This window comes from Poromitra crassiceps (assembly GCF_964638095.1).
Source record: "Poromitra crassiceps genome assembly, chromosome: 10".
NCBI classification, from domain to species: Eukaryota; Metazoa; Chordata; class Actinopteri; order Beryciformes; family Melamphaidae; genus Poromitra; species Poromitra crassiceps.
In genome coordinates, this window is record NC_139631.1 from 54,294,952 (window position 1) to 54,422,961 (window position 128,010).

Consider the following 128,010-nt stretch of genomic DNA (forward strand, 5'->3'; position numbering starts at 1 on the left):
AGTGGATTGTTTGAGCTGAACCTAGACCTGATGGGTGCTTTAATAACTGAACAGTTATCCAATGAAATGATCCAACATGATTCAAAGAAGGCACGATTCAAATAAAGAATAGACACATTATGGTACACACACAAAAAGATCGGGGGTGGAGACAGAGGATTTTTTCCCCAGTTTTCACTCCAAACTGAATAGTACTGTCTTCAAATACAGTCCAAAATATCAAACCTTTGACTTTAGCAGTCAATCCAACATCGTGGTAAATAGGTAAATAATAATAATAAATAGGCTATGTTTTATTTATATGGCAATTTTCAAACAACCATTACAAAGTGAATGAACAAATACAATAAAGGAGTATGTATATATATAGTATATAGAGGTATAAAGGAAACACAAACAAACAAAAAAGACGTAAAATTATGACTGGGAAACTGTTAGCCTGGGTGAACCCAGCCTCCACGTGACCTGCTCTCAGAGTTCTCAGTCACTAGCTAGTGACAGAACTCTGAGAGCAGGTCACGTGGAGGCTGGGTTCACCCAGGCTAGGAAACTGTAACAATCAATACGGGAAAAAATCACTGAGGCCCCAAATGCTACAATTTACATCATCCTAATAGATTTAGAACTACATCATCCTAATAGATTTAGAACTCAGATTCCAGGCATTCCATCCCTTCAGCCATTTTGGATATTAGGCTATAGAAAATCCCTAAACCATATCCCATCATAATGTTTCCCAGTCATATTGATCACATTGCTGGGTTGTTTGATGTTTTATTATTAGGCCTATCCTACAGTATATCGGCTATTGTTTGTAACTTGTAGTTATGTGTGACTTTTCAGTTGCTTAATTGTTTGTCACCTCGGCTATATGGCTATATTATGCAGCTGTAGGCATGATAGGCTACAGTAGACTAATTAAAACATCAATTAGCTTCACTCAAATCAAACAAAGATTTGTTTTAACAAAAAAAAATCTAACTTAAGATCCTCACTCCACTGGAACGCCCGTGACGTCCTACTGAGGAGGAGACCGTGAAGGCAGCAGGAGCTGGTAACTGAGGAGGAGACCTTGAAGGCAGCAGGAGCTGGTTAAACTGGCCTGGCCAGAGTTTCAGCGGAGTGTGGATCTGATCTGAGATCAGTCTGTGTAACAGCAATCAGCCAGGAGTCACGTGTTAAACTGACCTGAGACCGAGAGACCAGGCAGAGTTATCCGATTCAGAACACAGGGAGGGGCCACCTGTTTCACTCTGTAAACCAGCCGGAGAATAAACAGCAGGTGAGCGTCCAATTATCTGACATCTACCTCTCATTTGGTCTGATTTGGACAGACATAACCTTATAGATGTTGTTGTCTCGTGCAAAACAACAACTAGTCTCGATTATTGTCTGTCACACATTGTTAGGCTAACGGCAGTAAACAGGTGTAAACGCAGTGCTTTTGTCCCGCCGCTGATCACTCCGGAAGGCATTTGACATCAGTTGGATTGACTGCATGGGGTCATACAAGGTCCTTAAAGTGCTTCAACTTCAAGTCTTTACATTTAACTTTTGACAATTGATAGGCTACTGAAAGACCTGCAAAATGGCTGTTGTGTAATTATTTGCTTCATTGCATTTCACATAGCCTAATCTGTTGCAGGGGGGGGAAACTGGGCGAGATGTTTTCATGTCGAAACAAACCCCATTCAGATTAATAGCGATATGGGGAGATTATTGAACTGCAGAACTGTCTGAATTGTACAAGGAGAGATAGGCCTAGTGTTCAACCTCAGAATAGTCATTCTTATAAATTCTCTAATTGTGATAATTGTTCGAGAATTAATGATGCTATGATGTGATCCACTCTGAACTGACGTCACACAGAGTAGCTAACGGGTTTAGCGTTCAAAACGCTCTCCTACCCGTCTCCACCTTGGGATGCGGGTCAACATCTTTATCCGGGGCGAAAAACCCGAAAATGGACAAAATGTAATAAAAAAATTAATGAAGTAGCCTAAATGGGAATGTTTTTTCCTTGGAAGATATCCTAATGAATTTCTACCAGTTCAATCTTCACATTTTAAGAAATATGTTTTGTATTATTACACTTAAGAAAATAACAATAATATGCAATTTATCAAAAAAAATCCTATTCACCTGTAGTGACAAAAGGGCCAGGAAGCCATTACAGACAGGGTTATTGCTTGCTTACAGTATCACAATATAGCACATTGTAACCCCTGCTGTCAGAGATGGAACTTGGACTTGAGTCGCACTTAAGTTGCACACACAGTTACTTGAGACTTGACTTGAGACTCATCATCAAAAGACTTGAGATTTGACTCAGACTCGAGATTTGGGACTTGTGAACAATCTTTATTTTCTGTGCATTAACATTAAGGACATGTCTAATAATGTAAACTAATAAATAAAATGCTGATACTGTATAAAGGAGTGATAATACTAGGCTATACAAGATAATACAGTTGAATTCCTTAGTTTTCGCTATGCAATGTGCAGTGGATGGCATGCCCCTCAGTGACTTGAGACTTGACTTGGACTTGCAAAAAATTACTTGTGAGGATCTCTGAGGCCAGGAATCGTGATGGGTATAAATCGTGACAGGTATGAATCGTGACAGGTATGAATCGTGACAGGTATGCATCGTGACAGGTATGAATCGTGACAGGTATGAATCGTGACAGGTATGAATCGTGACAGGTATGCATCGTGACAGGTATGAATCGTGACAGGTATGAATCGTGACAGGTATGAATCGTGACAGGTATGAATCGTGAGAGGTATCGTATCTCCAGATTCTTGTAATTGCACCAGTTAATCACAACTATGTTGACTACCAGTTAAAAAAAGTACATATCATCAGTGGACTGTGATTGAAGTCTCTGTCTTTCTCTGTCCAGTGTTGACAGAGATCAGTCCCCATGTCTGCAGGAGGAGGTGGTTCGGTCACCCGCTTTGACCGGGTGCGGGACTTCCCCATCTACGACCAGGTCCCTGTGGGCTCTTTATGGCCGGAGCAGGAGCCCCCTCAGCCCCTGCGGGCCGTCAGCTCTGACCCCCTGCCCCCTCCCCCTCTACCCCAACAGCCCGCCGTGGGACCTGACTTCTACTCGCCCAGCGATGATGGGCAGCTGGACGCCGACCGTGACGCCATGGACATCAAGCCGGTCCACCGGTTCATCCCCAACTCCGTCAAGAACTTCTTCCGTGGCAACAGCGATAACCGTGGCAGCAAGGGCTGGTCCTTCCCTCCTCCCCCTTCTCCCCCCGACTCCCCCGCCCCCTCATCCTGGAAGGATGCCAACAACCGCACCACAGGAGGCGTCCCCTGCTCCCCCCCCCACTCTGCCCCGCCCTCCCCCTCGCTCCCAGGTAGGGATGCACCTTTTAATCTATTTCCTTAATCCAGCCTGAACTCGTACCAGAGCCCTGCTTTGTCACGCGAGAGAGGATCCCGTCTTCACGACTCGTTCTGGAAGACGAGCCCGATGACGTACTTGACCTTTGCCAAGTGACCTTTGACCCACAGGTGCCGAGTGCTTTTTAACGGTCCTCCTGTGGCTGCACGGTACCTCATACTCAACGAGGGGCTCTGGTGCGAGTTTGGAGGGAGAACGGGCTGCTTAATCGATTAATTGGTCATGTTAACGATCAATTAATCATTATCCTTTCCTTCCTTCCTTTGTATCTGTCCTCGCTTCTCAGTCTTAACAATGCAAGTTGTCACACATCAGACTGTTTATTCCACGTGTGACGACTGAACAGGGAAAGACTGCGTTTTCATTTGATGCTCCTGACAAATGGAACAGGCTCCAGGACACTCTCAGGTCTCTCTAGACTCATTTAGACTAAGTGCTCCTAGAGGGTCGCTTGCACAGGGAGTGCTCGTGTTTTATAAATAAATAAACAGCTTTTGACACACAAAATATAAAATACAAAATGTGTGTTTTTACACGTGTCTTTAGGCCTACTCAACAAGTTAACCCATTGATACCTGATGCAGCATTTGCGTGTATATCCCTCATTTGTGTGCGTATCGCTTTAAGACCGCGAACCGCGGGATATATACGGGATTTATACACACAGACACACGCACACACGCACACACACACACACACACACACACACACACTGTAGCCCACGTTGTCGAGCGTTACGTTGTCGAGCGTTAACATAATGTTTGATCGATCACATTTGTAACAGCGATGAATGGATCAGTCGATGACTCTTTCACTCCCCTCCTCCCAGGCTCCTCCTACCTGGACCCGTACGGAGGCTCGGGGGGCAGCTACACCTCCCAGAAGGAGCGTGACGGGCTGCTGCTCGGTGCTGAAGCTCTGGACTCGGCCTCGGCCGTGCCCACCAACCTCTCGTCGGCGCTGACGTACGCCGAGCGCGTGGAGGACTACCACCAACGCTACGCCTACATGAAGAGCTGGGCCGGGCTGCTCCGGATCCTGGGCTGCGTGGAGCTGCTGCTGGGAGCCGCGGTGTTCGCCTGCGTCTGCGCCTACGTGCACAAAGACAACGAGTGGTTCAACATGTTCGGCTACTCCTCGCCGCAGCTTTACGGCGGGTTAGGCGGGGGGGCGGCGGCCTACGGACAAGGCGGGGCTTCCTACACGGGGCCCAAGACTCCTTTTGTCCTGGTGGTGGCCGGTCTGGCGTGGATCGTGACCGTGATTATGTTAATTCTGGGGATGACGATGTACTACCGCGTCATCCTGCTCGACTCGTCCTGGTGGCCGCTGACAGAGTGCGCCATTAACCTGGCGTTGGCGGTGCTGTACATGGCGGCGGGCGTGGTGTACGTGAGAGACACCACGCGCGGGGGGCTGTGCAGCTACCCCGTCTTCAACAACGGCATCAACGGGGCCTTCTGTCGCACGGAGGCGGGCCAGACGGCCGCCATCATCTTCCTGTTCGTCACCATGCTGCTCTACCTGATCGGAGCAGGAGTCTCTCTCAAGCTGTGGAGGCACGAAGTAGCCAGGCTGCGCAAGGAGGGGCTGGCACACGAGGTCTCACACACGCACGCACACGCACACATACACACACACGCATACACACACACACATACACACACACACACACACACACACACACACACACACACACACACACACACACACTTTAACAGCAGCTATCATGTTTGGTTCAGTGGTTCTCGCCATGTTTGATTTAGGGCTGGGCAATATGGACAAAATATACTTGCAAAATGTATTACTGTATCGATATCGATATTGCGATATAGTCTGTAGTCTCAGTCTGTATACTACAGACTGAGACTACAGACTGTCCTGTATACTACAGACTGAGACTACAGACTGTCCTGTAGTCTGTATACTACAGACTGAGACTACAGACTGTCCTGTAGTCTGTATACTACAGACTGAGACTACAGACTGTCCTGTATACTACAGACTGAGACTACAGACTGTCCTGTAGTCTGTATACTACAGACTGAGACTACAGACTGTCCTGTATACTACAGACTGAGACTACAGACTGTCCTGTAGTCTGTATACTACAGACTGAGACTACAGACTGTCTTGTAGTCTGTATACTACAGACTGAGACTACAGACTGTCCTGTAGTCTGTATACTACAGACTGTCCTGTAGTCTGTATACTACAGACTGAGACTACAGACTGTCCTGTAGTCTGTATACTACAGACTGTCCTGTAGTCTGTAGTATACAGACTGTCCTGTAGTCTGTATACTACAGACTGAGACTACAGACTGTCCTGTAGTCTGTATACTACAGACTGTCCTGTAGTCTGTAGTATACAGACTGTCCTGTAGTCTGTATACTACAGACTGTCCTGTAGTCTGTATACTACAGACTGAGACTACAGACTGTCCTGTATACTACAGACTGAGACTACAGACTGTCCTTTAGTGACTGCAGGACAGTCTGTAGTCTCAGTCTGTAGTCTCAGTCAGGATAAGTTTCTTTCGGAGTACTCCAGCTAGCATAACCGGGTTTCTCAAAAGCGGGATAAGGGCTTATCCAGGTTTCTGAAATCGGGTTATGATGTTTACACGCGCAAACACAAAAACGGGATACTCCAAAACCCCGACAATAACCAGGACACTCATGTCCATGTAAACACAGTCAGTATAGTCTCATATCACAATATTGATATCATATTGTTGATATATTACCAGCCCTAGTTTGAATGCTCATTGTTGAGAACCACTGACTTCATGTAGCCAGATCCCCCACACTACCACAGTACCACACAGTACCACAGTACCACACACTATCACAGTACACACAGTACCAGATCCCCCACACTCTTTGATATGATATTTACACATCAGCCAGGCTGTGAGTTCAAACAGGCCAATTCATTGTGACTGGACAACATCATGGTATCATCTAATCATTTCTTTTCTTCTCATCTCAGATGAAAACCATTGGATCATCACTGCATCTATCTGAAGTAAGTATCATGGATTAGATTTTCTAGCGGATACTGAATTGAAAACACCCCTCTGTCATGAATAGAGAGGCAAAGTGACCGCCTACTTCCTGCTTCAGCACTGTACCAGAGATTTTCATCCGCCATTTATTTTCCCATCGACATTTCGTAAAATGCTTATAAAAAGAGTTTTACTCATTCAAACCAAACGTTCAGCTAACGCTATAATCGGGAGAGACCATAGAACATTTCACTCGGACCAAAACTTAAAAAACAACATTGAAAAAATATTTTCTTCAAACCCGCATTTTATTACGTTTTATTATGTTCTATGGTCTCTCCCGATTATAGCGTTAGCTGAACGTTTGGTTTGAACGAGTAAAACTCTTTTTATACGCATTTTACGAAATGTCGAAACATCCCTCTGTCACAAATTGAAAACACCCCTCTGTCCTGAATTGAAAACACCCCTCTGTCCTGAATTGAAAACACCCCTCTGTCATGAATTGAAAACACCCCTCTGTCCTGAATTGAAAACACCCCTCTGTCATGAATTGAAAACACCCCTCTGTCCTGAATTGAAAACACCCCTCTGTCCTGAATTGAAAACACCCCTCTGTCATGAATTGAAAACACCCCTCTGTCATGAATTGAAAACACCCCTCTGTCATGAATTGAAAACACCCCTCTGTCCTGAATTGAAAACACCCCTCTGTCCTGGCAGCTGGGTGCAAGCTCCAGGGCCTCGGAGCAGACGCCTCTGCCGACCATCCAGCCAGACATCATGGACAGCCAGGCCCACCCAGCTGCTCACCTGATGACCATGGAGCCAGAGATCCTCAGGGGTCACATACCAGCTGGGCACATCCCCAAACCTGTCATTATAGCCGACTATGTGGCGTCAGTATTACGTTTTTCATATTTAATTAATATATACATTAATCTCTAATCTGTATGATTTCACGATTTTCAGCATTTTTATTATTAGTGCGTTTAAAGGCCCAATATGTCACTTTTTTCCCACATAACAGCGTAAATCATTTTAATGATACACTGACTTCTAAAGGTGCTCTTATACTCGAGCAAAGCTCCGTGGGGGTGGGGCCCCGCGAGTCTCCGTGAGTCTCCGTGTAGACCTCGCGCTGGGGGTGATGCCATTATACTCAGAAAGTGATCAGCATGTATTGTACAATGGTGAGAACAGCAATGAAACGCTGTGCAGTACTGAGTGCGCTTTCACTCTCAAATGACCGCACATCAGCACATGAAGGACTCACCAAACTTGTTTTTTACTGAAAGCCGTTTTTACTTCTCAGCCCTCATAGCCTACTACTCTGTGCTGCTTTTAATCTCTCTCAATAATGCTCTCAACACAACACATTTACTTGGTGAAATGACTAAAAACGAACAGTTGCAAATCTAAGTTTATAGCCTACCACATGGATCAAAAAATGTGGCGAAAACACAGCTCAGTGTTCAGGGTTCAGTGGCTCGAAAGCGGACGTGTTTGGAGAGAAGCCGTGCGCTGCTCGCGCTGTGAGGAAAAAAATGTTGCACCGCGCGAGTGCCCGACGGAGCTAGCGAATAACCACGCCCAACAAATTTACGTAATTTGACGCGCCCGCCCCTCGCTCCACCCACGCGCCCTTCACGGCAGGGTGAGCATAATTCCCCCTTTATAGGGAGAATGCGTGACAGACGCATGAATTGACCAACCACGGATCTCGTGGGCGGTGCATTCAGAATGTGTGCAACAGCTAAATAGACCCCGGGTGAAAACATCAACTTCACCACGCGACTAAAACTGCAAACTTTGGCTGCCTTCTTTGCTCCAAATCATTCAGTTTGGACAATCATCAGTATATAAGTGGGAGCTGGGGCTCTGTTTGTTTGTTTGTTTCTTTCTTTCTCTGTCCCACTGTGATTGTCCCACTGTGATGTCATATATCCCACTGTGACATCATCAGTGATGTCATAAATCCCAGTGATGTCATAAATCTGACACCATCAGTGATGCTGGTCTCATTGGCCACACAGCGGCCGAGCTGCGAATGCGAGCTGCAGGGCCAGCTTGGCGAGCTGCAGGACGGGCTCGGCCGAGCCGAGGAATCGAGCGCGAGATCCCTAGTAGAGATAAACTACGATCCTGCAAGACAGCCTCTCACTACTCTGCGCTTCTCTCTTCGCGGTGCTTCACGGTGTTCCACTGAACAGACTGTAATATGGGAGGCACGCTGTATGACGCGCTGTATGACGCGCTGTATGACGTAACTTCCATCACAGCCCAGCCAACCAGATTTTGCGTCCAGCATCTGAGCAGAGTGAGACCCATCAGAGACTTGTGATTCAGACGCTCCATCGCTGGAAGCTTGATGACGTCGACGGTGGGTCTGACTACGTGAGACTAGCAAAGTAGAGACTAGCTACAAGCAGAAACAGCCAAATAAGGCTGATATCTGAACATACAAACAAGGAAGTAAGTAGCTGTTAGCATCTTGTATGACCACTTGTGGCAGCAGAGCCCGCTGTTGCTGCTGCTCATCACAAAGTTACACATTGGGGCTTTAAATAGAAACTACTGTTCACTAGGAAATGATTAGAAAACATCAGACCTGTGTGGAGAAACAACAGATTGGGTCACTTGGCTAAAGCAGAGCAACAAAATATTCTGTCTTGCTTCCTGTCACCATAGCAAGTACCCTGCCATCCGCTCGGAGGAGGAGAGGGACCAGTACAAGGCTGTGTTCAACGACCAGTATGCTGAGTATAAGGAGCTGCATGCTGAGGTCCAGATCATGGCCAAGAGGTTTGAGGAGATGGACGAGATGATGCACAATCTGCCCCCCCGCCCCTCCAGCCAAATGGTACAGCCCCTCCTCCACACACACACCCCTTAATACACACACAGACACACATCCCCACACCCCCCTAAACAATCTGCCCCCCCGCCCCTCCAGCCAAATGGTACAGCCCCTCCTCCACACACAACCCTTAATACACACACAGACACACATCCCCACACCCCCCTAAACAATCTGCCCCCCCGCCCCTCCAGCCAAATGGTACAGCCCCTCCTCCACACACAACCCTTAATACACACACAGACACACATCCCCACACCCCCCTAAACAATCTGCCCCCCCCCGCCCCTCAAGCCAAATGGTACAGCCCCTCCTCCACACACAACCCTTAATACACACACAGACACACATCCCCACACCCCCCTAAACAATCTGCCCCCCCCGCCCCTCAAGCCAAATGGTACAGCCCCTCCTCCACACACAACCCTTAATACACACACAGACACAGGCAAATGCCCGCCTCCCAGGAGTGGATCCACCAGGTCCGTCAAAACTCTGTCAGTGATGTCATCCGTTCTGTCGAGTTATGCTGCCTTGTCGAAAAATGCTGCCTTATCTGTAAAGGGAAGACTCGTGGGTACCTTATCTGTAAAGGGAAGACTCGTGGGTACCTTATCTGTAAAGGGAAGACTCGTGGGTACCTTATCTGTAAAGGGAAGACTCGTGGGTGGGTACCTTATCTGTAAAGGGAAGACTCGTGGGTACCTTATCTGTAAAGGGAAGACTCGTGGGTGGGTACCTTGTCTGTAAAGGGAAGACTCGTGAGTACCTTATCTGTAAAGGGAAGACTCGTGGGTGGGTACCTTATCTGTAAAGGGAAGACTCATGAGTACCTTATCTGTAAAGGGAAGACTTGTGATGAGCAGATAAACTCGCTCATGTGTGTATCTGTGTGTGTATCACATGGACACATGGACACACGTGTGTCCATGTGTCCATGTGATACACACACAGATACACACACAGATACACTCGCTCATGTGTGTATCTGTGTGTGTATCTGTGTGTGTATCACATGGACACATGGACACATGGACACACGTGTGTCTAATAACACATGTTTTCTTCCAGGAGAAGGAGCGGATCAGTGGCATTTTGCACGAGTATCAGAAGAAGAAAGCTGTAAGTATCATCATAAAGTCTGCTCTCCATGCCATCATCACCATATTCTCTGCCTTACACTAGTCGGGTTTCCATCCACCTGTTTTGATGCAAAATTTCAATTTGCGCATAAAAAAACTGAGTGGAAACGATATTCCGTTGTCTCTCCATTCAAAAACAACACAGTTTGCCTTGATCACTGCAAAACATGACATGCCGTGTAGCCTCCACACAATAGGGCTACACACGGCTACAATGGTACGCGTAGCACAATACCCGCCGTGGTAAACAGAAGAAGACTGGGATATTAACTTTGAAGTGACTCACTTCTAGACTTGAATGAAATTGTATTCACTTATTATCTGCTCCGTGGGTTACCATTTTACAATTTCGGAGCAGAAATTGTAACATAGCAACGTTGGTCCACAAACGTTGCTATTTTACAATTTCTTTGGAGATCGGGTTGGGATTATAACGTTAGTTTGCCGAGTCGCACCTGGTAATCCAGAAATGGCGTTATGGTACCTTTGTCTACTTGTAGATCATCAAGAAACTTTAAATGAATAACGTTAGATGTGTTTAATAGAGCTGTATATCGGGTCTAGCAGCTGATCAGCAGCTCAGACAGCCTCAAACACGAGGTGATTGACAGCTCTATAATTCGCAAAATAGCAATGGATGGAAACGCGCATTGTTTCCCATTTTATTTTGCCGACTTTCTGAAAAATTGATTAAAAGTTGCGATACATATTTGGATGGAAACCCAGCTACTGTCACTGACTATGTTTACATGGATATTCTCTGCCTTACACTGTCACTGACTATGTTTACATGGACTGCAATATTCCCATATTAATCTGATTGAGACACTGAATAAGACACTGGCATGTAAACAGCATGTTCTGATTATCTTAACCGTAATAAGGTCAAAGCCGGATCAAGTAAGCAGAGTTTTCCGATCTCAGTCGCATTATTGAAGTGCATTGTAGACATGTATACACGTTAATCGCACTGTGACGTCCTATCGGAGTTTTCGCAGTCAAACTGCTTGACGACGCGCTCGAGCTTCCAGCGAGTGTTGCTCATCTTCTGTACAGACGAAAAGATGGCTGCCGCTGGTCAAAAGAAGTCCCAACTGGTTAGTTGACTAATTGGGTTGTGACAGGAATGCTCTGTGTAAACTCAGCAGGTGAGTCACACTGGGAGAATGAACATACATCATCAGCCTGCCGAAACTACGGAAATTACGTTATTTATTTCTCTTGTACGTTCGCCAAGTAGTCGCTCATGTTGCATTACGTTACTCGCTCATGTGTGGGAAGTGTTTCAACTGTTGGGTCTAAAATAAAGAGCCTGGTCTTGATCTTACAGTATATGAAAAGTCTCACAAGATAACGGTGGTTATGATGTGGCTCGATATAATATAATAATAATTTATAAAACGGCTCTCTCAAATCAAGCAATCTGATTGGTTCACAGCCATTGTATAAATCCAGTAACCCACTCCAATAACCCATGGCCATGGGTTATTGAGTTGCCATGGCAACTCTCTTACTAAAAGGCTTTGGTTACCTCAAATGACAATGTAGAAAAAACAAATGGCGGAGACAGCTGTCAGATCCTTGTGAATCGATCTTCGCTTATAACTTTACTAATACTTCGCAGAAAATTATGTTTTGTACAAGAATAGACGCGGGCTAATGTCTTCTTTGCAAAAAAAAGGCTGTTAACCCCGCATTTAACCCCGTAACGTTAGTTGGTGTCGGGCTTTGCAGAAAAGCTCTCAGCTTCTCAGCAAGCGCTGAGAATGCAGCGCTGCGCTCGAGCTGCGTGTCAGGCTTTCCAGAAAGCTCTCAGCTTCTCAGCAAGCGCCAGGATTGGCCAATGTCAACTTCAGTCTCCAGAACGATCCAATCAAATCACCCGCACGTTCTTGCGGTCCCGCCTTACAGTAGTGTTTCAACTGACTCTGCCAGAATGACATGCCAGTTGGACTTATAGTATTATTATTATTATTATATTATCATACTTGGAAACCGTTTTATAAAAGCAATATAGCACTCGAGCAGCGTGTGTTGTGGCATCCCGCTGATCAGCTGTTATCCCACGAGGCCGCAGGCGTCTGGATATATTTTCCACAACACACTGGCTCTCATGCTATATTGCTTAAATATATTATTATTATATTATCTATATAATAACATTGACTTGACTTCTGAAAAGGGGGAAGTAGAAAGTAACATAATATACTCCTGTACTGTATTCAGGTACATTTTCATGTACTTTTGTTTTGATTATTTTCATTTGAGGGGATTTTAAGCTTTGACTAAATGAAATGTAAAAATAAAAGATTGTGCAAAGTGTGAGCTAGCAAACACAGCAGGCATAAAGGGAAGATGATTGAATGCTGCCAAGCACTCAGATGCAAGAACCTTACAAGACTGTTAATCAATAATAAAGTACATTTAAGGGAAGGAAAATACTTTCTTTTTTACTTCAGTAGAATTTTTCAATGTAGCACTTTAACTTTAACCGGAGTAATACTTATTCAGACTTGTTATGGTCTGTGACCTGTATCTTCAGCAATAAACAGGGAACCTACCATGGGTCTGATGCAAAATTCCATGACTTTTCTATGACTTCCCATACATAAATCAAAGTGCTTCCATGGCCTTATTAAAAAGTGCATCCTTCCTGGTGTGTCAGCAGCTCATCATATCATATCATATCAAGCAGCTCATGTGTTATTCCCGTCTTGTCAGGACCCAACGTTCATGGAGAAGAGGGAGAGGTGTGAATACCTGAAGAACAAACTGTCGCACATCAAGCAGAAGATCCAGGAGTACAACAAGGTCCTGGACTGGAACGACGGCAACTGAACTGTGTGTTCTGACCCTATTTACACCTCTGTGCTCTCCATCTAGGTCAGGGAAAACACATGCCAATCTAAGGTTAATACACACACACACACACACACACACACACACACACACACACACACACAGAGTGCAATGAGAATGTTGTGATCTGCCATAGTCAGCCAGGCAGAAATGCGATCTGTATCTGGTTAGGGTATAGTATAGTGTGTAGTATAGTGTGTAGTATAGTGTGTACAGTAGTATAGTGTGTTTGTATGGTTGTCCGCCCACCGCCTGAACACATCTGTGTGGATGGAAACATCATCAGTGCAGATAGAAATGTCATCATCACCATGTGTCAAAACCATGAACTGTATAAAACCATGAACTGTTACAAATATGTCGTCAGCCAGTCTTGTTTGAAGCATCGAGTTGCCATTTTGACTTTCGCCATCTTTTATTTTATGCCAGAGCCGCAGCTATTGGTCTGTGAACGGCGAGCTGTGCGATCACTGGACAGGTGACATGCCAATCATGTCCAAAGCATCGTCTTTCTACTTGAGTCTGTTTGACTCTAAATGAGAACATAATTGACAAAATGAACATCTGCTGTATGTAAGAAGACTTGAAACTAAACATCTGCTGTATGTAAGAAGACTTGAAACTACAGCAACGATTGAGACATAAAGTCATTAGGAAAGTGTTTACTGAGGTTATACATCAAGTGAGAAGTAGGCTCATTTTCCCATTGAATCTGACTTCTCTTTGCAGCCATAGACTATATAAACCGGTGAGTTATATATATATATATATATAGTATATATACAGTATAACTATATATAGTTATATATATATTTATATGTATAAAGTTGTCATGAAAGGTGAACTTAGCTGTAGAGACCAAAACCGTTTTTGTACCAGGCTGTAAACGTATTTATTTTTGCTGTAACATTAGCCATTTGAACGTGGGGGTATATGACTCCCTTTTACCGCCAGCCTCAAGTGGTCATTCGAGGAACTGCCGTTTTTGGCACTTCCCGTGTTTGCTTCATTTTTCAGAACTGGAGGTTGTGGCTTGATAGAAGCATCGTTACCACAGGTGATGATATTTAGAATGTAATGTTTTGTTCAAATTGATCTCTTCTGTCCATTAGTCTCCTTTTAGACTGTGGGTTTGTAATACATGAGTTATTTCTCACTCTGTTATTGAAATCAAAATGTAAATATCACAGATGGGTGTTAATGTTTTTATTATTATTGGTCATTCACTTTTAAGGTCTTATTTGTACATTGTCATGTTAATATTTTTTTAATCATTGTATCATTTAATTGTTTAATTTCCTGCTGCTGTACAATGAAGTGCATTTTTACACCCTTCTGTTTTGTCTTTACTGCTTCTCTCCTGGTTTCTAGGTGTTCAGTATTGATGCTGTCTGATATCAAACAATTTAGAGTTTGCTTGAATAAGATCGAGACAATATCAACTGCATGGTCTTATCTGAACTCTGTATAAATTCACAGTCTTTAGTGCCTGAAATCTCATCAAATGTCTTGTGTGAGTTAGTAGTTCTGGTTTGTTTGCTGAGGTCGTCTGTGGGGTCCATCCCTGCAGAGTGAAGGGTTACAGAGTTATCTGATCTTTTAACAAACAAACCAGTTTCCTGATCCTTATCAAGGAAGAGGCTCAGCAGAATGTAAGGAATGTTTGGCTCGCCAAGCTGGCCCATGCAGCTTGCATACGCATGGCCCTGGCTGCTCCTTGATGGCATACTGCAGAGATGCTGGATCACCTGTCTGTCCTGGAGCTGGCAACATACAGCTGTCCATGGCTGAAGACGGGGTCGGAAGTGTAGTATAAAATAAAATAAAATAAAATGCTTTGTTGATTCATCAATAAAACACTTGCCCGTTATAAGTGAATAAAGGAGGATTTTATTCCAGCAAATGGTTCATCTGTATACAGAGTTTCTCCGACAGTGAAAAAGTCCTGACCAGAAGAGCACCTAACTTAGCGCCTGTTGTCTTGTACCCAGAGATAACCCCCATCCTTGGGACCTGTAGTTTCGATGGTCAGAGGACTTCAGTTCTCTAGGGATTTCAACCTTCGCCCATGTTCACAGATGGCCAGAAGAATACAATCATATCTACTCTTCTTCCACACGAGCACAAGGCTGTGAGAGAGGACAGCAGAAATGAGCTGACTCATCTCAATGATGTTCCTGGAACATTAGCAGGTATCAGAGGGGAAAGGGCCATCACCACTAAACACAGTCAATAATGATCAATAAGCAATCAATCAATGAATTTTCACTCACAGAAGCCAGACTCCCACTTCTTTCAGACTCACTTCTTTCAGTGTCTGCCCCTGGGACTTGATTTTGCTCTTATGACATTACGGATGACATCATCACTGGGACTTTGTGTGTGTGTGAGAGAGAGACACAGTGAATTTATGACATCACTGATGATGTCATCAGTGGGACAGACAGACAAACAGAGCCCTAGCTCCCTTTTATATAGATAGAGATAGATAGATAGATAATAGATATTATTTTTTCACTTCCATTCACTGAGCCTCCCCTGAAACTGCTTGGAGTGTTGAAGTGATTTTAAAGTCCACCGTCACTGTTTCAGTTCATTTGTCAGCCGTAAAATACCAGCAGGTGATAGTTGTAGCCTAAAAAAACAAAATAAATTCTCTTTTCATTATGTGGTTCCATATTGTCAATATTTTACTGCTCACTGAGGAAATGAGGTTTATACCTTTATAGGATTTCTAATATATACATATTCACATAATTTCTGCAGGTTAATAAATAATTTCCTTCAAATAATTCTGAAAGGAATTAGACCTATTAGACCTACTGTAAATGGATGTGGAGATGAGCTCCATTTCAGTGTAAACTACCTGTCACCCTCATAAAATGGCTGCAGTTGTAGTCCTGTAGTCCTGCAGTTGTAGTCCTGGCCATCAGCCTGGAGGACCGGTTTGGTGGAGCTGGGGTGTATTTTTTTTTAAACACATTTCTTTCCCACCCAGTCAGTCGGTGTCAGGTTTTGCAACTGGAGAGGCGTTCTGCTGTACATACCATCACATCACATGAGCTGAAAACAATGCTTAGGGAGATTGGGAGAAGTCAGGGTGAATGGGACATGGAGGGTATATTTTCATGCCTGATGAGTGAAAAGAAAACCTTTTTTTTGCTGAGCGCTAGCTGTGAAACGACACATTCAAAATAGCATGAAATAGCAGAAATTAAAAAAATTAAAAATTAAAACCCTATATCAGCACATTCACCTGTCTATTAGCCTACTGGAGAGGCCCTGATGGCCTTAAATGAACTGGACTGTATTAATGAAGTGCCACTCTACTCAATAAGTTACTTTTACACACTGGTGTGAATTCTAAATGGAGAAAAAAAAAACTTTTGGAATATGCAATCCTAGTGATATTGTAAGACTGGTATGTTTACAGTTTGTCGTGGTAGCCTACAGTGTGAAAGCTTTAGTTGTAGGCTAAGAATAGGAGGGGGAGGGAGGACAGGCTGGTTTATCCTGTAGGACTGGAGGGGGGGGGAGGTACATCAACACACCTGTGCGCGCCTCCGCTCCCTCCGGTGAACACGCCCAGGGGGCGGGAGCGCGCACAGGTGTGTTCATCGCATCAGTAACCTCGCGTCACCAGGCTCTCCTCGGGGAGAAATCGCATCAGTGTCGCTTTGTCTCGTCTTCGTCGGCATCAGACGGAGGATCAAACAGGTGCGTCCATTAAAAACTATTCTCTCAATGTAGACTGAGTTTATCCGCACATCAAATTAACATAGGCTAGCGTTTACTGCTAACGGGGTTTCTCCCCTCCCTCTGCGTGGAAGTATAGTTATCCCTATTTTGTGTTTGTTAACTTATCATTCTTTACGTTGATCATCCTCACAATATGGAGCACAACCAAACTGTATTTCTAACCTTCCCGCAGGACACCAGCTAAACAGACACGTTTAAAGTTAGATGTGGAAAAGACTGTGGAAGGTGTACGCGCCTTGTTGTGTTCGCATCTCAAATGCGTTCTGTAATCTCACATGGTAAAGCATTCTCTCTAGTCTATTTGGTCGTACAGTCACTTGTGCAGTTCATCCTTCATGTAGACATCCTAAAAGTCACATTCATGTCTGAATGATCACTAACTGACATGTTGTTTCCAGTCTCTTTGCTGGGTGACTTTACATTTGATTCGCTAGATAAAAGGTGTAGGCTAGTTTAATAGATAAAAGGTGTAGGCTAGTTTAATAGATAAAAGGTGTAGGCTAGTTTAATAGATAAAAGGTGTAGGCTAGTTTAATAGATAAAAGGTGTAGGCTAGTTTAATAGATAAAAGGTGTAGGCTAGTTTAATAGATAAAAGGTGTAGGCTAGTTTAATAGATAAAAGGTGTAGGCTAGTTTAATAGATAAAAGGTGTAGGCTAGTTTAATAGATAAAAGGTGTAGGCTAGTTTAATAGATAAAAGGTGTAGGCTAGTTTAATAGATAAAAGGTGTAGGCTAGTTTTAGATAAAAGGTGTAGGCTAGTTTAATAGAAAAAAGGTGTAGGCTAGTTTAATAGATAAAAGGTGTAGGCTAGTTTAATAGATAAAAGGTGTAGGCTAGTTTAATAGTTAATTGTCTCTGCTATGGTAGGATGTGTTGGTGTGAGAGGAGCCTGCAGCAGGCATGCTCTGTGAACGTAGCTCAGTAGCTGTTTGTCTTATCAGCTCATTCTTGAACTGGACAGACACACAGCAGCTCCTCTCCTCCACCCACTCCCTGTTGTTTGCCCACAAACACAAGTCTTTTATAGTGCTGCTCCGCCTCCCACAGGGTTTGAGGACGAATCAGCGTGACGTCACTGCCACCCAAAAATGCAAAAGCTGTGCCAAACAAACGTTAACTTACTATCTCAAGAAGTAGACATCACATCGCTTATATTTTGACATTCTGAGCGAGAGCAGAATTAGCTCAAGAGCTCATGTATATTATATCCATCTCATGTTAAAGTTGTGTGAACTGTCGCAGTTTTTAAAATGTAAACATGCGGTCAGCCGGCTAGAGTCAGACGCTCAAACTCAGGCTCCATAGGGTTCCATTGCCGTTGCCACCCAGTGATGCGGTTTGTTATTTGTCTGCTTTTTTTTATGAAATACCAAATGCACATTTTGGGGGTGGGGGGGGGGTGAACACACTGATCTATAACCGTGACTGATTTGAGATCAGGACAACTCTAGTCTCGCTGGCCAGCCTCCTTCAGCAGAGCCTGTATCACCTCTGCCCTAGTCTCTAGTCTCGCTGGCCAGACTCCTCGCCCTTCCGTCCGAGGAGTCTGGCGCCACGGAAACAGGCAACTGGGATAAGCCCTCCCCTGCTCTACAGCTGCTCTCCCATTGGAGCGACTGTTTCGGTGGCAGCCGGATGTCCACTCCCGGCTTATTACAAACTCTATCATTGGCTCCGACCATGTCAATCAGAGCGGCTTCCGCTCCCTCCTCCCTGTGTGTCGCTGTAAATAGTGCCCTGCCGCCTCAGTGAAAACAACAACGCTAACTAGCTAGCAAGCTAACGGCAGAAACCTACACGCTAGCTCGTTGCTGCTACACGCTGAAAACGGCAACTTGGATTGTTGGAAACTATTTCCCAACAAGCACTGCCGCTAAGCACCGCCCATCGCAATCCCACTATGGAGACCTGCGGCGCCAGACTCCTCGGACGGAAGGGAGAGGAGGCTGGCCAGCGAGACTAGGACAACTCTGAATGATGAATTTACAATATGTGATGATTAGACTTGAGCCGGACTACGTGTGTGTTACACGGTTTTGATGCACACCTGTCGCCCAATCAGAAACGAGTATTCACCATGGTATTCACCCACACCATGGTATAATGAGGGTTAAAAATGGTGCACAGAGCAGCTTATTGTCATGCTGTGTGTATTTTGTGGCAGGTGACTTGGATCGTGGTGAACCTCCGGTTGGATCCCAGTATGCCGTCCAACAACAAGCACAGCCCCCCTCCTTACCAGCCAGGCAACCACAGACAGTAAGTTGACCCACTCAACTATCATCCATCACCTAATGTACTACAATGTCATCCTTCAACTAGGGCTCATCTCGTCATGTCATCTCGTTAGGCTGGACTTTTCTGAACTGACCAGACTCTTCTAGCTGTTCCATTATTTGCCTTTACCCACGTAGTCATTAGATCCACATTACTGATGATCATTTATCAAAAATCTCATTTTTGTGAAAGCATCAATAGTCAGAGAAGGAAACCCTGTCTTTGCGGTTTATTTTGATCACAGTCTAGTTTTAATTAAAGTGCTTTTGACATCTCACCAAGCGAATATCGTGTATCGCTGTTCAGCCTCAAAATACAAAGAGGATTTTTGGTCCATATTGCCCAGCCCTAGCTTCAACATTTGGTAGCCACCACACAGGATGTAGTCAGCCCTGCCACAACACACTTCTTACACCTCATCTTCTGCTGTGTGTGTGTTTTTGTATTATTATTATGATTATGATGATGATTATTATCATCATCATCATCTAGCTTTAAATCTAGACTCGACATTGGTAGAATAGTGTCACTTTTCAGTGTTCACAGCAGGATCTGCCCTCGGGATCTCCTGTCATCTCCTGCATTCAGGTTCCTTCAGTAAACAGGCATGTTTTTTCTCCTAAATAATGTTTTTATTTTGACCGGTATTTATACAGGGGGAGTCTCACTGAGAGCAATGCGAGTGCTCTGTTCACATTCACACACACATTTATACCTGGAAGTTGACCAGTACAACCACAGTCTGATCTACTGGCCACTGACCTACTGTCTACTATATCTGTGTCTTGGAAATATGTTTGTGTGTCGAAAAGCAAATGTTCTACTGAGTACAATAGCCTAATGCCTTTTTGGGGGGGGGGGTGCATTCTCACTGATAATGAGGCGTATGTGTGGTTGATAATTAGGGGGTTATTTCCTAAATCATGGAGGTTCAGTCCTATACTGGAATATCACTTCTTTTTTTCTTGAAATTGTTGCTTTTCCTTGTAATTGTTTTAATCCATCTGTTTTATGTAAAGCACTGAGTTGCATTAAGGTATTTTTCAAAACAAATTTTCTGACAGGAAAACAGAAAAAAATATATTCTTCACAGCCCATTTAAAATCACATGGTATCCATATAGGCTATTATACATTAGCGACCAATTAATGTTGTATTAGGAAATTATGTCCCTTTTTGGTGTCTATAATTCCTTGCTGTGAGAGGAGATGGTCAGGATGTTCTGATCGATGGAGATGAGGAAAGGAGGCCAGACTTTCAGACTCAAGCTGGTTTATCTTGTTTGGCTTATCAATGAGTGGCAGCTTTTAAAGAGGGCGCTGGGTCCTAAAGCCCGCTGGGCTGGATCAAGTTGTGTGGGTCATGTGTTCCATTCAATGTTGGAAGTGAGAAATTCCCAGCTGGTAGGTTGTCGAGTCCGGTAAAACTGGCGGCACTCAAAGATAAAGTTTCAAAATTGTAGACCTAGCCCACCTGTAGTTACTAGTTCAACTAGTTCAACATCTTTACATTTGATGTTTAATCATTTACCACACATTAGTTTTGATAGATTTAAGGTCATGTGGTGCTGACAATTAAATTGACCTTTCCTAAGTTCCGCCCCTTTTTGCTCTACTGTATCAGCAGAACCTCGCTCAACTTTCCCCTTTCCTGTTATACGTTACTCACGGGACACATTTTACTAAGTCATATTGTTAGCTAATGTTAGCAAAGCGCTAGCTAACATATAGCTACATCAAGAGGAGTTAGCCTAATGTCAGATGATAGGCTGTTTGCTGACATTTTTAAGATGACATGAATTATCGTTAGTCAGAAATACAGAGGAAGTTGACGATCTGACATTAGCCTAATTTTCTTGATGTAGCTATACGTTAGCTAGCTAGTTAGCTTGCATTTAGCTAACATTAGCTAACTTAACACGTTCACTGCCAAGGACGTGTTAACACGTTTTCAGAATCCAGCTGTTGACTGCCAAGGACGTGTTAACACGTTCTCAGAATCGATTTTTTTTTTTTGACGGTGGGACGTTGATCTAACCCTTTTACGTCTCCTACACCAGAATTGGAGGTATTGAATGTGTATAATCTATTTTACCGACCCACTGAGTGTCGACATGTCTCTCCACAGTAGAAAGAGGCGACCCAAAACTGGAGGGAAAAGCGCGACGAAGCCGTTCTCATACTGTAAAATTGATGGCGAAAACGCTTTTACTTTCGCGCTGATGCACAGCGGTGGCAACGGTGGGGGGTTCCAAGAATAGATTGGATGCACACTTTGAAACACGCAGCATAAATATGACCAGAATCGCATCAAAGCTCTCAACCAAAACTCCACGAAACGAGCGAGTCCACCCAGACTTCCTCAAACAGCGGCCGCTCAAACAGGCAGCAGCCAGGCAGCAGCAACTTCGTTGTGACACGCCCGCTGGAGAGCCAGGGAGGCAGGAGGAGAACACACACGGAGGGAGGAGTTGGAAGCAGAGGGGGGTTTCCTGCTGTTATGGAGGAAATTACTGTTCAAAACTATTGTTTAGATGTCTGACTCTTACTGATGCCAAAAATGAATGGTTAAAGTGACTGTTCTATCGAATTTCACAAAAAGCCGTTTATCTCTGAATAATTTTTCTGACGCTGAAACCATGCTGTATTCAACTGCTAATGCTTACATAACTACTAACTCTACAAACTAACTCTTTTAGACAGAGAAAGCACACATTCTATTAGTTCTTTTGAGATATTGTGTGTTCACAAAATCTTAGCAGAAAAGAATCCTCGGGTCTTGAAAGATGAGCCAGAATCCTCAAAAAAACCCTCTGGCAGAAGCTAACTACAGTAAAAAAAAACGTCTGGCAGTGAATGTGTTAAAGGAGAACTTACCTCCAAAACACTTTTTTTCAGCTTTTAACCAATATGACTTTGGGGGTGATGTGTGAAGAATTCTGGTCAGAATTTCCACATTTGACACCAAACTGTTGCCATTTTACCATTTGTATCATTTTTCAGCAGCATACCTGGCATAAGCGCCCTCTAAGGGTCGAACGCTGCTTTTTTTCTTTTCTCAAATGAATGGGATATTTGGTACAACCTGACGTCAGGTTGTCCCCAAAGACTATGGGATTTCAAGATAGTTACTCCCCTACTCCCCCTGTACCCTTTCGGCTCCTCACAACTCCAATCCTATTCCCATGATGTCACTTGACCTGTTAATTTATTACAATCGCCTGTTATTTTCCTACCAACTCCTATGTAACACAATACTATCAATAAACGCCACTATAATCATAAAAGGAAGGACATAGCAAGTAAATCATTCCCAACCTTTTTCATACTAAGGGGCCCTATGATGAGATTTGGTCCCATGTAAATCTTATTTTTTATTTTTTATAGCCTAGATATGATTTTGTCCAGAATTCCATATAATTAGGTTGAGAGACAACGAATGCTGGAATCCTCTCAAGGACGACTGGTGGTCTTCTGTGCCCCTTTTCGCTGGGGACACAGAGCTGCTGCACTGACTGCCCGGAGGGAGGGAGGGGTTTATTGTGTGTTTGCAGCAATCAGCTCCGAGAGCCCAGCATCAAAGTGAGAGCCTCACTTTCATCCTTCCGCAAACAAATCTTATCGCAGCGCACATGTAAAATATAACGCCATACTACGACGTGACAACGTGACAAAGCTTCTCTAAACACATCGGCTATCATATATTTCCCTGCATCCCTCCTACTGAGATTATATCGGTATTGATTTTGGACAGACTGAATGCGCGGAGGAGGAGGAGAGATCTGCAGCTGTGCCCTGAGTAGCCCTGTGCCCGTCTGTGAAAAGCGTCCTGTCCAGTCGCACCTTCGCAAACAGATGCGGGATTCCCTCAATCCTGTACCCAATCAGACTGTATTGAGCAGAAAAATCGCACACCAGCTATTTCTGTCTGTGTTTGTTTGTTGCTCCGTGAGGTTACAGAACGCCCCATGCAGGAGGCTGTTTCGCCAGCCGGGGTCTGGCAGGAGGGAGGAGGCGCAGCCTGCACTGCGCTGAGAGGAAAACTTTTGCACAACTTTTAACAAGAATCACGAAAAGCCCCCAAACTAAAATGAAAAAGGGACTATATGGCAACTTGGACGAGGGAATGACGTAGAGAAATCTCGCATTGTGTTACCCCAGAACACAATGAACAGTTTGTCGTATTGTGCGGTGTGCTGCTGTAACGAGCCCACGTCACTTTGCTCTCGTAACGTAGTTTGAGTAGTTTCCATAGAGATACATGCAGAAAAATAATTAAATTTCTAGTTCGCCACTGAATTACCAAATTGATATAACTTAAAACCATTTTGAGCAAAGCTGTTTCCAAACAGGCCACCAGCGTTGGCTAGTTGTTGATATTTATAAAGATATTGCCCCTCTCAAATAAATTATTTTTGAGGCAGTAGGCAAACTGTAATGGCGTCGATTTCCGAAAACAAATCTTGACTTGAACACAGCCAAAGAGTCTAGTATAGACAAGAGTATATGTCATTTCTTGGTTTTTTCCATAGGTATTTTCAAATCACTGTTCTGATACATATCTAGGGGGTAAGTCCTCCTTTAAGATGTGACTACAATGTAATGTGTATGTGAAGATTGTGATGTCAATGTAATATGATACATTTAACATACGTGTCCTTGGTGAAATCTAGTGTGACATTAAAGGGGAAAGTTTACTGAGGTTTCTGACCGCCGGGGTTGATGCTAGAATGCATCGGCCGGAGCGACCTAACCCAGCCTCTGAACCTACCCCTAACCAATCATCACTCCCCACGCCTAAACCCAACCCCCCAAACCCAACCAATCATCACTCGTCATGTCACTCCAGCCGATCCATTCTAGCACCGACCTTCTGCCGTGTACCAAGCTTGTTCAACTGTTGGAGCACAGAGTGAAAAGGGGCGGAACTTAGGAAAGTTCAATTGTATTGTCGGTGTTTAATACTGACATATCCTATTCTTTCGCGTGTTCGGGGGTTTGAGAAATCTGAAATGATGACTTGAAGGAGCAACTTCACACATGTCATCTCTGGAACGCAGCATCAGGCACCAGGTCAGAGGTCAGTCCACCTTGTGTGTTATTCACTCCGGCTGTGTCGTCTTCTTCTCTTGCAGCCATGGCGGCAGGCACAAGCACAGTGATCGCTACTCCCACCCGGCCCTGTCCTACTACCCTGAGGAGGAGCTGCTGCACTTCTACAGATGGACCTCCCCCCCGGGCGTGATGAAGATCATGTGCATCATCATCATCATCATGTGCGTGGCGGTGTTTGCCTGCGTTGCCTCCACGCTGGCCTGGGACTACGATATGAGCATGATGGGCATGGGAGGCATGGGGCTACCGGGCGGCTCGTACGGCGGCGGCTCGTACGGTGGAGGCTCATATGGCGGCGGCTCATATGGCGGGGGGGGGGCCTTCGGCGGCTCAGGTGGTATAAGCGGCGGTGGCTCCTACGGAGGTGGCTATGGAAGTCAAAGCCAGATGGATCCCAAAGCTGGCAAAGGCTTCATCATCGCCATCGCAGGCATTACCTTCATCGCCGTGCTGATCATATTTGTTTTGGTGGTGTCCCGGCAAAAAACTGCCCGCTCCCCAAAGTTCTACCTGGCCTCCATCATCATTTGTGCCATCTTGGCGTTTCTGATGATCATTGCGACCATCGTCTACCTGGTGGCGGTGAACCCCACAGCACAGTCCACAGGCTCCGTCTACTACAGCCAGATCCGCCAGCTGTGTGCCCAGTACCAGAACCAGAACCAGGCTCAGGGCATCTTCATCAACCAGTACCTCTACCACTACTGTGTGGTGGAGCCCCAAGAGGTGTGTACTCGCACAAGCTGAGAGAGGATCTACTGTATATCCACTCTGGCCTTTCATACCCACTTCCTCAACAGGAATCCTGTGTACATCTCAAATGTTCTGAAACTGAACAATCATCATCATACTGTGGCTAAAATTATACTATCTCCACGTCTCCATTAGGGATGCACCGATATGAAAATTTTGGCCGATACCGATGACCCATATTAACATTGCTGTTTTGGCCGATAACCGATATTTACTGATGTCGATATGATCTTTATGAAATGTTTCTGTGATAATCAAATTTGGTATACCCTGAGTTTGAAAAATTAAAGTATTTCTTTATTTCCAAAACATTTAGATAAGCCCATAACTATCATATATTTACACACAGTAAATACACAGTTTCCTCTCAATAAGAACATTTTGATAACTGCTATTAACATTAATGTTATTTTAATCATCTGACCGATACCGATATAATTGACAAAAAAATGACTAACATCGGCCGATACCGATATGCTTCCCGATATATTGTGCATCCCTCCACCAATGGCTATGAATGAATATGAAGAATATCACTCAAAATATTTTGGAAAGAGATAGTCCAGTCAATTGATTACTGGTAGCGCAATTATTGACATAACCCAGCAGACATTTGATGGATGACTTGCAGGATGTGGCCAAGTCCAGGGCCTTAGGTTTACATGATGGGCAGGTTAAACCAAACCAGCACAAAATGTTCCCAATATGATGACAGCACTTATGTTTCATATGAAATCATTTTTGCTAACTCATGGTATATGCAGGAATCCTGTAGTTAAATGCAATACCTGTTAAGACATTTTCAATATATTTTTAAGAGCTCAACACCACTTTTGTCACATCAGCGATAGGGGTGTAAATCACAAGTTTAATCACAATACAATATTATATAGATTATTTGGACGATGATATTTGCTGATATCACAAAGTCTGCCACGATATTTTGATTCAATTCAGGGGTCTGCGATCGATATGAGACGATATATGCCCATTTAACACAATCAAGCTACAAAATGTAATACCTCATCAAATGGCGATTAAGACTTTTTAATTGGTTTATCAACTTTTAATACTTTTCACGACCCCACGGTAACTGTATTGAACTGATATCAGAAAGATATTTAGGTTCTGATTTCACAAAACTAGTATGCAGGTAACAGCTGCAACTGTGGACACTTTGGTGTTTTACATGGGATTTCAATGCTGGTGTAGGTCGTCGTATTGAAATCTGTTCAACGACAAAATGCTTCCTGGGTCATCGTCTTGCTTGTTGAATATTTCCCATAAATACCAGAAATTTGCCTTTGGTCTGTTTTGAAGTTGCAGTTGTGGACGGTTTGCTCTGTTGAGTCAAACCTTGTCAAACTTATTCTTGTCAAACTCTGTCTCACTGTCCCTCCTCTCTACATGTTTGGACTCTTCTGCCCCCTGCAGGCCATAGCCATCGTCTTGGGCTTCCTGGTGTTTGTGGGCCTCATCATCCTGCTGGTGTTCGCAGTCAAGACTCGAAACAACATCAGACGCTGGGGCCGAGACCGCATCCTCTGGGAGGAGGTCAAGGTTCTCAACGACGGTTTGCCCAACAGCATCGGGGAATGGGTGAGTGTGTGTGTGTTTATGGTAGCATGCTGTTCAGAAATCATCATCTGTCCATACTGATACTGTTCAGAGACAGATTTAGTGGTGGGGAGAAGTAGTTTTAATGACAGTAGTGATATTACAAGAAACACATCGATATTGAAAATAATATTGCTACATTGGATTAATATGGAAACCTTAAATGAAACTTCCCCCAACAAAGATACTGCAATAGTACCAGGCTGCAACCCAAGTCTGAAGGAGGGCTGGCCTTACCAGTGTTTAGGCACTACTACTGGGCTGCCAATGTTAGAACTCTAATGTTTTGGCGGCAAGGGACCCCTGACAATTTAGCTTTTGGAGGCTAGCTCTATTGCCAACTCTTCTCTGCCAGCCATCTTATTTTCTAAGCTAGAGAGCCAGGGACTCTTAAAGGAACACTCCGCCCATTTTCAACCAGCTTTGTATCATTAGAACATCAGTAGTATATCAGAAAACTGTAAACGGTTTTGAAGTCTGTCATTTAATTTGACAGTTATTGAGTGTTAAAGTGTGGACCAGTGACATCACTGGTCCACACTAATTCAAATTAATAACTCATTAACTCAAATCAACTCTCAATAACTGTCAAACTAGATGAATGATGAATAGTTTGACAGTTATTGAGAGTTGATTTGAGTTAATGAGTTATTAATTTGAGTTAGTGTGGACCAGTGATGTCACTGGTCCACACTTTAACACTCAATAACTGTCAAATTAAATGACAGACTTCAAAACCGTTTACAGTTTTCTGATATACTACTGATGTTCTAATGATACAAAGCTGGTAGAAAATGGGCGGAGTGTTCCTTTAAGGATTTGGGTTTTGTTGTGAGAAACTCCCTCAGAATTCTAAACCAAGTTAGGAAGGTTTTGAGTCTAGCAGATGTTTCCATCCACACTCCAATTTGTTTGAATCACTCTTTTTTGCCTCCTTGGTCAGATAGAAACTACCATGCCTGGAGTGAGAGGGGTCTGGCTTCCATCAAAAACCTATATATAGATGGTCATTTTGCATCCTTTGATTTACTGAAAGGGAAGTTTGGGTTGCCCGGCATGGACTGGCTCAGATTCCTACAAATCAGAAACTATGTTCGATCCAAGATTCAGGCCTTTGAAGCGCTCCCAAATGAACATGCTCTTTTTGATGTTTTGCTGAGCCCTCCTCACTCCAGGCACCTCATCTCTAGATTTGTGTGTCTGTTTGATGACTGTACCATGGCCTCTACTGAGAGGATTAGAGAAGCATGGCAGGAAGAACTAGGTACTGAATTATCTGACATTATCTGGGAAAAGAGCCTGTCTGTTGTACAACTCTGCTCAGTTAATAGCAGACATCAGCTGATTCAATTTAAAGTCGCTCACCGTCTCCACTACTCCAAGCATAAATTACACAAGATCTATCCTACTATCTCACCACTGTGTGAAAGATGTCAAGTGTCGGAGGGGGCGGAGACACGTGAATGAACATGATGTAGTGTTATTTTAAGGGGACAGTTCATGAATGCACACATTAGGGAAAGTATTAACGCAATTAACATTAATTAGTTGAATGAATGAATGAATTGACATGAGCAGCCTGTTAGACATTCTAAAAATGTCTGTTTCGATACACGTTTGGTTAATTGCCCAGCTCGAGACTGCTGTGTGTGTGTGGGTTCTAACCTCTCCACCTCGGTTAGGAACCTTGGGGTTATATTTGATAGCGCTTTTAAATTCGACAAGCAGATCAACTCAGTAGTTAAAAACAGCTTTTACCACCTTCGGCTGCTGGCCAAGACGAAGGCCTACCTCTCCCAGGCAAACCTGGAGAGGGTTATTCACGCCTTCGTCACCACACGTATTGACTACTGCAACGCACTTTATGTGGGGATTGATCAGTCCTTGCTCCGCCGCCTACAGCTCGTTCAGAACGCGGCTGCACGCCTCCTTACGAGGACAAAAAAGCGCGAGCACATCACCCCAGTCCTGTCCTCGCTCCATTGGCTGCCTGTGTGCTTTCGCATTGATTTTAAATTATCCCTGACCGTCTTTAAAGCCCTCAATGGCCTGGCCCCTCCCTACATTTCCGAGCTGCTGCACCGCCACACCCCCTCCAGAGCTCTTAGATCGGCCGACCTATCGCTGCTGGTGGTGCCCAGAACCAAACTAAAAACTAGGGGGGACAGAGCCTTTGCGGCAGCTGCCCCAAAACTCTGGAACAGTCTCCCCCTACACGTTCGTGCTGCCCAGACCCTGGAGGTTTTTAAATCGCTCTTAAAAACCCACCTGTTCTCCCTGGCTTTCCCCCCTACTTAGCCATCGTTAGGTCCCTGGCATTTATCGTTTTATTGCTTTTATTGTCTTATTGTTTTATCTTTTTGATTTTAATTGTCATCATATATGCACTTTGTATTATGTTGCTCTCAATTAGTATCTTTGCACTTTACTTATTTACATCTGTGCACTTTACTCCCCGCCTGTGAAGCACTTTAGTTCGGCTGCCGCTGTATGTAAATGTGCTATATAAATAAAGTTGACTTGACTTGACTTGACTTGTGTGTGTGACTGTGCTGTCTGTCCGGTGAGACGAGGGGCAGGATGGTTTCAATTCCAGTTTCTGGGTGTGGCCTTTTGAGCCATTCTCATGTAGCACGATGTCCTAGCGGCCTAGCCTGTCACAATGAATTCTATAAGAGTGAGAGACAGAGAGAGATACTGTAGATATCCAACAACTAGAGTGTGCATTCAACCTGAAACAACTGCATTGACTTGTCTAACATGGTGTATATATGGCATATTGAAGTATATGTATATATATATATGTTAAAATAAATGTATGTATTATGAGCACGATCACTTGTAAATTTCTTTCTAAAAATTCTTTCAGCAGTTTAGTTAAATACCATGATTGAAACTGCATTGACATGTTTTGTTTTTGTAATTTTCTTTTATTTAGGGTAGGCAAAATAAGCTGCGGCTTCAGCCTACACCTTTTCGGCCCTTCTTGCCACAACTCATTGTATGTGTGTATTGTCATGTTTTGTTGAATGGACCGAAATAAACTAACTAACTAACTAACTAGAGAGAGATACTGTAGATATCCAACAACTTGGAAACTAAAAAACCTCTGATTTCCTCTAGTATGAGAGTGTCGTGCTCTAAAAACATCTAGGCTTTTGTGCATTTACACTAATGGAATCACCCTGGTTTTGTCTAGCCAAACAAAAGCTCCATTTTTGTTTTAACATTGTTTTCTTTCAAATGGAGTGAGCTCTCCCAGCTCTGACTGGCTAAGAGAATGTGTCCCAGACTTCCTGTTAGTGGCAGAGATGGTATCGATGGTATGGAGGAACCGGTCCGTCCGGTCATCACACTGTTTACCATACAGAGAGAAGCTGTTATCACAGGAGAAACTAGGCCAAGTATGACAGGAACAGTACCTTAGGGTCATCACACTGTTTACTACTGTTGGAGTACTCGAGACCGGTCTCAAGACCATATTTTGATGGTCTCGGACTCGTCTCGGACTCGCCCTCCATCGCTCTCGGTCTCGTCTCGGGCGAGCCGGAATCTGGATTTTATTTCAAGACCAGCTGAGACCACAACTGCAGTGACATCATTACTTGCCTGGGTATTTTTTTTTTTTTACTGTGATTGGGTGTAAAATTCCCAACTTCAATCGCAACCAATAACCTTGCGGGTTGAAAGCTTCCAACGCTGTAGCCACTCCCCTCCACCGTTCAGCAGGCCAAAAGGATCTTGTCTGACCCCTCCCATGTGTTGAACTCTGAGTATGTGCTGATGAACTCTGGTAGGAGATACAGGGTCCCACAACACATACAAGCACTCAATGTGTTCCTCTGTGTAAGCACAACAGATACAAGCACTCAATGTGTTCCTCTATCAGTTAAACTGACTCTGGTAGGAGATACAGGGTCCCTCTGTGTAAGATACAGGGTCCCTCTGTGTAAGCACAACACATACAAGCACACACAGGGTCCCTCTGTGTAAGATACAGGGTCCCTCTGTGTAAGCACAACACATACAAGCACACACAGGGTCCCTCTGTGTAAGCACAACACATACAAGCACACACAGGGTCACTCTGTGTAAGCACAACACATACAAGCACACACAGGGTCCCTCTGTGTAAGCACAACAGATACAAGGAGATACAGGGTCCCTCTGTGTAAACACAACACATACAAGCACACACAGGGTCCCTCTGTGTAAGCACAACACATACAAGCACTCAATGTGTTCCTCTATCAGTTAAACTGATCAATGGGCTCCCCCTTGAGGTCAGACAGAGGGCTCTGAGATCATTTCACATGCTCTAATATCTGCCTGCAGTGCTTGCCTATGTATAGTTTTAACAATAGCTTGTTTGCTAACATGTACAGTAAGTCTAACAATCGCTTGTTTGCTTGCCTGTAATATATCTGATTTATTTGTATTTAGTAGTATCGTAACTGACTGCACTAGATTTGTTTTAGTTTTTTTTGTACTTTGCAGAATTTGCACTGCGTTATTGCATGGTGCTTATGGCCTAAGAGATATGCCTGAAAGGCGATGAGTATAAATGACTGTGATGAATGACCGTGACTAAACTTGTGTTTGCAAATGTTTCACCGTTCACAGTGTTTTTAATGTACTGTCTATGTCTGTATGTACTGCAGCATTTTTAGTCTTCTACTCCAAGACACATTTCTCCCATAGAGACAAATAAAGTGAACCTTGAACCTTGATGCACAAAGGAAGACAACACATAGAGACAAATAAAGTGAACCTTGAACCTTGATGCACAAAGGAAGACAACACAGGTCAACAAGTTGGCTCGACAGATGTGGTCCATCATAATTTAGCAACAGGAAGGTGTTTTTATGCTTCATTGTGTTCACTGTGTTGAGCCTTTCAGAAGGTCAGTGATACGGAATTAAAGTGCTTCAGATCAAAGGATTGCATTCTGTCATGGAGTATATACTGTACAGCCATTTATATTTGACTATCATTCCTATTTTGTTCTTAGCAGAGCAATGGTGTAAAGGTTAAAGGTTAAATGGTCACGTCGCGTGTAAATGGTCTCGCAATTGTCTGGTCTCGGTCTTGCCTCGGTCTCACCTCCCCTCGGTCTTGGTCTTGTCTCGGTCTCGGGTTAGGTGGTCTCGACTCCAACACTACTGTTTACCATACAGAGAGAAGCTGTTATTGCAGTAGAAACTAGGCCAAGTATGAGAGGAACAGTACCTTAGGCCACTGGTTCCAACCTTTTCCCATAAGGGACCCCATTACAGTATATTAAGTTGACTTGAAAAGATCAAGTGTATCTCTGTCTCTTTCAGGTGAAGAATGTGTCTGGTGAGCCTGAAGCCCTGGTGCACGCCGGCAACGAGCGAGTGGGGGGGTCCAGGGACTACCTAGACCGGCTGGACTACAGCAAGCCCCTCTACCTGCCTGGGTAAGAATACTCATAATCATTCATTTAGTTTATAATGACCCAAAGACACTTACAGTAAGAGTCGACGGAAAACAAGAAAAATAGAAATGAGCAACAGGCAACAGATACAAGTAACAATTAAGAGGACTAGTCAGGGATATATGGAAAACAGAGGGGAAGGAGGGAGCCCTGACTCTTTCCTATCAAGGGCCAAAAATTAATCTGCATGGAGGGCGTGGGGCAAAAACTATATCTTGAGGTGAAAGGTCAAGGGACCCCTTTGAAAATGGCCATGCCATTTTCTCCCTACACCAAAATATAGCTTAACTTTGGGGCGTTATTTAGCTCGCTTCCCGACAAGCTAGCATGACAAGGTTAGCATGACAAGGTTAGCATGACAAGGTTAGCATGTGGCATATCATCATGACGGCATATCAATGGATTCCTGCCACAGCCTTTGAAAGGCAGTAATATCAGCCCCCTTCCCCCTCCTCCCCGTCAAATCCATGGCGGGCCAAAACAAACGGCCCGCGGGCCCTAAATTGGTCAGCCATGCATAAGAGAGTACAGTGCGCCCTTACCCGGGCCTGCTGTGAATCTGAACCTGGTCCAAAACCATCTGAAATGAGCCCAACCTGTTGAGTGATCCAAACCTGCGCTAGACAGGTTTAACTTTAGCAGCTGTGAATAAAGCAGCTCAATAGAGGATAATTTGTGTGAGGACAGAATAGACAACTTTGGGCTGTTGAAAAAAAGAGCAGGAAACTTGTGTTTCCTATCAGATCAGATTTTCTGGGGACCGACTTTAAAAAAAATTCACAATAGGCCATATCTATAAATTCCCAACATGCAAATGTTTTTAAATGACCTGGCTTGTTCTTTTTGCTGTCATTTAGTATTCTGTGCTTCTGTGTGTGTGTTTTTGATGCTGCTGCCCGTCTTGGCCAGGACTCCCTTGAAAAAGAGATTCTTCATCTCAATGGAACTTTCCTGCTTAAATAAAGGTCAAATAAACAAAAAGACATGAATAGAAGAGATCAAAAAACAACGGGTCAACCTCAAAACCAAATCCATTAGTGTTTCATTCTCCAAATAGTTTTGTGATTAAATTTTCTATCACTGATAAGCGTTTGGCCAATTTGTAGATTTAGTGTGATTTGTACTTTTGAATGTGAGCTACTTTGTATCATTGTATTAGTGGGGGTTGCTTTACATATTTGACTGAATTTCCTGTAAGAGCATTGGCCAATGGCCAACTCTATATTATACAACTTTATATGGAGAAATAAAACACTATATTAAAACAAATCACAACTGGTCAAATAATATAATAAGGGAGGTTTAAAAACACTTGACTTTGAATCAATGGTAGGAGTATTTAAAATAAATTGGATAAAAGCCTTTGTCACAGAAGGAGTCAATATGGTTCTATATCGAGCACTCCGTGATGAGTGATGGTCACTTGAGCAATTGTGATGTCATCAGTGAGTGATGTCATCAGTGATGTGTTTGTGCGCTGCGCATTCCAATAGAGTAGGCGAGGCCTGCGTATGTGAGCTGCAGGGCGGGCGAGGCTACGGATCAATCTAGTTTGATAAAACTCCAGTAGTTGGACAAGCAAAATACTGAATCACAGAACTGCTAAAAATCCCTGTGTGTGTGTGTGTGTGTGCGCGCGCGTGTGTGTGTGCGCGCGTGTGTGTGCGTGTGTGTGTGTGTGTGTGTGTGTGTGTGTGTGGTATCTGCAGAGATTCAGAAATGAGCAGCTCTCTGGGAGGCCTGAAGAGCAAGCTGAAGGATTACGACACCGGGATCGAGTCTGGAGACGAGCTGGAGGAGACAGACTTCAACACGTGAGTCCATGTGTGATGGAGTCTGATTGGAGAGAGCGTGAGTCCATGTGTGATGGAGTCTGATTGGAGAGATACCAAGCTGCTCTATTGGTTCAGATGAATGATCAAAGACGATGGCTCTTCTCTGTTCCACCACCCACCCCAATCTCATTTCAACTTGTTAGCTAGCAAAACGTTGTATCTGGATTAGCTAAAGTTAACACATCTGATTAGTTAATATAATGGCTGCTATCCTTAGCATCAATCAATTTTATATTTATATAGCGCCAAATCATAACAAGAGTTAGAAATAGAGCAGGTAGAAGACCAGGCTCTTTATTTTAGACCCAGAAATTGAAACAGTTCTCACATGCACTGGCCATTTTACTGCGAGGTCATGTGGCAATTGAAACAATTTCTCTAGCATGGTCACATTAACATCAGTGTGTTTTCTGGCTAGTTAGCTAGCATGGTCACATTAACATCAGTGTGTTTTCTGGCTAGTTAGCTAGCATGGTCACATTAACATCAGTGTGTTTTCTGGCTAGTTAGCTAGCATGGTCACATTAACATCAGTGTGTTTTCTGGCTAGTTAGCTAGCATGGTCACATTAACATCAGTGTGTTTTCTGGCTAGTTAGCTAGCATGGTCACATTAACATCAGTGTGTTTTCTGGCTAGTTAGCTAGCATGGTCACATTAACATCAGTGTGTTTTCTGGCTAGTTAGCCAGCATGGTCACATTAACATCAGTGTGTTTTCTGGCTAGTTAGCTAGCTAACTATTTGTTCAGGTTAACTGAGCTGACTCTTCTCAATCTACAACTCAGGGTGGAGTAGAGACTAGGGCTGAAGACAAGACAGACGGACAGTTTACTGTGTCACACTAACCTACATTTGGAAACAAATTTATCAGACTATTCACTTTGGAACCTTACTCAACGGACCTACACCCAGGTGTTTCTCTTTTTCTAGCCTGGTTGTTATAGTAATAGATGTATTCTATTGATCTATTTTCTCACAGCCAATTCTCCACTAGAGTCTAGATATATACAGTATATATAGATATATATATCTATATCTAAATCTACTGTATATATATATATATATATAGACCTCCATGATGGAATTGATAGACTGGTGACAAAACTGTGAAGCCTCTGTTGTAGTCCATCAAATGTTTCTGGTTTGTTATAGAGAGCCTACGAACAAAGGGAATTCATCCATTATTCATTCTCTTTTCCATTTTGTAAAATGCTTATAAAAAGTTGTATTTGGTCAAACCACACGATAAGTTAGGTTTTGGTCCCAGTGAAATGCTCTATGGTCTCTCCTGATACAGCTGAATCGCTTGGTTTGAGAAGCATTTTACAAAACGTCTATGGAAGAAAGAATCGCAGATGAAGTCCCTTGCTTGGTTCGTACGGCTAAACGAGACTTTGGCTCTCCATTCTAAGGCGGTACGCTGAATGTAAAGCTGTGACATCACTTCCTGTTGTCCCTGGCAGAGAGTTCCCCTCCATCGTGGATGAGCAGGAGCGTCTGAGCTACAAGAGGGAGTTTGACAGAGATCACCAGGAGTACAAGACCCTGCAGGCCGAGCTGGACCACCTCAATCACAGCCTGGCCAACCTGGACCGAGAACTGGACCGACACCCAGAGGGCAGCCCGCAATTCCTGGTGTGTGTGTGTGTGTGTGTGTCGTCTTGTAGAAGCAGTTTGAGTTTAACCCATTGATACCTGATGCAGCATTTGCGTGTATATCCCTCATTTGTGTGTGTATCCCTTTAAGGTCTTAAAGGGATACACACACAAATGCTGCATCAGGTATCAATGGGTTAAAGAGGACATGAAACATTTGATCATTATGACTCTCTAGTCTAGTTCATTTGCATTTCAGGACACTGCTTTCAACTCTGAAATGTACCTCGATTTGCTAGAAAGATGAACAACATTTCACCTGTTCGCCAACTAGAGCGCTGCTTGATGATGTCACTAGATTGACTGTAACAGTACAGTAAAGATTTTAAATGTTTTGATGAATCAAAACGACCACAATCCAAGTTAGAAACACAACAGCATAATGCTACTTGTGTCGTGTCGCTCTAAATTTTATCACTTTGATCCTCTTATTTATTCTCTCTTGGTGTTACAATAAGCTGAATTAAAGTGAACTGTAAATGTGTATTGACCCTACGTTTTTTGATCACCCTTAAAAACATATAAACACAGTGGCATCTTTCATGCACGCTAACAAGCAAAACTGCTGCCTGTCTCTCTGACCACTAGAGCCTGGTGACGCGAGGTTACTGACCACAGCCTGTAGAAAGAGATGCAGGATAGCCAAGTGAATGTGATTGGATGAACAACGTTTGACGCTAGGCCAATCAGAGGCATAGAAGTGCGGGTCATGCCTTCGCCATCGTGGGAAAAAAATATTGCCTACTGTAATGTACTGTACTATACAGTCAACCTAGTGATGTCATCAAGCAGCGCCCTAGTTGGCGAAAAGGTGAAATGATGTTCATCTTTCTAGAAAATCTAGGTCAATTTCAGATTGAAAGCAGTGTCCTGTCTTGTCTGAGGTGAAATGCAAATGAACAAGTCATCTTTAGTTAAAACTAAATGGTTGTTTCATATGACTGAGAAAATAAATAAAACCGCTCGCACACTGCAAGGGCTCCAGTTAATTATTTTATTGCATCGTTGGAAACGTTTCCAACGATGCAATACAATGATTCACTGGAGCCCTTGCAGTGTGCAAGCTGTTTGATTTATTTTCTCACTGTTCCAGCCTCGCTCCAGCTCTGCACCGGCCGGATTCGACCTGGATGTGTGTGTTTTTAACTTTTCTCATGTTTCACATCACTGACCGTATTGTTTGTTGTTGTTTAGGATGCCATGGATGAATACACCAGACTGAAGAATGTCAAAAAGGTAAAGAGGCCAACAAGTCGGTCATTGACAGTGAAAATGCTCAGAGTACTGGTCCTTTTGTCAATGAATGCTTGAAATGGTTTTGTCTCCTCTCTCTAGTCCTCAGACTACCAGATGAAGAAGAAGCAATGCAAACATCTCCGATCCAAACTGTCCCACCTCAAGAGGAAAGTGAGCGAATACGACCGCCGGCCATGAAGGGCTTATTAATAGGGTACTCGATACTCGATCGCTACTCAATACTTTCAAGGTATCGACGGAAATAACCCAAGTAGTATGGAAACGTCTCCATTCAAACAATACTCGCATTCAATCCTTTTTCTACACAGGGCTAGAAAAAATGACTATTTGTATGATTTTACTCGCAGCGAATCACTGCAAGCGTTCTTCAATTTAATGCAATGTATGATTGGCTCACTACCGCTGCAGCAGCTAGCTCCACCCATCATACATCATCATACAACATCGTCATCAAACAACTCATCCAGTCTGTGCTGGTGAAGTGGAGCACAGTGTATGTGACGGAGTTGGCAGTTCAGCAAGTAGGGGTCAAATGAAGTACTATTAGTATCCGTATCACTTTAAGGGTACTGATATTGGTACTGGTATCACTTTAAGGGGACTGATTGTGGTACTGGTATTGTGATTCTTTTAAACTTAGCCAGCCCTAGTTATTACAGTAAAACCCTGGCGTCTTCATCTTCATGTAGGATCAGTCCGATCTCGCCCATTCTGAGGTTTCCTCCACAAATGAAGGGATGTGTGAAATGTGGATGTATTTTTTATTTGTTATTTTTACTCTCTGGCTCTCTTTGATCACTTCTTCATCCACTGTCAGACTCAGGGACAACTGTTTTGAAGATCAAGTGAAGTGTCTGTGTTATATTTTCTATCTCTCCTGAAGTGACGACGATGTGAATTTCACTGTTTTTGTTTTTATTTCAGTAATGGTGACTTTTCTGAAGCAGTTATTTTACTTATTTTAGACCTTTTTAAACATGTTTGTATATAGATTCTGGTCAAGTGAGAGAGCAGTCATGACTTGCATGTGTATCACAGCACCACCCCTTCTAAATTGCCTTCTTTTAGCAGATAAAATGTCATCCTTCTTCTGTAGGCAGTTTTGTGTGTTGTAGAATTGCACTCTTCAGTTTTATTCTGTAGTAACTTCACTGTGTCCTGTCGCCATTGTGACTTTATTTTTAATACAAATGCAAAGACGACAGGCTTTAATTGCAACCATTTTGGAATGTTTCTTTTAATGAATTTCATTCTAAAGCAGATGAACAATTCCCATTTTGCAGATTTTCCATTTATTATGAATGTTGTGCAAATCATGCCTCTGACAATATTTTTTATAAGATGTACAGTAGCCTCACATGGTTACAACCACTTGTATATGATTAACTTTACAGAAAGCAGGCACGTAAGCTTATACAATAAAATACAATTTCAAACAATTGTGTCAAATTGTTAATATCTTTGTTATTATTACCGTATTATTGTGTTATCGTTATTATCTCACTACTATAGGCAGAGAGGTGCGATTCCACAATAGACCCTTCTCACGGGGGCCATTTTGTGTCGAGAAGCCAGGGTAAACACAGGTGCAAGCAAAACACTAATGAGGGTTTCCAAATTCCAATCATGGAAGTTGGAAACCCTCATTAGTGTTTTGCTTGCACCTGTGTTTACCCTGGCTTCTCGACACAAAATGGCCCCCGTGAGAAGGGTCTATTGCCCAACTGGGCATGTTCAGAATGGCTTGCTCGAGTGACAGCACTGATGACATCAGAATTGCTTGAGTGACATCACTGATGACATTTAGGATTTCATATTGAATGGGGGGCAATGTTGATAAAGCAACTAAAACCAGGGACAGGAGGGATCAAGCAATACTTTCTAGGTGAAAAGACAATCTAAATAGTAGGCTTACAAAAGGCACATGCCAAACATTCTGTAGAGCGAAGATGCTTTCAAAGATAATGAAATGAAAGCTTTCTAATATACTGAACAAAAATATAAACGCAACACTTGTTTTTGCTCCCATTCTTCACAAGTTGAAATAAACGGTAATACTTTCTCACACAAAAGGCAAATTTCTCTCAAATTTTGTTCAGAAATGTGTTAAAATCGGTGTTAGTGAGCAGTGCATTTATCTTAAAGGAGAAAGTTCAAGAGGTAGGAAGAGAGTGGGATCTGATGGGGATATTGGGAACAGAGGGAAAGGGGGTCGGAATCACCAGGAGGCTATTTATTTTCTAAGGGATACAAAATTGGTAGGCAGGATTTAAAACATTTAGACAATAGTTAAATGACATGATGTTGCACACTCTTGTATGTAGTAGTTGTAGTAGTTGTTGTTGATAGTTGCCATAACAACCACCCCTGTCGGAAAGACGTGCACACGCTGGGTAGGAAGCGTTGTCCCGGAGGCGATATTTTTTTTCGGATGATGGCGAAGGCTAGGGTTAGGGTTAACCCGCCCCTCTCTGCCTCTGATTGGTCTAGCGTCAAACTTCCATGTAAACACATTCGCTTGGCTATCCTGCATTACATCTCTTTCTACAGTCTGTGGTCAGACCGTCAGACTCAGTGGGTCAGACAGACATACAGCAGTTACGCTTGCTAGCCTGCATGAAAGAGGCCAGTGTGTTTATGTTTTTAATATAGTCATATCTATGGTTTATAACGCTGCCACTAATCAGAGGCAGAGAGGGCCAGGGGCGGGTTATGCCTTCGCCATCATCCGAAAAAAATATCGCTTCCGGTAAGCTAGCTAGCTAGCTAATGTTAGCTGCTGGTTGGTTGGCTAACTAGCGAATGTTAGCCGTTAGCTAACGTTAACGCGTTAACTAGACAAACACAGACATGCAGAGCTCCAAAAACAGAGCAATTCGTGATTTTGTTACTGTAGTTTCTGCAGAGTAACAGTCGGGGGGAGGAAGTCCATATATGGTCCATCCGTCATGGGGCACACGACATTACGTCATCACAGGATAACGCGATTGGCTGGCTCAGATCTGTTCAAATCTGAGCCAGCCAATCACGTTGTCCTGCGCTGTTTGGGGCGTGTATAAAAGGCGACCGCGACCACCAGAGAAGAGGAGAAGAGGGGAGAGGGAGAGGGAGAGAGGAGGGGGAGAGGGGAGAGGGGAGAGAGGGGCAGGGGAGAAGAGGAGAGGAGGGGAGAGGAGAGGGGAGGAGAGGGGGGGAGAAGAGGAGAGGAGGGGAGAGGGGCAGGGGAGGGGAGGGGAGAGGAGAGGGGGAGAGTGGGGGAACCAGAGAAGAGGGGAGAGGGGGAGAGGAGGGGGAGAGAGGGGCAGGGGGGAGGAGGGGAGAGGAGAGGGGGAGAGTGGGGGGAACCAGAGAAGAGGAGAAGAGGGGAGAGGAGAGGAGGGGAGAGGGGGAGGAGGGGAGAGGCGGGGAGGAGAGAGGGGCAGGGCAGGGGAGAGGAGAGGAGAGGAGAGGAGAGGAGAGGAGAGGAGAGGAGAGGAGAGGAGAGGAGAGGAGAGGAGAAGAGAGGAGAGGAGGAGAGAGCCGCCAGCGGCACCACCCCGCTGGGCACAGACACCCAGGCCACCCACCCCAACCTCCAGACTGCCACCACCCAGGCTAAGTGCTCCTCTGCTGGGCAGACACCCAGGCCAGCCACTCCCACCACCAGGCTGCCACCACCCGCCCTGCCCCTCACCCTGCCCGGGTCCCACACCCCCGGCCGAGACCCCCTCCAGAACCCCGAGCACCAGGCGGACCCGGTGCATGGCGCGACGCAGTAAACAAACTCATGATTATTACAGATAGATTTTAGTCCACACTCCAGATCAGTGGGTGGCGGTAATGCACCCGAAAGTTCTTTGCCAACCAACGCAAAAGAAGAAGAAGAAGAAGATGTTTCCTTCCGGAAAAAAACAATGTTGCATAGCTTCCCGGCGGCCCCGTGTTCCGTTGGTATGTTGTGGAGCTTTCCCTGTTAAATTATAAACATACGTTACTAGATGACATGTTAGTGACGTTATCTAATGTCAAAGTAACGGGCACGTCACGTTACTGTCAGAGGAATTGTATTTCCGCAAGTTAAATGGTGTTCTGAATGATTTAACTGTAACGTTAGTTAGGTTTACAGCTAAGCTTCGCTTCGTGCTGTGTTGATACTAGTGGCACTTTATTGAATGATACATTCTGCTCTATATGGCGACAGCCGCACGCCAAACTCCATTCAGTATAACGTTAGTCTGGGAATTAAATTTTGACTTGCTTATTAGCAAATGTACAAACTCCTGAACATAACAGGCTTGAATGAATCGTATGCTGGATTGACGAGTGGCTAATAACGCTTCGTAATGGACTAAACTCATGATCTATTAGCACGAGTACTGACATCCGTGCCCTTTGTTACAGTGAAACTGACAGATGTTTGAAAGGAGTCTGGCGCGACACTCAAATGGGGCAAACAAGAAGGTTAAAAGTGAAAGCATTAACCAGCAGCACCAAACTCTGTCCAATATTCAGAAGTGTGATGTGTGAACTTGAAGCCTCCAGTGCACATACACCCTGAGAATGGATACAGTGTAGTAGGAGACATCTAGCCCCATATGTTCTCCGTTCCTCTGTGATCCACTCTGAATCAGGGTCACACAGTGTTCCATAAGGAAATTGGGGGGTGGGGGTTTAAAATGCTCTCCGACCCGTCTCGGACATCCAATCGCAGATGCAAAGATATAATAATCTCCCTACGGAAGCCAGTAATTTAGGCGGCCGTTAAAATGATACAACCGTTTAAAAGCAGTCTTTCCGCAGCCTGTGCTGCATTTACAGCAGGGTGTGTTTGATCTAACATGGTGCACCGCTTGCACGCAGCGAGCAAACAACATTGCAGACATGGATACGCCCACCTGGGATGTCATGAAATACTCAAACTCCCAAGGTTCCTGTCGGCACTGTGACGCTTCTCCTCTCCTAAATTTGGCACAGGTTAAACGGTTGTTTCACGCAGGAATATCATTTTAACGGCCCACCTATATTACTGGCTTCTGTAGGGAGATTATTATATCTTTGAATCTGCGATCAAGACGTGTAGGAGAGCGTTTTAAACGCTCGACCCCCCCAATTTCCTTATGGAACACTGTGACCCTGATTCAGAGTGGATCACAGAGGAATGGAGAACAGGGGAACATATGGGGCTAGGAGACATCCTGTGTTCAGCAGAACACCTTTTTCCCCTCTGGAATTTTTAATGAGAGAGAAGGAGTAGATGCCACTTTTTATCAAGATAATTACACTTTTTTGTGGGGGGGAGAAACCCATATCAGACACAAATTAATATTCAAACAAAAACAACCCCCTAAACATGACTTTAGGGTTAGTATGTTGGTCGTACATTGGGAGCCTGGATCAAATGGTGTAAATGCGATAACTAACCGCTTTTGTGATTATGTTCATCTGCAGCTCTTGTATGCTTGTTACTCAGCTGAATTTCATAATGGATGAAGAACCAGAGAGAGCCAAGCGGTGGGAAGGAGGCTATGAAAGGACATGGTGAGAGCCGTGAAACGTGGAGAAACCCACAGTGAATGTGCTGCAGTGTGTTGTGGTACAGTATGTCATGTTCTCACATAGGGAAGTGATGAGTGTTGTGGTACAGTATGTCATGTTCTCACATAGGGAAGTGATGAGTGTTGTGGTACAGTCAGTATGTCATGTTCTCACATAGGGAAGTGATGAGTGTTGTGCTACAGTATGTCATGTTCTCACATAGGGAAGTGATGAGTGTTGTGCTACAGTATGTCATGTTCTCACATAGGGAAGTGATGAGTGTTGTGCTACAGTATGTCATGTTCTCACATAGGGAAGTGATGAGTGTTGTGCTACAGTATGTCATGTTCTCACATAGGGAAGTGATGAGTGTTGTGCTACAGTATGTCATGTTCTCACATAGGGAAGTGATGAGTGTTGTGGTACAGTATGTCATGTCTTCTCACACAGGGAAGTGATGAGTGTTGTGGTGCAGTATGTCATGTTCTCACACAGGGAAGTGATGAGTGTTGTGGTACAGTATGTCATGTATTCTCACATAGGGAAGTGATGAGTGTTGTGCTACAGTATGTCATGTTCTCACATAGGGAAGTGATGAGTGTTGTGGTACAGTATGTCATGTTCTCACACAGGGAAGTGATGAGTGTTGTGGTACAGTATGTCATGTTCTCACATAGGGAAGTGATGAGTGTTGTGCTACAGTATGTCATGTTCTCACACAGGGAAGTGATGAGTGTTGTGGTACAGTATGTCATGTTCTCACATAGGGAAGTGATGAGTGTTGTGGTACAGTATGTCATGTTCTCACATAGGGAAGTGATGAGTGTTGTGCTACAGTATGTCATGTTCTCACATAGGGAAGTGATGAGTGTTGTGGTACAGTATGTCATGTTCTCACATAGGGAAGTGATGAGTGTTGTGCTACAGTATGTCATGTTCTCACACAGGGAAGTGATGAGTGTTGTGGTACAGTATGTCATGTTCTCACATAGGGAAGTGATGAGTGTTGTGGTACAGTATGTCATGTTCTCACATAGGGAAGTGATGAGTGTTGTGCTACAGTATGTCATGTTCTCACATAGGGAAGTGATGAGTGTTGTGCTACAGTATGTCATGTTCTCACACAGGGAAGTGATGAGTGTTGTGGTACAGTATGTCATGTTCTCACATAGGGAAGTGATGAGTGTTGTGCTACAGTATGTCATGTTCTCACACAGGGAAGTGATGAGTGTTGTGGTACAGTATGTCATGTTCTCACATAGGGAAGTGATGAGTGTTGTGGTACAGTATGTCATGTTCTCACATAGGGAAGTGATGAGTGTTGTGCTACAGTATGTCATGTTCTCACATAGGGAAGTGATGAGTGTTGTGGTACAGTATGTCATGTTCTCACATAGGGAAGTGATGAGTGTTGTGGTACAGTATGTCATGTTCTCACATAGGGAAGTGATGAGTGTTGTGGTACAGTATGTCATGTTCTCACACAGGGAAGTGATGAGTGTTGTGCTACAGTATGTCATGTTCTCACATAGGGAAGTGATGAGTGTTGTGCTACAGTATGTCATGTTCTCACATAGGGAAGTGATGAGTGTTGTGGTACAGTATGTCATGTTCTCACACAGGGAAGTGATGAGTGTTGTGCTACAGTATGTCATGTTCTCACATAGGGAAGTGATGAGTGTTGTGCTACAGTATGTCATGTTCTCACACAGGGAAGTGATGAGTGTTGTGGTACAGTATGTCATGTTCTCACACAGGGAAGTGATGAGTGTTGTGCTACAGTATGTCATGTTCTCACACAGGGAAGTGATGAGTGTTGTGGTACAGTATGTCATGTTCTCACATAGGGAAGTGATGAGTGTTGTGGTACAGTATGTCATGTTCTCACATAGGGAAGTGATGAGTGTTGTGCTACAGTATGTCATGTTCTCACACAGGGAAGTGATGAGTGTTGTGGTACAGTATGTCATGTTCTCACATAGGGAAGTGATGAGTGTTGTGGTACAGTATGTCATGTTCTCACATAGGGAAGTGATGAGTGTTGTGCTACAGTATGTCATGTTCTCACACAGGGAAGTGATGAGTGTTGTGCTACAGTATGTCATGTTCTCACACAGGGAAGTGATGAGTGTTGTGCTACAGTATGTCATGTATTCTCACATAGGGAAGTGATGAGTGTTGTGGTACAGTATGTCATGTATTCTCACATAGGGAAGTGATGAGTGTTGTGGTACAGTATGTTGTGTTCTCACATAGGGAAGTGATGAGTGTTGTGGTACAGTATGTCATGTTCTCACATAGGGAAGTGGTGAGTGTTGTGCTACAGTATGTCATGTTCTCACACAGGGAAGTGATGAGTGTTGTGCTACAGTATGTCATGTTCTCACATAGGGAAGTGATGAGTGTTGTGGTACAGTATGTCATGTTCTCACATAGGGAAGTGATGAGTGTTGTGGTACAGTATGTCATGTATTCTCACATAGGGAAGTGATGAGTGTTGTGGTACAGTATGTCATGTTCTCACACAGGGAAGTGATGAGTGTTGTGGTACAGTATGTCATGTTCTCACACAGGGAAGTGATGAGTGTTGTGGTACAGTATGTCATGTTCTCACATAGGGAAGTGATGAGTGTTGTGGTACAGTATGTCATGTTCTCACATAGGGAAGTGATGAGTGTTGTGCTACAGTATGTCATGTTCTCACACAGGGAAGTGATGAGTGTTGTGCTACAGTATGTCATGTTCTCACATAGGGAAGTGATGAGTGTTGTGGTACAGTATGTCATGTTCTCACATAGGGAAGTGATGAGTGTTGTGGTACAGTATGTCATGTTCTCACACAGGGAAGTGATGAGTGTTGTGGTACAGTATGTCATGTTCTCACACAGGGAAGTGATGAGTGTTGTGCTACAGTATGTCATGTTCTCACATAGGGAAGTGATGAGTGTTGTGGTACAGTATGTCATGTTCTCACATAGGGAAGTGATGAGTGTTGTGCTACAGTATGTCATGTTCTCACACAGGGAAGTGATGAGTGTTGTGCTACAGTATGTCATGTTCTCACACAGGGAAGTGATGAGTGTTGTGGTACAGTATGTCATGTTCTCACACAGGGAAGTGATGAGTGTTGTGGTACAGTATGTCATGTTCTCACACAGGGAAGTGATGAGTGTTGTGGTACAGTATGTCATGTTCTCACACAGGGAAGTGATGAGTGTTGTGCTACAGTATGTCATGTTCTCACATAGGGAAGTGATGAGTGTTGTGCTACAGTATGTCATGTTCTCACATAGGGAAGTGATGAGTGTTGTGGTACAGTATGTCATGTATTCTCACATAGGGAAGTGATGAGTGTTGTGGTACAGTATGTCATGTTCTCACACAGGGAAGTGATGAGTGTTGTGCTACAGTATGTCATGTTCTCACATAGGGAAGTGATGAGTGTTGTGGTACAGTATGTCATGTTCTCACACAGGGAAGTGATGAGTGTTGTGGTACAGTATGTCATGTTCTCACACAGGGAAGTGATGAGTGTTGTGGTACAGTATGTCATGTTCTCACATAGGGAAGTGGTGAGTGTTGTGCTACAGTATGTCATGTTCTCACACAGGGAAGTGATGAGTGTTGTGGTACAGTATGTCATGTATATGTTCTCACATAGGGAAGTGATGAGTGTTGTGCTACAGTATGTCATGAATATGTTCTCACATAGGGAAGTGATGAGTGTTGTGGTACAGTATGTCATGTATTCTCACATAGGGAAGTGATGAGTGTTGTGGTACAGTATGTCATGTCTTCTCACACAGGGAAGTGATGAGTGTTGTGGTGCAGTATGTCATGTTCTCACACAGGGAAGTGATGAGTGTTGTGGTACAGTATGTCATGTTCTCACATAGGGAAGTGATGAGTGTTGTGGTACAGTATGTCATGTTCTCACATAGGGAAGTGATGAGTGTTGTGCTACAGTATGTCATGTTCTCACATAGGGAAGTGATGAGTGTTGTGCTACAGTATGTCATGTTCTCACACAGGGAAGTGATGAGTGTTGTGGTACAGTATGTCATGTTCTCACATAGGGAAGTGATGAGTGTTGTGCTACAGTATGTCATGTTCTCACACAGGGAAGTGATGAGTGTTGTGGTACAGTATGTCATGTTCTCACATAGGGAAGTGATGAGTGTTGTGGTACAGTATGTCATGTTCTCACATAGGGAAGTGATGAGTGTTGTGCTACAGTATGTCATGTTCTCACATAGGGAAGTGATGAGTGTTGTGCTACAGTATGTCATGTTCTCACACAGGGAAGTGATGAGTGTTGTGCTACAGTATGTCATGTTCTCACATAGGGAAGTGATGAGTGTTGTGGTACAGTATGTCATGTTCTCACACAGGGAAGTGATGAGTGTTGTGGTACAGTATGTCATGTTCTCACATAGGGAAGTGATGAGTGTTGTGGTACAGTATGTCATGTTCTCACACAGGGAAGTGATGAGTGTTGTGGTACAGTATGTCATGTTCTCACATAGGGAAGTGATGAGTGTTGTGGTGCAGTATGTCATGTTCTCACACAGGGAAGTGATGAGTGTTGTGGTACAGTATGTCATGTTCTCACATAGGGAAGTGATGAGTGTTGTGGTACAGTATGTCATGTTCTCACATAGGGAAGTGATGAGTGTTGTGGTACAGTATGTCATGTTCTCACACAGGGAAGTGATGAGTGTTGTGGTACAGTATGTCATGTTCTCACACAGGGAAGTGATGAGTGTTGTGGTACAGTATGTCATGTTCTCACATAGGGAAGTGATGAGTGTTGTGCTACAGTATGTCATGTTCTCACACAGGGAAGTGATGAGTGTTGTGGTACAGTATGTTGTGTTCTCACATAGGGAAGTGATGAGTGTTGTGGTACAGTATGTCATGTATTCTCACATAGGGAAGTGATGAGTGTTGTGGTACAGTATGTCATGTATTCTCACACAGGGAAGTGATGAGTGTTGTGGTGCAGTATGTCATGTTCTCACACAGGGAAGTGATGAGTGTTGTGGTACAGTATGTCATGTTCTCACATAGGGAAGTGATGAGTGTTGTGGTACAGTATGTCATGTTCTCACATAGGGAAGTGATGAGTGTTGTGGTACAGTATGTCATGTTCTCACATAGGGAAGTGATGAGTGTTGTGGTACAGTATGTCATGTTCTCACATAGGGAAGTGATGAGTGTTGTGGTACAGTATGTCATGTTCTCACACAGGGAAGTGATGAGTGTTGTGGTACAGTATGTCATGTTCTCACATAGGGAAGTGATGAGTGTTGTGGTACAGTATGTCATGTTCTCACATAGGGAAGTGATGAGTGTTGTGGTACAGTATGTCATGTATTCTCACACAGGGAAGTGATGAGTGTTGTGGTGCAGTATGTCATGTTCTCACACAGGGAAGTGATGAGTGTTGTGGTACAGTATGTCATGTTCTCACATAGGGAAGTGATGAGTGTTGTGGTACAGTATGTCATGTTCTCACATAGGGAAGTGATGAGTGTTGTGGTACAGTATGTCATGTTCTCACATAGGGAAGTGATGAGTGTTGTGGTACAGTATGTCATGTTCTCACATAGGGAAGTGATGAGTGTTGTGGTACAGTATGTCATGTTCTCACACAGGGAAGTGATGAGTGTTGTGGTACAGTATGTCATGTTCTCACACAGGGAAGTGATGAGTGTTGTGGTACAGTATGTCATGTTCTCACATAGGGAAGTGATGAGTGTTGTGGTACAGTATGTCATGAATATGTTCTCACATAGGGAAGTGATGAGTGTTGTGGTACAGTATGTCATGTTCTCACATAGGGAAGTGATGAGTGTTGTGGTACAGTATGTCATGAATATGTTCTCACATAGGGAAGTGCTGAAGGAGGATGAATCTGGCTCACTTAAAGCCACAGTGGAGGAAATCCTCTTCCAGTCCAAAAGGAAAAGGTGTGTGACTTGTGAAATAATAATAGTTATTATCTGTCTCTCCATGTCAAAACCTAGAAGATAATGATGATTTCAAAATGTTCTTGTTCAACTTATTCCATTTAGAGTCACAGAGAGCCATGGACAAGTGAGGCTTGGAATGGTGAGTGGGCTCAACCTGCCTCTTAAAAGACCCTTGTTCCATGTATCAGTTTGCTGTCCATAAGTGTCTTTGAAAAGTCACCTGCATGAGATGTTCCTCAAATACATTGTTGTCAAATAAGTTATGATAATGGTGGGCTGCTTCATAGACGTTTTATTTTTATTTTTCTCTTCTTTCTGGCTTGGCGGTGGCGTCGTTGTAGAATGGTAGGGGAAACACTGCTGATTCTGATTGAAACAAAGTCCACATACTAAATTTTATATATACATTACATTACGTCATTTGGCAGACGCTTTTATCCAAAGCGACTTACAATAACACATTTTTGTCAGCAATAGAGAAATTAACTATGCAACACAGTCTATGACAGCTACAACTTCTGAAGGAATAGTGGTAAAGTTTTTGTTTTTTGAGAGAGAGAGAGAAAGATGTTTGTTCAAGAAGGCTCCAGATGGAGCCTGAAAAGATGTGTTTTTAGTTTTTAGGATCAGTAATAGATAGTAGATAGATAACCTGCTATCAATTGTTTTTTTTAAGCTCAATAAACACAGATCTAATATGTGTCCGGTATTTATTCCAATTGTCCGGGAAACTGAAATCATGCCAGACACGTTGTCCGGCACCGTTCTTGTCTAACGGAAACACTGCTAAACATATAGATTTGAAACAAATTAAAAAGTTGCATATACAGTTGCTAATGCTCTGTGCTGCTAACTAGTTAGCTAATATTGTGAAATATCATTGGCATAATGTTAGCTATTACATGATTTTTTTATTTTATTTTTATGTTGGGCAAATTCCATCTCGCGGGTGTTTGTTTTTCTCAAGCTGGACCACTAGAACACACCGAGGATGGAATTACAACCTACCAAGCTTCTGGCTTTGAGTGGAGCACAGCATTACTCTATGTGGTAGGCAGCATTACCGCGCCAACACACTGGAAACAGAAGCTATACGCAGAAGCCAGGCAAAGCGTCTGGAAGCGTCAGGCAGTTACATTTCTTATCTTAACCCATTGATACCTGATGCAGCATTTGTGTGTGTATCCCTTTAAGATGGTTCGCGGTCTTAAAGGGATACACACACAAATGAGGGATATACACGCAAATGCTGCATCAGGTATCAATGGGTTAACAGATTTGAGCGGGCGCTGTGGCATAGGCGGCTCGCAGCCTGCTGTGACAGTTGAGCGAGCTGTGTGCAGCCAGGCAGGAAGTCAGTACAAGTTGTGAGCTGCACGGAGTAAAACAGGCTGCTTCTGCTGTGAATGACCAGGCTCCTGCTCAAACTGAATTGACGTGCGCCATCACTTCCGTTTCCAGTGTGTTTGCGCCATTAATGTATCAATAAGCACCACTTTCAGACCATTAAGGATGTCCTCTGCTTTAGATGCGTCACCTCTATGTGGTCATCGACTGTTCAAGAAGTATGGAGGACCAGGACCTGAAGCCAAACCGTCTCACCTCCACGCTGAAGGTAGCAGAGCCAGCCAGGACCTTCAGCCATTATGACTGCTAGTCCCTGTAGCATGTTAGCTTTGAAGCATCATCAAATACACTGCTCTCTTCTCCTCCTCAGCTGATGGAAGCTTTTGTGGAGGAGTATTTTGACCAAAATCCCATCAGTCAGGTATGATTCTGGTAACATTTTATAATAACTGCACGCTATGAAGCATTAGTTAGTTTTTATAAGACATCTATAACACAATCACTAACCATTAGTGCATGTCTAAATCATTATATGGATAAATGCATGCAAAAAATTTACATCGAAGATTGCATTAACTTACACTTTCTAAATTATCTTATGAACAATTAACAACTCCTACATAACTGGTTTTTAATTGATAAAATACTTAATTTAGAGATGGTGTATCCATCATTTATTACTTATGAAAATCTAATCAATGAACACTTTATAGATTCACTTATTAATCAAGAATATAAGAATAATGTAACTAGTTTGAGGAGTATGAGGTGATGAGATCAGCACTCAGCAGAAATGAAGACACTGACAGAAAAGCTGAGTTTCGAGTTAAAAGACGACGTGGGCGGAAGGATGGGGGATTCAACCCCTGCAGTAAACGCACATCTGAACAGACGTCTAATGTACCTGCTTTTGAATCCCCAATCCTCTAGTGTAGAGCCGCAGCACTGTCTTTTGGTGTCTTTCGTATTTTCTACCATAGGCATTTTGTAAAAAATAAATAAATAAATATATATATATATATATATAATTATTATTATTGATAATCGTTAATTTCCCCAAATTTCGATTATGAAAATTTATTCAAAATGCCCATCTCTATTAAGTATTTTGTGTGCACCATGCAGGGGTGCATTACATCACCTAAGGTTGAAATAATATACGATGTTACGATGTTTCTGTCCTAACAGCCTGTCTTGTGTTTCTGTGTGTTTAGGTGTGTTTCTGTCCTAACAGCCTGTCTTGTGTTTCTGTGTGTTTAGGTGTGTTTCTGTCCTAACAGCCTGTCTTGTGTTTCTGTGTGTTTAGGTGTGTTTCTGTCCTAACAGCCTGTCTTGTGTTTCTGTGTGTTTAGGTGTGTTTCTGTCCTAACAGCCTGTCTTGTGTTTCTGTGTGTTTAGGTGTGTTTCTGTCCTAACAGCCTGTCTTGTGTTTCTGTGTGTTTAGGTGTGTTTCTGTCCTAACAGCCTGTCTTGTGTTTCTGTGTGTTTAGGTGTGTTTCTGTCCTAACAGCCTGTCTTGTGTTTCTGTGTGTTCAGGTGTGTTTCTGTCCTAACAGCCTGTCTTGTGTTTCTGTGTGTTTAGGTGTGTTTCTGTCCTAACAGCCTGTCTTGTGTTTCTGTGTGTTTAGGTGTGTTTCTGTCCTAACAGCCTGTCTTGTGTTTCTGTGTGTTCAGGTGTGTTTCTGTCCTAACAGCCTGTCTTGTGTTTCTGTGTGTTCAGGTGTGTTTCTGTCCTAACAGCCTGTCTTGTGTTTCTGTGTGTTTAGGTGTGTTTCTGTCCTAACAGCCTGTCTTGTGTTTCTGTGTGTTCAGGTGTGTTTCTGTCCTAACAGCCTGTCTTGTGTTTCTGTGTGTTTAGGTGTGTTTCTGTCCTAACAGCCTGTCTTGTGTTTCTGTGTGTTTAGGTGTGTTTCTGTCCTAACAGCCTGTCTTGTGTTTCTGTGTGTTTAGGTGTGTTTCTGTCCTAACAGCCTGTCTTGTGTTTCTGTGTGTTCAGGTGTGTTTCTGTCCTAACAGCCTGTCTTGTGTTTCTGTGTGTTTAGGTGTGTTTCTGTCCTAACAGCCTGTCTTGTGTTTCTGTGTGTTTAGGTGTGTTTCTGTCCTAACAGCCTGTCTTGTGTTTCTGTGTGTTTAGGTGTGTTTCTGTCCTAACAGCCTGTCTTGTGTTTCTGTGTGTTCAGGTGTGTTTCTGTCCTAACAGCCTGTCTTGTGTTTCTGTGTGTTTAGGTGTGTTTCTGTCCTAACAGCCTGTCTTGTGTTTCTGTGTGTTTAGGTGTGTTTCTGTCCTAACAGCCTGTCTTGTGTTTCTGTGTGTTTAGGTGTGTTTCTGTCCTAACAGCCTGTCTTGTGTTTCTGTGTGTTCAGGTGTGTTTCTGTCCTAACAGCCTGTCTTGTGTTTCTGTGTGTTTAGGTGTGTTTCTGTCCTAACAGCCTGTCTTGTGTTTCTGTGTGTTCAGGTGTGTTTCTGTCCTAACAGCCTGTCTTGTGCTTCTGTGTGTTTAGGTGTGTTTCTGTCCTAACAGCCTGTCTTGTGTTTCTGTGTGTTCAGGTGTGTTTCTGTCCTAACAGCCTGTCTTGTGTTTCTGTGTGTTCAGGTGTGTTTCTGTCCTAACAGCCTGTCTTGTGTTTCTGTGTGTTTAGGTGTGTTTCTGTCCTAACAGCCTGTCTTGTGTTTCTGTGTGTTTAGGTGTGTTTCTGTCCTAACAGCCTGTCTTGTGTTTCTGTGTGTTCAGGTGTGTTTCTGTCCTAACAGCCTGTCTTGTGTTTCTGTGTGTTCAGGTGTGTTTCTGTCCTAACAGCCTGTCTTGTGTTTCTGTGTGTTTAGGTGTGTTTCTGTCCTAACAGCCTGTCTTGTGTTTCTGTGTGTTTAGGTGTGTTTCTGTCCTAACAGCCTGTCTTGTGTTTCTGTGTGTTCAGGTGTGTTTCTGTCCTAACAGCCTGTCTTGTGTTTCTGTGTGTTCAGGTGTGTTTCTGTCCTAACAGCCTGTCTTGTGTTTCTGTGTGTTCAGGTGTGTTTCTGTCCTAACAGCCTGTCTTGTGTTTCTGTGTGTTTAGGTGTGTTTCTGTCCTAACAGCCTGTCTTGTGTTTCTGTGTGTTTAGGTGTGTTTCTGTCCTAACAGCCTGTCTTGTGTTTCTGTGTGTTTAGGTGTGTTTCTGTCCTAACAGCCTGTCTTGTGTTTCTGTGTGTTTAGGTGTGTTTCTGTCCTAACAGCCTGTCTTGTGTTTCTGTGTGTTTAGGTGGGTCTTATTATCACAAAGAACAAAAGGGCTGAGAAGCTGAGTGACCTGGCAGGTGAGCTTCATCATTTCATACTAAACCAAACGTCCTCCTGCTTGATAAAAACAAAAGCAGCAGAGTCCAGCTGCTAGTTTGTTCCAATGCAACACAATATGACTGCAGGCGCTGTTGTCAAAGAAGCAGAAGAGCATCTCCTCTTGTCTTCACTATACTCTTTGTCTCCGCTCAGATAGCGGAAACAGTTACGCCGCCATGACAGTCTCCCCGCATCGATAACAACGTTATTTTAGAGCCACAATATTGTTAGAAATATCAACAACTAGCCAACAGATATCAAAGCTGGTGGGCTTTATGGAAAGAGCGTGACTCAAACTGGTTGACAGTTATATCAAACTGGGCATTCAGTAGCGTTTTACTGCCATGTAACTAACGTGAGCTAACTAAGGTTAGCTAACAGCTAAAGGGGAGGGGGGTGGTGTTGTGACGTAGTCTCAAGGCCAGACCCATGAGAGTTCGTACGCTGATACACTACATTACTGCATGCTGCAGATCTCTCTCTGGGTCTGATACACTATGTTACTGCATGCTGCAGAGCTCTCTCTGGGTCTGATACACTATGTTACTGCATGCTGCAGAGCTCTCTCTGGGTCTGATACACTACGTTACTGCATGCTGCAGAGCTCTCTCTGGGTCTGATACACTACGTTACTGCATGCTGCAGAGCTCTCTCTGGGTCTGATACACTACGTTACTGCATGCTGCAGAGCTCTCTCTGGGTCTGATACACTACGTTACTGCATGCTGCAGAGCTCTCTGGGTCTGACACACTACGTTACTGCATGCTGCAGAGCTCTCTCTGGGTCTGATACACTACGTTACTGCATGCTCCAGATCTCTCTCTGGGTCTGGACACTTTCCCTCAGCCGGCTGGTTATGGGAGGGAACCGTTCACTTGGCCAGTGATTGGCCAGTGATGGCTTCAGTCCTCCCCAATCAGTAACGACTTTGCGATCAAACGACACAGGAGGCGCAGCCCATTTTTCGAACCGCTCCCATTGGTGCTACGACCTGTCACTCATTCAATTTCAACCTGCCTTCAAAAACCAGCAGTGGCTGTGAAGTGGCACAGACTTACCTACAGTATGTAGTATGCGGAGCGCAGCGATTGAACGTAATATTTGAGTCTGGGGAGAGGCTAATTGGGGCGGCTGTGGCTCAGGAGGTAGAGCGGGTCGTCCACGAATCAGAAACTTGGTGGTTCGATCCCCGGCTCCTCCAGTCCGCATGTCGAAGTGTCCTTGGGCAAGACACTGAACCCCGAATTGCTCCCGATGTCTATGCCAGCACCCTGCGTGGCAGCTGGCTGGCCGCCTTCGGAAAAGGATACAAGCGCTATATAAATGCAGTCCATTTACCATTTACTAATTGTGACGTAACAGTAGACGAAATCAGCCACTTTGGAGTGGCTTGGCAGGCCAAAGTGTGAAAGCGGGTTTGAACCCCTAGAGGACACTCTCGCTGCCTGCAAATTATAGTGTGTAGAATTCTAAAAGTTTCTAACAGTCTCTCAAATGTGGATATTTTGCCCAGAATAATTCAGCAACACACCTCAAAAGCCCCAGAATCCTTCAGCAACACACCTACCGGTATTATGTTTCTATGTAAAAATGAGTACTACGTACCTCTTGATGTAAAGATGAGTACTACATACCTCTTGATGTAAAAATGAGTACTACATACCTCTTGATGTAAAGATGAGTACTACATACCTCTTGATGTAAAGATGAGTACTACATACCTCTTAATGTAAAGATGAGTACTACATACCTCTTGATGTAAAGATGAGTACTACATACCTCTTTACTACATACCTCTTGATGCCTATTTGACACACTGACGTGAACTTGCGTAGGCCAGCTTTGATGCATTGTTAGTTGCTGTTGTGCTTTACTCCTAGGGAACCCGAGGAAGCACGTTACTGCCTTGAAGAAAGCGCTGGACTCTGCCTGCGTTGGAGAGCCGTCTCTATACAACTCTCTCAGCCTGGCCATGCAGACTCTCAAGTACGTCCTTTCTGCAGCCAAACACACACTGAGGCACAGACACTGAGGCACAGACACTGAGGCACAGACACTGAGTCACAGACACTGACGCACAGACACTGTCACATTTGAGTTGTTGTTACTATGATGCCAGTGTCATGTCACGTCTGTCCTCCTCGTATGAAGACACATGCCTGGACACACCAGCCGGGAGATCCTGATCATCTTCAGCAGCCTCACCACGTGTGACCCAGCCAACATCTACGAGTTGATCAAGGTACGCTCACTTCTTCAACCATCCAGATTACAACATCGCTCAGTGGAATAGACCCCCCAAAAAACCTGATCAATGCACAAAGAACTGCTGTCTCTCCCCCCCCAACTCAACTATGACACAGTTTAAAAAAATGTATTTAATAAAAAAAATTCCGGCCACAGTTCTCGTCACTCTGTTGATCTTCTCTCAGACCTTGAAAACTCTGAAGATCCGGGTGTCGGTGATTGGGCTGTCAGCGGAGGTTCGGGTGTGCACGGTGTTGACCAGGGAGACTGGAGGCTCGTACCACGTCATCCTGGACGAGAGCCACTTCAAAGAGCTACTGATGTTCCATGTCAAGCCCCCTCCGGCCAGCTCCTCCTCAGAATGCTCCTTAATACGCATGGGTCAGTATGCACACATGGTCAGTATGCACACATGGTCAGTATGCACTAGGGATGTTCATTTTGAAAAATTTCCAAAATCGATAATCGGTGAAAATTAACGATCAATTATCGATTATCGATCATATTAATACTTAGAAAATTTTCAATTTTCAATTTTCAATTTTTTTTTTTTTACAAAATGAATGCCTATGGCAGAAAATACGAAAGACAACGTGTTCTCCTCAATGAACTCTTTATTTCAATGTGTCTCCTCTCCAACACTGCTGTCCCCGGCGCATGCCGGTGTGAATTTCCCATGTTTAAAACAGTTTTGTTGGCACAAAGGCCCGTGCCCAGCCAGAAAACTAGAGACTATATGAAGCTCCACCTCACGTTAGTCGGCTGTGCAATGGAGTGGGGCGAGGAGGAACGAATTCCACCCAAACCTAGTCCAATTTTTTTTTTTTTTCACATGGTCAGTATGCACACACATGGTCAGTATGCACACATGGTCAGTATGCACACATGGTCACTATGCACAGAGGGCTCTGAAATATATATACTACCGGTATATATATTTTACGCACCATAGTCCATTTCAATTTCGGCTGCCATTTGTTGCCTTTTTCAATCATTGTTGCCTTCTGTATTTCACTCTAACATCCAAAGATGACTTTAGTGGTATGGCTGCAACTATTGAATAGATCATTTATAATCAAGAACAGCTTTTCAACATTTCAGATTCAAATTTGTGATCAAAATAAAATCCAAATGTATCTTTTTTCATACAGTGAACAAAAGTTGCGTACAATGTATCTAGCAACTAAAAATGATCGCCCAATAAACCAAACATACCAATCCGGCCTCCCTACCAGACACCAATTTCTGTCTTTTTAAAGACCTTTAGGCTGATGCCATAGAGAAGTGGTACACCTCTTCTGAAAGCTGGGAACCTGAAGTATGTAGTTCATACTACAGTTCACCTGTATGAAATGTGCTATATAAATAAACTTGACTTGACTTGACTTGACTTGAAGATTAATTTGAGATGCAGTTTAGCACTGTGTCAGGTTGTCTAGTCATAAATCTGTGAGAAACTGTAATAAATGTTAGGCGTCTATTTAAATATTGAAATGTATTTATTAGGGGTGGGAATCACCAGATGCCCACGATACGATACTGAAACGATACTTGAGTCACGATACGATAGTATTGCGATACTGCGATATTTTCGATATTGCGATATATCGATATTGCGATATATTGAATATTGCGATATTTCGATATATTGCGATTTCTTACTTTTTCAACTGCAAATGATGTCCCCAAAGGAAAACTTTGTCAACATCTGGTTTATATAAGAACAATTTTTCAGTCTGTACATCTGACTTCAACCATTTTATTGCAGCAACATTGTCAAGTAGACAGACCAACAACTTTCATAAAGTCATGTCATAGTTGCATGCACCTGACAAACTGAACTGTTTGTTACAGTCTACTTACAGTCCACCTTAACTGGATGTGTGTGTGGACTACTGTACTTATGTAGTTTTTGCAACTTCACTTCACTTACACAAAACATTTTGTGCAGCCCATTCAGTAACTGGGGAATTTGTAAATGACTGTTATGACAAAACTGTTACTGTTAAAACAAAATGAAAATATGCTACCGTTTGTTTACTGCTGGCCTTGGAACTAAAGTTTATAGTAGCCCGGTGGCCTGGCATGGCCTGCAATTTTTTTTTTTTTTTTTTTTTTTTTTTTTTTTGCAATATCGATACTTGGCGTCCAAATATCGATACAATATCGTCAGGCAAAATATCGCGATACTGTGGTGTATCGATTTTTTCCCCCACCCCTAGTATTTATGTATAAGGGCTTAGACCATTATGATTGAAGCATATGAAGGCCATCCCCCATGTTCACTTATGTCTCATAAGTTGTAGCCATTTTTGGGTTGCTACCATTTGTTAGACAGATTTGGTGCGGGATTTAACCATTTTTGACCACTCGAGAATTGATAAAAATGGTGAAAAATCCTTCTAAAATACCACATTAAGACACCATGACAAGGAGGAACACATTAGAAACATTCATGCTGCGATTTGGTATCAAAAACTTTTGGCATTTGGAGATTTCAGTGAGAATTGCATTCCCCCCCCCCCCCGGTGATTTGGTGGCAATCTAAAGCCCTACATCCACTGAACGCCGTAGCTCTCTAGTTTGTGTTTGTAAAGTTTCATGAGGCTGTGATGATCCTACAGCAGGGCTGTCAAACATACGGCCTGGGGGCCAGAACTGCCCTGCCAAAGGGTCCAATCGGGCCCACAGGATGACTTTGCAGAGTGTGAAAATATAGTTACAGTTACAGACAGTACATTTGATATGATAGGCCTATGGTAGCTGCCTGAGATGGGGCAGCTATAGCTCAGGAGGTAGAGCGGGTCGTCCACTAATCGCTTTGGATAAAAGATGTCGGTGGTTCGATTCCCGCCTCCTCCACTCTGCATGTCGAAGGCTCCTTGGGAAAGATACCGAACCCCAAATTGCTCCTGATGGTGTGCCAGCACCCTGCGTGGCAGCCTGCCAGTGTATGAATGAGTGAATGTACCTACTGATTGTAAAGCGCTTTGGATAAAAGCGCTATATAAATGCAGGCCATTGGAACGTCACTTCCTGCTTCAGCACTGTACCAGAGATTTTCATCCGCCATCTATTTTCCCATACACATTTCGTAAAATGCTTATAAAATAGTTTTACTTCGACGAACCAAACGGTTCAGCTAACGCTATAATCGGGAGAGACCATAGAACATTTCACTCGGACCAAAACTTTAAACCTGCATTTTTTTTTTTACATTTTGGTCACAGTGAAATGTTATGCGATCTCTCCTCTTTCCTGTAAAACTATTTTTATACGCATTTTATGAAATATCTATGGGAAAATAAATGGCGGATGAAAATCTCTGGTACAGCGCTGAAGCAGGAAGTAGGCGGTCACTTCCCTCTCTTTGATTTTCTTTGTCTGGCCCACTTGAGACCAAATAGGGTCCCATGTGGCCCGTGAACTACATGAGGCACGCCTGTCCTACAGGTCACAATAGAGCTCAACAGGCACGTGACTTTTGCCCCAGAAGTAAGTTACCCGTTCATTTTCTCCACACATTTCACAAATCCGGGGGGCGGAATCGAATTTTCCATTGTTTTCCCTTAACCAAACCGAATGTTTTATGGTCACTCACTCACTCAGTCACTCACTCACTCACTCAGTCAGTAGGTCACGGGTTGGCTTGGTTCCAGCCTTAAAACTCGTTATATAAGGATTTTTTAAATGTCTATGGAGAAAATGAATGGGGAACTCACTTCTGGGGCAGTGATGTAATGAAAAAGTCACGTGACTCATTTGATACAGTGAAGGTTGAGTTTTGAAAAATGGGATCACTACAAAGAAATGGCTACTATGATGACTAGCATCATCACACAGGAATAGAGTCGGCTCATTGAATCCACAAGAGTCTCAGCTTGCCTCTCCCTCATTCCCACCACTGAGGTGCCCTTGAGCAAGGCCCTTAACCCCAACCGCTCCAGTGGCCAGCAGATCAGACTGTGGTGGTACTGGTCAGCTTCCATGTGTGAATGTGTGTGTGAATGTGAACAGGGCACTCCTGAAAAAGACAGCATTGCTCTCAGTGAGACTCCTCTGAATAAATAAAGGTTGAAAAAAAGAAGAAGCAATTTATGCAATTCCAGGACTTTAGGTACCCCAGTATGTAGAAATATTCAAATCGAAAAGGCGAAAATAACACATTTTACTGCATGCAAAACACTGCATGGGACTAGCGTAAAGTGGGCATGTCTGGTGAAGGGGAGACTCTTATAGATATCTTGAGGTGAGAGGTCAAGGGACCCCTTTGAAAGTGGTCACGCATTTTTTCCTTTGCCAAAATGTAGCCTAACTTCAGAACGTTATTTATTGAACCCCCTTTCCCACAAGCTAGCTTCAGAACGTTATTGAACCCCCTCTCCCACAAGCTAGCTTCAGAACGTTATTTAACCCCCTTTCCCACAAGCTAGCTTCAGAACATTATTTAACCCCCTTTCCCACAAGCTAGCTTCAGAACGTTATTTAACCCCCTCCCACAAGCTAGCTTCAGAACATTATTTAACCCCCTCTCCCACAAGCTAGCTTCAGAACGTTATTTAACCCCCTTTCCCAGAAGCTAGCTTCAGAACATTATTTAACCCCCTTTCCCACAAGCTAGCTTCAGAACATTATTTAACCCCCTTTCCCACAAGCTAGCTTCAGAACGTTATTTAACCCCCTTTCCCACAAGCTAGCTTCAGAACATTATTTAACCCCCTCTCCCACAAGCTAGCTTCAGAACATTATTTAACCCCCTTTCCCACAAGCTAGCTTCAGAACATTATTTAACCCCCTTTCCCACAAGCTAGCTTCAGAACATTATTTAACCCCCTTTCCCACAAGCTAGCTTCAGAACGTTATTTAACCCCCTCTCCCACAAGCTAGCTTCAGAACATTATTTAACCCCCTTTCCCACAAGCTAGCTTCAGAACGTTATTTAACCCCCTTTCCCACAAGCTAGCTTCAGAACATTATTTAACCCCCTTTCCCACAAGCTAGCTTCAGAACGTTATTTAACCCCCTTTCCCACAAGCTAGCTTCAGAACATTATTTAACCCCCTTTCCCACAAGCTAGCTTCAGAACGTTATTTAACCCCCTTTCCCACAAGCTAGCTTCAGAACGTTATTTAACCCCCTTTCCCACAAGCTAGCTTCAGAACATTATTTAACCCCCTTTCCCACAAGCTAGCTTCAGAACGTTATTTAACCCCCTTTCCCACAAGCTAGCTTCAGAACATTATTTAACCCCCTTTCCCACAAGCTAGCTTCAGAACGTTATTTAACCCCCTTTCCCACAAGCTAGCTTCAGAACGCTATTTAACCCCCTCTCCCACAAGCTAGCTTCAGAACGTTATTTAACCCCCTTTCCCACAAGCTAGCTTCAGAACGTTATTTAACCCCCTCTCCCACAAGCTAGCTTCAGAACATTATTTAACCCCCTTTCCCACAAGCTAGCTTCAGAACATTATTTAACCCCCTTTCCCACAAGCTAGCTTCAGAACATTATTTAACCCCCTTTTCCACAAGCTAGCTTCAGAATGTTATTTAACCCCCTTTCCCACAAGCTAGCTTCAGAACATTATTTAACCCCCTTTCCCACAAGCTAGTTTCAGAACGTTATTTAACCCCCTCTCCCACAAGCTAGCTTCAGAACGTTATTTAACCCCCTTTCCCACAAGCTAGCTTCAGAACGTTATTTAACCCCCTCTCCCACAAGCTAGCTTCAGAACATTATTTAACCCCCTTTCCCACAAGCTAGCTTCAGAACATTATTTAACCCCCTTTCCCACAAGCTAGCTTCAGAACATTATTTAACCCCCTTTCCCACAAGCTAGCTTCAGAATGTTATTTAACCCTCTTTCCCACAAGCTAGCTTCAGAACATTATTTAACCCCCTTTCCCACAAGCTAGTTTCAGAACGTTATTTAACCCCCTTTCCCACAAGCTAGCTTCAGAACGCTATTTAACCCCCTCTCCCACAAGCTAGCTTCAGAACGTTATTTAACCCCCTTTCCCACAAGCTAGCGCCACCCGGTGGCAAATCACAATGTGCAGTATTTTCAAAAACATACAAAAGGGTCTCTGAATGTTTTGATTTGAACAAATATTTGTACTTAGTTGATCCTTGTGTCTCCACAGGTTTCCCCCAGCACACCATCGCATCTCTGGCTGACCAGGACGCCAAGCCTTCATTCAGCATGTCGTAAGTGTTATTAAACTAACTGTCTGGGCTGTGAGCAGCCTGTGTTCTGATGTTATCTGCTGTGTTTTGCAGGCAGTCTGTGTTCTGATGTTATCTGCTGTGTTTTGCAGGCAGTCTGTGTTCTGATGTTATCTGCTGTGTTTTGCAGGCACTTGGACAGCAGCAGTGAGCCAGCTCTGTCTCTCGGAGGCTACTTCTGTCCTCAGTGTCACGCCAAGTACACTGAGCTTCCTGTGGAGTGTAAGATCTGCGGTACGTCTGAGAGGACCTGTCACTTCTCTGAATGCTTGTGGGACATATTATGCTAATTCATAATAATAATAATAATTTAGTATTTCATCCTGGGACTCCACTAGAGTAGCTTAGCATGATTCACAGCTCAAAAAACTCCTACCACTCATCCATAAATGGCAATTTGCAAAAAACGCTTGTGCATCATTGTCTGTTCAATTGCTGTACTTACTACTTACTGAAGTGTGTGCGTGTGTGTGTGTGTGTGTGTGTGTGTGTGTGTGTGTGTGTGTGTGTGTGTGTGTGTGTCTGTGTCTCCACTGTCCAGGTTTGACTCTGGTGTCGGCCCCCCACCTGGCCAGATCCTTCCACCACCTTTTCCCCCTCCAAGCCTTTACAGAGAGTCCAGTGGAGCAGCACCAAGGAGACAGGTGGCTCCAACACACACACACACACACACACACACACACACACAGTCACATTAGTCCTGTTTCCATTCACCGTCTATGTTAAAGTAGTTGCAAAATACCCAACCAAAACTTACAAAAATATGTGAATAGCTTCCTTTAATGTCGATACAAAGGATCACTGGGTCGAAATGTTGAAACACGCATTTCAAAACTCGATATTTGCAAAGATCGCTGTGTTTCTCCTCTTCCAGGACCAGGTGTGTTTCTCCTGTTCCAGGACCAGGGCACACACACAGGCTGCCCCCCGCTGCACTGCACAAACCCCCGCTACCTATTACAGTGATCATTTGTGTTCAGCAGGATAATCTTCACAAACGAGGACCACTGTTATGACTTGTTTTGACGTGTAAATTATTTGTTTTTTAATGTGATTTTCATAAAAGTGTTCCTCGTTTGTGATGATCCTGCTGAGCACAAATTCCACTCCCATAAGTGTGCGCTAACCACAGACCTCATAACCACAGACCTCATAACCACAGACCTCATAACCACAGACCTCATAACCACAGACCTCATTTCATGCATTTAACCCAAATACCCATTCTAAAATCCCATAGCCTTTTCCCCTTATGAACCAGCATGGCGGCTCTTTTCCCCTTATGAACCAGCATGGCGGCTCTTTTCCCCTTATGAACCAGCATGGCGGCTCTTTTCCCCTTATGAACCAGCATGGCGGCTCTTTTCCCCTTATGAACCAGCATGGCGGCTCTTTTCCCCTTATGAACCAGCATGGCGGCAATTTCTGGGTAAGCCTAGAAAAAGACGTCATCCTGCTGTTCTCTATTGACTCAAACATCCCTTTGTGTTCTTTTGTTTCAGGTTCTGTCAAGCTTGTCAAGGAGAGCTCAAGGAGAAAAGTGTGAGTCAAGCTCTTGGCAACAGCACCTAAGAAGAGCTGTTTTAAGTTTTCAAATGTATGACTGTCTCAACAGATTTGAACAGACGGTTAATTTCTATGTTGTTTTTGACTGGCGACTGATCATTTCATCACTGATATATATCTGATGGATTTTCTGTTTAGATGATGTCAGTTTGTTAGCTAGCTAACCTCAGTATCTGAGGTACCTTCCTCGTCACTGTCTTGTTCATCTGATTGTACACTAGCTACAGTAGCTCGCTTATTGTAAGTCGCTTTGGACAAAAGTATCTGCTAATTGAATTGCAGTGGTTCCCAAACTTGGACACACGTAGCCCTAGGGGTATGTGGATGAATGTATGACTATTTTGGTCATGGGTTTGTTTCATACACTTTCTGTACTAAAACATCTCAAAGCACAAATCTTATCAGATGCGAGTCCGAGGTCTAATTTGTGTCAGTTTATGGGTCCTTGACATAAAAATGTGTGACAGCCACTGGCTTAGAGACCTAATTAATACTTGATGTAGTTGGAAGCTGCTTTTTCCAAACCTCTATTCATCAGTCTTTTCCTGTTCCCTCTCTGTTTGTCTGTCTGTCCAGGTGTTCACCTGTCCGTCATGCACGAGTGTCTTCTGTGTAGAATGTGATGTCTTCATCCATGACTCGCTGCACTGCTGCCCCACATGTATTCACGCTCAACGCACCTCCTAAGGCCGGGAGGACTAACTGCAGGACAGAGACTGACATGCTCAGAGGCCACAGGGGAAGCTTGGGACTGCAGTTAGGCCTATATATTGGTTTGCTGATTTTTCTCCATCTCCATTAAAAATCAGATGTGGTCCATCATACCACTTATGTAGTTTGATGACATATTTATTGCTACTACACTGATTGTATGAGAAGCTTTAACATGACCTGAACCATTTTGACAAGTTTCCACATGACCAAATATATGACAATTATTAGACTTAATATTATTATACTTGCATTTTCTGCTAAATTTTGGGCATGAAAATGGTCACATCTAAAGAAACTGAATATTGGCACAAAATGCTAGTGGCAACTTCCAAAATGATTAGAATCACTGTTTACCAGATACAGTATATATTGTTCAAACCTGAAAATGACCATATTATTTCTAAAGACTGGTGAGCTAGGCTGAAGATCTTGTCTGGTCAGAGAACTGCATCTGAGCTGACATTGTTTGTATTGTTTTTTATACGATTTGTCTTTGTACAAGAGTTCTGGATTGTGACATGGCAGTTACAATAAAACTCAAATGCATTTACGTGTGTGTTTATTTATACATGCTATGATTAAAAAGTAAAAGCAATGTATTCCTCATTCTCAAAACACCTTTACACACATATCTAAATCATTAATAACTAGAAAAGTGCACTCGGTGGAGTGCAGATCTCCGCCAGGACCGCGTTTTCCCCCAAGCTGACCCATAGACCATGTGTGTGACGAGACATCGCCTGAATGCAATGTGTTAGAGAGTGTTGTCATGCTGAGATGCCATTGTAAATCATATATTGTGATTGCTTTTATTTGAGTGTTTTCTTTATGTATTCATAATGTGTTTATTGTATGTGTTCGTGTTGTAACCCACGTATTTATGTGTTAAGTTTTTTATTGTGCGTTTGTGTTAGAATAATTGTTTAGTTTTTTTGATTAGGGGATGCGATTACGCATAGAAGGGTAGGATTGGGGTTTGTCAAGGGCAGTCTGACTGAGTGTATGCCTGTGTATATGTTTAAACCAGTCTGTACATCTTCAAGATGCTGGAGTGTGTCGGAGGACTCAGGGAGGGTCATGGGATCTTCGGTGGCTACCTTGCGTCACCTCTGGCTGCAGCTCACCAGCCTGTGTGGTCACGAGAGGACCGACCTCCTCAACGCACCCGTTTGCCCTACCGGCCTCTTCGGTTCAATGGCGGACCTTGCCAGCAGGGCTCAGAGACGGCGTGAGGACACCGAGGCGGTTGGCAGAGTCCTGCCGCGCAAGACCGGGGCGGCCCAGCGCACGGCGAGGTCACCTCCTGCCCGAGGTCGTCAGACGACGACCCGCAGTCCTGCACGCCGTCCACGGGATAGGCCCCCCAGGGGTGGTCCGGTCTGCTGCCCAACGCAGACGGGAGCGGCTCGTATACCCTGAGAAACGCGTGGTCGGCGCCTCCCCTGCCAGCCTGGACTGGCGAGAGTCGAGGCCCGCGACTGGGCCCCGAGGCCCGGTGCGTATCTAGTGGTCCCCTGGGAGGGAGGGGGGGGAGAGGCGGACTCCACGCTGCCGGGACCCGGCGTCCCGCAGACTTCCTGTTCCTATGTTACGGGAGCCACTGGTTCCGGCGCCCCGCAAGCTTCCTGTTCCTGTGGTGCGGGAACTTCCTGTTCCTGTGCTGTGTGAGCCACTGGTCCCGGCGCCCCGCAGGTACTCCAGTCCTGGTCTTCCACCTCCTGGCTCCGGCCCTCCGGGTATACTTTACCGTATTAGTGGGAATATACTTTACTGTATTAGTGGGAATATACTTTACTGTATTAGTGGGAATATACTTTACTGTATTAGTGGGAATATAATTTACTGTATTAGTGGGAATATAATTTACTGTATTAGTGGGAATATACTTTACTGTATTAGTGGGAATATAATTTACTGTATTAGTGGGAATATACTTTACTGTATTAGTGGGAATATAATTTACTGTATTAGTGGGAATATACTTTACTGTATTAGTGGGAATATAATTTACTGTATTAGTGGGAATATACTTTACTGTATTAGTGGGAATATAATTTACTGTATTAGTGGGAATATAATTTACTGTATTAGTGGGAATATACTTTACTGTATTAGTGGGAATATAATTTACTGTATTAGTGGGAATATACTTTACTGGGAATATACTTTACTGTATTAGTGGGAATATAATTTACTGTATTAGTGGGAATATAACTGATCATTTAGAATGGTATTATTCTGAATGTTGACATCGGTGGATTCACTGCCATTGCTGCTTGTTTTCATATCCTATTTGTACCAGTAGGCTGACATGATATGAATGCAGATGAGCTGTTTCCGAAAGAAAACTGCTGGTACTGAATTGTTAAACTCTGATTGTAGAACGGGGTCAAAGGTTATCATACATGTATGGTCAAATATGTTAAACATGCAGAAGGACAGAGGCTTTATTAGATAATATTGGCTATTTTAAGTAACATGATGCTTTAAGGCGAGTTCACATGTAAGTAACCTCTCAATCCATTTCCATATTTTAAAGTTCTAAGAACCATTCCTGATGACCCAGAAGAGGGCACTCTACTACAGAACTACTAGCTACAAACAAGCTTTTGGATGATTTGACATGATCATGTGTCAGAGACTTGGTGGTGTAATGCTATTGAAACAAAGCATCAGCTCATTTAGTTTTTCTCTGTATTCACTTCCTTATTTATTTGTGATAAGACATGTCTGATTGGGTGGAGACAGAGAAATGGGGTGCACACATCTTGTCTCTTGTTAGAGAGAGACTGCTAGATTTCAAGAAGACATGCAGGCTTTGTTATTACTCACTGAAGTCTGAAGAGGACATGCAAAGGTTTTAGTGACGGAGGAGTTTGATGTGGAAAATAAATCCCTGGACTGCTAATTTTATATACTAGTCTTTAATCTATTAATATTTTAAGTCTGAGATATATCCATTTTATGCTGCCCGTGTTCTAAGTTGACCTTGACTTTATTAATCTACAAAGTTATAACAATAATATACAAATAAAATTAAAACGGAAGAAGACCAAGGCGATCACATGTGGTAAGTGTCTGAGGAGTAGGGAAGAATGTGAGAGAGATCCAGTGTCTTCATTGCAAAGAGATTCATGCAGCATGGGAGGAACCAGGAGGAACCAGGAGGCAGCTAATCAGGGTGAGACCTAAGAAGAGAACTAAACATGAGGAAGTGAGACGAGAATCTAAAGAGGACAAATGAGTCAGGAAGAATGACATGTTTTGTTTTTGTAAGGATCAGGTCAGGTGACCTCACCGTGAGGTTCTGGGCCTTTTTGGCTGCTGGAGTGGAAAAGAAGTTGACAAAATGGGCAGAGCCTAATTGTGGATGCAGCAAGGAGACTTGTGGGGGTTTCTGGAGAATCTGTGCAGTCTAGGTGAGAGAACCTTTTTGGCTCTCAAACATCTGACAAATAGAGAATTTAACAGTAGAATGGGAAATGGGTAACCTGACGCTGCCAGATGGACGGTATAGCTCCGGTGGGTGGGAAAGTATTTTATTTGGTTAAAGTGGAGAATGCGACAATTCAGTTTGAATCCAGTAGTTGGCGGTAATGCAACGTTTTGGATGCCAACCGTCTTTAAAAACAAAGGAAGAAGACTACCAGGGCAATGTCGTCATTTCCGGTCCGTCAGGTAAACATCTAGCTACTGGCGGGAACTTGCGGACACACATCACAACTCTTGATCTGTAATATGACTGAGCATATTCCAGCTGCTATTTGAACACTTCCGTTGACAACAGAAGAAGAAGAACAACACGCTGTGACATGTCCCGCGTGTTGAACTGCATCGTCGCCGTGTGTCCGGACCTGGGCATCGGCAAGAGCGGAGAGCTGCCATGGCACCCCGTCAGACTGCAGTAAGCTGTGGATAGACTTTATAACATGGCACACCGTCAGACTGCAGTAAGCTGTGGATAGACTTTATAACATGGCACTGAAAAACCATCATGGATCGGTTAGCCTCAACGCGAGACTCAGCCGTCATTCTTCTGACTGATGCTTGCATTGAGGCTAATGATCTGTAATTAACAGGCTTTCACTTTTCAAGAAAGCTACAATATTTGACTTCTACCTCCACCATCCTTTTTCATTTTGCAACCCCCATATTTGTTTTTGTTCTGTATCTGTGTATGTTGTTTTGTTATACTGTATGTAAAGCGTCTTTGAGTGATTAGAAAAGCGCTATATAAGTCATATGTCTTATTATTATTATTATTAACAGTGTTGGACAAGTTACTTTCAAAATGTAATATTACATACTACTATGTACTACTACATACTACTACATACCGTAGTTACTTTCATTTGAAAGTAAGTTACTTTACAACAGGGGTGTCCTAACTTTTTTGAATGGGGGCCAGATTAGATACCGGCTACTTCTTGCATCATATGGGTTATTCAAAGTCACATACAATACAATTGTACTCTAAGGATTTTGTTTACCATCTGAAAACATGACCCGACTAGTATAACATGTCTAAAGTCATGTTATATAGCCTACTATAACATGTCGAAAGTCATGTTGGGCGCACTTAAGAAACTCCATACTACATGAATGGTAAAAGTGATGTAATTTGTCCTGAGAAGATTGAATTATGCAATACATATGTACAAATTGATTCTCATTGTCACATCTAGTCCAGCTTCTAACTGTTATAATGGTGCCAATGGGGCCGGTTTGGCTAAACATTAGCCAAACTAGCCAGCAATAACAAAACTATAAAAATGTGTAGAGAAAAGCAGTACTGTTTTAAACGAGAACGAAGAGAAAAGAAAGAAGCATAGAAAGGAAGGAACAGCCAAGCTAGCAGCACGACAGGCTGGTATTTAAATGCATCAACCTTGTCTTAATTCAAATCTTGAATTGTGTCTTCTCCTTTTATAGTAACGAGTTCAAACATTTCCGGAAAATGACGAGCGCTCTGTTTGTGGAAGGTGAGCTGGTGACATCATCATGGGTTTGATCAAAGTCCATCTCTTCCTCTGGTGCTGAACAAATACACACAAGTCTCCTTAAAGTCTGAAGAGCTCTTAAATGAGCTAAATACACAGGTCCTTCAAGTCTGAAGAGATCTTAAATGAGCTAAATACACAGGTCCTTCAAGTCTGAAGAGATCTTAAATGAGCTAAATACACAGGTCCTTCAAGTCTGAAGAGATCTTAAATGAGCTAAATACACAGGTCCTTCAAGTCTGAAGAGATCTTAAATTAGCTAAATACACAGGTCCTTCAAGTCTGAAGAGATCTTAAATGAGCTAAATTTAAGATCTTAACAAGTATTACAAAGTCAGGGAAACAGGCAACTGGGATAAACCCTCCCCTGCTCTACAGCTGCTCCCCATTGGAGCGACTGTTTCAGTCGCTGCCGGATGTCCGCTCCCGGCTTATTACAAACTCTGTCATTGGCTCCGACCATGTTAATCAGAGCGGCTTCCGCTCCCTCCTCCCTGTGTGTCGCTGTAAATAGTGCTCTGCCGCCTCAGTGAAAACAACAACGCTAACTAGCTAGCAAGCTAACGGCAGAAACCTACACGCTAGCTCGTTGCTACACACTGAAAATGGCAACTTGGATTGTTGGAAACTATTTTCCAAGGGCACTGCCGCCAAGCGCCGCCCATCGTAATCCCACAATGGAGACCTGCGCCGCCAGACGCATCTCACGCACGGTAGGGAGGGGAGGCTGGCCAGCGAGACTAGGACAACCTTGACTACACTAACCCAAAAGTCACATGTACACATGAATGACAGTAAAGCTGCCTTCAGATGAGAAGCCATCTTCTCTTCTCTTCTCTTATCTCTTCTCTTAAGGTAGAGCGAGAAAGGTCAGCAGTCAAAGTTTAAACAATTTGAACTTTGACCTCAGTGCACGGTGGCACATTTGTGCGGTGCGCTTATCTAATCACTTTTATGCCTTTTGAAGCGTTTTCTAAAAATCGCGTAAGAAAATATGCATTTACGTTTCAAAAGTCATAAAAGTGATTCATGTTTGTGAAGATTATCCTGCTGAACCAAAATTACCGCTCCCATAAACTTTTGTTAACCACAGACCTTATTTTATGCATTTAAAAAAATGAAAACCCCATTGACTTTTCCCCGTAAGATCCAGGAAGTCCGGGACTTCCGCCTTCCGACTACAGAAAGACGTCATCCCTGCGGTGCTCTATTACGTTTCTGCTCATGAAAAAGACTTCCATGGTCAGTCACCATCTGTGGCTCAGAGGGAAACATGCTTCCATGGTCAGTGAGATGTTGCTCCTCCTCCTCAGGGAAGCAGAACGTGGTGATCATGGGCAGGAGGACCTGGTTCTCCATCCCAGAGAAGAACAGACCTCTGAACAACAGGATCAACATCGTCCTCAGCAGGCAGCTCAAGTAGGAAACATCCAGTGACACACTAACATGCACACTAACACACTAACATGCTAACACACTAACATGCACACTAACACACTAACATGCTAACACACTAACATGCACACTAACACACTAACATGCACAATTTAGAGGCTTTTTACTGCACTCCTACATTTTGAACCTCCACCTGAATCTTTGTACTGCACTGTTTTACATCCCTGTTCACTCGCATAGTGTTGACCTAAAATAGACCAAGATTCTGTGTATATATCATTCATTGATTTATCAATCTCTTACAAGGCTTAATGCTTAATGCTTAAGGCTTAAAAAGGAAAATGTAGTAAGACAGAGGAGAATAAGAACGGAGAATACCCTTGAAGTATTGAGATCTGAACTGCTGAGACAGGACTGGAGAAAAGTATATGAAGCAGTGGATGTTGATCCTGCTTATGACTCTTTCTTGGAAACGTTCTTGACCATATATGAAAGAAGCTGTCCAATGCAACAAAGCAACCATACATTTAAAAGCTCTGAAAAACCATGGATCACAAAGGGACTACTAAATGCCTGTAAAAAAAAGAACACCTTGTACAAGGAATTTATAAAACACAGAACTAGAGAAAAAGAAACTAAATATAAATTATATAAAAACAAATTAACTGATATCCTTAGAAAATGTAAGAAGGATTATTATAATAGAGTGTTAGAAAATAACAAAGATAATATTAGGGGTACATGGAATATATTAAATTCAATTATTAGAAATAAAAAAACAAGCTCCTACTTCCCAGACTATTTTATAGAAAATGGTAAAACAATCACTAATAAAAAGGATTTGGTGGACGGCTTCAATAACTTCTTTGTTAATGTGGGGCCCCGACTGGCGATGGAAATAAACCCTCCACAAGGGGGAGGTGTTGAAAAGTTCCATGGAGAGAGGAATCCAGCCACCATCTTTTTGAGAGAGACAAATAGAAATGAAATTATTGATGTGGTCAATAAATTTAAGAATAAAACATCTACGGACTGGAATGGTCTCGACATGACCTTAATAAAGCAAGTAATTGATACTATCGTAGACCCCTTAACATACATCAGTAATCTATCATTCAACTTGGGCTGCTTTCCTAGCAAAATGAAAACTGCCAAAGTGACACCAGTATATAAAGCAGGAGAAAAAAACATTTTTACTAACTATAGGCCAATCTCATTACTCTCCCAGTTTTCTAAAATTCTGGAGAAACTCTTTGTTGCACGGTTGGACAGCTTCATTGAAAAATATGAACTGCTTACAGACAGTCAGTATGGCTTTAGAACAAACAGGTCAACTGCCATGGCTCTAACGGATTTAGTGGAAGAGTTAACAAGTACAATTGACAATAAGAAATATGCAGTGGGTGTTTTCATTGATCTGAAGAAAGCGTTTGACACAATAAATCATGATATACTAATACAAAAACTAGAGAGGTATGGGATCAGAGGGGTGGGGCTAAATTGGCTAAAAAGCTACATTGAAAACAGAAAACAGTTTGTGCAGGTGGGCATTACAACATCTTCTCCCTTAGAAATTACTTGCGGTGTACCACAAGGGTCGATTTTAGGACCAAAACTGTTTATACTGTACATTAATGACATATGCAATGTTTCAAAAATATTGAAATATGTAATTTTTGCTGATGACACAAATATATTCTGTGTAGGTGAAAATCTTCAGCAGCTGTTAGTGGCTGTCACAGAAGAATTGGGGAAGCTAAAGTTGTGGTTTGATGCAAATAAACTATCATTAAACACAAAAAAAACAAAATTTATGATCTTTGGCAAAACTAATAAACATCTGAATACTCCCGTAGAATTAATGATTGACAGTGTTAAACTAGAAAGAGTACATGAGAACACATTTTTAGGAGTAATAATCGACCACAACTTTAGCTGGAAACCACATGTCAGATATATCAGGTCCAAGTTAGCAAGCACTGTGGGGATTCTATGCAAAACAAGGCACTTTTTGAACATCAAATCATTGCAAACACTGTACTGTACACTCTTCTTACCATACCTGACTTATTGTGTTGAAGTATGGGGAAACACCTATAGAAGCAACTTACAGACAATATGCAACATGCAAAAGAGAGCAATAAGGATAGTGAATAAGGTAGGTTATCATGAACACACAAATGTACTGTTTCATAAATCAAAGACGCTGAAGTTTTGGGATCTGGTGGAGTTCAAAACCGCCCAAACTCTGTATAAAGCGCGACATAACTTACTTCCTGGTAATATACAAAAACAGTTCAGTGATAGAGAAGGTGGTTATGAGCTGAGAGGGAGATTGAATTTCAAACAACCAATTGTTCATAGCACTCTGAAAAGCATGTGCGTATCTGTCTGTGGTGTGAAACTGTGGAATAAATTACCTGACGAGATCAAAGAAAGTAAAAATCTTGTGCAATTCAAAAAAAAGTATAGAAACATTATTCTGGAGAAGTATAGACGTGATGGTACATAATCAGGACTTATGGGTCACTTGTATTTCCTGTAGTATGTTTGGTATTAGCTATGTATGTGTAATTATATGTAGTAGGTAGCCTATGTGTGTATAGGCATGTATGAATAACTAGGAGCATGTGCTATTTGTGTGTGTAAATCAATGCATGTATGTATCCATGTGTATGCATATGTACTGCATATGTTTACATATAACGTAAAGGAATAAGGGTAAGGGCATTTAATAAGCTAGCTAGCTTCAGCCCTAAAACCCTTTCGGTCAGCCTTATGTATCTTTTGTTTTCTTCTGTTTTTTTTCCTATTCTGTGAATATTCTTTGCTTTCTGATCGAAATAAACTAACTAACTAACTAACTAACTAACTAACTACAGTAAATATATTTCTTTTCAGCTTGCCTTTCAGTATTGAGTTGACATGTTGCTCTGCTGCTCTTAGTTAACCATTAATGCAATACTTCACTTGGCAAGCTGTTAACAAGCTATTAACAAGCTATTAACAAGCGGTTAACCCCACATAGAGGTAGCAAAAAGAGCAGTAGCCGTCTACTCTAAAATGTGACATCCCCCCGCCCCCCAGAGTTGGCTGCTCTCTGGCCCCTGGTTGTTGTTTTACGTTTTTGCTCGTGTTAACGGGGGTAGGCTAGCCAGTACCATTAACTGCCATTCATTGTGCTAAGCTAACTAGCGGAAGCTATTTTTCTACTACATGCACAGAGAAGAGAAGGGCGTCTATCTTCTCGTCTTACTATCGGGAAGAAGGCAAATAGGCAAATCTTCCAAAATGTTGGCGTGTTCCTTTAACAGTTGTGACAGTGACTTGAATGAAAGCCTGGTTCTCCTCCAGAGCGCCCCCTGCAGGAGCCCACCACTTGGCTCCGGATTTCAGCTCCGCCCTCCGGTTGCTGGACACCCAGCTGGCTGACCAGGCTGACCAGGTGTGGGTGATAGGAGGCAGCTCTGTCTACAAGGTACAGCCTACAATACCCAGAGTCACAGACGTAGAGCCTACAACACCCAGAGTCACAAGGCTCATTTGAGATGAGCAAGTTCTGCGCAGATTCGACCAGCGGCTTGCTTGGCCCGTTGCATGATGGTTAGAAAAGTTGTCCGACTTGCTCCGCCTGCCCGACTGCGTGAGGCTGAGCCACGGGACTCTCGTGAGAGCGAGGCGGGCGCAGATTTGGAGCGAGGTGCCGCAGTTGCTCCCCACCAACTGCGCCCGACTGCGGATGACAGAGGATGACGAGAAACGCATCAAGCTGAGCGCCCATTGGTTCAACACAGGTGCATCACAAACCCACAGTGAAGTGTAGAAACTTCAATTGTATATCTATCCCAAGCTGTCACTCCATATTTTACATAAAATAAAAATTTATAATTTATAAGAATTAATATATTTTTTTAAATATTTTATAAAAATTAAATAAAAATAATTAATGTGAAGGTCTGCGTCGTTTGAGTAGTGAGTGTGGGTGGCGCTAATTCACATTTTAATTTGTTTACAACCCACACAAAACTGTAGAAGAAGAAAAGCAGCAGTGAGTGTGCAGTCGGGGGTGTTCGGCTTGTTGATGCCTCGCCTGACTGCGCTCGGCTGCTCTCGTCTGCTTTCCAGGCGAGGCAGCAGTCAACTCCATGAGCTCAGAGTCACAGAGGGTTCAGCCTACAATACCCAGAGTCACAGAGGGTTCAGCCTACAATACCCAGAGTCACAGAGGGTTCAGCCTACAATACCCAAAGTCACAGAGGGTTGGAATAGGCTCATTTGAGTCACTGACCTAAAACATATGGACAAAGCTATCCCATTCATTTTGGTCTGCCGTTTGGCGTTGAAATGTTGGTCGTCACCATCTTGATTTTTCGTCAGCAAAGTGGGAGGGAATGGGTTGAGTCTTTGCACAGCTCATGTGAGATGGGGGTTTCCCAGAGCCGCAACTGCAGCTGCAACGTGCATGCCAGGCCGCTAGGTGGCGGTATAACGCTGCCACGCAACACCACAGATAGACCATAGATAGATCCTTTCAAAGACACTTCCTTCTTCACAGGGCTGTGTGAACAAGCAACAAGTAGCTATGGCGAAAGCATAGATTTCTAGCAAATCTAAGTCAATTTTAGACTTGAAAGCAGTGTCCTGTCTTGTTTGAGGTGAAATGAAAATTAAAAAGGAACTAGGCATATGATCAAATGTTTCAATGTTAGCCTACCACTGGTGAGCTGAAAACACTGTGTTTAGTCTGGACATGCTTTTGCTGTGTGTACACAGCATGTACACAGCATGTACACAGCCTGTATGCAGCATGTACGCAGCATGTACACAGCATGTACGCAGCATGTACACCGCATGTACACAGCATGTACACAGCAGCATGTACACAGCATGTACGCAGCATGTACGCAGCATGTACACAGCATGTACGCAGCATGTACACAGCATGTACGCAGCATGTACACAGCAGCATGTACACAGCATGTATGCAGCATGTACACAGCATGTACGCAGCATGTGCACCGCATGTACACAGCATGTACACAGCATGTACACAGCATGTACGCAGCATGTGCACAGCATGTACACAGCATGTACGCAGCATGTACACAGCATGTACACAGCATGTATGCAGCATGTACACAGCATGTACACAGCAGCATGTACGCAGCATGTACACAGCATGTACGCAGCATGTACACCGCATGTACACAGCATGTACACAGCAGCATGTACACAGCATGTATGCAGCATGTACGCAGCATGTACACAGTATGTACACAGCATGTACACAGCATGTACACAGCATGTACGCAGCATGTACGCAGCATGTACGCAGCATGTACACAGCATGTACACAGTATGTACACAGCGTGTACGCAGCATGTACACAGCATGTACACAGCATGTACGCAGCATGTACGCTCACTACAGCTTCTGTTTGTATTTCTGGCTGGCTGCTGTGGGTTCCCAGGAGATGATGGAGAGCCCGGGGACCAGAAGACTGTTCATCACCCGCATCTTGAAGCAGTTTGAGAGCGACACCTTCCTCCCTGAAATCAGCACTGACAAATACTGCCTCCTGCCAGAGTGAGTCCTGAAGCCTGTACTATGTAGCTAGATTAATGCCTTATCCAAGTAAGTTTGAGTTTGAACCTGGTTTAGCCGTACTACAAAGCAAGTTAACGTCTAATCACCATGGCAACTCATGCTGCAAAGCTAACCTGGTCCCGACCAGGTTAGCTTCAGAGGATAAGATCAAAATCCATGACAGCCCCATATAATCGGCTCTCTGGAGTCACTCACCGTTCATAAAATCGCCATATGAAAAATAGATTGCAGTCAACTGAGAATAGAACAAGAAAAACATTCGTGGCTCTGTAGGCTACATAATTAAATTAAGCCTACTTACCACTTTATGTCTTAACAGCTGAACGATGCGTGGAGAAATATGATCATTAATCACGCAGCGCATATCATGAACGGACCCTCAAATGGAGTGAGGGTGATATTCTCCTACATGCCAGAAAAGCCTATACATATAATATAGATATGGGATAAATATGGGATAGCCTCAATACTAAATATGCAGGCTACTCTTGCATGTTTCAGCTGGAACTGTGTCCTGTAGGCTGTATGCCAATAGGCTATATGAGCAAAAATAGGCTAGTTTTTATCAATGAAAACTATGCCCGCATCATCTCAATTCAGTTCAGCAGTTTTCTCTTTTATAGCCTAGGCATCAGCATTATCATTATTTTATATATGAATTATTCGATCAGTGCAACCACACACATGAGTGATAGAGATCATTATTCATTGAGCATGCGTTTCTAAATCTATGGTCTAAATAGGCTTACAGATTGTGGAAATTTATAGACTGAGATTACACATTTACATTAAACTCGCACAAAGCTGCTGTAGGAGACAGAAATCGCTGATCAAAGTAAATCAAATGACTGATGTGAATACAAGCGGCAGCTTTAGCAGTCCTTCAGCAGACTATATCCAACGCGGATTTTCATTCTGACATAGGTTACATTAAATATCCGCTAAAACTCTGATCACACTGGCTTTCATTGAACGAGGAAATGGGTGTGGAAATGGGTGTGGGCGTGGATCAACTCAGCTGTTCATAATGTGATTGGCTAGCGCACCTCTTTCGCGTGGACGCGCGCCTGTGCATGAGCGAAAAACGTGCGCGTGCACAGGCAGATCCCAGATAAAGCCAGCTTCAGTTATCGAGTAGAAAACCAGCGTCGTAGTATCGTTAAACTAGATAGCTTTGATCCTGTTCAGTCAAACCAGATCAAAGTGACAGATCGCGGGTCTGTTAACACATTAAGTGCCAGAGACGACCTAACTCGTCTTACATAATCCAGCGCTTAAGTGCCAAGGACGAGCTAACTCGTCTTACATAAACATTTTTTTTTTTTGACGGTGGGACATCAATCAACCCCTTTTACATCTTCGAGATAACTATTTGGAGCAAGAGCATGTGTGTAATCTATTTTACCGACCACTAAGTGGCGACAGAGACCGAGAGAAGTCACAGCCACGGGACCCAAAAGCAGCCGCCTCCCGCGGAAATGGCTTGGCGATTTTACAGTCAGAAGCCCGGACACACACACAGAACGGACAGAGATCTCTTCCCCCCAGAGCCGCGGGGGCAACGCGCGAACACACACACACACACACACACACACACACACACACACACACACACACACACACACACACACCGCGGGAGCAAGCCATTCAAGGAAATGGCTTGGCGATTTTACAGTAATCCATTTCAGACTCGTCCCCGCACGCAGGCAAGCAGGCAGGCAGGCACGCAGACAGGCAGGCAGCACAACGCGCTTCTGACACGCCCGCTGTTAGGAGGAAGGAGGAGAAGACACACGGAGGGAGGAGTTTGAATGAGAGGGGTGTTTCCTGTTGTTATGGAGGAAATTACTGTTCAAAACTATTGTTTAGAATGTCTGACGGTCTTACTGATGCCAAAAATGAATGGTTAAAGTGACTGTTTCACAAAAAGCCATTTATCTCTGAATAAATTTCCAGACGCTGAAACCATGCTGTACTCAACGGCTAATATCTACATAACTACTAACTCTGCAAACTAACTCTTTTAGACAGAGAAAGCACACATTCTATTAGTTATTTTTAGATGATTGGTGTTCATGAATTCTTAACAGAAAAGAATCCTGGGCTGTTCTAAAATGAGCCAGAATCGTCAAAAACACCCCTGGCACAACTTACCTACAGGAATGAAAACATGGCTGGCATTCAATGTGTTAAGATAGCTTCGTAGTATAGGGTACAGCTCAATATCACTTTACTGCCTTTAAAGTCAAGCTCTTTTTAGAAGCATTTGACCAAATGTCTATGGGAAAATACATGGCGGATGAAATGTGTTGGTGCGCATGCTGAAGCAGGAAGTGACACATTGCACGTGTTTTGAAAGTGGAAACCTGCCTTATTTGTACGCCATGGGGTGGAGAGCCATGGGGTGGAGAGCCATGGGGTGGAGAGCGGGTTGGTATGAAATATATGGCTTATGTCTCCATACAGGTTCCCAGGCGTGCCACAAGGCATCCAGGAGGAGAACGGCATCCAGTACAGATTTGAAGTCTATGAGAGCGTCGACCCATGAACTGAGATCATGAACTGAGATCAGGACCGGCCAGCTGTCTGATTTGGCATCATTATGTAAATGGCAGTACACTACAATGTCAATAGCTTTGAGTGTGTCTGGAGTGATGTGTACAGTATGAGGATGTTGTAGTTTTTTCCTCAGTTGCAATAAACATTGATTTTCAGATATCTTTTCGAACCACTAATCCCTTAAAACAGCCATAGATTTACATTAATTCACCCCTTAATTCATGCAACATCTTCTTAAAATGAGTAAAGGTAGTTAGGGACTGTCCCATATTTAGGTGGGGTGGAGTCAAATATAAATATACTGTATATACTGGCCTCCCTGACATTTTTTCTCTCTCTCTGCCCTCCCCACGCATCTGTAAAAAACGATCTGCCCTATATATATATATATATAGTATATATATTATATTATATATATATTATATTATATATACGGTATATATATATATACAGTATATAGATTCAAGATTTTTTATTGTCACTCCGTAGTACAAGTATCACGTGTGAAATTCTTGTGCTGTAGACTCCGTTACATACCGTTATATATATATATATTATATATGTATATATGTGTGTGTATGTGTATAAAAAACGGACATTTTTAATAATTTAATAATTTTAGTCTTGTGTGTTGATCAGAGTTGTGATGAAAGGATTTGGTGGGCCGCAGCATTCTTAAGTTTGGGAAACCGTGCACTAGAGAGAAAATATCTAACAAATAACAAATCTAATACCACAATATACTCAAATTTCACAGGCAGCTCTCATTGTAGTATAACTTGGACATCTTTTTGATTGCTTTGTGGATTGTACTGTTGAAGATTGTGTATTTGCTGTGTGCATGTTGGACCCACTCACCCTCACGCTCTGAAGTGACCTGAAGATGAGCCTCAAAGCTGTACCTGAGTGATGGTGAAGATGATGACTCATTCACACCATCACAGAGACCAGAGACATCAGCCATCACCCTACATCAGCACCTGTTGCTGTGGACAGTTGAGAGCTTCAAACGGAACAGAATACAATAGATGTATTATTAGGGAAAGGAAAAACCCACCCTGAAACACTTCACGGTGTTCTTGAGATAAACTGCTTTTTGTGTTTGCCAAAAGGTAGTCTCGACGCCAGACCCATGAGAGTTCTTACGCTGATACACTACGTTACTGCATTCTGCAGATCTCTCTCTGGGTCTGGGACACTTTCCCTCAGAGGGCTGGTTATGGGAGGGAACCGTTCACTTGGCCAGTCATATGCCAGTGATGGCTACAGTCCTCTCCAATCAGTAACCACTTTGCGATCAGACAACATGATAGGTGCAGCCCATTTTTTGAACCGCTCATCGGTGCTACGACCTGTCACTCATTCAATTTCAACCCGCCTTCAAAAACCAGCAGTGGCTGTGAAGTGGCACAGACTCACTTATGTTGTATGCGGAGCGCAGCGATTCAACGTCATATTTGAGTCTGGGGAGAGACTAGTCTTCAGCAGACTCAATGTGTCTGTAGTGAATATGGTCCTGCATGTTTAAAGTGAGTAAAGCTCTCTCTTGTCCAGTCTTCAGCAGACTCAATGTGTCTGTAGTGAATATGGTCCTGCATGTTTAAAGCTCTCTCTTGTCCAGTCTTCAGCAGACTCAATGTGTCTGTAGTGAATATGGTCCTGCATGTTTAAAGTGAGTAAAGCTCTCTCTTGTCCAGTCTTCAGCAGACTCAATGTGTCTGTAGTGAATATGGTCCTGCATGTTTAAAGTGAGTAAAGCTCTCTCTTGTCCAGTCTTCAGCAGACTCAATGTGTCTGTAGTGAATATGGTCCTGCATGTTTAAAGTGAGTAAAGCTCTCTCTTGTCCAGTCTTCAGCAGACTCAATGTGTCTGTAGTGAATATGGTCCTGCATGTTTAAAGTGAGTAAAGCTCTCTCTTGTCCAGTCTTCAGCAGACTCAATGTGTCTGTAGTGAATATGGTCCTGCATGTTTAAAGTGAGTAAAGCTCTCTCTTGTCCAGTCTTCAGCAGACTCAATGTGTCTGTAGTGAATATGGTCCTGCATGTTTAAAGTGAGTAAAGCTCTCTCTTGTCCAGTCTTCAGCAGACTCAATGTGTCTGTAGTGAATATGGTCCTGCATGTTTAAAGTGAGTAAAGCTCTCTCTTGTCCAGTCTTCAGCAGACTCAATGTGTCTGTAGTGAATATGGTCCTGCATGTTTAAAGTGAGTAAAGCTCTCTCTTGTCCAGTCTTCAGCAGACTCAATGTGTCTGTAGTGAATATGGTCCTGCATGTTTAAAGTGAGTAAAGCTCTCTCTTGTCCAGTCTTCAGCAGACTCAATGTGTCTGTAGTGAATATGGTCCTGCATGTTTAAAGTGAGTAAAACTCTCTCTTGTCTAGTCTTCAGCAGACTCAATGTGTCTGTAGTGAATATGGTCCTGCATGTTTAAAGTGAGTAAAGCTCTTCAGCAGACTCAATGTGTCTGTAGTGAATATGGTCCTGCATGTTTAAAGTGAGTAAAGCTCTCTCTTGTCCAGTCTTCAGCAGACTCAATGTGTCTGTAGTGAATATGGTCCTGCATGTTTAAAGTGAGTAAAGCTCTCTCTTGTCCAGTCTTCAGCAGACTCAATGTGTCTGTAGTGAATATGGTCCTGCATGTTTAAAGTGAGTAAAGCTCTCTCTTGTCCAGTCTTCAGCAGACTCAATGTGTCTGTAGTGAATATGGTCCTGCATGTTTAAAGTGAGTAAAGCTCTCTCCTGTCCAGTCTTCAGCAGACTCAATGTGTCTGTAGTGAATATGGTCCTGCATGTTTAAAGTGAGTAAAGCTCTCTCTTGTCCAGTCTTCAGCAGACTCAATGTGTCTGTAGTGAATATGGTCCTGCATGTTTAAAGTGAGTAAAGCTCTCTCTTGTCCAGTCTTCAGCAGACTCAATGTGTCTGTAGTGAATATGGTCCTGCATGTTTAAAGTGAGTAAAGCTCTCTCTTGTCCAGTCTTCAGCAGACTCAATGTGTCTGTAGTGAATATGGTCCTGCATGTTTAAAGTGAGTAAAGCTCTCTCTTGTCCAGTCTTCAGCAGACTCAATGTGTCTGTAGTGAATATGGTCCTGCATGTTTAAAGTGAGTAAAGCTCTCTCTTGTCCAGTCTTCAGCAGACTCAATGTGTCTGTAGTGAATATGGTCCTGCATGTTTAAAGTGAGTAAAGCTCTCTCTTGTCCAGTCTTCAGCAGACTCAATGTGTCTGTAGTGAATATGGTCCTGCATGTTTAAAGTGAGTAAAGCTCTCTCTTGTCCAGTCTTCAGCAGACTCAATGTGTCTGTAGTGAATATGGTCCTGCATGTTTAAAGTGAGTAAAGCTCTCTCTTGTCCAGTCTTCAGCAGACTCAATGTGTCTGTAGTGAATATGGTCCTGCATGTTTAAAGTGAGTAAAGCTCTCTCTTGTCCAGTCTTCAGCAGACTCAATGTGTCTGTAGTGAATATGGTCCTGCATGTTTAAAGTGAGTAAAGCTCTCTTGTCCAGTCTTCAGCAGACTCAATGTGTCTGTAGTGAATATGGTCCTGCATGTTTAAAGTGAGTAAAGCTCTCTCTTGTCCAGTCTTCAACAGACTCAATGTGTCTGTAGTGAATATGGTCCTGCATGTTTAAAGTGAGTAAAGCTCTCTCTTGTCCAGTCTTCAGCAGACTCAATGTGTCTGTAGTGAATATGGTCCTGCATGTTTAAAGTAGTGAATATGGTCCTGCATGTTTAAAGTGAGTAAAGCTCTCTCTTGTCCAGTCTTCAGCAGACTCAATGTGTCTGTAGTGAATATGGTCCTGCATGTTTAAAGTGAGTAAAGCTCTCTCTTGTCCAGTCTTCAGCAGACTCAATGTGTCTGTAGTGAATATGGTCCTGCATGTTTAAAGTGAGTAAAGCTCTCTCTTGTCCAGTCTTCAGCAGACTCAATGTGTCTGTAGTGAATATGGTCCTGCATGTTTAAAGTGAGTAAAGCTCTCTTGTCCAGTCTTCAGCAGACTCAATGTGTCTGTAGTGAATATGGTCCTGCATGTTTAAAGTGAGTAAAGCTCTCTCTTGTCCAGTCTTCAACAGACTCAATGTGTCTGTAGTGAATATGGTCCTGCATGTTTAAAGTGAGTAAAGCTCTCTCTTGTCCAGTCTTCAGCAGACTCAATGTGTCTGTAGTGAATATGGTCCTGCATGTTTAAAGTAGTGAATATGGTCCTGCATGTTTAAAGTGAGTAAAGCTCTCTCTTGTCCAGTCTTCAGCAGACTCAATGTGTCTGTAGTGAATATGGTCCTGCATGTTTAAAGTGAGTAAAGCTCTCTCTTGTCCAGTCTTCAGCAGACTCAATGTGTCTGTAGTGAATATGGTCCTGCATGTTTAAAGTGAGTAAAGCTCTCTCTTGTCCAGTCTTCAGCAGACTCGATGCGACCTTGAGCAGAGCGCTGGCAGCAGTGTCGTCATCACAGATGAACAGAAAAGAGTCTACCTGCACATCCTTCACCAACACCACTGTCTGGGGCTGTGGACAATAGCATGAGCTGTGATTGGCTGCCTGCTTCCTGCTCCTCAGTCTCCTATAGGCCAGCCTTTCACTTTCATCTGTTGTGTCCTATAAACACCTCCGTCTCTGCACTGATCTTTCCTTACCGGCTCCTGCATGAAAGTGATGATCAGCTGTGGGATTACAAGAGGGAACGTGCAAGTTGAAGATTTTTCACCATTTAGAATGACAGCTACAAGTTCAGGTAAGTTTGCTCATACACACACACACACACACAAAGTGGTGTCGTGAAACATAGATGAGTGTTACTACAATGTATGTGTGTTGTTACTGAAAATGTGTATAAAAACAAATCTCACTGTATGGGAGTGTAGGTAAAATAATGTTACTGAACACTTAAAAAACATACACAGGGTTCCCACAGGAAAGTTTGAATTTGAGAGAGAAAACAATCAAGGCATTGAAATTTTTTGAAAATAGACATGGGTCACTTATTAGTTATATATATACACTGTATATGTATGTATGTATGTATGTGTGTATATATATATATATATGTATATATATATGTATATATATATATATATATATATATATATATATATATATATATATATATATATATATATATAGCCTTTTCATCATCTCATAATCTCTTAAGTGGGCATCATTATTTGGAAGACATGCTATTCACAATGACTGTCTCATCTAAATGTTAATTTTTGCCAGGAAAACTCATTTGAACACAGCATGTATGTTCAATGGGTTATTGGAAAATGTGGTGTCTTCTGTAGACAGGGTATTGTGCATCTGAATATGAAATGTGCTGCTTTGATTAAGTGGGAAGAGAGCATAGTCCAATACTGCCTCTGAGTAAGATGGACGCAGCTTTCTTGTGCTTGGCTTTGTATAGCCTTCACATCCATGTCCAGCTCTCAACACCAGCAAATGTGACAGGGACTGGCTGTGACAGGGACTGGTGTTTAATGGGACAGGGACTGGTGTTTTAATATGTGGCAGGGACCACTTTGAAAACCCCTGACAACAACACAGAGCATAAAGAGTGAAGTAGGTTGGAATTGAATGAGTGAGAAGCTGTTTATCTGACTGAGCTAGAGTCAGAGACTGACTAGACTCCTACATCAGCTAGCAGTTTGTTTGAGGATTTGTTTACTGATTGGCTGTTGAATTAAGTAATACATTTAAAATGACACCTAGCAGGGGTTCCTCGGTGGCTCAGTGAGTTGAGTGTTCTGTAAATTAAAGAAAAATTGCATGTCATGAAACCACCTGACCTTAGTATGATTTTAACTTAGTTAATTTATGTTATTTATTATACATAAAAGATTATCTGCATGTTAATTTCTTTTTTCTACCATTACAAGTTTTCAGGGACTTTCTGAGCTGGTTCTGAAATTGCTTATTTAAACCAGTGCTTAGTACACACAAGAAGGTAGTCTGGCCTTTCGATGCAGAGTGATCAAATGTTATGGCATGACATTTCCTCTCCTGCCACTCAGGCCTATCATTAGCTATTCTCTCTGTTACTGCCACAGGTTGAAGGCCAGGCCCGACCCCTCAAAGCCTCTCTGAGGGGGTTTGAATGTCACCCTGCAGAACTAACCTCCTACTCTCAGCACACATAACTGTCCTTCAAGTTAACTATCATTGCATTATACAGAGACATAAATGGATGTCATATCACCATGTACACCTCTGACTGTGGCAGTGGAAGAGGCAGGTTGAGGAAAAGTTGTTACTTCAAAAAAGTAAAAAACAAAAAACACGACACAATATAACTCCTGGAATGCACTGAACATCACAGATTCATATCCAACAGTGTAAGAGGATCCAGAAAAAAAAAAAAAAAAAAGAAATATATATATATGATTAAAATGTGCTTTATATGTTTTATACTGCGATATTTATATTTATGGTTTAGTTGAAGACTATGAGCAAAGCAAAAAGGGTGGAGATGTTATTTTTGATTTTTGGTTTATAATAATAAGATAATAAAATATAATAATAAGTTCAGTGTTTCTGCCTGTGTTGCTGTCTGTTGTAGTGTAAAATGACCTAAAGGGAGAGAAGGTGGTGGTGACATGGAAGTGAGTGAGAAAATACTGAATAATGACATCACAACAGATGCAATTGTTTCACATCCCTTAACTGCTGTGCACCTGAAGGAGCACATCTGAGAACGTACTGTATTTACTTCTTCTTACTGAAGGAGCACATCTGAGAACGTACTGTATTTACTTCTTCTTACTGTCTTGCAGGTGTTGACAACAGTGCAGCTTTGGACAAATGACCATATTTAAAGACCCTAGAAACAGCCAAGATCCTGTCTTTAAAGACCCTAGAAACAGCCAAGATCCTGTCTTTAAAGATCCTAGAAACAGCCAAGATCCTGACTATGGAGGAGTCAACCGAGGTGCGAACAGATGGAAATTCTCTCCTGAAAGCCGTCTATCTGAGTCGTCTGCGTCTGACTCGGCTGCTCCTGGAGGGAGGGGCCTATATTAATGAGAGTAATGAACATGGCGAGACGCCCCTGATGGTGGCCTGCAAGACACACCATGCAGACACACAGAGTGTGCCCAAATACAAGATGGTTCGGTAAATCCTATCAAAATGTATTAAGACTATTGATAATTAAAAGCATGCATTTTTGTTGATTATGAGCTTCCGTTTCAAGAGTTTGCTGGTCTGATAAATGTGATCTCTACCTCCAAAAGGTATCTTCTGGAAAGCGGTGCCGACCCAAACATCCAAGACAAGATGGGGAAGACAGCTTTGATGCACGCATGCCTCGAACAGGCTGGAGCTGAAATTCTGTCGCTCCTGCTGAGCAGTGGTGCTGATCCAACTTTGGAGGATCACGCAGGCTTGTCGGCGCTGGTTTATGCAGTCAACTTGGGCAACAAGGATGTCCTCAGGATTCTGCTGGATGCTTGTAAGGCAAAGGGCAAGGAGGTTATCATCATCACCACCAACAAACTGCCATCTGGCCATCAGATGACCAAGCAGTACCTCAATGTCCCCCCGCCTCCTGATCTGGAGGAGCGTCTGCATTACACCCCAAAATCTTGTTGCATGTCTCCATATGAGAGCCAGTTACGCACTCCCCCACAAGGGTCTTCGGCAAGTGCTTCTCCCCTACCTGGTAGTCCTCTTCTTGGCCTGAAGGATCCCCAGTGTTTAGGCTCGGGGCCTGTTCTAGTACCATCTCGACCAGGTTCTCCACCTCAACATCTTATTCCATTACGAGTTCCTGGTGTGGATAAGCGACTTAATCTCCAGAGGCTACACTCAGAGCCATGGCCAAAGAGTCCTTGTTCCCTGCTGCTGCAGCAGAGTAAGGCCTCCTCACTTACAGAGGAGCTGGTGGACTTCACCCCTGAGGAGGAGCTGTCCTTCAGGGTCAGTGGCCTTGCCTTCCATGGAAGACCGCCAGCTGTTTCTCACCACCACAGCATCGATGTCAAAGATGCAACTGGGCTTCTGAAAGCCCTCGAGCACATGTCTGGCAGTGAGAGGAGGGGGGGAAGTGGAAGGAGAGGCCTTGGTCGAAAGATGTCGTATGACAGTGCTGCAAGTTCACAACATTCTGTGTCACACCCAAACCTGCATCAAGATGGAATATTACCCTTCCCCCAAGAGGAAAATCCCTCCGATTGTCTGTCACAAATGAACGTCTCTAGTCTGCAAAATGTGGTCCACCGTCGGAACATTGGCATTGAGCACTACAGTTCTGACTCCCAGCTGCCACAGTTTGCCAGCTGCCATGCAGATGATAGCTCCAAGCATGGTGTTGGAACTGGAGGGGGAGCAGAAAAGCGCAAGCTAGTCAACAGCAAGTCTTACACCCTGTCTGGCTCCAGGGAGTCTCTGGAGAGCGTTGTCCAGAGACAAGGTGCTGCTGGGCAGGAGCGGAGAGGCTCAGGGGCCCTTCTTCTGGATCACATCTCCCACACTCGACCTGGATACCTGCCCCCTCTGAACCCTCACGCTCCTATACCACATATTGGGCTCAGCCCCGCATCTTCCTGCCCCTTGAGTGGAAGCAGCAAGACACTGAATGGAGTTCTCCCAGGCTCAAAGCCTATTGTACCCTGTGCCCCTCCTTTTCCAAGAGATCTGAAAGGCAAGAAAACATTATTGAGACGCCACTCAATGCAAAGTGAACAGATCAAACAGCTGGTTCACTTTGAGGAATCTGTTGGTCATTAGAGGAGAATATTGCATGTAACAGGAGGAAATGCCAAACACCAGTGTCAAAGGTTGCTGTTCTATACCTATGGTACCATTGCTGATGTCAGTCAGAAGGAGAATTTTGGTATTTTTCAACCTGGGCCCTATTTATTTATTTTTTATCTTTTTTTGTGTAACTAATCTGAGCAATATTTTTTGAAATTGGTGCTGTATTGACCAAAATCACTTAAGTTGGCATTGGCACATGCTTTGCATGATGCCCCTCCTGCCTCAGCAGCCCGTGCACTACATCTGCTAAACGAGCTTGTTTTTGCCACTGATAGGCTCAGATTATTCCATGACATTGTTCCTTCTGCTTGATCCAGATCTCACGTGAGTTTCGCTCAAGTCTCGCAGGAGTTGCATTGTTGCAGGAAGTCAGCTGTGGTGGCAAGCCAGGTGGAGCCGCGTGATTTCTATTCGCACATAGGTTACGCAATAACCACGCCCTGTGCCCGCCTACGCAGCGGTCAAGCACCGGGATTGGCCAGGAGCAAGTCTTTTGTCCCACACCACAAACACTGGAGGGCACGCAGCCCAGCGATTTCATGAACCAACTGAATAGCTCTTGAGAACGGACAGCGATTTCGAGAGCGGACATTGAAATGAATTATGGTCACCTACCTTCCTTAGCATAGTAATAATAATAAGCATAATAATTGTAATCTACACAATGTACACAATCTACAAAAACATGCAATAATATTTTGTGTTCACGTTCATAGCTCATATCATAATATAATGTATCATATCGTTAATTTCAAGCTCAATTCTACCCAGAGAAAAGGTACAGCACTGAAAATGTAACAAGCAACCCAGAGATATTACTCTTGGGGTTGATGCAGATTGATGGGATTTTATCATAGGGCTTTCTGAGGATAAAGATAATTATTGCCTCAAATATCAGATTAAGACGAGATGAAAAAAGTTGTGCTATAAGAACAATCTAACTTAGTTTTGCTAAGAAGTTTTGATGGAGAAAAATTAGTTAAAACATTGTTAATTTACCCTTTTACCGAAATCATGTTGGCAGCTCACGCCGAGCTGCATGGAGGACAAGGCAGGAGAGAGAGAGGACAAGCAGGAGAGAGGACTTCAAGGCAGAGAGAAGACAAGGCAGGAGAGAGAGGACAAGGCAGGAGAGAGAGAGGACAGGGAGAGAGGCAGGAGAGAGAGGACAAGGCAAGGCAGGAGAGAGAGGACAAGGCAAGGCAGGAGAGAGGACTTCAAGGCAGGAGAGAGTTCAAGAGAGAGGACAAGGCAGGAGAGAGTTCAAGAGAGAGGACAAGGCAGGAGAGAGGACTTCAAGGCAGGAGAGAGTTCAAGAGAGAGGACAAGGCAGGAGAGAGGACTTCAAGGCAGGAGAGAGAGGACAACCAGCCGCCACCACCATCCCCCCCCCCTCACTGTCTGACCTCCCCTCCAACCTGTCCACCCCCCACTGTCTGACCAGGACCCCACTGTGACCAGGAGAGAGGACTTCAAGGCAGGAGAGAGTTCAAGAGAGAGGACTTCAAGGTAGGAGAGAGAGGACAACCAGCCACCACCACCATCCCCCCCAACTGTCTGACCTCCCCTCCAACCTGTCCACCCCCCACTGTCTGACCTCCTCCCTCTAGCCCCCTGTCCTAACTCCTGTCTCCTGTCCTCCCTCCAACAAAATTCCCTCCTCTGCCATCTATCTATGTATCTCCCGGCTTCCTTCCTCTCACCCTGTTTGCACTCAACCACTCTACCATCTCTGCAGGGACTGACCCGCAGAGGAGAGAGGGGAGCAGGCACAGTCCCTGCAGAGATGGTGAGAGTGGTTGAGTGAGAACACGGTGAAGGAAGGAGACCGGGAGATGGCAGAGGAGGGGGGGGGGGGAGAGGGAGGGGTGGATGGGGGAGGGGAGAGGAGAGGAGGAGGGAGTGGGATGGGGGAGAGGAGGAGGGAGGGGGGATGGGGAGGGAGGAGTGGGGGGGATGGGGGGAGACGACTTCAAATCCCCTGCAGGAATCGAACCTGCACTTCTCCGCATACAATGCGGTTGTTAGGTTGTTAAGGTGATCGCCTTAACCCCTAGACCATCAGCTAGGTAACTTACAATGGATCTCTAGGCAGTTTTGTTATGGCTTTCCCAATGAAAGACTTGAAAAGGTTTTAGTGTCCGTACCGGGATTCAAACCACAAACCTTTGGGTTGGAAGGCATGGTCTTTCACCACTGGACTACAGCCCAGCTCAAAAACACAGAACATGCAGCAAGTAAAATAGATGTGGTTAAGATTAGGGTTTTCTTAACCACGACCATACCCTAACCCAATTGATATGGGGGGGGGGGGTATATATTTATTTTTTTATATTTTGTTTTCAATTATTAATATTAATATTTTTACATTTACTAATCATTAACCACTCTATTCAGGAATTGACCGACTAATCAGCAACTATCTAATGATTAACTAATATATTCACGAACTGACATGTATTAATCATTAAAGAAACAGTTAACTACTCTGAGTCTGCACTGAGTGCTCATAAGTGTCAAAATAAAAACCAGATCCAAACATTGAAAAGCAGGAGTCTTGTGAGATGAGTTGGTCATAAAATACTGTTCATCGGGAATGTGCATAGATACATGATCAATGATGATAATGATCAATAGGCTACAAGTTGCACACAGATAATTGTATCTGCCTAGCAACAGCAACATTAGCTCTTTTAGAAAAAGCGTCTATTAAAATCACCAAACAGTGAGTCTGCTTCCTGCTTCCTCTAAAACCTCGGCTTTTCCAGATGCTCTCACACAGAGGGAACATTTCAGCGCTGCATTAGTCTTTGTTCCTTCATTAACCCATTGATACCTGATGCAGCATTTGTGTGCGTATCCCTTTAAGACCGCGAACCGGTTCGCGGTCTTAAAGGGATACGCACACAAATGAGGGATATACACGCAAATGCTGCATCAGGTATCAATGGGTTAAAATGTATTACCCTGCATTGCCTGATGACACGTTCAATAAACTTTGTAGCAAATGCTCATGTCCTTTCCTCTTTGGACCGCATGCTAAAGCTGAGAGATGCTTTGTTGCCTCAGTGGATATGATGATTTATGAGCCGTAATACTGAAATAGTTGCTAATACTACAATAAACGACATAACATTTAGAGTAGTTAAAGGCTACTAGGGAACGAATGAGGAACCAACAATAGTTAATGGTCGGTTCTTGAGTGACTCATCAAATTTCATAGAGTAGCTAATCAGTAAAGTGCTGGAATGGTAACTGCACATATGATTGATTGATTTGTTTTTATTCATTGTGTTATGCACTTAACAGTGGGCTTACAAGACACACAATATATACAGTAGATGAGTAGAACATACCGGTAAGCTAGCAGCACTATAACAATACAACTAAATCACAGTACAATATACTCCTTATACAACAAAACAGATCATTACTTTCTGAACAGAACATTCTGCCTTTGCTCCCAGGCCGGGGAAATAACATTTCCTACAAAGAAGGTCCCTTTCTTGAAACACAACCTAAGTTTTTCATAATCATCTATCTTAAAAGAAATCAACATGAATGAAAAAATGAATGAATGAAAAAAATGTATTGGTCACCACCACCACCAAGCATACACTTAGGTCGTAACCAAAGGTTAGGGGCAGAAGCAAACGCTTGTGTAAAGCCCCCCCTTTTCTTACAATTAAAATAAGAAAATCATCATGATCAGACATTTTGGACATTGTCCTTACTTGCCATCAAACCAACAACAAAGGATTTCAAGGAAAAATATTCTAATACAAGAAACAAAAAAAAGTAAATAAGCAATACAACAGTCAAAAACCAGTGAGTAGCAAATAACAAAACAAACACAATCCATACATGCATATTCATACATTTTATAATCATCGTTTTATTATTATATTATATATATTATTATTATATATATAATATATATATATATATATACTCATACATACACACTTTTTCATTATTTTTTCTTTCTTTTTGTCCCCTACATCATTCAGTTACCAAGGAACTAGACTGTAATTTTCCATCATCATGTCTTTATACCTTTTTTTAAAGACCAACACATTCTTACTGGATTTTAATTCTTCCGGCAAAGCGTTCCACAACTTCACACCACAGACAGATATGCACCTGCTTTTCATAGCTGTGTTACAGAAGGGTATTTTCCAATTTTGTTCGCCTCTGAGGGCATAACCCCCCTCTCTTTCTTTGAACATTATTTGTATGTTGGACGGGAGCACTCCCTTTCTGGCTTTATACACAATCAAAGCTGTTTTTTGATCCACCAAGTCCATGAATTTTAATGTTTTTGACTTTATAAATAATAAGTTAGTGTGATCATAGAATCCAACATTATTCACTATTCGTATTGCTCTTTTCTGTACTGTACAAACTGACTTGGTGGTTTTGCAAGCATTACCCCAGATCTCAACACAGTAAGTTAAATAAGGTAAAATCAACGTGGAATAAAGAGTGTTCATGGATCTGTAGTTAAGGAAGTGTCTGACTTTGTTCAAAACCCCGATGTTTCTGGAGATTTTAGATCTTACTTTGTTCGCTTGGGATTTCCAACTGAATTTATGGTCTATTACTACCCCCAGAAAAGTGTTTTCGTATACTCTTTCTAAATCAACCCCTCCTATCCTTAAACCTACCTGAGTTATTAAATGTGTTTTGCGATTTCCAAAAATCATAAACTTAGTTTTATTTAAATTCAAAGATAACTTATTAACATCGAACCACATTTTTAGTTTTTCTAGTTCTACTGTCACCTTCTCCATTAACCTCTGTAAACAGACATCTGAGTAGAAAATATTGGTGTCATCAGCAAAACTGAAAAGCCCAACTGAAAAGATAAATTACAAATATGGGTTAGAGGCACTACAATGGCCGCTATTACTTCCTTAACTAGAGACATGTCTATCCCATTCCAATCTGTGGATTTTTTGTTTTTAAATTTATTAACAAGTTCAATAATCTCTTTTTCATCAACTTTTTTCAGGAATATTGTTGCAGAATTTCTGTTACTATAGAATTGCGCTGCACTGCCCTCTACTGGCGGTGTTATCAACTCCGCCAGTTTTGGGCCCACTGAAACAAAGAATTCATTAAAACCTTCAGCTACTTCATTCATATCATTGACAACTTTTCCATTGTCAATAAAATGACTGGGGTAGCTAGTGCTGGTGGTTTTGTTTGTGATAATTTTATTTAGTATATCCCATGTTCCCTTGATGTTATTTTTATTAATTTCTAATTTATTATCATAAAACTCCTTTTTACTTTTTCTAATGATATCTACTAATTTGTTTTTGTATCTTTTATATTTGGTTTCTTTGTCTTTACATCTATATTTAATAAATTCTCTGTACATACTGTTCTTTTTCTTGCAAGCGTTCAGTATACCCCTGGTAAGCCAAGGCTTATCACTATTCTTAACATAAATGGAGGACATTTGACTGAAAAGTATCTCTCTTGTTTTATCATAAGTTGTACAATAGAATAGAAAATGAATCTCGTTCTCAATTTCACACAAGTCACAAAGCAAACAGAGTCTGTCTTCTTCAGGGGTAGCATTAAACCTTCCAGTCTCCAGTGCCAAGGGCAGAGTTCCAGATCGTAACTGTGCACACAGGGACCTTTTTCGTCTGTCCAAATCAAACTTTATGTAAGGCTCTACACCAGTGATCCTCACTATTTCTTTGATGAGAGCCGCACTGGCAGGACAAAGTCAATAGGAGAGCCACTTTTACCGCAAAACACCAAAAGCCACCCCAACCAAGCACATCTGCCTACCATTTTTTTGTGTTTTATTGTCTTCCACACACACACACCCACACCCACCCACCCACACCCACACGTTTCCCCTAGAAAATCTTTCAGGCCTGGAGTACCCCCATAGTGGAGGGATTTCGAAATGTACCCCGACCGCAAGGGTGGGGGCCGTCGCTGGCGACGCTAAAGTTTTAGCTAACCTGTTCACATCCCAAGTATCATCATACTATTATGGGATGCAATGCGAACAGTTGTGTTATGGGATGTGCGTTTCCCAGGCAACAACACACGTTGACACGTTTTGGAACAGCGCTGCACGCTGGCACAATACTCCTAAAAGCAAAATGCTTATTGTTTTGAATGATTTGGCACCTTCTATTACTGTCAACACCAGTATTGTTGTATTGTAATAATATGCCATAAAGGTTACTATGGGGATTTTTTTTTTTTTTTTCAAGCCGCGCAATGAGGAACTAGGCTCTACACAGTAACTGATGAGGCGGTAGGTTCTTAGCTTTGATTTATACCATAAATAAACAGACCATTTATCTTTATACAAAAGGAACATATTACTCATAGTCTCCCGGATATCACACACCAACCTGTTCAACTGCTCAGGGATGTCTATGGGCAATGTCCCAGTCAAATATATTTTTTGTGAGTCTCTGATCAGACATCCTCACGAGTCGAAGCATTTGACCTTTGTGCCTGATGTTTGGGGATTCCCAACCCATATCACCACTGATAGCCAGAACTGATGTGCATCTGTGGACTCCTGGCCATGACAGCCATGACTGCTGACCATAGGTAGCTGTTGTTTGCAAGTAAAGGGGACTGAGCTAAGATGGTGGACGATTATAAGGTAATGTCTCCTGTAGCGTTTCACCTCTATGTGGTGAGCTTTGTCCACTGAGAGTCTGGAAGGTCATAGTAAATCCTGCTCTTGTCAAACTCTTCTCTGTAGGCCAGTAAGTCCTGCACTGGAAACGTGTCATTCTGGCTGGTCCACACTGTCAGACTGTACCTGTAACCATCAGGGAAAACTGTCAGACTGTACCTGTAACCATCAGGGAAAACTGTCAGACTGTACCTGTAACCATCAGGGAAAACTGTCAGACTGTACCTGTAACCATCAGGGAAAACTGTCAGACTGTTAGGCAAGCCCAAAAGCTTCCCAACAAATTGGCACCCCAATCAAACATTCTACAACACACACAGACAAACACAGAGGTTTGTTTGGTGTGCCATGGCTGGCTGGCCTTGTTTGGAGATGTTTGGTCCGATTCCACATGTTCTATCCTTGTTTGTCTGTGTTTAGCCCATGGCACTCCAAACACGGTAGTTGTTGGATGATGTTTGATTGGTGTGCCATGGGCTTAAAGGGAAACAACAACATTTTGAGAGATTCGCCTATTTGCCATATTCCCATAGCAAGACGAGAAGATGGATTTCTGTGCACGCAGTAGAAAGTAGCGACATGCCCCTCCTGCTAGTTAGCTTAGACCAGAGGTTCTCAAATGTTTTTCAGCCAAGGACCCCTTACAAGATAGAAAATATACCAGGGACCCCCTCATTCTGATTTGTGATTTTGGGCTAAGCTTAATTGTTTCCACGGTAATGTGCTTGACTTTTAATTTGATAGGTTTGTTATTAGAATGTAATCCATGAACCATTTTAGATTTAAAGCATAAACTATTTTCGTTGAACTATGAAGATTTTGCACAAAAAAATAAATATATATATTTTTTTATTACATTACATTTACATTTACATTACGTCATTTAGCAGACGCTTTTGTTTTGTCCAAAGCGACTTACAATATCACAATTTGTCAACAGTACAGAAAACCATGCAAAACAATCAATGACAGCCAAGATATTTTGATAGACTAGCACCATGTAGGAAGTAGTTTGAGAAGGAATAAGTAACATGTAGCATTTTTTTTTTTTTTACCTGAAAACTTTTCGCGGACCCCCTGGCAAAGTGCCACGGACCCCTGGGGGTCCGGACCCCCATTTGAGAACCACTGGCTTAGACCATGGGCCTCTCCCAGACAAAGCTTGGACAAAGGCGCCCTGCTCGCTCAGTTTCTGGATGCCTATGGGTTCATGATGATGTATTTTATTTGTTTGACATACAGTACTTCAGACTAGACCAAATACATAAAAGGTCTGTCTGAAGGCATGTAATGGTTTCTGACTGTGGGAAAGTGGGAACTACTGTATCTCTGAAGTATCTCTTTAACCAAATCACACACATTTAAGCTATTCTATGTGATTGCCTAACTAATGTCATATTTTTTCACTTCCATTCACTGAGCCTCCTCTGAAACTTCTTGGAGCCCAACTCCCACTTTGAAAACCTCTGGCTTAGCACAATGACTGGTAGTCTGTGGAACGGGTTAGTCTAAAACCTCTGGCTTAGCACAATGACTGGTAGTCTGTGGAACGGGTTAGTCTAAAACCTCTGGCTTAGCACAATGACTGGTAGTCTGTCGAACGGGTTAGTCTAAAACCTCTGGCTTAGCACAATGACTGGTAGTCTGTGGAACGGGTTAGTCTAAAACCTCTGGCTTAGCACAATGACTGGTAGTCTGTGGAACGGGTTAGTCTAAAACCTCTGGCTTAGCACAATGACTGGTAGTCTGTGGAACGGGTTAGTCTAAAACCTCTGGCTTAGCACAATGACTGGTAGTCTGTGGAACGGGTTAGTCTAAAACCTCTGGCTTAGCACAATGACTGGTAGTCTGTGGAACGGGTTAGTCTAAAACCTCTGGCTTAGCACAATGACTGGTAGTCTGTGGAACGGGTTAGTCTAAAACCTCTGGCTTAGCACAATGACTGGTAGTCTGTGGAACGGGTTAGTCTAAAACCTCTGGCTTAGCACAATGACTGGTAGTCTGTGGAACGGGTTAGTCTAAAACCTCTGGCTTAGCACAATGACTGGTAGTCTGTGGAACGAGTTAGTCTAAAACCTCTGGCTTAGCACAATGACTGGTAGTCTGTGGAACGGGTTAGTCTAAAACCTCTGGCTTAGCACAATGACTGGTAGTCTGTGGAACGGGTTAGTCTAAAACCTCTGGCTTAGCACAATGACTGGTAGTCTGTGGAACGGGTTAGTCTAAAACCTCTGGCTTAGCACAATGACTGGTAGTCTGTGGAACGGGTTAGTCTAAAACCTCTGGCTTAGCACAATGACTGGTAGTCTGTGGAACGGGTTAGTCTAAAACCTCTGGCTTAGCACAATGACTGGTAGTCTGTGGAACGGGTTAGTCTAAAACCTCTGGCTTAGCACAATGACTGGTAGTCTGTCGAACGGGTTAGTCTACGCCCGTTAAGTCACAAAATACACATTCCAACAGCGCCAAAACACTCTTATGTACATATTGTGACTTTTACGTTTGAGCAAAATGTGAAGAAATTCCATCAAGGCGTTCCTGAGATAATGCGAACCAGCTAGAAAATGGTGTTGGTGAGGTCACAGTGACCTTGAACTTTGACCACCAAAATGTAATCAGTTCATCCTGGGGTCCGACTGGACATTTGACGCAAATTTGAAGAAATTCCGTCAATGTGTTCCAGAGATATCACGTTAACGAGCATGAAATGAGCGGCCGTGAGGTCACAGTGACCTTGAAGTTTGACGTTTGACCACCAAAATCTAATCAGTTCATCCTTGAGCCCAAGTGGATGTTTGAGGCAAATTCGAAGAAATTCCGTCAAGGCGTTCCTGAGATATCGCGTTAACGAGATTGAAAATGGCGTTCGAGGTCACAGTGACCTTGAACTTTGACCACCAAAATCTAATCAGTTCATCCTTGAGTCCAAGTCTACGTTTGAGGCAAATTTGATGAAATTCCGTCAAAGCGTTCCTCAGATATTGCGTTAACGAACATTGGATGGACGGACGGACAACCCGAAACCATAATGCCAATGCCTCCGGCCTGGCTATCGCCAGCAGAGGCATAATTATGAGACATTGTAAATTTTAAAGTATTTTACAGTTTAAAATACATAGCTGGAACCTTCAGTTTTGTCAGGAAAGTAGTTCCGGCTCTGTATTTGCTTAAAAAATTACAATGCAACCACTAGGTCATCATGACAAAGGAAAAATACACTTTTAGAGGTTTTTGCAAATGTATTGACAATGAATGAAACAATCTCAAGTGTAGTAATCATACCTATCTGACTGCTGCAGCAGCCATTTGAGCTGGGAGAAGGACCTGGCCAGGAGGGCAGCTCGAACTGGGAAAGTCACCACATGCTTCAGGGACCTGCACACCTCCTCCATCTCACGCACCATCTCCCAGCTGTAGCCTGAGAAGAAGAGACCTCACCATGAAACAGACAGAGACACATCATCACACCATCTGTGTGCTTCCTCGCAGGGTATCTGCACGTTTCAGAAAGACAAATTTAACTTTGACTTTTTTTAAACCTTTTTTCAAAAACCTACCAGCAGACATAAGAACAGTTTCTTCCCACAGGCCATCACTCTGATGAATACTTAAGCCAGTTACTTAACTTGAACACTTCAGTTGAACACTTGAATCACTTTAAACGGTTTGATCAAAACCAGTGAGACAGAAATATTCCTGGGCAAAAACCTGTAGCTGCCTCATGCATGCATGCACACACACACGCACGCACAGTCGCACACGCACGCACACACACACACACACACACACACACACACACACACACACACACACACACACACACACACTCTAATGTGTAATGTGTTAACTGCAATAACTGTCTCAAAGTTGAGCTTATATAGATTGGTAAAAAACTGCAATATCTGACTTATAGTCTTGTTTACAATCTAGTGTGGTTTACATACTGTACATAGATACTCCCCGCCCCTATACACATATTTATATAGACACTTTACATCACACTTATTATTGTAAATATCAGTTTAATCATAAAGGGAGCAAGTGGGGTTTGTCTGTTTGTTTGTTAAAATGTTTGTCTCACTGACACAAACATCATCAGTGACATCATTATTGACCAAAATCATCTTATGACATCACTGATGATGTTATAGGCAGTGATGATGTCATAGGCATTGTGACATCAGTGAGACAAAAATTGAAACAGACAGCAGACAGAGCCCGCGCAGCATAGTGCACGAGATGCCTAGTTGTTTAAAGGCATCTGTCAACTCGCTGTCCTTGTTTGTTTGAGCTTATATGCACACCTTTTTAAGTGTGAGTACATTGAGAGCGACGTAAACCAGAGTCAAATTCATTATATTCATTGTCAGCTAATTCTTATTCTTTTTGCTGCCTGGAATAGAACTTAAGAGCAATTTAAAAAACCAACACATAAAACTGGTAAAACCAATGTCATTGCACGTTGACCTAAGACCTCTATAATAACTTGTTTTGAAGACATTTTAATACTTTCTAAGGCCTTAAATGACCATATCTTCAGGATTCTTTTTTTTTAAATTACCCTGACTCTGTCTTCACCTGGGTTATCTGTGTCAGCAGTCCACCCTGTGGTCCAGCCAAGGGAGAGCACAGCATCACTGGAGAGGGTCCCGACGGCAGCCAGGAAAGGTGCGGGGTCCAGGGGCACGGCCTGTCCCCCAGGCCCTGGGAGGATGTCTGCATTGATCCATACAGGACAGGTGAGCTCAGCCCACATCTCCTGCAGCACAGCCAGGGACGGAGCCACTACTTCAAGGCTGCGTGAAGTCAATCACAGCATCAGCACCAGACACAACTACACAGCATTAGTAGGAATGGGATAGATGCAGGGTTCCCACACATATTTATGGATACCATTTCAAAACTTTTCCATGACTTTTCAAGGATTCTTCATAGAATTTCCATGTAATGTGAGGCGGTGACTCGGAATAAATACTAGAAATTATGATGACACTGGACAAATAGGACACACCCCTTTATATTGTACTTTAGCACTTTAGAGTCACTGCATCACATCACATGGAAGCTACTGAAATAAACATGAATCATCCATAAAGATTGTAATATAAAATACAAGAAGCGCTAAAATCCACGTTACAGCTATGTTACGTAAACAGCTACAGAAGATACATTTGCCATAATGTTACATTACGTGGAAGGTTATCCACAGAAGATTACTGTGACAATTAATTTCATTACACACAACCAAATTCCATGATTTTTCCAAAGCGTTCAATGATTTGACTAAACTCCATGACCTTTCCAGGTTTTCCATGACCGTGGGAACCCTGCAGATGTCTCATACCTCTTGAAGTCTAGTTTGATCCCCTTGCCCTGCGCTCGAACTCCTTCCAGCCATTCCTGCAGTGTGATGTCGCTGTCCGTCTCGGGCGGATGGCCCATGACTGGCTCTTTGGGGTCGCGACCTCTCATGATTATGTCGGCCTCAATCATGTGAGTAGGACCTAAGGGTTTGGGTGAATGTTCAAATGTGCAATGAACAAGACGTCTGCATACACTCAGCAAATTTCACCAAACTCAGACCACATCCTGGTGCTCTGAGTTTTAAACAGTATTCGATGAGTTGTCAAGAAGCACTTTTATGAAAACAAGAATTTGACAAAATAAAATGCAAAGAAAGGGTTTCCTTCCCTGACTATTGATGCGTTCACAAAAATAAACACATTTATAATAAATCAACATATAATGACCAAGTTAAGGGGTAAAGGCAAATCACGTAAGTACAGAAATGTGTGATGTGTTTTTCGCTTGATATGAGAGATTGTGCGCACCTGTCACAGCCGCGGTCAGGCTGCTCCTGCTGTTGGTGGCGTGGGACCACCTGAGCGCAGCAGCGTCCCCCCTCCCCCTCACCTCCCCCCGCCTGGAGAAATAATCCAGCGTCTGGTCCTGCATCCTCTCTGTGGACAAACCAACCGCGCTGTACTTTAGTTCGCTATAGCTTTAACGTTACAGACTAGCAGAAATGCTCACAAATCATTTTCGCAAGTTCAAGTCAAGTCTCAAGTCTTTGAGCTAACCTGTATTTTCGTATTGTGTAAATAAATTTGTAAAAAACAAACAAAAAAATGAGCTAACGCTAGTCTTTAGCGTTTATCACCTGCTGTATGTCTGTTTAGAACACTGCATAGCTGTAACTGATGAATTTAACGCATGTACTGTATTATATTGATTAGTTGCCAAAAACAAACGACTCCTACTCATCGTTCATCATGTCTCAAACTAACGTTAGCCAGCAACAGCAGCCAGCAGGAACACAAAAACACTAGTCTACTTCTTCGCCTTTTGATTTGATTGGCGGTTGGCAACCAGGTGCATTACCGCCACCTACCGGACGGGAGTGGAAGATTAGATTAACAGGGAAATGCAGGAAAATAAATATCCTACAAAAAGAAAATTAGAGACAAAACTAAATTCGCTTAACCCAGTTCCTTTCAAATACTCAATTAAATGACTGTATACTCCCCATGCTGCATTTCTAACTAGGCCCCTACTGTACAGTACTGTGGCTCAGCTTCTTTTCCTCAAATCCGTTCCTCCAGCACCACCTGCTGGACAGATTCCAGATGCCAGTTGGGTGTTTTCAAGATTCAAGATTTTTATTGTCACTCCGTTGTATATTTAACTGTCAATGGTTGTAACCATGTGGTTGTACCATAGACTGTATAATAAATAGGGTTGTACCCACCACTCTCCAATCTCCGCAGCGCCGCCTAGCGGCCGACTCCAGAACATTGCCCAAACATTATGAACAGATGACAGTATTCGACAATACCAATAAGCGACGTGTGTGTGTCAGTGAATGAAACAGTCCAAGACATTCTGGGTTTTACTCATAACGTTTAGTGAGGTAAAAGTAAGTGAGGTATAGGGTTACCGGTTACCTAATGTCTCTTCTTTCCGGTTCCTGCCCACCCTTCCTCCTAACCTAGGGGTGGGCAATTATTTTTCCTGGACATTAACCCAGATTGTTGCAGAGGGCAAAAAAAATAAAAAATAAAAATAAAAATCCTCTCATAGCCTCTAATTGGACCACTAGATTAAATTATAGAGAACATACGGTGCACGTATTCTTCAGCATTTATTATATTGAAAATCACTCCAACCAGCCAATTGAGGTAATCTCCTCATCTCATTTGATTTTGTGTGCGTTTTGTTTGCTTCATAAGTTAAATGATGTTGTTCGTCTTAGACCTCTCAGGCCAGGCAGAACCATCATGAGGGCCAGTTATAATGTCCAGGTCTGTCCTAACCAACTCGACCTTCTTCCCCCATATTCTGAATATTATAAAGATGTCTTCCTCTGGGTGTCGTTTCTACTCTACTGAATGGCAGCAATGGCTTCTTCTGAACCCTGGCTGTGTGCAGACATAGGCCTAATAGAAAGGACATTGGCACACACTGAAAAAAATGAAAACATCAAGTGAAATGTGAGTGAGATGAGACAAGATAGATAAGAGCTGTGTTTGCCTCATATTGCTTCATGAAAAAACCCCATAATAGTCTGCTATTAACTTCAATGACAGTGGGGTTTGTTTAAAGGTGACAGGTAGAAAAAAGCAATACATGGTCATTTACAGTGATGTAGTGGTAGCCTACTGTAAATAAGAAAGGTGGGGTAAACTACGGCCTCCAGTGGGTGATCATTATAATCCCTCACAAGCACCAGTACAAACATAAACCAATTACATTATCAGGAAAGCATTAATTTAGTCCTCATATAGCTTTCATCGGTTTGAAGGTACTCACAGTGACATTTGATCTTTATTTTGAACATGTAAAAGAAGTTCAAAGCAAAAACAAAACGAAAGCAACGTGAAACTTTGAATTGATATAATAATAATAAATGCTAAAAAGGTGGCAAACTCTCTACTGCAGGTGGCAGGGGGAGTAAACTGAGTGTACCTTCCACTACTTGTCAGTTCATAAAGTGATATGAAGACAGATAGACTTTGATTGTTATAGCAAGTTTTATTTTTTCGTTGACAGCCAGCATGACGGGGAGATAGTTACTGAAAAACTGGATTCTTTAGATTCATTGAATAAACAGTTTTGAGCTCAGAAGGTGAATGACCATCTCTCTAGTCAAAACCCTACATGACGCTAGTCTCCTAGAAACCATACCAGCTAGTCTCTTAGAAACCATACCACTACCAATTAGGATGTAAACATCCTTTATGGTATGAGTCACATCATTGCAAAGGTCAAAGGTTATCAGACTGCCTAGTTTTGAGTGTTTTGGCTGAGGGTGTAGGAGTATTGGAGGGTGCCGCCTTTCTTCAGGAAGCAGTCGTGCTCGTGGGTCCCCATCTTGATCTGTCTCTGGCAGGTTCCCAGCAGGTCGTCGAGGAGGAAGTCGCTGTCGTAAACCTCCAGGCGCAGCACGTCGTTCTGCTGCGCGACAAAGTGGGTGAACTCCTCCTCCCACCAGGGGTTGGCATTGTTGTTGCGGACGGATGTCTTGCCGAGGTTAGCTGACCCACTGAACACCTTGACGTAGCCGTCAGTGGTTCCCAGCAGGCCGGAGGGCAGGCCGCTCGCCCGCAGGTTGAACACCTTCAGCTGGGCTTCGACCGCCACAGTGCCACACAGGAGCAGCAGGAAGAAGGAAAGACTGGAGGCCATGGCTTCAGAGGTCAGTGAGTCTGTAGAGGGGAAACAACATCACACAGCTTCCTGATTTCGACCACAGATTAATTACCTCCACTCTTTAATGAATGAATTAATTACCTCCACTCTTTACAACTACAAAGGATAGGGGGCCATATCTTCCGCCCAGGGCAAGGGCAAGTGTTATCTTTGCTAGTTTCTAGCACTAAAAAAAAACATTTGAATTACCATTGGGTCGCTGAAATACCTCCTTTGATGTAGCTACTGACCCAGTGCTGAAATACCTCCTTTGCTGTAGCTACTGATCCAGTGGTAATAAATACCTCCTTTGATGTAGCTACTGACCCAGTGGTAATAAAAAAAAAGAGTGCTAGAAACTAGCAAAGCTAACGTTTGCTCTTGCACTTTTGTACTGGGCATAAGATATGGCCCATGGTGTCATGTGCCATGTGATATGGTGGGGATTTCAAAATTTCAGGAGCTACGTGCCACTAGTGGAACTTCCATCAAGCCAATTTATGTGAACATTGTTTCAACTGGGAATGAGCTGGCATCTGCCAGAGCAAAGAAAACATCAGCTTGCAGATCCATCCGTTCCCAGGCTAGCCCCTCCCCTTATAGATTTCCAGGCTAACCCCTCCCCTTATAGATTCCGAGGCTAGCCCCTCCCCTTATAGATTCCGAGGCTAGCCCCTCCCCTTATATATACTCTATACAACATGTGGAGAAGTTGCATCATCTTTTATGGAGGCGAGTGTGAAAATTCAGTTTGCCAACATCTGGACTTGTTTGCCTGGACTATTATTAACCCTAGTACTTCTCTGCCATAGATAATCATTCTAGAGACATAGGAATATTTGTCACACTATATATATATATATATATATACAGTATATATATATTATATATATATATATATATACAGTATATATATATATATATATATATATATATATATATATATATATATATATATATATATATATATATAATGATCTGGATCCTGTGACTTTGACTTCTATACTATTGGTTTGTTGTATAGGGATTGAAGCTTCATCTGCATTAAGTCACTCTGGACAATAGTGCAGCTAAATACAGTAAATGTTAATGTAGTGATGCAGTGTTAACATAGTATTTGTTTTAAATATTCTAATATAATTATATTATAATTATAATTAGTATTTTTCGGTTTTCAGATTGCCCACAAAGAACAACTTTTTACTTTGATTTGTAGATTCCACATCAGATGTCACAACGTCAAATATTTTAACTACCTGAAATTGAATCTACTCCAATTTATTAACCAAAGTAAAGAAGCAAATCTGGCAAAACCAAAACTGAACAAGGTGTGAAACTATAAAGGGGCAGTATAAGAACAGTGACACCAGGAGATTACTTGTAACGTTTAGGTGTGTTCAATAAAATCAGATAGGAACCCTGTTCTAGATTAAATAGTGAATGACGACAATATACACAATACCTCCAATAACTGGATTTGAGACATTCTTATAGGCTATTTTTAACCTCTGCCAATGGGATGTTTATGTGCCATTTGTTTGCCTGCCAGCAGAATCATGGAAAAACTACTGGCCTGCAGTTTTCATGAAACTTCATGGAAGAACCTGATCCAGATCCAATTCACAAACAAGCCTCATGAACAAGCAGCTAGCTTTGGCGGGGGCTGCTATTTTAGTTTCGGCCTAATACTTCGCCGGCACGGTGGCGCAGTGGTAGCGCTATTGCTGCACTGTAAGAAGGTCCTGGGTTGAATTAAAAATGAAATAGAGACACCCACTGCATATGGTCATGTCCTAAGATAGAACGATACTGGTCAGACATAGTGCAGCAGTTGAGTGTCATCTTTGGTGTGGAGTTGGACCCAGACCCTGTCAGCCTTATTCTTGGTCTTCCCCATAAGAAACTCGTTTATAAACATCACAAACGGCTATTTAATTTATTAACTTTTGCTGCTAGAAAAAATATTCTTTTATTTTGGATTAAAGACAAACCTCCAACAAAGAGGAACTGGCATCAGATAATTATGCAGCTTATGCCTCTGGAGTTCATGACATGTATGCTGCACTCGACAACCGATATCTTTTATAAAGTGTGGGAGCCCTACCTGAAATATATCGACCCTAACCTAGCAGAGACACTGACTATTGGATATCTCAACCGAAGTGATACTGCCACCTGATTACTGCCTTTTGCCTTGTACATCTAATTTAATTTAATTTATTTTATCGTATTCTCATTCATCTGTCCATCCTTTTCTTCATTGTTGTCCACATATGTGTCTTTGTGAAGTGTTTAAGCTGCCCTGTCTTTTTGTTTTTGTTTTTTGTCTTTGTCTGTTTTGTCTTGAAAAATTGAAAATTTAATAAAAATATTATTGAAAAAAAAAAAAAATGAAATAGAGATCATGTAAGACTTTTGAAGGATCTGTGGATGCCCTGTTCTCACTATCCACAATTTGGCAGGGAAAGGAGAGAAGCAAGAAATAGATTGAGAAGGTGTTAGTTGGAAGATGAATGTGAAAAGCTTACCTGTACTCCTGATGTCTCGTCTCTCACCACTCTGTAGCTGCTGTCTCACCCTTTTAAAGGCCAAGAGAGCCATGTCAGCATGACCAAACCTCCATGACACACCTCCTGACCCCAACCTGCACCACTGCAGCCTTATATAATGTCCATAAGGAATAGGCCTACATCCTCTTTTTTCTCTCTCTGTTTGGGCCATTGGTCACCTCACCAAAATGATCTCTGTGTCTCCCAATAGCTGTCTGGTGTGCATGTTATGACCAGAGATATACCCTTTTAACTATACATGTTCACATATGGCTGCCTCGCGTATCCCTGGGTCCGTTTGGACTGTACGCGTAGCGTTACTTTGGAGAGGACACGCACAACCGACGCTCCAAACGGACACAGGATACGCACGTGAATGCATAGCCAAAAGCAATGATATCTCTGTCCTAACACGTTAGCACTGTGTAGTTGACGTAAAAATTAAGGTCGGGTTCGAAAATGGGTGTGATCCCATCACAAGATATAGGTAGTCTCTAGTTTCCCTAGATCCATGTCAGTTTGTACTGATATGATTTATTGTGGTAAAAATGGATTTAGGCAGACTTTATAAGAACCCACAAACCAGAAACCAACTTCAGCCTTTGGATTTTTTCTCTTTTCATAATAATGACAAAACTTGGCAGTAGGCTACGATTCTCAGCTACAGTATGACACCATGTGTATAGGCAGTTTGCATGTGTCAAATAGGCTACAATTGTTAGATGGTAACGTTTTTTGGAATGGTAGTTTTTTTCCCCTAACCCTAGACCCCCGTAGGGTCCCCACCTGCCTTATAACCTAATTATTTAATTTCAAAACCCATAAAGACGGTACCATCTAACAATTTTAGAGCCGTTATTGTTAAACTGTATTTTTGTTTGCTGTGGACAAACATTACTATTTCACAATTCTGTGAGACTGTTTTAGCTCTAGGTGGGATAGGGTGCAGACTAAAAATGGGAGATTATTAAAGTTAATCTGCCCATATGATTTACCAAAACCAAAAGTGTCAGTTATGAAAGTGTAGTCCAAATAGGTAAATGAAAATGCAATAGCATTTCATTTTTCCACATCTATGCACAATTTGGCCCATTATTATATTATAAATGCAGTCTTGTGCATTTAAAAAATACAATTTAATTTTGTGTTGCTTCATGAAGAAAATTCGTCAATGTGCTTAGTTACATTTCAGCCTTGAAATCCAATGGCATATTATATAATATATATATATATATATATACAGTATATATATATATATATATATATATTCCACTCTGAGAACAGAAAAACATAGTAGATTAGCATTTGTAATCTTTATTTGTCACAAAAGATAATTAACAATCACAGTTCATCATGGGGGAATTAACTATTCATAGAAAGCAATGAGAGGTTTGTAAACTTGAAACTATCAACAGAAAAGTAAAATGTGAGGAAATTACATGATTGCTGACAACTTCTATGAAGCGTTGAAACATGATAGATGTACACACACGAGAGAAAACTATACTGTCTTGTGAAAGCCATCACAGTCAAGTTCACATATTAAAAGTCCCAATTTTATACAAAGAACAAAAGTGATTTTTTAACTGACACTGGAGACACAATGTAAAATGTTGAGTAAATATCACAGTATGTTAAAAGATAATACAAACAAGGTGAGGAGGTACATAATGGTCTGAAAAAACAACACAACCTCCTCTCAAAAATAGGCTACAAGTGCTAAAAGGTAGCTAAATGTGTACTGTGTCTGAATACACGTTTTGTTTATTACTACACATGGCATGTATGTAAAATACATGCCAACAAAGGAAATCTGAATTTTAAGTCCTGAGTTCTGCTGATATTTTAAAAACAAAAACATGTTTTCATTCATTTTTATCTAAAATAATACCAACACTATTGTTTCCCTTTGAGGAATAAAAATTGGTATAATTCTGTATTTTACATTTTTAAGAAAGACATACAGAACCATATGTTTTATTCTTTAAGCATATTTTTAAAGGTCTCTTGTTTGGCATTCTGCTATAAGTAAACAAATTACAAAAATAAGGAAAGGGTGACATTGTGAGGAATAATTGTGAGCGCCAAAAGCGACTGAAAACATATTCACCCGCTACATTTCAAATGCAATCTAGAATGCAAATAATACACATTCACATAGAGAGCCGCAGGAATGAGTCCGGAAGTAAGTCTATGGGGATGTAACATGGGGGTTTCGCTTAAATGCATAAAATAAGGTCTGTGGTTAACAAAAGTTCATGGGAACACGAATTTGGGTTCAGCATGATACTCTTCACAAACGTGAATAACCTTTATGACTTTTGAGATGTAAATGCGTTAAAAAAAACGTGATTTTTATAAAACGCTTCAAAAGTCATAAAAGTTATTGTCTGTGAAGATTATGCTGCTGAACCCAAATTTGCATTCCCCCAAACCTTTGTTGACCACATACCCTATTTCATGCATTTAAGTGAAATCCCCATTCTAAAACCCTATTCACTTTCCCCCCAATGGACCAAAATGGCGGCGATTTCTGGTTAAGCCTAAAAAAATTCGTCATCCCTGCGGTACTCTATTTCTCTTTGAAATGAAATATAAGAAAATATGTACAATATAAAAACACCAATTAACCACTAGCAAAAATTCCACACATAAAATGGGAACTATGGCTTTTCAAGAAATGGTCAATAGGAATATTTGCTCTGGTCCCACTCAAATTTGTTGATTAACCCATTGATACCTGATGCAGCATTTGTGTGTATCCCTTTAAGACCTTCTTAAAGGGATACACACACAAATGAGGGATATACACGCAAATGCAGCATCAGGTATCAATGGGTTAATGTGTGTATGTATGTGTGAACTTCATTGTTACTGTTGAAAATCAAACTTAAGCTTGATGTGTAAAGCCAGAAGTTTATGATATCAAAATACAAAAATGGTCTGCACTCAAACAGTGAAAAGAAAACAAAAAAGATTGACTTCATTTTTCAATGTGCATTAAAAAGAATGCACTTGCACAGACAGCAGAACTTCTTCAGTGGTAGCCTCAAGCGTTCTTATTTTTCAGCAGACTGCAGCAATGGCGCATTGCTGCCCCCAACAGTTTGAAAATGTAATTGGCATCTTTGTTGTAGCCATATAACCTCAGGTAAATGCCAGTTTTGAGGTCTTTCATAGTATGTGTGTGTTCTTGTGTCCTCCATGATGTGTTTAACAGCTGAAGTTTAATTCCAAAAGAAGGTGAGGGCAGAGGATGAATAAAGATACCATAAGATTACTTGCCAATTGAGAATGCATCTGACTAATGGGAACGAATTGGGAAGCCCCAAGATTCATTGCAACAACAATGCAAGTCCAAACAGTGCTATAGCCAATATAATTCTACAAAGCCAGTTGAATCAGCTGTGGAAATAAATGGCTGTTTGATTAATTGAGCAGTTCTCAACAGAACTTTTCAATTTGCATGTAAATCTGTCAACTACCTGCCTACTACCAGTTGAATGTAGTTTATCACAGTATGACTATGCTGTGAGCCTGCACATTGAAGGTCTGCCGGGGGGTGGGGGTGGCATAACTTATGCACAAGTAACATAATGCATAGTTTTGACTTAAGCGCAGACTAGTTTCTGTATTTTGGCTTCAATGTTATTCCAACTATTCGCAACATCCTAAATCCTGCTGTGACGTTTGGATCTGCGAATTGGAGATAGCTCGGTGCTTTTTCTCTTTCGCACCTCAGGTTCCTCTGCTTCTTCTTTTCCTTTAGCACTACGTCTTGTAGACCTGGGTGTGACTGTTATGGAGGGAACTGACCTTCCTCTTAGAACTCTCTTTCCAATCACTAGAGGTTCCTCATGTTCTTCTGAAATGCTTTGCTCATCTTCCTTGTCCCCTGGAGTTGTACTTGTTTCCTCTTCCTCCTCATCTTCCTCCAATGCTAAATTCAGGACTTCCTCCTGTTCACCATTGGGCTTAGTGGCGTCCATGCCATTCTCTGTATTTTCTTCTGTCTCGTCTCGGCTCTCCAGCTTCTCTGTCTCAGCACTTGCAGAACATTCAGCCGCCTTGTCTTCACTCTCATCTTTGCCCTCATCTGAATCCACTTGATTCTCTTTTTCTTTGTCCTCTACTAGCTCCACCTCTGGTGATTCTGTCACTTTTTCTTTTGTTGCTGAATCTTTCTCAGCCGGTTCTATGTCATCCTGCAGCTCAGCTGTTTCCTCAGAACTCTCCTCCACAGCACTTTCAGCTGGAGTTTCTGCCTCCTTTTCACTAGGTGTCATTTCCTCAGTTTCTGCCTGTGAAGGCGTCATGACTGCTTCTTTCCTGTCTTCAGGTGAATCACCAATTACAATTTCAATGTCAGATTTTTCAGGTTCATCTTCCCCACTGCTATTCTCAACCCTCTCTAGTTGTGTTTTCTCATCCTCAGCTGTTTTCCCTTCTCGTTGCATTTTTGTCACAACTTGGTTCCTCTGTTCTTCCTTGGATCCTTGTCTTTTGGATCTCCGTGATGGTGTGCCCTGCACAGTTTTTGTTCTGCTCCTAAGAGCTCTTGTTATTACAGGTGTAACTTCTTCCTCTGCCACCACAGAAGTATCTTCAACTACTGCCTCTTCAATATTGGTTGTATCAGGTCCTCCCACAGTAGTTTCCTCTGGTTGCTCCTTTTGCTCTTGCTCTGCTGTTTCTTTTTCATCCCCTTCCCCCGTCTTTTCCTGCTCCTCCTCTGGCTTTTCAGTCACCACTTCATCTTGTGCCACCCATGTGCCATCATCAGCTTGGTCTGAAAATCTTTCCTCTTCTGTCACTTCAGTATCTAGGGTCGCCTTGTCTTGCTCCTCACCTGTTTCGTTCCCCATAGCTTTGTCCTCATCCATTATTTCATCAACTGCTATAGGTGTGGCTACTTCGTCTGCTTCGTCCTTCGTCTTTTCTCCCTCGTCATCCTCTTCTTGAGATTGTTTGCGTCTTCTCTTTGATTTGCATTCTGTTGACTTCATTGTAGCTTTAATGGTTCTTTTTCCGCTTCTGGTAGATCTTTCTATGACTGGAGTTTCCTCATCTGAAATATTTGTCTCTTCTATGTCAGCTGATGAGATTTTCTCCACAACTAGCTCCCCAACCTTGCAAGCACCACTCGCCATCAAACCTGCCATGCTGTCTTCCTCCTTTTCGAACACTGCTACTTCCCCTGTCACTGCTTCTTCCATCTCTTCTTCTTCTACAATGACAAGTGGAGATGATTCTTCTTCAGGTTTTTCCTCCTCGATCTCTTTCACAACTGTTTCCTCCTCTGCCACAGCTTCCTCTCCTTTCACCACCATTTCTGGCTCTATATTTTCTACATTTTGAGTAGCAGCTTCCTCCTCAACCTTATCTTCAGTCTCCTCTTTCTTCTCCTCCTTTTCCTCAGCTTCTTCTTGTTCTGCTTCTTCTTTCTCTACTGCCATTTCTGTCGCTGGCATAGGTTCCTCTTCTGCTTCCTGCTCTTTCTGGAGTTGTTTGCGGGCTCTGCTGGATTTACGTCTTGGTGCAGGAGCAGACTTCCTTCCCCCTCTCAGAACTCTTGTTTCTACTGCTGGTTCCTCTTCGACACTATTTTCAACAGATGCTTCCTCCTCTTGTTCCTCCTCTGGCTGTCTGCCTCTTCTGGATTTGCATCTTGGTGTAGGTTTAACAGTCTTTCCTCCACTTCTGGTTTCAGCAACTGGTGCTTCTCCCTCATCTGAGCTCATTGCCTCATCTGCCTTGGCTGGCAGGAGTGTCTCTTCAGCGCCTTCTGTAACTGGCATCTCTACCTCCCTATCTGCAAATGTATCTGAAACACAAGACTCTTTGTCTTCTATTGTGACTGCTTCTTCTGTTGCAGCTTTCCTTTTCTCCACCTCCATCTCTGGCTCTGTATGTTCTTCTTTTTCAGTGGCAGTCTCCTCCTCAACCTCCTTTTCTGGCTTGGTATGTTCCTCTTTTTCAGTTGTGGTGTCCTTCTCCACCTCCATCCCTGGCTCTATATGTTCCTCTTTTTGAGTTGCGGCCTCATCCTCAACCTCCTTTTCTGACTCTGTATGTTCTTTTTCAGTTACAGCCTCCTCTTCAACACCTAAGATAAGACTGGGAACTTCCTTCTCAGCATTTTCTCCTCCTGTCTGCTCCTTCTGTTCCTCTTCACTTGGAGTCTTTTCTTGAGAAAAGCATTCTGGGACAGGTGTTGTTTCTTCCATCTCCTTAGTCTCAAGATGTGTGTAGACTTTATTCAAGTCTACTAAGACCACAGTTGCTTTTTGGAGCTTGGGAATCTGAGAAGCACTGCCATTTTGCTGAAGCTCTTCAGATGAAGGTGTAAACCCAGGTTTGGTGTCCTCTTGGCCTTCATTGGGCTTAAGCATAGCTGAGTCAGCGGTGTCTTTGGCTGGGAGTGTGTCAGTTTCTTCCTGTTGTGCCATTTCATCTGCAGCAGTCACAGCTGTCTCTGAGTTTTCATTGTTTTCAGTTACTTCCTCCGTCACTCGTTCCATTACCTCTTCTTCTACAGTTACAGGTGCAGGTTCTTCTCCAACCTTTTCCGCTGTAGCTTTTCCTTCCCCCTCTTCCATTTCTGGATCTTCACTTTCTTCTTTTTGAGTTGCAGATTCCTCTTCAACCTTTTCTTCTACCATCTCCTTATCTTTATTTTCCTCTTTTTCCTCATCTAGTTCCAGCCCTGCCTCCTCTTGCTCTACTTCTATCTCCTCAGCTATCTCCTCTGTAGAAGATTCCTCTTCTGCCGCTTCCTCATATTTCTGGAGTTGTTTGTGGGCTCTTTTGGATTTACGACTTGGTGTCACAGAGGCAGACTTCCTTCCCCCTCTCAGATCTCTTACTGGTGGTTCCTCTTGATCACTATTTTCAACAGCTTCGTCCTCCTCTTGTTCATTGTCTAGCGGTTTGATTCTCCTGGATTTGCGCCTTGGTGTAGTTTTTACTGTCTTTCCTCTACTCCTCAGAGCTCTGGTTTCAGTAACTGGTGCTCCTTCTCCCTCGTCGATGCTTTTTGCCTCATCTACCTTGGCTGGCACGAGATGTTCTTCAGCATGTTCTTCAACTGGAGTTTCTACCCCTGCATCTGCAGAGGTTTCAGCAGACTGTCTCTCCTCCATTGCATCTTGTATTGTGACTGCTTCCTCTGCCACAGCCTTCCCTTTCTCCACCTCTATTTCTGGCTCTATGCCTCCCATGTTTTGTGCAGCAGCTTCCTCCTCAACAATTTCTTCTATATTATCATCTCCCCCTCCCTCTTTGTCTTCAGCTGCTTCCTGCTCTGCCTCTTGTTCCTCTAGTTTTGTCTCCTCAGCTGTTGGAGATGTATCTTCCTGCTCTTCCTGGAGTTTTTTGTGGACTCGGTTGGATTTACGTCTAGGTACGACAGGTGCTGACTTTCTCCTTCTCAGAACTCTTGTTTGTACTGCCATTTCCTCTTGATCACTGTATTCTGCTGTTGTTTCAGCAACTGGTGCTGCTTCCTCATCAGCGCTCTTTATTGCATCTACCTTCTCTTCAGCACTTTCTCCAACTGGGGTCTCAACCTCCCCATCTGCAGGTCTCTCTGAGTGATTTTCCTCCATTGCTTCTTGTATTGTTACTGCATCTTCTGCCACAGCTTTTATCACTCCACCCAGTTTTTCCACCTCAACCAATACCCCTTCAACAGTCTCTGGTTCTGCCTCATCCACCTTCTCTTCGGTAATATGCTCTCCTGCTTTGTCTTCCTCCTGTTGAGCATTTGTTTCTGTAACTGGTGCTTTATTTGCATCACTTGAACTTGCCTCATCTACGTTGATCATTTCGACCATCCCCTTTTCAAGCTCTTCCTCCTCAACAATCTCTGCTTTTGCAGTTAGAGCTTTTTCCTTCATATTTTCCCCTTCCACTCCCTGTTCCTCCTCCACAACAGAACTAGGAACTTCCTTCTCAGCATTTTCTCCTCCTGTCTGCTCCTTCTGTTCCTCTTCACTTGCAGTGTTTTCTTGAGAAAAGCATTCTGGGACAGCTGTTGTTTCTTCCATCTCCTTAGTCTCAAGATGAGTGTTGGCTTTATTCAAGTCTACTAAGACCACAGTGGCTCTTTGGAGCTTAGGAATCTGAGAAGCACTGTCATTTTGCTGAAGCTCTTCAGATGAAGGTGTAACCCCAGGTTTGGTGTCCTCTTGGCCTTCACTGGGCTTAAGCATAGCTGAGTCAGCGGTGTCTTTGGCTGGGAGTGTGTCAGTTTCTTCCTGTTGTGCCATTTCAGCTGCAGCAGTCACAGCTGTCTCTGAGTTTTCATTGTTGTCAGTTACTTCCTCCGTCACTCGTTCCATTACCTCTTCCTCTTCTACAGTTACAGGTGCAGGTTCTTCTCCAACCTTTTCCACTGTAGCTTTTCCTTCCCCCTCTTCCATTTCTGGATCTTCACTTTCTTCTTTTTGAGTTGCAGATTCCTCTTCAACCTTTTCTTCTACCATCTCCTTATCTTTATTTTCCTCTTTTTCCTCATCTAGTTCCAGCCCTGCCTCCTCTTGCTCTACTTCTATCTCCTCAGCTATCTCCTCTGTAGAAGATTCCTCTTCTGCCGCTTCCTTGTATTTCTGGAGTTGTTTGTGGCCTCTTTTGGATTTACGTCTTGGTGTCACAGGGGCAGACTTCCTTCCCCCTCTCAGAACTCTTACTGGTGGTTCCTCTTGATCACTATTTTCAACAGCTTCGTCCTCCTCTTGTTCATTGTCTAGCGGTTTGATTCTCCTGGATTTGCGCCTTGGTGTAGTTTTTACTGTCTTTCCTCTACTCCTCAGAGCTCTGGTTTCAGTAACTGGTGCTCCTTCTCCCTCGTCGATGCTTTTTGCCTCATCTACCTTGGCTGGCACGAGATGTTCTTCAGCATGTTCTTCAACTGGAGTTTCTACCCCTGCATCTGCAGAGGTTTCAGCAGACTGTCTCTCCTCCATTGCATCTTGTATTGTGACTGCTTCCTCTGCCACAGCCTTCCCTTTCTCCACCTCTATTTCTGGCTCTATGCCTCCCATGTTTTGTGCAGCAGCTTCCTCCTCAACAATTTCTTCTATATTATCATCTCCCCCTCCCTCTTTGTCTTCAGCTGCTTCCTGCTCTGCCTCTTGTTCCTCTAGTTTTGTCTCCTCAGCTGTTGGAGATGTATCTTCCTGCTCTTCCTGGAGTTTTTTGTGGACTCGGTTGGATTTACGTCTAGGTACGACAGGTGCTGACTTTCTCCTTCTCAGAACTCTTGTTTGTACTGCCATTTCCTCTTGATCACTGTATTCTGCTGTTGTTTCAGCAACTGGTGCTGCTTCCTCATCAGCGCTCTTTATTGCATCTACCTTCTCTTCAGCACTTTCTCCAACTGGGGTCTCAACCTCCCCATCTGCAGGTCTCTCTGAGTGATTTTCCTCCATTGCTTCTTGTATTGTTACTGCATCTTCTGCCACAGCTTTTATCACTCCACCCAGTTTTTCCACCTCAACCAATACCCCTTCAACAGTCTCTGGTTCTGCCTCATCCACCTTCTCTTCGGTAATATGCTCTCCTGCTTTGTCTTCCTCCTGTTGAGCATTTGTTTCTGTAACTGGTGCTTTATTTGCATCACTTGAACTTGCCTCATCTACGTTGATCATTTCCACCATCCCCTTTTCAAGCTCTTCCTCCTCAACAATCTCTGCTTCTGCAGTTAGAGCTTTTTCCTTCATATTTTCCTCTTCCACTCCCTGTTCCTCCTCCACAACAGAACTAGGAACTTCCTTCTCAGCATTTTCTCCTCCTGTCTGCTCCTTCTGTTCCTCTTCACTTGCAGTGTTTTCTTGAGAAAAGCATTCAGGGACAGCTGCTGTTTCTTCAATCTCCCTAGTCTCAAGATGAGTGTTGGCTTTATTCAAGTCTACTAAGACCACAGTGGCTCTTTGGAGCTTAGGAATCTGAGAAGCACTGTCATTTTGCTGAAGCTCTTCAGATGAAGGTGTAAACCCAGGTTTGGTGTCCTCTTGGCCTTCACTGGGCTTAAGCATAGCTGAGTCAGCGGTGTCTTTGGCTGGGAGTGTGTCAGTTTCTTCCCCTTGTGCCATTTCATCTGCAGCAGTCACAGCTGTCTCTGAGTTTTCATTGTTTTCAGTTACTTCCTCCGTCACTCGTTCCATTACCTCTTCTTCTACAGTTACAGGTGCAGGTTCTTCTCCAACCTTTTCCGCTGTAGCTTTTCCTTCCCCCTCTTCCATTTCTGGATCTTCACTTTCTTCTTTTTGAGTTGCAGATTCCTCTTCAACCTTTTCTTCTACCATCTCCTTATCTTTATTTTCCTCTTTTTCCTCATCTAGTTCCAGCCCTGCCTCCTCTTGCTCTACTTCTATCTCCTCAGCTATCTCCTCTGTAGAAGATTCCTCTTCTGCCGCTTCCTCATATTTCTGGAGTTGTTTGTGGGCTCTTTTGGATTTACGACTTGGTGTCACAGAGGCAGACTTCCTTCCCCCTCTCAGATCTCTTACTGGTGGTTCCTCTTGATCACTATTTTCAACAGCTTCGTCCTCCTCCTCTTCATTGTCTAGCGGTTTGATTCTCCTGGATTTGCGCCTTGGTGTAGATTTTACTGTCTTTACTCTACTTCTCAGAGCTCTCATTTCTACTGCTGGTTCCTCTTCATCAGCACTCTTTTCTACTGCTGCCTCCAGCCCTGCCTCTACTAAGACCACAGTGGCTCTCTGGAGCATAGGAATCTGAGAAGCAGTGTCATTTTCCTGAAGCTCTTCAGCTGGAGCTGTTAGTGTAATCATGCATTTGGTGTCCTCCTGACTTTCATCAGGTGTAACTGACGCAGCAGTGGGTCTGGCTATCACTGTGCCAGTTTCTTCCACTTCTACCGCGTCATCTGCAACAGTTGTCACACTGGCAGCCTCTTCCTCCTTATCTGCTTTTAACCCAGCTAAATTCTCTGCCACTCCTTCTGTATTTTCCCCATCATCAACCTTTGTCTCCTGCACAGTCATCTCTTCTTCAGTTAAAGGTGTAACTTCCTCTACTGATTCCACACCCTCTGGGGCTGCAACGGCTTCATCAGCAACAGTCAGTTTCTCCATCACCTTCTCCTCTTCCACTATTCTTTCTTTTGATGCAGTCTCCTCTTGTTCCACCTCACCACCTTCCTCCATCTGTTTGCCTGTAGCTTGTTCATCTCCTTTCTGTACACTGGCAGAATCTCCTGCTTCCTGTGTGTGTTGTTCCTCTTGAGGCTGATGTCTGTTGCTTTTTCTCGTGGGCTTGGGCTTAGGAATGTCTTCAGCAACTTTTACTTTGTGCCTGAAAGATCTCCTTTGGGAGACAACAGGGGGCTTCTCTACCTCATCATCCACTTCAGAGAGACCTGTCTCTTCCACTGTTACGACCTCATCTGGCTTACTGTGGCGCTGAGATCTCCGTTTGGGCATGTCGCTTTGTACTGATTTTACAGCCTTTACAACAGATTTCCCTGATTTTCTAGTTTTACTGACTTCTGCCTTTTCCTGAGGTTGTACAGGTTGTTTTGAGAAATATGTTGTCTCGACTCCTTCTTCCGCCTTCTCATCAGGGACATCAAATTTAGTTCCCTCTTCCACTTTATCTAGAGCTTCTGCTCCCTTGTACACCTCTACAATTTCTTCAGGGACTACCAGCTCCAGAGTGTCCTCCTTTTGAGACTCTTCCAGTGCTTCCTCAATTTCTGATGCCACGTTCTCAACTGTTATCTGTGAGTCATGGGATGTTTTGTTCAGGTCCTGTGTGCCAACATCCTCTACTGCAGGCTCCTCACCAGCAGATGCTGTTGTAGCTGCTTTTGCTTCTTCTAGGTCTTGTTGCGATGAAATTGTGGCTAGGACAGTGGCATATTCATCTGTTTGATTCTCTGCTTTTTCTTCAATGCTCACACCAACCTTACCCTACAAATATAAAAAGAAACCCAAATCATAAAAGATGCATTGAAGTGGTCAATGATACAAATAGTGCAAATCGTCGCTGTCCGATGAAAACCACTTAAGCAAATATTTATGATTTCGACTTTTTACTATAGATGGAACATATCCATTCTCCTCTATCTACTTTCAATGTCTAAATGACCAATGAAAACATGTTTTATTGGGCAATCTATTTAACACATATCACACTACCTATGTGACAGCAGAACCTCCATGCTCCTCCCCTACCTCCATCTGAACCCCTACAGGCATAAGGAAATTACCCGGAAGGCGGGGACTGTAGAGCCGAACCAAACGCCGCTGTGTAAACTGTCTTTGTTTTGTATATTTCTGACATTGTCTGATGTAAATAGATCAATGAAATGTTTTAGAAATATCCCTAGGCTGCAAACTCATTTAAAGCATGCAGATCAAAGTGGTCTCTGCCGAGAGTAATGTCAGCGTTACTAAGAGGCTCTGTTCCCCAGAGAGTTTCTAACTCGGCGTGAGAGCGCGCTTGAGGTTGCTGCTGGAGGTATGTGCGTGCTGCCGTGTGCTCCAGATGGCAGGAGGCTTTGGGACAAAGTGCCTCAAAATCAGACCTGTAACACCATTTGAGCTTATTCAGGTAAGATGTTAATAATGTAATGACACATCCTTTGAGAAACTGACTATAATGAAGACGTGCCAACTTTGATGACCTGGTGTTCAGTATTTTAAGTTCCTGAAAACATGCCGTTTTGGAGATAAGTGTTTTTTATCGGACAACAACGAAATGCTAGTTTGAGTATGCACACCTCAGCCTGCAGCTCCTTCTTCTGCTGCTCCGCAACTCGCTCCTCTTTGGGACTTTCTGCTTCAATATCCTCGATTCTAAAAAGAGAATGGAATGACGCTTGTTAATTGAAATCATTATACAGTATACATACAGTACATGTTGATGTAACAACACACAGCAGCTTGTTACACACAGTACATGTTGATGTAACAACACACAGCAGCTTGTTACACACAGTACATGTTGATGTAACAACACACAGCAGCTTGTTACACACAGTACATGTTGATGTAACAACACACAGCAGCTTGAGAACGGTCAAGTCCTTCAATGTGTGCAAAAGGCCACTCCATTCTACCAGGTCATAGCACATTGTTCTTTAATATAGTGTGCTGAGGAAGCTAAGCCTGGACACCCTAGCGGTGGAGTTGAAGGGGAGGAGCCTGGACACCCTAGAGCAATGTTTCTCAAACGTTTTGAGACCAAGGACCACTTAACCAATAAAAAAAAACTCAGGGACCACCTAACTCCCAAAACATCCCCAAAAACAATAGGCCTACTACTTGTAAATTAAAAATGACAGGCTAAAAAAATATATATACGATTTATTTTAGTCCATTTACCTATTTTTTTTACATTTATTTCTCCTTTTCAGTTCAAATATATTCAAAGTTCAAAGAAAGTTTTTTCAACTTCAATAAATGCACAATGTTGCCAAAGTCAAATAGGCTATATTTTAAAGTTGCATTCAGTGATGTTTTTGTGTTAAAATAAGTGTTAAATGGCTCTATATTCTGACAGCAATCACTGAAATAGAGTGTTTGGTAACCTGGAACTCCCAACCCCCCGCTGTACTCTGTCTCTCTCCTGTAGCCCTGCATGCAGAGTGGACATATCTCCGTAACCGTAAGTCGTAGAGACTCAAGGGTGGCGGCATTAGATTCGGGATGAAAAAATACATATAAATCTGACCTCCCGTTTCCCAGAAAACGTAACATTTCTCTGATTGGATAGTGGGAGTTTAAATAAAAGGGAAAAAAGATCAATCTACTCGCGGACCACTAGGGGGCGCCCGCGGACCACTGACTGTTTGAGAAACACTGCCCTAGAGGTGGAGTTGAAGGGGAGGATCCATCTACACAGCACCTTTAACCAAAGAGGGTTTCAAGCATTCCTTCATGCTGGCTGCCATCCAAATACATAATGCATCGTGCATTGAGCCACAATGGCCCAGCTTCAGCCAATAAGAAACACACTGAGACCTGCTTATACAGTGCTATCTCTATGCTAGTCTACTACCTACTGCTGAGACCTGCTTATACAGTGCTATCTCTATGCTCTAACACTGAGACCTGCTTATACAGCGCTATCTCTATGCTCTAACACTGAGACCTGCTTATACAGTGCTATCTCTATGCTCTACTACCTACTGCTGAGACCTGCTTATACAGTGCTATCTCTATGCTCTACTACCTACTGCTGAGACCTGCTTATACAGTGCTATCTCTATGCTCTACTACCTACTGCTGAGACCTGCTTATACAGTGCTATCTCTATGCTCTACTACCTACTGCTGAGACCTGCCTTTACAGTGCTATCTCTATGCTCTAACACTGAGACCTGCTTATACAGTGCTATCTCTATGCTCTAACACTGAGACCTGCTTATACAGTGCTATCTCTATGCTCTACTACCTACTGCTGAGACCTGCTTATACAGTGCTATCTCTATGCTCTACTATCTACTGCTGAGACCTGCTTATACAGTGCTATCTCTATGCTCTACTACCTACTGCTGAGACCTGCTTATACAGCGCTATCTCTATGCTCTACTACCTACTGCTGAGACCTGCTTATACAGTGCTATCTCTATGCTCTAACACTGAGACCTGCTTATACAGTGCTATCTCTATGCTCTACTACCTACTGCTGAGACCTGCTTATACAGTGCTATCTCTATGCTCTACTACCTACTGCTGAGACCTGCCTTTACAGTGCTATCTCTATGCTCTAACACTGAGACCTGCTTATACAGTGCTATCTCTATGCTCTACTACCTACTGCTGAGACCTGCTTATACAGTGCTATCTCTATGCTCTACTACCTACTGCTGAGACCTGCTTATACAGTGCTATCTCTATGCTCTACTACCTACTGCTGAGACCTGCTTATACAGTGCTATCTCTATGCTCTACTACCTACTGCTGAGACCTGCTTATACAGTGCTATCTCTATGCTCTAACACTGAGACCTGCTTATACAGTGCTATCTCTATGCTCTACTACCTACTGCTGAGACCTGCTTATACAGTGCTATCTCTATGCTCTACTACCTACTGCTGAGACCTGCTTATACAGTGCTATCTCTATGCTCTACTACCTACTGCTGAGACCTGCTTTTACAGTGCTATCTCTATGCTCTACTACCTACTGCTGAGACCTGCTTATACAGTGCTATCTCTATGCTCTACTACCTACTGCTGAGACCTGCTTATACAGTGCTATCTCTATGCTCTACTACCTACTGCTGAGACCTGCTTATACAGTGCTATCTCTATGCTCTACTACCTACTGCTGAGACCTGCTTTTACAGTGCTATCTCTATGCTCTACTACCTACTGCTGAGACCTGCTTATACAGCGCTATCTCTATGCTCTACTACCTACTGCTGAGACCTGCTTATACAGTGCTATCTCTATGCTCTAACACTGAGACCTGCTTATACAGCGCTATCTCTATGCTCTACTACCTACTGCTGAGACCTGCTTATACAGTGCTATCTCTATGCTCTAACACTGAGACCTGCTTATACAGTGCTATCTCTATGCTCTACTATCTACTGCTGAGACCTGCTTATACAGTGCTATCTCTATGCTCTACTATCTACTGCTGAGACCTGCTTATACAGTGCTATCTCTATGCTCTAACACTGAGACCTGCTTATACAGTGCTATCTCTATGCTCTACTACCTACTGCTGAGACCTGCTTATACAGTGCTATCTCTATGCTCTACTACCTACTGCTGAGACCTGCTTATACAGTGCTATCTCTATGCTCTACTACCTACTGCTGAGACCTGCCTTTACAGTGCTATCTCTATGCTCTACTACCTACTGCTGAGACCTGCTTATACAGTGCTATCTCTATGCTCTACTACCTACTGCTGAGACCTGCTTATACAGTGCTATCTCTATGCTCTACTACCTACTGCTGAGACCTGCCTTTACAGTGCTATCTCTATGCTCTACTACCTACTGCTGAGACCTGCCTTTACAGTGCTATCTCTATGCTCTACTACCTACTGCTGAGACCTGCTTATACAGTGCTATCTCTATGCTCTAACACTGAGACCTGCTTATACAGTGCTATCTCTATGCTAGTCTACTACCTACTGCTGAGACCTGCTTATACAGTGCTATCTCTATGCCCTACTACCTACTGCTGAGACCTGCTTATGCAGTGCTATCTCTATGCTCTACTACCTACTGCTGAGACCTGCTTATACAGTGCTATCTCTATGCTCTACTACCTACTGCTGAGACCTGCTTATACAGTGCTATCTCTATGCTCTACTACCTACTGCTGAGACCTGCTTATACAGTGCTATCTCTATGCTCTAACACTGAGACCTGCTTATACAGTGCTATCTCTATGCTCTACTATCTACTGCTGAGACCTGCTTATACAGTGCTATCTCTATGCTCTACTACCTACTGCTGAGACCTGCTTATACAGCGCTATCTCTATGCTCTACTACCTACTGCTGAGACCTGCTTATACAGTGCTATCTCTATGCTCTAACACTGAGACCTGCTTATACAGTGCTATCTCTATGCTCTACTACCTACTGCTGAGACCTGCCTTTACAGTGCTATCTCTATGCTCTACTACCTACTGCTGAGACCTGCTTATACAGTGCTATCTCTATGCTCTAACACTGAGACCTGCTTATACAGTGCTATCTCTATGCTCTAACACTGAGACCTGCTTATACAGTGCTATCTCTATGCTCTAACACTGAGACCTGCTTATACAGTGCTATCTCTATGCTCTAACACTGAGACCTGCTTATACAGCGCTATCTCTATGCTCTAACACTGAGACCTGCTTATACAGTGCTATCTCTATGCTCTAACACTGAGACCTGCTTATACAGTGCTATCTCTATGCTCTAACACTGAGACCTGCTTATACAGCGCTATCTCTATGCTCTACTACCTACTGCTGAGACCTGCTTATACAGTGCTATCTCTATGCTCTAACACTGAGACCTGCTTATACAGCGCTATCTCTATGCTCTACTACCTACTGCTGAGACCTGCTTATACAGTGCTATCTCTATGCTCTAACACTGAGACCTGCTTATACAGTGCTATCTCTATGCTCTAACACTGAGACCTGCTTATACAGTGCTATCTCTATGCTCTACTACCTACTGCTGAGACCTGCTTATACAGTGCTATCTATATGCTCTACTACCTACTGCTGAGACCTGCTTATACAGTGCTATCTCTATGCTCTACTACCTACTGCTGAGACCTGCTTATACAGTGCTATCTCTATGCTCTACTATCTACTGCTGAGACCTGCTTATACAGTGCTATCTCTATGCTCTACTACCTACTGCTGAGACCTGCTTATACAGTGCTATCTCTATGCTCTAACACTGAGACCTGCTTATACAGTGCTATCTCTATGCTCTACTACCTACTGCTGAGACCTGCCTTTACAGTGCTATCTCTATGCTCTAACACTGAGACCTGCTTATACAGTGCTATCTCTATGCTCTACTACCTACTGCTGAGACCTGCTTATACAGTGCTATCTCTATGCTCTAACACTGAGACCTGCTTATACAGTGCTATCTCTATGCTCTAACACTGAGACCTGCTTATACAGTGCTATCTCTATGCTCTAACACTGAGACCTGCTTATACAGTGCTATCTCTATGCTCTACTACCTACTGCTGAGACCTGCTTATACAGTGCTATCTATATGCTCTACTATCTACTGCTGAGACCTGCTTATACAGCGCTATCTCTATGCTCTACTACCTACTGCTGAGGCCTGCTTATACAGTGCTATCTCTATGCTCTAACACTGAGACCTGCTTATACAGTGCTATCTCTATGCTCTACTACCTACTGCTGAGACCTGCTTATACAGTGCTATCTCTATGCTCTACTACCTACTGCTGAGACCTGCTTATACAGTGCTATCTCTATGCTAGTCTACTACCTACTGCTGAGACCTGCTTATACAGTGCTATCTCTATGCTCTAACACTGAGACCTGCTTATACAGTGCTATCTCTATGCTCTAACACTGAGACCTGCTTATACAGTGCTATCTCTATGCTAGTCTACTACCTACTGCTGAGACCTGCTTATACAGTGCTATCTCTATGCTCTACTACCTACTGCTGAGACCTGCTTATACAGTGCTATCTCTATGCTCTACTACCTACTGCTGAGACCTGCTTATACAGTGCTATCTCTATGCTCTAACACTGAGACCTGCTTATACAGTGCTATCTCTATGCTCTAACACTGAGACCTGCTTATACAGCGCTATCTCTATGCTCTAACACTGAGACCTGCTTATACAGCGCTATCTCTATGCTCTAACACTGAGACCTGCTTATACAGTGCTATCTCTATGCTCTACTACCTACTGCTGAGACCTGCTTATACAGTGCTATCTCTATGCTCTACTACCTACTGCTGAGACCTGCTTATACAGTGCTATCTCTATGCTCTACTACCTACTGCTGAGACCTGCTTATACAGTGCTATCTCTATGCTCTAACACTGAGACCTGCTTATACAGTGCTATCTCTATGCTCTACTACCTACTGCTGAGACCTGCTTATACAGTGCTATCTCTATGCTCTACTACCTACTGCTGAGACCTGCTTATACAGTGCTATCTCTATGCTCTACTACCTACTGCTGAGACCTGCTTTTACAGTGCTATCTCTATGCTCTACTACCTACTGCTGAGACCTGCTTATACAGTGCTATCTCTATGCTAGTCTACTACCTACTGCTGAGACCTGCTTATACAGCGCTATCTCTATGCTCTACTACCTACTGCTGAGACCTGCTTATACAGTGCTATCTCTATGCTCTACTACCTACTGCTGAGACCTGCTTATACAGTGCTATCTCTATGCTCTACTACCTACTGCTGAGACCTGCTTATACAGTGCTATCTCTATGCTCTACTACCTACTGCTGAGACCTGCCTTTACAGTGCTATCTCTATGCTCTACTACCTACTGCTGAGACCTGCTTATACAGTGCTATCTCTATGCTCTACTACCTACTGCTGAGACCTGCTTATACAGTGCTATCTCTATGCTCTACTACCTACTGCTGAGACCTGCTTATACAGTGCTATCTCTATGCTCTACTACCTACTGCTGAGACCTGCCTTTACAGTGCTATCTCTATGCTCTAACACTGAGACCTGCTTATACAGTGCTATCTCTATGCTCTACTACCTACTGCTGAGACCTGCTTATACAGTGCTATCTCTATGCTCTAACACTGAGACCTGCTTATACAGTGCTATCTCTATGCTCTAACACTGAGACCTGCTTATACAGTGCTATCTCTATGCTCTAACACTGAGACCTGCTTATACAGTGCTATCTCTATGCTCTACTACCTACTGCTGAGACCTGCTTATACAGTGCTATCTATATGCTCTACTATCTACTGCTGAGACCTGCTTATACAGCGCTATCTCTATGCTCTACTACCTACTGCTGAGGCCTGCTTATACAGTGCTATCTCTATGCTCTAACACTGAGACCTGCTTATACAGTGCTATCTCTATGCTCTACTACCTACTGCTGAGACCTGCTTATACAGTGCTATCTCTATGCTCTACTACCTACTGCTGAGACCTGCTTATACAGTGCTATCTCTATGCTAGTCTACTACCTACTGCTGAGACCTGCTTATACAGTGCTATCTCTATGCTCTAACACTGAGACCTGCTTATACAGTGCTATCTCTATGCTCTAACACTGAGACCTGCTTATACAGTGCTATCTCTATGCTAGTCTACTACCTACTGCTGAGACCTGCTTATACAGTGCTATCTCTATGCTCTACTACCTACTGCTGAGACCTGCTTATACAGTGCTATCTCTATGCTCTACTACCTACTGCTGAGACCTGCTTATACAGTGCTATCTCTATGCTCTAACACTGAGACCTGCTTATACAGTGCTATCTCTATGCTCTAACACTGAGACCTGCTTATACAGCGCTATCTCTATGCTCTAACACTGAGACCTGCTTATACAGCGCTATCTCTATGCTCTAACACTGAGACCTGCTTATACAGTGCTATCTCTATGCTCTACTACCTACTGCTGAGACCTGCTTATACAGTGCTATCTCTATGCTCTACTACCTACTGCTGAGACCTGCTTATACAGTGCTATCTCTATGCTCTACTACCTACTGCTGAGACCTGCTTATACAGTGCTATCTCTATGCTCTAACACTGAGACCTGCTTATACAGTGCTATCTCTATGCTAGTCTACTACCTACTGCTGAGACCTGCTTATACAGCGCTATCTCTATGCTCTACTACCTACTGCTGAGACCTGCTTATACAGTGCTATCTCTATGCTCTACTACCTACTGCTGAGACCTGCTTATACAGTGCTATCTCTATGCTCTACTACCTACTGCTGAGACCTGCTTATACAGTGCTATCTCTATGCTCTACTACCTACTGCTGAGACCTGCCTTTACAGTGCTATCTCTATGCTCTACTACCTACTGCTGAGACCTGCTTATACAGTGCTATCTCTATGCTCTAACACTGAGACCTGCTTATACAGTGCTATCTCTATGCTCTACTACCTACTGCTGAGACCTGCTTATACAGTGCTATCTCTATGCTCTAACACTGAGACCTGCTTATACAGTGCTATCTCTATGCTCTAACACTGAGACCTGCTTATACAGTGCTATCTCTATGCTCTACTACCTACTGCTGAGACCTGCTTATACAGTGCTATCTCTATGCTCTAACACTGAGACCTGCTTATACAGTGCTATCTCTATGCTCTAACACTGAGACCTGCTTATGCAGTGCTATCTCTATGCTCTACTACCTACTGCTGAGACCTGCTTATACAGTGCTATCTCTATGCTCTACTACCTACTGCTGAGACCTGCTTATACAGTGCTATCTCTATGCTCTACTACCTACTGCTGAGACCTGCTTATACAGCGCTATCTCTATGCTCTAACACTGAGACCTGCTTATACAGTGCTATCTCTATGCTAGTCTACTACCTACTGCTTGTACAATTTGATCTGCATCTATGTGCATGACTTGTATTTCTGTACATAATCCTATACATGTTTCTGGACACATTTCTGTACATATAACAATTTGCTCCAAACCTCAAGTCATTTGTAACTGTATTTATAAACCGTAATTACACATTGGAGATGTGTAAAACTGCCCACCATTCAAGATAGAAAGTTAACATGCGTGCAGTGTACAGGCCCCTGTGGGAAACACTGTAAAGAAAAAATATTTTGTGCTGTTGTAATTTACGTGTTCTTCTGTGTCAGATACAACATGTTTCACAATTGTTTATTTATTACATTACATATATTACATTTATTTTAGGACATTATTAATGCTTTATGTATTATTTTTTTAAATGTTGTTTCATACAATACCTGATGACTATTTCTGATTTGTTGTCCTCTGTGATTCTTTCTCCAATCTTGCGTCGCTTTAAGCCACTACTCCTACCCCGGGTTGTAACAGGTACTTCATCAGTCTCTGAAACTGTTACAATGTACATTAATATACAATTATAGGCAAAGTGTGCAATGCAGAAATACAATTATGAAATGCTCACCTTTTGTAGTTTTCACTACTGTCACTTCCTCCTAAAAATTAAAATTACAGGGGTTATTTTACTATCCGAAATGATTTAGTTCCTAACGTTTTAAATTCAAAACTGATATCAAACATACCACAATTTCAACTGTGCACTCCATAGATTCATGTTCATCTATATGTGTGGTAATTGCCTCCAGGACCACATTATTTCGAGTCACTTCACTGATCACAAGCGATTCCTCCATGAATGAAAGATTCTTAGACACCACTGAGGAAGAAAGAAAACACATAGTGGAAGTCTTGGGTAAATACAATCTGAGGCTTTTATCAATCTGGTCCAAATCAATGAAATTTTACATTAAACATGAATACCAATGTCATTTAGAGGCCATTTAGTACAATGTTACGATTTCACTTAGAACGCTTTTATCCAAAGCGACGCACATCTGGGGTTTGGTTATAATCCGTTTAGCGGACGGAGGAGTAGAGTAGAGGCTGAAGCCTCAGGCAGCGTTCAGGCGGGGAGATCAGCGATACAGCGCTGGGGGCGAAGCAGCAGGTTACCCGGCGGGCAAGGACCAAACACCGGGGTTGGGGGGCCTCCGCGGTAGCAAGTAATCCACAGGAACGACTTGGAACCCAGGGAAAACAGCCCAAATGCAGCGGACAGTCCGGATTAGTGATGCGCGGGCCGCAGTTATAACCGCGCTGACTGCGGATATCCCGCCCCGCGGGCGGGCCAGATCATAAAAATAAACATTCTGATTAATAGCGGATGGGTTGCGGGCGGTTGAAACGATGTATCATTAATTAGGGAAAAATAATATGAATTACGTTCTCTAGTCTATGAACGTATTTTAAGCTACATTTTTCGGCACATTCTTAGTCGCCTATTGTAGATCCCCCAAAGGACCCACGGCCGTAAACCAAACAAAGCCATGTGCTCTCCACTTTTCGTCCATATATGGTCAATGATGTCACCTCAAAAAGGAGTCTCCGCTGAAGACATGTTTGAAGAGAAGACGCGTTCGTATTTTCCCATACAATGAGGCAATCCAGTGAACTAAACTTAAAGCTATAGCGTTAGCCGAGTAAACTACATGAGGGCAAGTGGTGCACTGGACATAATACAGCATGGAAGTTTATTTGGAGTCTTGGACTGCAGCGATCGCACCAATGGCAGCAGAAACCGTAAGTTTGCTCCTTTTATAGCGTTTTATTGCGTTTAT

The 128,010-nt window shown here is 43.1% G+C and overlaps 7 protein-coding genes across 9 annotated transcripts; 5 read left to right on the forward strand and 2 right to left on the reverse strand.

The window, feature by feature from the left end:
- The first annotated feature begins 1,242 nt into the window (after window positions 1–1,242).
- On the forward strand, window positions 1,243–14,751 carry marveld2b (MARVEL domain containing 2b). The gene is made up of 8 exons (XM_083644096.1): window positions 1,243–1,282; window positions 2,907–3,378; window positions 4,255–5,027; window positions 6,420–6,455; window positions 7,159–7,334; window positions 9,127–9,298; window positions 10,367–10,417; window positions 13,159–14,751. Exons 2-8 carry the CDS (start codon window positions 2,928–2,930, stop codon window positions 13,273–13,275), a joined length of 1,776 nt encoding a protein of 591 aa, XP_083500222.1. The 5' UTR covers window positions 1,243–1,282; window positions 2,907–2,927; the 3' UTR covers window positions 13,276–14,751.
- A 2,191-nt stretch (window positions 14,752–16,942) lies between these two features.
- On the forward strand, window positions 16,943–38,455 carry oclnb (occludin b). The gene is made up of 9 exons (XM_083644205.1): window positions 16,943–17,013; window positions 19,223–19,317; window positions 24,470–25,175; window positions 26,637–26,801; window positions 32,144–32,259; window positions 33,987–34,091; window positions 35,577–35,748; window positions 36,964–37,005; window positions 37,105–38,455. The coding sequence occupies exons 2-9, from the start codon at window positions 19,262–19,264 to the stop codon at window positions 37,201–37,203; spliced, it is 1,461 nt and encodes a 486-aa protein (XP_083500331.1). The 5' UTR covers window positions 16,943–17,013; window positions 19,223–19,261; the 3' UTR covers window positions 37,204–38,455.
- A 2,368-nt stretch (window positions 38,456–40,823) lies between these two features.
- On the forward strand, window positions 40,824–64,383 carry gtf2h2 (general transcription factor IIH, polypeptide 2). 2 transcript variants are annotated; one of them, XM_083644043.1, is made up of 15 exons: window positions 40,824–40,956; window positions 42,454–42,543; window positions 48,435–48,512; window positions 48,618–48,654; window positions 50,044–50,130; window positions 50,233–50,283; window positions 53,101–53,155; window positions 55,059–55,164; window positions 55,330–55,420; window positions 55,611–55,806; window positions 61,567–61,630; window positions 61,779–61,882; window positions 62,190–62,292; window positions 63,151–63,190; window positions 63,791–64,383. In XM_083644043.1, the coding sequence occupies exons 2-15, from the start codon at window positions 42,461–42,463 to the stop codon at window positions 63,899–63,901; spliced, it is 1,206 nt and encodes a 401-aa protein (XP_083500169.1). In that variant the 5' UTR covers window positions 40,824–40,956; window positions 42,454–42,460; the 3' UTR covers window positions 63,902–64,383. The 2 variants fall into 2 exon arrangements, with proteins under 2 accessions (XP_083500169.1, XP_083500170.1); XM_083644044.1 differs by having other exon boundaries at window positions 40,951–40,956; window positions 42,476–42,543.
- A 3,226-nt stretch (window positions 64,384–67,609) lies between these two features.
- dhfr (dihydrofolate reductase) lies at window positions 67,610–78,638 on the forward strand. Of its 2 annotated transcripts, none has more exons than XM_083643857.1 (6): window positions 67,610–67,832; window positions 68,861–68,910; window positions 70,242–70,347; window positions 73,678–73,801; window positions 75,794–75,909; window positions 78,397–78,638. In XM_083643857.1, exons 1-6 carry the CDS (start codon window positions 67,741–67,743, stop codon window positions 78,476–78,478), a joined length of 570 nt encoding a protein of 189 aa, XP_083499983.1. In that variant the 5' UTR covers window positions 67,610–67,740; the 3' UTR covers window positions 78,479–78,638. The 2 variants fall into 2 exon arrangements, with proteins under 2 accessions (XP_083499983.1, XP_083499984.1); XM_083643858.1 differs by having other exon boundaries at window positions 67,794–67,878.
- A 6,756-nt stretch (window positions 78,639–85,394) lies between these two features.
- Window positions 85,395–87,211, forward strand: ankrd34bb (ankyrin repeat domain 34Bb; the record flags this gene model as incomplete). The annotated part of the gene is made up of 2 exons (XM_083644110.1): window positions 85,395–85,597; window positions 85,717–87,211. 2 exons carry the CDS (start codon window positions 85,395–85,397, stop codon window positions 87,209–87,211), a joined length of 1,698 nt encoding a protein of 565 aa, XP_083500236.1.
- Window positions 87,212–93,884: 6,673 nt separating this feature from the next.
- On the reverse strand, window positions 93,885–99,419 carry fam151b (family with sequence similarity 151 member B; the record flags this gene model as incomplete). The annotated part of the gene is made up of 4 exons (XM_083644772.1): window positions 93,885–94,052; window positions 97,209–97,344; window positions 98,505–98,722; window positions 99,271–99,419. The coding sequence occupies 4 exons, from the start codon at window positions 99,417–99,419 to the stop codon at window positions 93,917–93,919; spliced, it is 639 nt and encodes a 212-aa protein (XP_083500898.1). The 3' UTR covers window positions 93,885–93,916.
- Window positions 99,420–108,704: 9,285 nt separating this feature from the next.
- LOC310783161 (uncharacterized protein) lies at window positions 108,705–116,358 on the reverse strand. The gene is made up of 2 exons (XM_083643954.1): window positions 113,530–116,358; window positions 108,705–111,939 (listed from the first exon to the last, which is right to left on the reverse strand). Exons 1-2 carry the CDS (start codon window positions 116,332–116,334, stop codon window positions 108,835–108,837), a joined length of 5,910 nt encoding a protein of 1,969 aa, XP_083500080.1. The 5' UTR covers window positions 116,335–116,358; the 3' UTR covers window positions 108,705–108,834.
- Window positions 116,359–128,010: the final 11,652 nt, after the last annotated feature.

Bases quoted from the DNA above. Each gene is read 5' to 3' on its own strand.
- marveld2b (XM_083644096.1), top strand. From the start codon at position 2,928: ATGTCTGCAGGAGGAGGTGGTTCGGTCACCCGCTTTGACCGGGTGCGG. The intron at 5,028-6,419 runs GTCTCACACACG...TTCTCATCTCAG, and splicing joins AGGAGGGGCTGGCACACGAG to ATGAAAACCATTGGATCATC. The intron at 9,299-10,366 runs GTACAGCCCCTC...GTTTTCTTCCAG, and splicing joins CCCGCCCCTCCAGCCAAATG to GAGAAGGAGCGGATCAGTGG.
- LOC310783161 (XM_083643954.1), bottom strand. From the start codon at position 116,334: ATGGAGGAAGGTGGTGAGGTGGAACAAGAGGAGACTGCATCAAAAGAA. The intron at 111,940-113,529 runs GTAACTGTAGAA...CAGAAATATGAG, and splicing joins TTGGAGAAGAACCTGCACCT to GAAGCGGCAGAAGAGGAATC.
- dhfr (XM_083643857.1), top strand. From the start codon at position 67,741: ATGTCCCGCGTGTTGAACTGCATCGTCGCCGTGTGTCCGGACCTGGGC. The intron at 70,348-73,677 runs GTAGGAAACATC...GTTCTCCTCCAG, and splicing joins GTCCTCAGCAGGCAGCTCAA to AGCGCCCCCTGCAGGAGCCC. The intron at 75,910-78,396 runs GTGAGTCCTGAA...GTCTCCATACAG, and splicing joins AAATACTGCCTCCTGCCAGA to GTTCCCAGGCGTGCCACAAG.
- gtf2h2 (XM_083644043.1), top strand. From the start codon at position 42,461: ATGCTTGTTACTCAGCTGAATTTCATAATGGATGAAGAACCAGAGAGA. The intron at 55,165-55,329 runs GTACGTCCTTTC...CCTCGTATGAAG, and splicing joins CTGGCCATGCAGACTCTCAA to ACACATGCCTGGACACACCA. The intron at 55,421-55,610 runs GTACGCTCACTT...ATCTTCTCTCAG, and splicing joins ACATCTACGAGTTGATCAAG to ACCTTGAAAACTCTGAAGAT.
- oclnb (XM_083644205.1), top strand. From the start codon at position 19,262: ATGCCGTCCAACAACAAGCACAGCCCCCCTCCTTACCAGCCAGGCAAC. The intron at 25,176-26,636 runs GTGTGTACTCGC...TGCCCCCTGCAG, and splicing joins GTGTGGTGGAGCCCCAAGAG to GCCATAGCCATCGTCTTGGG. The intron at 35,749-36,963 runs GTGTGTGTGTGT...GTTGTTGTTTAG, and splicing joins AGGGCAGCCCGCAATTCCTG to GATGCCATGGATGAATACAC.